Below are 121,896 nucleotides of genomic sequence, written 5' to 3' on the forward strand. Positions count from 1 at the left end.
ATGCCTAACCTGTTTCAGATTTATGGGGACCTTTATTAAAGATCTTAGAGTGGCCGGGCGCAGTGGCTCATGCCTGTAATCCCAGCACTTAGGGAGGCCGAGGTGAGCGGATCACCTGTGGTCAGAAGTTTGAGACCAGCCTGGCTAACATGATGAAACCCCATTTCTACTAAAAATAAAAAAAAATAGCTGGGCGTGATGGTGGGTGCCTATAATCCCAGCTACTCGGGAGGCTGAGGCAGGAAAATCGCTTGAACCCAGGAGGCGGAGGTTGCAGTGAGCCAAGATTGCGCCATTGCACTTCAGCTTGGGCAACAAGAGTGAAACTCCGTCTCAAAAAAAAAAAGATCTTAGAGTACATAGAAACCACAGCCTATTCCTGTACCTATCACAGCTTCTGTCACTATAGTTCTGCCCTCTATAGGGCTAAAATTTAGACTGCCACCCTATACCCATTAAATAATCCTTTAAACTGATTGTTTCCCTCCTTCCGCTAATTCCCCTTCTCTCTTCTAATTCCTTCTCTGTGTAGTGTGCTGTGCGTGCAGTGTGCATACAGTGTATAGGGCCAAGCCCTGTTCCTCTCACCCTGGCAATCTCAGCATAGGCCAGCCCCAGGATGCCTTCCCAGTTGGAGCCGTTGATGAAGAACTTGTCTGATTCAGTGATGGCAGCAATGTTGGCACGCACAGTGACGTTGGGGCCATGGGGGATGCTTACCAGGTCGGTGCCCAGCTCCCCTTCCCACTTGCCCTGGGTGTAGGGCACATACACACCCTTCCGGAGGTCCCGGTATGTGCTGGACCTGTGGAAAGAAGGTAGAGATCTGTGGATGCATAACCACAACTGGTAAACTGGTATAAGGATCTCAGTTAAACCTACTCCCAAACGCCACCGTATCTCATCTTAGGGGAATCCTAGAGTGAATCCTAGCAGCTTTCAGGCTGCTCAGCAAAACATCCCTAGACTCATCACCCAGAACAGAGTGTAAAGTGGGCTTGCAAATAGATGAAGGGAACCATTGCTGAGGCTTGGTCTCCTGTCTCTATTGCTCATATTCCTAGATCTTGAGCTCAGGCCCTGTGAAGAACAAGCCTGGGCTTTGTGCATTGTGCCTGCTGCTGCTGCTGCTGCAGGGGCAGCTAGCGGGCATCTCTTCCGCCCTCTGGCTCCATCAAGCTCCCAGAGAAAAGGAACCATTGACTCTCTTACTGCCTTGGAACCTAGTGGTACCATTCTTGTGGTAGAGAAAGTGCCAGGCAGGGTGAATGTGGCACCTCTACAGCAAGTTCTAGAGAAGGGGTTTACACAAGTATCTCAGAAGAGCAGGTTGGTATTACATACCGCTTCTGTGAAACGTGCTCAACATGTGGCAGCCCCACCTGTGTTTAATCACACCACTAACCAGGGCTTCTGTGTGTGGTGGGGGACTGGGATGAGGAGCTGGAATGAATGTCCTTTCATCGATCCTACCTGCACCCTCCTCCCTGACTGCTTCTTTTAGATCAGGACATTAAAGGAGGAAACAGGGAAGGTGGGTTTTACAGCTGCCTACAAATCCAAGGATAGGATTTAAGCTTCTACTCATGTTCGCACACACAGATGTCTCAGACATTGGTGTCCTCTCATCCCTTCCTCTTCCTGCTTTTATGCTAAGGGGGCTTCCAGATTATCCCTCACTGCCTCTTACCTTAAAGCCCACTTCAACCCCCCTTTCACCAGTCCCCCGCTTTCACCAGTCCCCTTCAACCCCCCTTTCACCAGTAAGCAGAATCCAACTGGTGGCACCCTGGGCGGTGCATGGAGGAGGTATTTCAGCTTTCAGTTCCCTGATACTGGTCTAGGCAGAGGGGTTTATGGAAGACCCTTTCCTTCATGTCCTTGGACTATGCAAAGCCACCTAGAGTGGCCCCTGGGTAAGAACACAGCAAGGGGAGCTATCACTGAGGCCTGTTCAGCTTAGACTTAGCTGGTGGTGTCAGAGAACTGAGAGACACCGAGGGGATGTGGGGTTTTCGTCTCCCCATTCAGGCAGAGAAAATGAGCACCCTAAGATTGTTCTGTGAGCTACTGGCCCTTCGTCCTTTCCCTCCCGCAGGAGGCTGCCCTGTCTCAGTACTGAAGCACTTCCTGGCTCCTCTCAATTCACCCTTTCCCATGGTATAGCTCCTCTAACCACCCACTTCACCCTGTCTCTCCTGGTCACTGTCTTTTCTTCGCCCTTCCCCTTCCCTGGCAAGAAGAAAATCTAAGGATCGACTCTTTCTCTCTGTACCCCTCCCCTGACCCTTCTTGGCCCTGGATCCTTGGAAAAGGCACCTCCCCCGGGCTCTCCCCAGGACTCACAGCTGCCTCTGGTAGTAGCGATGCAGGAAGGGGTGGGGGGCAGCACCCACTGCAAAGTTACTGCTGCCTGTATCCACCAGGATGTTGAGCTGTCAGAGAAAGGGGAGAGAAAAGACGGTATAGACAGGAGGCTTCAGACACACCACCTTTATTATCCCTCACCCCCCAGCACAGTCTGCCCCTTAGAATGTCCAGAGTGAAGCTCCACAATGCAGGACTGGTCCAGGCTGGCACCCGTTACCACAACAACCACAGACAGGACTTGGGGTCCTGTGGTGCTGCAGGGGCCAAAGGAACACTTCCCTGCGCCCTCTGAAGGTCTGCTGAAAAACCAACTGAAAAAAGGCAGATTAGTAGAAGAACTAACATGCATGGGAGTCAAAAAATATACGAAGTCAAAGAAATAGCCAGATGGTTGATTTTATACCATCTTGAGGTTACAGAAAGAATGGGAGCTTGGGCCAGGTGCAGTGGCTCACCCCTGTAATCCCAGCACTTTGGGAGGCTGAGGCAGGCAGATCACATGAGGTCAGGAGTTTGAGACCAGCCTGGCCAACATGGGGAAATTCTATATCTACTAAAAATACAAAAATTAGCTGGGCATGGTGGCACATGCCTGTAGTCCCAGCTACTCAGGAGGCTGAGGCATGAGACTCACTTGACCCTGGGAGGTGGAGGTTGCAGTGAGCTGAGACCATGCCACTGCACTCCAGCCTGGGCGACAGAGTGAGACCCTGTCTCAAAAAAAAAAAAAAAAAAAAAAAAAAAAAAAATGGGGACTTGGACTTTGGCAGAAATAGTTATGGGAGGGAGAGGAGGCCAGGCCAGTAAAGGTGGTCTTTTTGTGTGAATGAAACCTCACAGGTAACACCCCTCAGAGAGAACAGTTGATATATGTTTCTTGCAGACCTTTAAACATGTCAGACTCTCAGTTAATCTTTCCTAGATTTGGACCAGGGAGGGCCTCAGAGAAAGCCAGGTGGCATCAATGCAGATTCTGTGCAGATGCAAATCTCCCTCAAAAGCCAGCTTTGCAGGGCCACTTCTGTGTGCTGGCCCTCTGAGAGCCGACTCAAAATATGTCAAAGTAGTATATTCTGGGGTAAAATACCTTGGTTTCCTTTGGCACTCTCAACATGGCCTTAGAATGCTGTGTCTGAGGCCAGCACAGTGGCTCACACCTGTAATCCCAACACTTTGGGAGGCTAAGGCAGGTGGATCACTTGAGGTCAGGAGTTCAAGACCAGCCTGGTGAACATGGTGAAATCCCATCTCTGCTAAAAATACAAAAATTAGCCGGGTATGGTGATGCGCATCTATAATCCCGGCTACTTGGGAGGCTGAGGCAGGAGAATCACTTGAACCCAGGAGGCGGAGGTTGCAGTGAGCCGAAATCATACCACTGCACTCCGGCCTGGGTGAGAGCAAGACTCTGTCTCAAAAAAAAAGAAAAGAGATGCTGTGTCTGTTTCAGTCTATGGAGTCATAACATTTTGCACATCATCTCAGAGCTATGTGGTGTGTGTGCTGTCTCCGTTCCCACGTCTCTCTACCGTCACATCGCCCCTGCTCACTGTGTACCTGACTGACTCTGTCTTCAGAGCCCCCTGCTCCTTTTCTGTTCTCCCAGGAAGCACTCTGGCTTATCCCCTCCGGCTCAGAGAAGACCTATTCTAGGACCTGTACTGGTGAGGGGACCTGTGGGGACCAGGATGGCACATCAGTGTCCATGCATGTGGTTCTGTCCCTGCCACCAGTATGTTGCTCCCCTTCTGTCTCAGAGGTGACACAGACCTAGGAATCCTACTGTCAGAAACAGTGGGGAGCCAGGAGCCCCATAAAATGTCCTGGTGAAAACCCATCTTGTCAGGGCCCTGGATTTGGCTAAGTGAAGAGGGACAGGTGTCTTCTTGGTGTTCCCTTCTGTCCAGCTCTTTCTAGCATCACTTCTTTTTTTTTTTAAGACAGAGTTTCGCTCTTGTTACCCAGGCTGGAGTGCAATGGTGCAATCTTGGCTCACTGCAACCTCCACCTCCTGGGTTCAAGTGATTCTCCTGTCTCAGTCTCCTGAGTAGCTAGGATTACAAATGTGCACTATCACACCGGGCTAATTTTTGTATTTTTAGTAGAGATGAAGTTTCACCACGTTGGCCAGGCTGGTCTCGAACTCCTGACCTCAGGTGATCCACCTGCCTTGGCCTCCCAAAGTGCTAAGGCGTCAGCTACTGTGCCCGGCCTCTAGCATCACTTCTACTTAGCCCTTTCTTCCTCCTTTGAAGGCCTGACCCTACCTTCAGTCAGACCAGAGCCATTTTTTAAATGTCTACTATATCCTCACAGGCAAAAAAAGGAAAGTCCCAACCTTCAGAAAAATGGTAATTTGTAAATTGCATCTAGTCTCTTGCCGACTTTCCATCACCTCAGCTTCTCCCTTGCCCCAGGGGCCTTCATTTCTGTATCTTCTCTCCTCAATCCAGTGAAATCAACTGACCTCAGTTTTGGTGCAGGTTCAGACCTTGTCACCTTGAGCAGATCACTATGCTTCTCTGGACTTCAGTTTCATCCTCTGCCAGATCCTCTCTGGCTCCCTCCTGCTCTCCGTGGTGTGTCTGTGGCTGTGCTGGCTGTGCGCTCCCCCCACCCACCCCCCAACCGAGTGCCTGCTTAGACTTCCTGGCCTCCTCACATCCCCAAAGACTCCTCTGACAATGTCCGGGCCCTCAGACCTTGTCTCCTCCCTCCTTCCCAGCCCCCCACTCCTGGCCTGGTTTCCATTCCCCTCCCTGCCCTTCTTCCCCTACCTCTCTGTACCCGTGGTCTCTCTCCCCGGTCTCTGGGCAGCCACCAGCTCCAGATGCTGCGCTTTCAGAGAAAATCAATAGAGCCGGGAGGCTCAGCAGGTCAGATGTAATCAACCAGGTTAATAATTAAAAAGGCTTCTTCACCCACCCTCTCCCCAGGAACCCTCTTCCCCATTCCCAGGACTCAGCTCCCAGCATGGGGTCTGGCCTCATATTACAGGGCTCCCTGCTATCACTGGACCCCAAAGAAAGAGGATCTCCTCCACCTCAGGTCTTTGTGGCCTGTGCGAGGGAGGGAACATCTGGCCAGTTCTAGGCAAATATGGCTACTGCTTTACACTGGAGTGGAGCTTTGACCTGGGGGCTCCTGCTGTCCCTGCCCCTCCCTGCCTCCCCGTTTCTCTCCTGTGAGGCGGGAGGGAGCTCTCTGCAGAGTACTCCCACCCGAGCCCGGAGGCCCTGGGCACTCTTGCTGTCCTTCTAGCCCCAGCCTTTCCCCCTTCAACCTCAAAGGGGCCCAGGCTGAGCCCAGGAAGGCACGTCCCCCGCCACTCCCATCCGTCTCACCCATCCCAATACCACGATTTCAGGTCCCCACTGCTCTCTGCCTCCCCTCTCCAGCTTCCACCAAAACAAAAAACAAAAAAACCCCAGAATAAACAGTTGGGCTTCTCTCCCGAGCAAATGTCGAGCTTTCTGCCCTCTTCAGTGTGCTCCCGCCCGAGAAAAGTAATTCTGGTCCTGTCCTTCAACGCTTCTAATCCGAGCCCTGGCCAGTCCAGGCAGCCTTTCCCCACTTCTGCTCCATTCCAAAGGGGGGATGCGGGGGGCTCTTACAGGACAGGAGCCCGAGGCAAGGCTGAGGCACTGCTCACTCATGAAACAGGGCAGTTCAGGGCCGCCCGAACAGACGCAGCGGCGGAGGGGCTGCAGTCACCGAACCCCAGCAGCTGGGCTCCCCTCTGGAGTCACTGAACAGGACCAGGGGATGGGACTGCCCTCATCTCTCACAGCCAACTACACCAACCTGCCTGCGGCTGCTCCTCCCAGGCTTCGCACGAGCTGCCACCTGTGCTGGGGAGCCAATTCCCTCCTACCTTCCCAGGCACCCACCTCTTCCTTAGCCCTTTTCCCTCACATAGATACAGCCACCCCACCCTGCCCCCATCTCCACCAAATTTGAATTCTTCCTGTTGACATTTACAGATGCTCATCTCTTCGTTAAAAAAACAAAAACAAAAAACTTCCTTAATCTCACATCCGCCTCCTGCTCCCCTCTCTCCTCTCCCTTCACAACCAAAGCACTTAGCCAGGCTGTCTCCATTTCTTCACCTCCCACGCATTCCTCAACCCATTCTAAAACTGGGTTTCGCCTCCATTCCTCCACTATAAAACAGCCCTTACTACAGTTACCGGTGATTTCATGTCACCAAACACTGAAGGTATTTTTCAAGTCAGCCTTCATCGTCTCAGGTCCTGTGTTCTCTGTCTCCTTGGCAGGCTCCTTTCACAAGGCTTGAGCTTTGGCCCTCTTCCTCTGTAACAACCCTTTCCCACTAAGCCATCTCTCCCTAGATCCTGGTGACATCTAAGCTCCTAACTCCAGCTTTTTCCTCTCCTTGGAGCTCCCGATGCACGCATCCAAGTGCCTCAAAGATACCTCAAGGGCTGGGTGCAGTGGCTGATACCTGTAATCCCAGCACTTTGGGAGGCCAAGGCGAGGGAATCACTTGAGTCCAGGAGTTCAAAATCAGCCTGGGCAACATAGTGAGGACCCCCCCCCCCCCCCGCCCCGCCAACACATACACACACGCACCCACGTCTAAAAAAAATTTTTTTAATTAGCCAGGCATGGTGGCGGGCGCTGGTGGTCCCTGCTACTCGGGAGGTTGAGGTGGAAGGATCGCTTGAGCCCAGGAGCTGGAGGTTGCAGTGAACCACGATTGTGCCACTGCACTCCAGCCTGGGTGACAGAACAAGACCATCTCAAAAAAAAAAAAAAAAAAGGTCAAACTCAGGATGTCCTAAGCTGACCCAATGTGGTCCTGCCCATCTGGTGGCTGCCTTCCAGTATTCCTTATACTAGTGGATGGCATCATCACCCATCTGTTCTGTTAAGTAAGCAGTATCAGAGGTATCCTAACACCTTCCTCTTCTTCATCTCTCTATCCAGTGCATTAACAAGTCCTGTCCAATTAAGCCTTACAAGTCTCTTGAATGTATTCATTCCTTATTTCCTTTGCTGCCCCTAGGCCAGCGTCATCAGCTCACCCTGGAATATCACAATAATTTCCCAGCTGCTTTTGGCACATCCACTCTTGACTTCTCCAATCTGTTTTCTGCACTGCAGCCAGAGTGATCTATTCAAAGTTCAAATTTGACTGTTAACCCTCCTATGTAAACAGTTTTCCTTTGCTATTAAAAACGTAAAGCTAGGCAGGTGTGGTGGCTCTCGCCTGTAATCCCAGCACTTTAGGAGGCCGAGGCAGTTGGATCACCTGAGGTCAGGAGTTCGAGACCAGCCTGGGCAACATGGTAAAACCCCATCTCTACTAAAAATGCAAAAACTAGCCAGGCATGGTAGCAGGCACCTGTAATCCCAGTGACTTGGAAGGCTGAGGCAGGAGAATCGTTTGAACCTGGAAGGTGGAGATTGCAGTGAGATGAGGTGGTGCCACTGCACTCGTCTGGGCAACAGAGCAAGATTGCAAGATTCTGTCTCAAAAGCAAAACAAAACAAAACAAAAAACAGGCCGGGCGCGGTGGCTCAAGCCTGTAATCCCAGCACTTTGGGAGGCCGAGACGGGCGGATCACGAGGTCAGGAGATCAAGACCATCCTGGCTAATACGGTGAAACCCTGTCTCTACTAAAAAATACAAAAAACTAGCCGGGCGAGGTGGCGGGCGCCTGTAGTCCCAGCTACTCGGGAGGCTGAGGCAGGAGAATGGCGTAAACCCGGGAGGTGGAGCTTGCAGTGAGCTGAGATCTGGTCACTGCACTCCAGCCTGGGCGACAGAGCAAGACTCCGTCTCAAAAAAAAAAAAAAAAAAAAAATCCACACCCTTTCTTGGTACTACCCCAAGGTCATAGCACTTTTGCAAAAGCCTCTGGAGTGGGGGCTCTAGCTCCAATTCTTCCTATTCAATAGGAAGTCTATTTTCTTCTGTGTGGGCCTCACAGTTAAAGAGGAAAGACTCTTGTATTCTTGTATAACAAGGCTTTCAGCTGAAGTTGAGATTTAGAGGCCTTCCATTTTACAGAGGAGGAAAGTGAGACCTAGAGTGAGTAAGCAACTTCACCCGTCTTACACAAGCCACAAGGCTAGGATGAGAATCCAGTGGTTCTGACCAAGGCTTAAATGTGGTGTTTCATCTCCTTGGCCTTCCCGTCTCTCCCACTTGGAGAAGATGTATGTGGTAGATTGTTATACTAATGAACCACCCCGCCCCCCACACATGCCCTTGCGGGATCCCCTCTGACAGTGACTCTGGGCTTAGCCATGTGACTGGCTGTGGTCAACGGGATATCAGCAAATGACGCAAGGAGAGGCTTGATAAGCACTTGTGCATTGGGGATTGCCCTCTTGGAACGCTGTCCTCAGATTCCATGTGAAGTAACTCAGTCTTGCCTCCTTCAGAATGAAAGACTTCATAGAGCCAGAGGCCCAACAGGCCTGGATTAGTCCGTTCCCCAGCTGACGTACCAGCTGAATGCAGCCACATGGGTGAGCCCAGGTAGGATTTGTAGAAAAATCACAAGCCAACACACAGAATCCTGAAAAATAAAATGACTCTTGTTTGAGCTACTAAATTTTGGAGTAGTCTGTTACCCAGCATTAGATAACTGACACAAACTATCTGAATTAAATCCTGGGGTCCTTGACCTTGAAGGCACCAACCATAGGTCAACCCCATGAACATCTCTTGCCAGTTTCCTTTCCTCACCAGGCTTCTTGTGAAGTTTCCCTAAAGCACGATGATCTCTCACTTGTGCATCTTTGCATATATTTGTCTGCAACGTTCTTTCCCTGTTCTGATGTTCACATCACACTTTAAACATCCTTTCTCTCAAAGGTCTTGTCCTGACACCCAGATGTGATTAGATTCTTCCTCTTACAGATCCTCAGTAGCACCTGTGCTTCTTTGTCTACCACTCACACTTTTAATCATTTATTTAATGTCTGCCTGTCCCACAGACTATGAACTCCACAAGGGTAGGGAGCGTTTGTATTGCTTATTACCTAATTGTTACCTAACCCTGAGTAGATGCTCCATAATGATTTTTTTTTTAATTGACAGCAACTGCCTCATTCCCTGCAGTTAATTCCCGTGACCCTACAGACTCTTGCTATTTTTTTTTTTTTTAATGGGGCCTCGCTCTGTCACCCAGGCTGGAGTGTAGTGGCATAATCTTGGCTCACTGCAACCTCCGTCTCCCAGGTTCAAGCGATTCTCCCGCCTCAGCCTCCTGAGTAGCTGGGATTACAGGTGTTCGCCACTACGCCCAGCTAATTTTTGCATTTTTAGTACAGACGGGGTTTCACCATGTTGGTGAATATCCACCCAGGGTCCTGTGGTTCTTAGAGCAGTTATAGTGACTCCAGGGCTCCTTGGTCCCAGAACCTTGTGAGTCAGCTTCATCTGCTTTTCCTAAGTGATTTCCAGACCTGAGCTTACCCAAGGCTGAGAAAAGGGGGCAAGGAAGGACAAAAGAAGCCTAAAGTCAGCAGCTGGGAGGGGCTTATGGCCAACAGAGCACACAGCTACTGCCTCAGAGTCCAGCAACTGGGTCCTGTCCAGGTTCCTCCCACCTTGAACAAATCAGCCAACCCTGTGCAAATGGACTCCTTTTCCCAGCTAGTTCTTCTGCCTTCCACTTGCCTCTCCTGGCAGTAGCTGGCCATTGGTACCTGGGAGCAAGCAGGCTCCTTGGTGCCACTTACCCCACCTCTGGCTGGTTTTTCAAGGAGTCCCAATGTGGCTGGGTCACCCCAAACCTTATCTAGTGTACCTTTCCCCCTTTGGATGGGATGCTCCATTTCTCTGCAGCCTCTAACCCAGCTCAACTTTTTTTTTTTTTTTTTTTTTTTTTTTTTGAGACAGAGTCTCGCTTTGTCGCCCAGGCTGGAGTGCAGTGGCACGACCTCGGCTTACTGCAAGCTCCGCCCCCCAGGTTCACACCATTCTCCTGCCTCAGCCTCCCAAGTAGCTGGGACTAAAGGCACCTGCCACCACGCCCGACTAATTTTTTGTATTTTTTTTTTTTGGTGGAGACGGGGTTTCACCATGTTAACCAGGATGGTCTCGATCTCCTGACCTTATGATCCACCTGCCTCGATTTCCCAAAGTGCTGGGATTACAGATATGAGCCACTGCACCCGGCCAGCTCAATTAATATTTATCAGTGCCTCCTACTCCAATAAAATAATGGATGTCGATGGTCCAAACATTTATGACAGTAGTTTTCAAAGTTTTTTTTTTTTTTTTTTTCTAAAGCAGCAGAATCAGTCAGGTGCAGTGGCTCACACCTGTAATCCCAGCACTTTGGGAGGCCGAGGTGGGCAGATCATGAGGTCAAGAGATCGAGACCATCCTGGCTAATGCGGTGAAACCCTGTCTCCACTAAAAAATACAAATAATTAGCCGGGCGTGGTGGCAGGCACCTGTAGTCCCAGCTACTGGGGAGGCTGAGGCAGGAGAATGGCATGAACCCGGGAGGCAGAGCTTGCAGTGAGCCGAGATTGCGCCACTGCACGCCAGCCTGGGCGACAGAGCGAGACTTCATCTCAAAAAATAAAATAAAATAAAATAAATGAAGCAGCAGAATCCTTTCCCCCTTTTCCAATTGTATGCAGGATCCTAGTGTACAAGAGAGAAAAAGGCAGAGATCTTCTGTTTGAAGGGAAGGTTTGATTTCCTCTGCTTCCATCCCCTGCCTGTGCTGGCTCTTGAGGCATCTCTTCAGCACCTTTAGCCTCTGCGGAACCCACATGGAAAACCCATGCTCCACAAGGTATCACGGCAGCTATTCACCACCTGCTTTTCATTGTCAGACAGTAAGTCCTTCCTGTTATTTAACCTTGTCCCACCCACAGGTTACAGTGGCTTGAATCTTCTCTTGCTCTGTCCTCAGCTGAAAATGAAGCTGACCTCTGGCATCTCCCCCCATGGCACTTGTGTCATGCTCAACACATGGGCTTGTTTGTTCAAGTCATTGGGAGATGTGGAACTCACTCCTTGTCCTACCTGTCAAAACCTCCACAGGCCTTGAAAAGAATAAGTGGTGGCGCCGGGCACAATGGCTCACGCCTGTAGTCCCAGCACTTTGGGAGGCTGAGATGGGCGGATCACTTGAGGTCAGGAGTTCGAGACCATTCTGGCCACATAGTGAAACCCCGTCTCTACCAAAAAAAAAAAAAAAAAAAAATATATATATATATATATATATATAAAAATTAGCCAGGCGTGGTGGCGTGCGCCTGTAGTCCTAGCTACTTGGCAGGCTGACGCTGGAGAATTGCTTGAACCCAGGAGGTGGAGGTTGCAGGGAGCCGAGATCGTGCCACTGCACTCCAGCCTGGGCAACAGAGACCCTGTCTCAAGAAAAAAAAAAAGAAACACTGTTGGGATTCGCTGACCTTGAAAGACTAAGCAAGAAGACACCCAGCCTACAGTGGGCAGCAGAGAGAGTAGCCCCAGAGTGACAGCAGCTCGGTAGATATGGTGACAGAGGATAAGTTAGCATGGAGGAGACAGAGCTTGGCCAGTTTGCTCTGAGGAAAATGACCTAGGAGTCCCAGCTCCCCCATGTCAGAATCCCCCCAGTACTGCTGATTCTTAAAAGTCTCCCCAGCACAGCCCAGCTCTCCTATTTTGGGAACCACCTGGCTACAGTACCCGAGGCTGCGGTACTACGGATGTACTCAGGTGCTGTTGCATCCTGCCAGGAGAATCTCAGGGCAGCTCCAGAACTCAGAAAATGTTCTGGCTCCTTCCCAGAACTCTCCCCTGCCCAGGCACCTGAAAGAGAAGGCTCCCAGGAGAGACAGAAGTTAGTCATCAGGTATGGGCGCTTCCCTGGGAGGTGTTTCTCTTCCTAGATTTTCATTTTTTTGAGACAGAGTTTCCCCGTCGCCCTGGCTGGAGTGCAGTGGCACGATCTCAGCTCACTGCAACCTCCGCCTCCTGGGTTCAAGTGATTCTCCTGCCTCAGTCTCCTAATTAGCTGGGATTACAGGCACATGCCACCATGCCCAGCTAATTTTTGTATTTTTAGTAGAGACGGGGTTTCACCACGTTGGCCATGCTGGTCTTGAACTCCTGACCTCAGGTGATCCACCTGCCTTGGCCTCCCAAAGTGCTGGGATTACAGATGTGAGCCACTGTGCCTGGCCTCTTCCTGGATTTTCAACTGGAATTTTCTGCCCAGCCCTTTATTGGAGAGGCCCAAGAAGGGTTCCTGACCTTCCACCTTAGTGCTTTTAGAGAGAGCACACTCTTTCTCAATGCCCCCTCACTCCCAGCTAAACTCTTCTTTACTGGTCTGGGGAGTAGAGGAGAATTTGGAGTGACAGGATGAGGGCTCCAGCAAGGACTTATGTGCAACCTGAGGCCCAATCCAGGAAAGCCAGTGGTGGTTGCAGGGACTGGAGTAGGCAACTTATGGAGCTGGGGTCTTGCTGGCTTTGTCTGATTTGGAAGGTGGTTCTTTGAGCTCGATGGTTTTCAACCTTTTTATTATAAAAACTCTTTTTTAAAAAATATAGGCCGGGCGCGGTGGCTCAAGCCTGTAATCCCAGCACTTTGGGAGGCCGAGACGGGCGGATCACGAGGTCAGGAGATCAAGACCATCCTGGCTAACATGGTGAAACCCCGTCTCTACTAAAAATACAAAAAAGCTAGCCGGGCGACCTGGCGGGCGCCTGTAGTCCCAGCTACTCGGGAGGCTGAGGCAGGAGAATGGCGTGAACCCAGGAGGCGGAGCTTGCAGTGAGCTGAGATCCGGCCACTGCACTCCAGCCTGGGCGACAGAGCGAGACTCCGTCTCAAAAAAAAAAAAAATAAATAAATAAAAAAATAAAAAATAAAAAATAAAAAATATAACCCAGAAGTCCACTGTATAAAAACAATAAAAGCAAAGTTATCCTGGGAGGCTCAGGAGATTTGGGCAGGGGGATGGGGATGGCTTGGTGACAGGAAGGGTGGGGATCTAGAGTGTTGACTGCTCCCAGCCTTCTCCTTCACCACTGAGGTCCCTTTACAGAACCCTGCCAAGCACAGTTTGAAGCCATTATAGGGGAAGGAGGGGAAAAAAAGAAAACCCACCTGGCCCTTCTTGGTTTCTGAGACCCTGAGCCCTCATAGTTTTCTGCTGCTCTGATCATTTTCTCTTGCTTCCTTGTCTACACCTAATATTCTTTCCCTAATCATTTTTCTCCTTTCCCTCTCCGTTTCGTCAACGAACAAGACTATTTTTTAACTTGGCTTTCACAGCCTCTCTGTGGATGAGTCCTGTCTGCCTGTCCAGTTCTAACCTCTCTCCAGATTCCCACTGTCAGCTGGTGGCTGAACACTTCCACAGGGATGACCCACTAGCCTCTCAAAGGCAACCAACATGTCCCAGATCGTAGAACACAGGAAGGACATGCCCCAGTATTTGGACTCAGAATCCAAAGACCTAGATTTGAACCCCTACTCTGTTCTTAATGGAATCACTTTGGACGAGACACTTAGTCTCTCTGGGCCTCAGTTTCCTCATCCCCAAAATGGGTATGCTAATACTTATCCCTTATAATTAAAGCAGAATAATAAACATAAACTTTGGTAAACTATATTGTGCTTCCTGGCTGGGTGCGGTGGCTCATACCTGTAATCCTAGGACTCTGGGAGGCTGAGGTGGGTGGATCACTTGAGGTCAGGAGTTTGAAACCAGTCTGGCCAACGTGGTGAAACCCCTGTCTCTACTAAAAATACAAAAAAAATTAGCTGGGTGTGGTGGCAGGCACCTGTAATCCCAGCTATTTGGAAAGCTGAGGCAGGAGAATCACTGGAACCTAGGAAGTAGACGTTGCAGTGAGCTGAGATTGCGCCACTGCACTCCAGCCTGGGCGACAGAGCAAAACTCCATCTCAAAACGAACAAACAAAAAAACTATATTGTGCTTCAAAAGCTTGCCCCTGTTGCTTTGTTCCCTGACAAAAAGTCAGAAGTTAAATAAAGCCATCATCTCCTCTTGCCTGTCTCTCACCCCATACATGTTATCAAGTGCACAGAATAACTGGTTAAACAATGGATAAATACTGATTCCTCCTTTCTACCCTCACTGCCACCACCCTCTTTCAGGCCCATGTATCCTGAGATCCTTGTTTCCATGTCTAGAGTCATGATGCTAGACTCTCCAAGCCATCCTGCATACTGAAGCTGTTTTCCTAGAACTGAAATAGACGATATCATCCCTCTTCTCGTATACCTACAACGATTCCTTACTGTTTGCAGAATAAAACCCAAAGTCCTGTCAGCCCCGCATCCCCACCATGCCTTCTGGCTTCTCACCATTGTTCACGCTTTTCTTCATGAAGCGCTCCTCCTCACCACTCTCCATATTGCAAAGCTTTCTCCTCTTTCGAGGTCTTATTGAAATACCTCCTTTTTGGCTGGGTGCGGTGGTGGCTTATGCCTATAATCCCAGCACTTTGGGAGGCTGAGGCGGGTGGATCCCTGGGTGACAGAGCAAGACTCCCTGTCAAACACACACACACACACACACACACACACACACACACACACACGAAAACAAAACAAAACAAAAACCTCCTTTTCCAGCAAGCTGTCCCTAATACCATGTCAGAAGTAGCTGCTTCTCTCTGTGCACTTCCAAGACCCACTGTTCCACTATTTGTACCAAATGCATTTGGTCTTCTGTAATATTTAGGTATCATGTCTATGTCTCACATTAGATTGTGAGCTGCCCAAGGGCTAAGACTATGGCATGATTTTTCTCTTCTACACACAGTAGGTACTCAATAAATATCTGTTACACTGAATTGACTATCACCAAATTTCACTCCTAACAGTTACCTTATTATCCTGTTTGGTCAGTGATGCTCATAATATCAAAATGAGATAACATCCTTTTATTTATTTATTTAGAGACAGGGTCTCACTCTGTCACCCAGGCTGGAGTGCAGTGGCACGATCTCGGCTCACTGCAACCTCTGCCTCCCGGGCTCAAGCGATTCTCCTGCCTCAGCCTCTTGAGTAGCTGAGTTTACAGGCGCGCGCCACCACACCCAGCTAATTTTTGTATTTTTAGTAGAGATGGGGCTTCACCATGTTGGCCAGGCTGGTTTCAAATTCCCAACCTCAGGTGATCTGCCCGCCTCAGCCTCACCTTAGTGCTGGGATTACAGGTGTGAACCACTGCACTCGGCCCTTTCATTTAAAAGAATAAAAATACTTTCTCCAAGAGCTACAGTTCTGCATTTACAACTGCCCTTCAACAGTTCTGTTTAGAGACTTGCAGCTCATGTATTCATTCACTCAATGTTTTTTAGGTGTATATTCTGAACTTGGCATTGTTACAGATTATTATAACGCAAAGAAAGGATAACTGCAAAATAAATAAAATTTAAAAGACACTGTCCTTAAGAGCTTGAAGTTTTGTTTGTTTGTTTGAGACAGAGTCTCACTCTGGAGTACAGTGGCACAATCTCAGCTCACTGCAACCTCTGCCTCCCACGTTCAAGCAATTCTCCTGTCTCAGCCTCCCCAGCAGCTGGGATTACAAGCGCCTGCCACCATGCCCGGCTAATTTTTGTATTTTTAGTAGAGACAGCGTTTCACCATATTGGTCAGGCTGGTCTTGAACTCCCGGCCTCAGATGATCCTCCTGCCTCAGCCTCCCAAAGTGCTGGGATTACAGGCATGAGCCACTGCACCTGGCCAGAGCTTGAAGTTTTATGAGAGAAACAAACACAAAAACAGTTGTAATATGTTACAAGTGTAGTAATGGAGGCATCACCAGGTGTAATAGGAGAATGGAAGAGGGATGCTTGTGATAAACTTCTTCTTCCCCAAGACAAATGGCACAGTAGGAAGAACAAGGATGAAACAGGTCTTAACTTACTGGCCTTCTACCTGGCCAGTGGTTTAACCTTTCAACCCCATTTCTTCTGCTAGACACTGTGAGTGATAAAGACCTTTTTTCTTTTTCTTTTTTTTTTTTTTTTCTTTTTTAGAGACAGGGTCTCTGTCACCCTCTGACATGCTAGAGATTGCAGTGGTGCAATCACAGCTCACTGAAGTTGTCCTTTTATATATTGCAGGAATTGCTGTAAGGGACAAACTAATAGGAGGCTAAGGTGGAAGCATCACTTGAGTCCAGAAGCTGGAGACCAGCCTGGGCAACATAGTGAGACAATTTGAAAAAAAATCAGCTGGGCCTGGTGGATGTGCTTGTAGCCCCAGTTACTCAGGAGCCTGAGGCAGGAGGATCACTTGAGCCCAGGAGCTATGATTGTGCCCCTGCACTCCAGCCTGGGCAACAGAGTGAGACCCTATAATTAATAAACAAACAAACAAATAAATTTGTATACAAGTACTATAAGCCATCCCCTCCTGCCACCTTTCCTATTCCCACAGTCTTGTTATCCTCCAGTTCACCCCAGATCAGAATCTTAAAACCATCATTGATGCCTTCTTCCTTTCCCTTCACACCAATGTCATCAAATCCTCCCCACCTGCCCTGGCACGTTCTCTGCATCCTACCCTTCCTTTCTCTTTCCATCTTATCGCAGCCTAATGCCCTCCTTGTCATAGAGGGCCTCACACCTGGACTGTTGTGAGGGTCCCTGTGCCTGTGTCTTTCAGTCCTACTCTTTTTGTTTTTATTTATTTTTTGAGATGGAGTCTCTCTCTGTCACCCAGGCTAGAGTGCACTGGCGTGATCTTGGCTCACTGCAACCTCTGCCTCCCGGGTTCAAGAGATTTTTCTGCCTCTGTGCCCTGAGTAGCTGGGACTACAGGCACGTGCCACCACACCCAGCTAATTTTTGTATTTTTAGTAGAGACGGGGTTTCACCACATTGGCCAGGTTGGTCTTGAACTCCTGACCTCGTGATCCATCCGCTTTAGCCTCCCAAAGTGCTGGGATTACAGGCGTGAGCCACCGCATCCAGCCATAAATGGTTCTCAAATTTGAGGCACAAACTGCGGGGCCCCATTCTCAGAGAGACTGTCTCTAGAGGTCTGGGATGGGGCCAGGGAATTTACATTTTTAGCTGACTCCAATGAGGGTTTGCAGACCTCGCTTTGAGTATATCTGCATGGATGACCTTGTACTTGTCACTTCCGCCCTTTCACTTCCACTCTAACTCTATGTGGGCAGAAAACTTATCTTCTTGTCTGTTTGTGGATCAGCCCCCAAGCACCAGCAATTAACTGCCTAGCACAGAGAAAGTGCTCCCCAAATTTCACTTTTACTTGTTCAGAATACAATGCCATCCAAGTTCTCATTTGGCACTTACAACAGCTGCGCCAGGTAGGAAGAAAGGGCGTCCTTCTTGCAGACAGATGGGGAGAGAGTCCAAGCCACCAGAGAGCAGAGACTGGCTGATGCAGGCTTAGTTAGAAACCATAGTGCAAGCCACACAGTTGCTTTAGTTGCGGGCTCCCTGGCACTAGCTTCCTGGACTGGTGTTGAACTTTAAGCCCACTTTTCTCTTCTAGAAAGGAGTGAGGAAGGAACTGACATTTATTGAGCAATTACTCTCTGCTAAGTACTGGGCCGCAGGATGTATGCATTATTTCAGGGGATCAGGGAAGTACAGTAATGGATACCCCAGTTTTCTTTCTTTTCTTTTTTTTTTAGACGGAGTTTCGCTCTTGTGGCCCAGGCTGGAGTCCAATGGCACGATTTTGGCTCACTGCAGCCTCTGCCTCCTGGGTTCAAGCTATTCTCCTGCCTCTGCCTCCTGAGTAGCTGGGATTACAGGCATGTGCCACTATGCCTGGCTAATTTTGTACTTCTAGTAGAGACGGGGTTTCTCCATCATGGTCAGGCTGGTCTCGAACTCCCGACCTCAGGTGATCTGCCCACCTCGGCCTCCCAAAGTGCCAGGATTACAAGCATGAGCCACCACGCCCAGCTGTTTTTGTTTTTGTTTTTTTTTCTGAGACGGAGTTTTGCTCTTGTTGCCCAGGCTGGAGGGCAATGGCGCAATCTTGGCTCACTGCAACCTCTGCCTCCTGGGTTCAAGTGATTCTCCTGCCTCAGCCTCCTGAGTAGCTGGGATTACAGGTACATGCCACCACGCCCAGCTAATTGTTTTTGTATTTTTAGTAGAAACGGGTTTCGCTATGTTGGTCAGGCTGGTCTCGAACTCCTGACCTCAGGTGATCTGCCTGCCTCGCCCTCCCAAAGTGCTGGGATTACAGGATACCCCAGTGTTATACATGTAAAACGTGGAGGCCCAGGACATCCAAGTTTTTATGCCTCATTACATAGCATAGAAGAGGCAGAACAGGCCAGACAAGGATAAAGTGACTTCATATTTGTTGGAGGTCAGTTTTGTATGCAGGTGCATTGTTCTGGGTGAAAGCACCTAGAACAATTAACCCTCACAACTTAATCCTCACAATTACCTTGCAAAGGAGATCTCATATTCTACTCATTTTAAAGACATGACAGTAGTTTCAGAGAGGTTATGCAATTTGCCCAAGGCCACATAGCTGAGAAGAGGAAAAGCTGTGGGTGGTAGAGCTGGGATTCATGGACTGTCTGACCTCAAAGCTTGTGTGGGTTCTGCAGCTCCGTCCTGCATCATGCACAGTTCCCCAAGCTCCCTCTCCTGAGAAGAGGTCCATGCACAGTTTGCAAAGCACATCAGTAGCAGAAACAGGAGTAGGTCCCGGGTCTCTGCATACCCGCTGCTCCCTGACGATATCATCTAGCAATCTGTTTGCTCAGGGCCTGGATTTGGCCTCTGTCCTGCCCCCTCAACCTCCCACTGGAGACTACTTCTGGGGAAGTTATGGTGCACAGGAAAGAGGATGAGAAAGTGGGGAAGACCAGGCTTTTGACTAGCTGAGAGGTAGGGCTGGGGAACATGCACCTAGGAAGGCTGGCTTCTGTAAAGTAATTGGGAGGTGGGGGTTTGTGTTTCTCCCAGTTCCAGCTGTCTGAGAAGTTCAGGAAAGTGTGGCTGTCCCCTCTACCCACCCCAAACACACTCCCACCTTCACAGACCCTCCCAAGGACACAGATCCGGAGGTGGCTCACAGAGATGTGCAGGATCAGATTCAAGGTGACACGCAGCAGCATACAGAGAACCACAGGGCTGCCCAGGCCCGGACTCTCCCACAGAGGCGGCAGATGCACACAGAGGTCAGCCACAGCACCCCACATGGAGGGCTGCTCACCCACAGAGGTGCAGAGGGTGCCACCTCCACCAGCCACCTTGAAGGTACCTTGGAGATTGTCAGGAAGGATGGGGAGGGCACATGGTGTTTTCTCTACAACTCCCCTCTCCCCCACCATGAAAGGAGTCTCACTCTTAAAAGGCAACTCTGGCTCCTTTCCTACCATTTGTCCTTTCCCCAGGCTCAGTTCAGTTCCCCTCTGGCCTGGGGGGGATGTAGGGTGGGGGAGGGGCTGGAGTGTAGCCTGCGAGAGGGAAAAGGGGAGGAGGAGGGGAAGGCAGGAGCCTGTCCAGGGCTTCCGGGCTGAGTGCAATCAGGGGGGCCTCGGTAACCTCACTTTGCCGTCCCAGTGGCAGCCCAGATGGTGGGAGCAAGGGGCTGATTCAACTGCTGCCAGGATTCCTTGGTCCTGGAGGTGCTGGGAACAATGGTGGGAATCAGAGGAGGGGACAAGGTTGGGTGGCCAACTTCCAGAGTGGTGGGATTTGGGAGACTCGGACTGGGCCACTGTCAGAAGGGGCTGACACCTGTTATAGTGCCCCTGTGGCGGACGCTTCCTTCAGGTCAGGGTCCCCAGCTGATGTGTCTCTCTTGCCCCAAATCCTTCCCGAGGGCGTATGTGTCAGATGAGGAGCAAGGGGAACTAGGCAGTCAGGGGAGAGGAGAAGGGAAAGGGGAGCTTGGGAACACTTCTGCCAACAACCACGTGACCCCAGGTAATGGCTGGGGAGGGGTCCCTCCTGCTGTCCCCACCAGCCCATTTGAGCAGGGGCCAGCCCGAGGCGTCCCCGGCCTGTCTCCCCTCTGCTCATGCAGGCGGAGGGCTAAGGGCTGGCCTGACCACCTTACCGTCTGCGGGGGGCTGCCCACGGTCATCTCCACGTAGTAGCCCTGCCCCGACTTGCCCCTCAGGTTGTCCACCATCTCCACAAAGCTGCCCCTCCGGCCGGGGTCCTCGAGCTCTTCGTCGGTCTCCCGGGGCAGCCGCAGCCCCACGGGGGCTCCCCCCAGGCCGCTGCGCAGGGGCAGCCGGATGCCGTGCTGGGTGCCGTGGGCAGGCAGCACTCCCGCGCCCATCCACAGCAGGAGCCAGGGCAGGGCTTGGGCCATGGTGGGCCCCGGCCTTCGGGCCCTCTGGGCTCGCACTGGCCCACGTCCGTCCCTGGCGCCTGCCCCCAAGTCTGGGTGGTGCTGATGGCTTCTCAGGAGAGGGAGCTTGGGGGCATCAGGACGCCAGAGCCTGCAGGGCCCTGGGCCAGCCCCCGGGTCCGGGCCGTGGAGAGCGGTCAGGGAGATCCGCAGAGCACGGGAGCAGGGGAGAGGCTGGGATCCGGAGCCCGCTACATCGGCGCGGCGGCGGCCAGCCACGGCAGCGGGCGCGGGCTCCCGGCGGGGCTGGGAGGGGCGGGCATGGCGGGCCGGCGGCGGCTTCCCCGGTCCCCCCGGTGGGCGGCGGCGCGGGCAGGGGCAAGGGCTCCGGGCTCCTGCGGCTGCGTTGGCTGCTCAGGCCACCATAATCCAGCTCGCGGCTCGCAGCTCCCGGGCGGGCTGGGGAGGCGGAAAGACTTGTGGCGGCGGCTGTCAAAGCCAAAGGGTTTTCGCTTTTCCCTGGGATCGCTGGGAAGTGTAGTCTTCCCATGGCTGGCAATCCGGCTTCCGGGGCTGGAGAGGGGTCTGGGATGCCCTCTGCCGAGGTGGAGTCCGCCCTGCAGGGCCCTGGCGGGAAGGGCCAGACGGATGGAGGGGGGCACACCTCCCGTCTGTCAGTCTTTCGTTCAGCATGGAGGGAGCACCCACTGTACGTCAGGCACACTGCCAGGCGCTGGGGATACAGAGAGAAATAAACGGTGATTCTACACGGGACCGTTAAGTGATTCCTGCCGCGGTGAAGTTTCATACTATACGATGTGGCATTAAGGAGTAGGGATTTGGAGGGACATCTAGGGGATCTGGGAAGACTCAGTGGGAGAAGGTGGTATTTAATTTGAGCGTTTAAAAATGGGTAGGATTTTCATAAGCAGAGATTGAGGGAGCAGGATGAAAGGGGATGCAAACTGTTTGGAAACAAAGGGGAAAAAAAGGGGAAACAAAGTTTCCAGGCTGCAAACTGCCGGAGCAGGGTCCAAAAGGGGAAAGTGCAGTTGTCTATTTTCACCTGCGCCTGCGATCTGCCGGCAGGTAAGAGCCAGCGGGTCTTCTCCCATCTGAACCTGTTTGTGCCTTTGAGGCTCTACTTGCCTTGAATCCTTATGACCCCTCTGATTTTCTGCACCATCAGCCAGACTGAGGAGAAATGGCTGTTGATAGCTTTAAAGTGTTAACACTCCAAAAAGTATCTCTATATTAACTGGTAAGAGCTTAAAGCCTTGAATCAAAAGCGTTAGAGTTCTAATGGCTTAAAGAAGAAAAGCCGGTATGGTTTTAACAATATATTGTTTATCAAATGTGGAAAGCCATTGATAAAATTCAGCAGTTACTCTGATTTAATTTTTTTTTTTTAAATGAAAAGGAATCTTATTTTTTCTTTTGAAAGGGAGTGTTGCTCTGTCACCCAGGCTGGAGTGCAGTGGCATGGTCTCAACTCTGCAACCTCCGCCTCCCGGATTCAAGCAATTCTCATGCCTCAGCCTCTGAGTAGCTGGGATTACAGGCGTGTGCTACCACAACCAGCTAATTTTTGTATTTTTAGTAGAGATGTGATTTCACCATGTTGGCCAGGCTGGTCTCGAACTTGTGACCTCAAGTGATCCACCCACCTCAGCCTCCCAAAGTGCCGGGATTATAGGCATGGACCACTGCACCCAGCCAGGAAGCTTTATAAACAAGACAACAAACAAACAAACAAAAAATAGTAGTAATAAAAGGCTAAGTTACTCCCATTAAAGGCAGGCTTTGGAAAGGAAAGATCATTATCTCTACTCTTATCCTACACAGTTCAGAACAGTCTGATTGACTCAAAAGACAAGAAAATGGAAAAAGTGTTATATATGTTGGATAGCAAAGGAATCATTAGTTGCAGATTATATGATATGGATAGAAAATCCTAACCAATAAGGTGATTAGATACAAATTTAAAAAGTCAAAATCAAAATAGAGAAATGTATGTATGGGAATTGTAGATATGATAGAGATGGCATTCATATCAGAGGAAAATGGATGCATTATTCAAAAACTGTTGTTGGGATGTCTGGCAGCCCATTTGGAAGGAGAAAAAACCAAATCCCAATTTCATTCATCTGAAAATAAACTCCAGATAGATTAAAGAATTTAACGTTAAAATAAAACTGCAGGAAAAATAGAATATTTTTTATCATCTTATATTGAAGAAAACCTCCCTAACAAACCCCGGAAGGTAAAGAAACCTGAAAACTGGATGGGTTTGATGACTTAAATATTTAAAACTTCTGTAGAATCAGAAGTGTTCCAATAGTACCAGTGTTCTAATTCTGGTTCAATTAGTAACTGGGAGAGCCCACCCTGGTTATTTAACCTTTTTGAGTCTTTTTTTTGAAACAGTCTCGCTTTGTCACCCAGGCTGGAGTGCAGTGGCTTGATCTCAGCAGCTCACTGCAACCTCCTCCTCCTGGGTTCAGGCGATTCTTGTGCCTCAGCCTCCTGAGTAGCTGGGATTACAAGTACCCACCACCATGCCTGGCTAACTTTTTTTTTTTTTTTTTAGACAGAATCTCACTCTGTCACCCAGGCTGGAGTGCAGTGGCACGATCTCGGTTCACTGAAACCTCTGCCTCCTCAAGCGATTCTCCTGCCTCAGCCTCCCAAGTAGCTGGGACTATGGGCTCGTGCCAGCACGCCCGGCTAAGTTTTGTATTTTTAGTAGAGACGGGAATTCACCATGTTAGCCAGGCTGGTCTTGAACTCCTGACCTCAGGTTATCTGCTCACCTCAGCCTCCCCAAGTGATGAGATTACAGGCGTGAGCCACCTTGCCTGGCCCCTTTTTGAGACTTGATTTTATCATTTGTAAAATGGAGATAATGATATTAATAGTTCAAACCTCAAAAGGTAAGAATTCGATGAGACAATCCATGTAAAACATTTAGAATGGTGTCCAGCATATTGTAAGTGCTCAATAAAGGTCAGCTATTAGTATTATTATTGTTGTAACTACTGAGAAAAGTGACATTTACAAAGTTAAAAGTTTAGTCACAGATAAAGAAACAACATTTACCACACAATAGAGACAAAGGGCTAATGTTTATAATGTGCAAAGAGCTTCTACAAATCAATATAAATCCAAAACAACCTGATAGAAAAATGAACAAAGGGTAAGGGAAAAGAGTGAGGAAAAACAACAAAAAACAAAAAAGAAAAGAAAAAGAAAAATGAACAAAGAATGTGAACAGGTAATTCATAGAAGAAGAAATTCAAATGGATGGTAAACATGAAAAAAAACATGAAAAAAGTTTAACTTCGTTAATAGTTGAAAGAACGCAATGTAAAACAGTAGATTCTTTGTTCCTTTTTCTTCCTTTTGTTCTCCTCTCAGATTGGTAACATTTGGTATTGATGAAGGTATTGTTTGGACTGTAAATTATTCCATTTTTGGAGAGTAATTTGCAATGCCTATTAATATGTTAAAATGCAAATTATTTGGGCAATGTCATTTATAGGACCCTTTCCAACAAAAACAACAATATTTCAGCAGTGTGTACTATAGCAAAACCTTGGATTCAAAACAAACGAAGCTGGGTATGGTGGTTCATGCCTGTAATCCAATCCACTTGGGAGTACGAGGTGGGAGGATCGCTTGTGCCCTGGAGTTCAAGACCAGCCTGGAGACAAAGCAAGGCCCCATCTCTTTAAGCAAAACCAAAAATAATCATCAGGCCGGGTGTGGTGGCTCATGCCTGTAATCCTAGCACTTTCGGAGGCTGAGGTGGGTGGATCACTTGAGATCAAGAGGTCGGTCGAGACCAGCCTGGCCAACATGGTGAAACCCTGTCTCTAATAAAAATACAAAAAAATGGCCGGGCGTGCTGGCTCATGCCTGTAATCCCAGCACTTTGGAAGGCTAAGGTGAGTGGATCACCTGAGGTCAGGAGTTTGAGACCAGCCTGGCCAACATAGTGAAATCCTGTCTCTACTAAAAATACAAAACAATTAGCCAGGCACCGGGGTGGGTGCCCAGCTACTTGGGAGGCTGAGGCAGGAGAATCGCTTGAACCCAGGAGGCAGAGGTTGCAGTGAGCCGAGATTGCACCACTGCACTCCAGCCTGGGTGACAGAACAAGACTGTCTCAAAAAAAAAAAAAAAAAAAAAAAAAAAAATTAGCTGGGTGTAATGGCACGTGCCTGTAATCCCAGCTACTTGGGAGGTTGAGGCAGGAGAATCACTTGATCCTGGGAGACAGAGGTTGCAGTGAGCCAAGATTGCACCACTGCCCTCCAGTCTGGGTGACAGAGTGAGAATAGGTCTCAAAAAAAAAAAAAAAAAGAAAAGAAAAAATTTAAATAGGGAACAAGACATTTGTTCAGTGAAATCCTAAGTAACCATTAAAAACAATGGGATAACCTCTTTTTTTTTTTTTTTTTTTTTTTTTTTTGAGATGGAGTCTCGGAGTCTCGCTCTGTCGCCCAGGCTGGAGTGCAGTGGCGCGATCTTGGCTCACTGCAAGCTCCGCCTCCCAGGTTCACGCTATTCTCCTGCCTCCGCCTCCCGAGTAGCTGGGACTACAGGCGCCTGCCACCACGCCCGGCTGATTTTTTTATTTTGTATTTTTTTTTTTTTAGTAGAGACGGGGTTTCACAGTGTTAGCCAGGATGGTCTGGATCTCCTGACCTCGTGATCCGCCCGCCTCGGCCTCCCAAAGTGCTGGGATTACAGGCGTGAGCCACCGCGACCGGCCAGGATAACTTCTTATGAACTGGCCTTCCAGGCTGAAGTGCAGTGGCACGATCTCGGCTCACTGCAACCTCTGCCTCCCAGGTTCAATTCTCTGCCTCAGCCTCCCAAGTAGCTGGGATTACAGGCGTGTGCCACCATGTCTGGCTAATTTTTGTATTTTTATTAGGGACGGGGTTTTGCCATGTTGGCCAGCCTGGCTAATTTTTGTATTTTTAGTAGAGACGGGGTTTCACCATCTTGGCCAGACCGGTTTCGAACTCCTGACCCTGTGATCCACCCGCCTCGGCCTCCCAAAGTGCTGGGATTACAGGTGTGAGCCACCTCACCTGGCCACCACATAGGGCCACATGTGCTTTCTTTAGTTGTCATAAACAGGCCAGGTGAGGTGGCTCACAGCTGTAATCCCAGCACTTTGGGAGGCTGAGGCAGGTGAATCAGGAGTTCAAGGCCAGCCTGGTCAAGATGGTGAAACCCTGTCTCTACTAAAAATACAAAAATTAGCTGGGCGTGGTGGCGGATGCCTGGAATCCCAGTTACTCAGGAGGCTGAGGCAGAGAATTGTTTGAACCCGGGAGGCAGAGGTTGCTGTGAGCCAAGATCGCAGTACTGCACCCCAGCCTGGGTGACAGACTGAGACTACGTTATCAAAAAAAAAAAAAAAAAAATCATATGTTAGAACGATAACATTATGATCTCATTTCTGTAAAAATTAAAAAGAATGGGCTTGTGCATATATGTATAAATATGTATGTATATACATTTACATCTGCATAAGCATAAAAAAATCTGGAAAACAGCACCCACAGTGTCAACAGTGGTTTCCTTTGAAGTGTAGGGTTTAATTTCTTCCTTAGTTTGCTCGTTCATTCATTCAGTAAATGTACGTTGAGTGCCTACTACGTGCTAAGCACTATTTTAGGCACCGAGGATACAATGATATGTAAAATCCCTGTCCTCATGGAGCTTACACTCTAATGCAGGAATACAGACAGTAAAGAAGTAAAATTATAGTATCTTGGATGGTGATATGTGGTAGGGAAAAATAAAGTAGAGAAAGGAGATGAGAGGGCGGTTTACGGTTTCAAATAAAGTAGATTGAAAGTGTAGAGGGAACATTTTATGTCTTTATATCTTTAAATAATTGGTAGGATTATCAAGTGTTTTCCTTTTTTATCATGTGAGTAGCTTTCTGTATAGTTCAAATAAACAGAATAAAAAAAGAGAATAAAAAGTCATTTTTTTTCCAGAATTAAAATGCTTGTTTATTTATTTATATTTAGAGATGGGGTCTTGCTCTGTCACTCAGGCTGGAGTGCAGTGGCATGATCATGGCTCACTACAGCCTTGACCTGCTGCGCTCAAGTGACCCTTCCACATCAGCCTCTGTAGATGAGACTACAGGTACATGCCACCAAGCCTGGTTAAATTTTTTTTTTTTTTAAGAGGTTGGGTCTTACTGTATTGCCCAGGCTGGTCTTGAACTTCAGGCCGCAAAGGATCTTCCTGCCACCACCTTTCAAAGTGTTGGGATTACAGATGTGAGTCACTGCTCTCGGCTGTTACTGTTTTTTGATTGACCTTGTAATTGTACATGTTTATGGAGTACATCTGATGTTTTGATACATATATATGTTGCATAATGATCAAATCAGGATATTTAGCATGACCACCAGTTTATTTATTTATTTATTTATTTATTTATTTATTTATTTATTTTGAGGTGGAGTGTCACTCTGTTGCCCAGGTTGGAGTGCAGTGGCATGATCTTGGCTCACTGCAACCTCCACCTCCTAGGTTCAAGGGATTCTCTGGCCTCAGCCTCCCAAGTAGCTAGGACCACAGGTATGTAACACAACACCTGGCTAATTTTTTGTATTTTTAAGAGAGACAGCGTTTCACCATGTTAGCCAGGATGGTCTCGATCTCCTGACCTCGTGATCCTCCCACCTCGACCTCCCAAATGCTGGGATTATAGGCATGAGCCACTGCACTTGGCCCACTTTATGCATTTATAATTTCTTTGTGGTAAGGACATTCAAAAGCCTCTCTTCTAGCTATTTTGACATATACCATATCAGTGTTACTATTAACCATTGTCACCCTACTGTGCAATAGGATACTGGAATTTATTCCTCCTTTTCCTTTTTCCTTTTTCTTTTTTTTTGAGACAGAGTTTTACTCTTGTTGCCCAAGCTGGAGTGCTGTGGTACGATCTTGGCTCACTGCAACCTCTGCCTCCCGGGTTCAGGTGACTCTCATTCCTCAGCCTCCCAAGTAGCTAAGATTATAGGCATGTGCCACCACACCTGGCATATTTTCTGTGTGTGTGTGCGTGTGTACATATATATATATATATATATATATTTTTTTTTTTTTTTTTTTTTTTTTTTTTTGGAGATGGAGTCTTATTCTGTCACCCAGGCTGGAGTGCAGTGGCGTGATCTCGGCTCACTGCAACCTGCACCTCCCAGGTTCAAGCAATTCTCCTGCTTCAGCCTCCCAAGTAGCTGGGACTACAGGCACACGCCACCATGCCCAGCTAATTATTTGTATTTTATTCCAATATTTTGTAATATTTTTGATGTTTTACTGTGTTGCCCAGGCTGGTCTCGAACTCCTGAGCTCAGGCAATCTGCCCACTTCAGCCTCCCAAAGTGCTGGGATTACAGGTGTGAGCCACCGCACTGGCCTAATTTTGTATTTTTAGTAGAGATGGGGGTTTCTCCATGTTGACCTGGCTGGTCTTGAACTCCTGACCTCAAGTGATCCACTCGCCTCCACCTCCCAAAGTGCTGGGATTACAGGCATGAGCCACCACACCTGGCCTATTCCTACTAATAGTAACTTTATACTCATTGACCAACCTTTCCCCATCCTCTCCTCTCTTTTCCTCAGTCTGGTAACCACTGTTCTACTCTCTATGAGATCAATTTTTTTTTTTAATTCCACATGACTGAGATCTTGTGGTATTTGTCTTTCTGTGCCTAGCTTATTTCACTTAACACCATGTCCTCCAGGTTTATTCGTGTTGTTGCAAATGATAGGATTTCATGATTTTTTTATGGCTGAGTGGTATATCATTGTGTATATATACCACATTTTCTTTATCCATTCATCTGTTGTTGGACAGCTGGATTCATTGCCTATCTTGGGTAGTGTAAATAATGCTGCAATTAACATGGGGGTGCTGAAATATTTTTAACACACTAATTTCATTTCCTTTGGATATATACCGAGTAGTGGGATTGCTGGATTGTGTGGTAGTTCTATTTTTAATTTTTTGAGGAACCACCATACAGTTTCCATGGTGACGGTACTAATTTACAGTCCCACCAACATTTTAAGTATTCTCTCTTCTCCACATCCTTACCAGCCCTTGTTTTCCTTTGTCTGTTTTATTGTAGCCATTTTAACTGGAATGAAGTAGTATCTCATTGTGGTTTTGGTTTGCATTTCCCTCAGGGTTAGTAATGTTGAACATTTTTTTCATGTACCTGTTGACCATTTGTATATCTTCTTTTGAGAAATGTCTTTTAAGGCAGTTTGCCCGTTTTAAAATCCGGTTATTTGTTTTTTTTTTCCTCTTTTTTTGGCTGTTGAGTTGTAAGAAAAAGTTCTAATAGTGGTTTCTGACCTAGGAGTAGGGAAAAAATTTGTCATCAATTCTTTCCCATCTTTGAAATATGACTTCTTAATGTTCATCCTTACTGTAGAAGATAACCTATGAGTGAAGTCCTATCTCTCTTCTTCACTCTTTGGGTATATTACTGGTATATCATTTAGTGTGTCAGGCTGGGCACAGTAGCTCACGTTTGTAATCCCAGCACTTTGGGAGGCCTAGGCAGGCAGATCACCTGAGGTCAAGAGTTCCAGACCAGCCTGGTCAACATGATGAAACCCCGTTTCTACTAAAACTGCAAAACTTAGCCAGGTGTGGTGGCGCATGCTTGTAGTCCCAGCTACTTGGGAGGCTGAGGCAGGCGAATTGCTTGAACCCAGGAGGCAGAGATTGCAGTGAGCTGAGATTGCACCACTGCACTCCAGCCTGGGCAACAAACTCCCTCTCAAAAATAAAAAAGTGTGTCATTTTTGTTATTTTCCCCCCAAAGTCTTGCTTTTTAAATAATGTTTGGGGACATTTTATAAATTGGCTTGCATTTCTGAGTACAAACCTATGGGGAAACCTGATAAAATGCAAATTGTTGATCTGTGTGAAGGTAATCCTGTTAATTCCATAGCATCTCTTATTTTATTAGCTCTTCCCATGAGACAGCAAGGAACCCATGCTAAGGCACAAGAGTTAAGCATTTGGATGGCAATTAAAATCTACAGGGCTGGGCGTGGTGGCTCATGCCTGTAATCCCAGCACTTTGGAAGGCCGAGGCGGGTGGATTGCCTGAGGTCAGGAGTTCAAGACCAGCCTGACCGACATGGTGAAACCCCGTCTCTACTAAAAATACAAAAATTAGCCTGGCATGGTGGTGACAGAGTAAGACTGTGCCTCAAAAAACAAACGAACAAACAACAAAAAACCAGACTGATTGCAAAGATTGCAAATTCTTAGATATAGGGACCAAGTCTACAAATGGTTTTTTGAATCTCTGTTTTGTACAGGTTTGTGGTAGATGAGCTGGTGAGCCTTAGAGTTCCTTCCCAGTCTGGTCCCTTTGGCCCCTCAGTGAGACATTTATTTATTTATTTATTTGTGAGACAGTCTCCCTCTGTTGCCCAGGCTGGAGTGCAGTGGCGTGATCTTGGCTCACTGCAACCCCTGCATCTCGGGTTCAAGCGATTCTCCTGCCTCAGCCTCCCAAGTAGCTGGGACTACAGGTGTGTGCCACCATGCTCAGTGAATTTTTGTGTTTTTAGTAGAGACAGGGTTTCACCATGTTGGCCAGGCTGGTCTCGAGCTCCTCACCTCAGGTGATCCACCTGCCTCACCTTCCCGAAGTGCTGGGATTACAGGTGTGAGCCACTGTGGCCTGGCCTATTTTTTTCTTTTTTTGAGACAGAGCTTCGCTCTTGTCACCTAGGGTGGAGTGCAATGGTGAGATCTCAGCTCACTGCAACTTCCACCTCCTGGGTTCAAGCGATTCTCCTGCCTCAGCCTCCTGAGTAACTGGGATTATAGGTGCCTGCCACCACAACCAGCTAACTTTTGTATTTTTAGTTGAGATGGGGTTTCACCATGTTGGCCAGGCTGGTCTCAAACTCCTGACCTCAGGCGATCTGCCCGCCTCGGCCTCCCAAAATGCTGGGATTATAGGTGTGAGCCACTGTGACCGGCCAAGACTTTTAAAGAAGATGGAGAGAAAGGGGGTCAATGATTTGTCATTTACAGTAAGAATAAAGGAAGTATAGGCATAACTGCTGCAGAAAGATTTAAATTTAAACATGACGACGTCAATCTAAATAACAGAGAGGGAAACTCCAAAAGAAAATTATATTTATTTAGAAGCAGCATTGCAATAGGTATATACATGCCATAGAGGCTGGGCAAGTAGGAATTTTTTTGTTTTTGAGATGGAGTGTCGCTCTTGTTGCCCAGCCTGGAGTGCAACGTCATGACCTGGGCTTACCACAAACTCCGCCTCCTGGGTTCAAGCAATTCTCCTCTCTCAGCCACCCGAGTAACTGAGATTACAGGCATGTACCACCACTCCTGGCTAATTTTATATTTTTTAGTAGAAGCAGGGCTTTTCCATGTTGGTCAGGTTGGTCTTGAACTCCTGACCTCAGGTGATCCACCTGCCTTGGCCTCCCAAAGTTCTGGGATTACAGGCGTGAGCCACTGTGCCTGGCTCAAGTAGGTTTTTTTTTTTTTTTTTTTTTTTTTTTAGATGGAGTCTTGCTCTGTTGCCCAGGCTGGACTAGAGTGCAGTGGCTTGATATGGGCTCATTGCAACCTTCACCTCCTGGATTTAAGCGATTCTCCTGCCTCAGCCTCCTGAGCACCTGGGACTACAGGTGCGTGCCACCATGCCCAGCTAATTTTTGTATTTTTAGTAGAGACGGGGTTTCATCATATTGGCCAGGCTGGTCTCGAGTTCCTGACCTTAGGTGATCCACCCGCCTTGGCCTCCCAATGTGCTGGGATTACAGGCGTGAGCCACCGTGCCTGGCAAAGTGCTAGGATTACAGATATGAGCCACCAGGCCTGGTCGATAGTTTTTGTTATCAGGTATTCATGCATGAGAACCCTCTCTTCATGGTCTTCCCTGGCTCCATTTGTCAGGGTTTTAACACAAATGACTTTATTTTGATTTTGATAATTTTCACAAGGAATATGCTCTGTATATTCCAACAATCTGAGTTTCTTATCCTGGAATCAGCCCCTGAGTGGCACTGGGACTATCCTGAGTCAGCTACATCTCTAGAACCTATCAAGCCTATGAGCTTGGCCTCATCATTTTCCTCTTCAACTAGCAGCGTCTCTATTTGTCTGTTTTTCCGTTTTCCTATTGATGTAATGGGCAGAACTGTCTTTGCCCCTCTTAACTTCTCTAGGAGGTTGGAGACATATGAGAGAAAGGAAGATTTGCCCTCTGTGCAAGCAAAACTAAAACTCTCCGGAATTATATTAGTGGCAACCTTTCTGCCAGACAGGGTGTGTGGAGGAGCTATACATTGTGTCACTTGTTTTCTTCTTCAACAGACTCTTCGAAATAGTTATGACAGACATTACTATACCCATCTTGCAGACATAAAAACTGAACCCTGGGCTTTGGTGAAAAGGTGGATAGTAGAAAATAGGTTTAACTCCTGGTCAGGTGCTCATTGGTTTAATAGGAGCATAGGAGAGCCATTTTTTTTTTTTTTGCCGGGAGAGATGGGGAGTGGAGGCGTCTCCATTACCTTACATTCACATTTGTTTTGTTGATTAAAGGAACAATGGGTTGGTTATTGATGGCCACTGTATTATTCACCTGATGTTAATCATACTCCTAAGAAATGATCAATAAATTGCCTTAGATAATTCACGTTAATATACTCTATATAGTCCTTCTTTGCCCTGGCAGAAATCCTCACGTCTAAACTTGAACTCCTCTTTTTTTTTTTTTTAAGTAGAGACGGGGTTTCACCATGATGGTCAGGCTGGTCTCGAACTGCTGACCTCAGGTGATCCACCCGTCTCGGCCTCCCAAATTGCTGGGATTACAGGCGTGAGCCACCGCGCACAACCAATGAGGTTCTCTTTTAACCTTTTGCGGATTCCCATTATCTAGCTTAAACTACACTCCCATCGTGCAACGGAAAACGAACAGAGCTCCGGCGTGCCCCAAGGGACTTCGAGCCAATCCATTGTCAGAGCTCTCAGCCGGCGACCTATTGGCTCCGGCTGGAGGCGGGACTCTCGGTTGCTAGGCGGTACCTCTTCCGGAAGTGTTTGTTGCGCACTGCAGGGCAACATCCCGGCGTCCTTGGAAGCGGGGGGAGCGGGTGGGTGTCGGGTGGCGTTGGGGGAGCTGCACCTCGCCCAGAGCCTCGCCCGGAGCCTTCCGGGGTGGGGGATAGTTGAGGACCTCATCGAGGGAGGGGTTGGGCGGGGGGGAAGGGAGCGTGGCGAGGGTGCAGAGGCACGCTCTCGAGCCAACCAGCTTGATGCGCTCGAGTGTGGGTGGGGACTGAGGGAAGAAGAGAAAAACGGACTGCCAGGCGACAGTTCTTCCGTTTGAAATCTCGCCGGCTCCTGAGCGGGCCACCGGGCCCGGGCTGGGGGTCTGGCGGGTGAGTGAGCAGCGGGTCGGGATGCGGGAGAGGGGCACTGGGCACGGGGCGCTGGTTTGCTTGGTCTGTTCATCGTCGGCAAGTGAGGCTAGGCCTTCCGAAGCTTGCTGGGATACTTCTGTGGCAGGCTCCCCCCCCGGGTCCAAATCCGGGGCTAGTCCAACGTTATGCCATCTTTTAACCAGCTGGGAAAGTTGGAAAGCTTTTTTGTTTTTTCCTTTTCTTGCACTGATTTAAAAAATCTCCCTCTACCTCCGGCACCTCTCTCCTCACTTGGCTTCCGCGACTCCCTGTCAGTCCTCCTAACTCAGTCCTTTGCAGTAGAAAGCCCTCCCTTCTACTTAGCGCACTCCATGTCTTGCGTTATCAGCTTTTCAGCGTTGACTCCCCAGACTACTCCAGCCAGACCTCTTTCCTGAGCTCAGACCTGCTTACTGTCATCGTCAGCCTTCCCCGGTCCCTGCGATCTGTTTCTCCTCTTGTATTTCTTATCTCGGTGAAGGGCTTCACCCTTCACTCAGCCAAGTCTGTCCCTAGAATTTATTCATCTAATACATACAGCAAACATTTGTCGGACATGTCCTGTCTTCCAGGCAGTGTAGTAGGTGGGGCTGCCTATTGGACGAGGCATAGAAATGAACGGATAATCACAGTGTTCTGGCTTTAGTGCTCTGATTTCCCTCCTCTCTCCCGAAGTTCAAGTCCTGTATTCTGCCTCTTAATTTCCCTAGAATCTGGCCCTTCCTTTCCATCCTCACAGCCACTGACTTGGTTCATCATTTCTTGCTTGTGCTTTCAGGATAACTTCCTAAGTGGTCTCTCTGCCTCAGTTCTTGTCCTCCTGTAATTAGTTCTAATGCAGCTGTCAGAATTATTTATTTTAGAGACAGGGTCTTGCTATGTTGCCCAGGCTGGAGTGCAGTTGCTATTCACTGGTGTGACCCTAGCACACTGCAGCCTCAAACTCTTGCCCTCAAGCCATCCCCCTCAGTCTCCTGAGTAGATGGGACTACAGGCATGCACCACCATTCTTGGCTAGAATCGTGTGTCTGACCTACAGATCTGATCATGCCAGTCGACTTTGTGAAATCCTGTGATGGCCCCTCATCATTTACGGGATAGAGCCTCAGTTCTTCCAGGCCCTTTATAATATGCTCTTGCCTATGATTCTAGAGCTCTCTCTTGCCACTCCTCCCACGGTTCCTTGCCCTCTGGTCATGTCTGAATGGTTGAATTCGGGCTTTGGAGTCAGACATGGATACATATGCTGCTCTACCATTTATTAGCTGTGAAACCTTGGGCAAGCTTTTTTTTTTTTTTTGAGACGGAGTCTCGCTCTGTCGCCGCCCAGGCTGGAGTGCAATGGCCGGATCTCGGCTCACTGCAAGCTCCGCCTCCCGGGTTTATGCCATTCTCCTGCTTCAGCCTCCCGAGTAGCTGGGACTACAGGCGCCCGCCACCTCGTCCGGCTAGTTTTTTTTTTTTTTGTATTTTTTTTTTAGTAGAGACGGGGTTTCACCGTGTTAGCCAGGATGGTCTCGATCTCTTGACCTCGTGATCCGCCCGTCTCGGCCTCCCAAAGTGCTGGGATTTTTTTTTTTTTTTTTTTTTTTTAAATGGAGTCTCGCTCTGTCGCCCAGGCTGCAGTGCAGTGGTGCGATCTTGGCTCACTGCGGTCTCTGTCTCCTGGGTTCAAGTGATTCTCTTGCCTCAGCTTCCTGAGTAGCTGGGACTACAGGTGCGCACTACCACTCCCGGCTAATTGTTTGTATTTTAGTAGAGACGGGGTTTCACCACGTTGGCCAGGCTGGTCTGGATCTCATTATCCGCCCACCTTGGCCTACCAAAGTGCTGAGATTGCAGGCATGAGCCACTGCGCCCGGCCTTTTTTTTTTTTAAACTTTGCTAAGCCTCAGTTTCCTTATTTGAAAAGTGAAGATAATCTCTATTTTGCTGAGAGGATGAGGTGAGATGATATATATAGAGCACTTAGTACAGTTCCTGGAACATAGGAAGTGTTCAGTGACCATAAACCTTTGTTGTCATAATTCTTTGCACCCACCATATGCTTTTCTTCTTTTTTGTCTTTGTACATGTTGTTCCTCTGCTGTGAATTCCCTTACTCCGCTTATCCTGGTGAGCGTCTGCTGATCCTTCAAGAACTGTCTCAATGTCCTCTACTCTGTGAGGCTTTCCCTGATCTTCCTAAGATTATTTGCCCTTACCTTTGTGTTCTGTTATATATTATGTTACTTCCTTTAATGCATGTAACACATTTTGTAGTCATGTTTTTACATGTTTGGCTTCCCAGGTAGGCTGAGCTCACTTTCAGGGCCATGTGTAAGCAGGTTTGTAGCCCTAACACATCGCACAATGTCTTGGCCCGTGGTGGATGTTCCATAAGTGATTACGTGGCGCGGTGACTCACGCCTGTAATCCCAGCACTTTGGGAGGCCAAGGTGGGCGGATCACCTGAGGTCAGGAGTTCGAGACTTGGCCAACATGGTGAAACCCCATCTCTATTAAAAATACAAAAATTAGCCAGGCGTGGTGGTAGGCCCCTGTAATCCCAGCTACTTGTGAGGCTGAGGCAGGAGCATCACTTGAACCTGGGAGGCAGAGGCTGCAGTGAGCAGAGATCGCGCCATTGCACCCCAGCCTGGGCGACTCCGTCTCAAAAAAAAAGAAAAAAAAAGTGATTACTTAATGTCTGAATGGCCTTAACTTATATTGCCTGGTTCTGGGTATGTTCTTTGGTGCAAGGTAGAATAAGCCCTTTAAATATGTGAATAGCAATAATAATAATGTATGTGTCTAACATTTATTGAGATCTTAGTATATTTTAAGCACTTTACATATATTGAATCATATAAGTCTCACAACACATTGTGATGGATATTGTTGTTACTCTCATTTAATAGATGAGAAAACTGAGACTGCCCAGCTAGTAAGAGGCAGAGCTGGGATTCAACGTCAAGAATGTTGCAAAGCCTTTGCTCATTACCACTGCGTAATCAACTCTAACATGTTCCACCTTCTCCCCATTGCCTTCTCCAGTCACTCTTTTCTGTGGTCCACCGTCTTTGTAATTGTTGGAGCAGGATGGAAGAAATAAATATACAGGGAACCCTCATGATGCCTATGAGTATATATGCTCTGTTAGGGTGCAGATGTGCAAAACTCTAGCTATGCTGACAAAGTACAGAGCAAGGTAGCCACGATATTGAAGGACTGGGAAACAGTGATATGTATTGAATGGAAGGGAACTGGGAATACTTAGATTACTTTAGCTAGAGAATCCTAGGGTGTCCCCCGATGAACAGAAGGCAGACTTGAGGTATCAGGGAACATTTTTTAGAACCTGATTATTGGCTTACTATTAGACCTTCTAGTAGTTAAGAATTATCTATGGAATTGAAAATAGAATCTATAGTACTAGCTAAATTTGTGTAACATTTTCTGTATACAGGGACTGTGCTAGGCACTTTATAAGTGTTTCATTTTACTCTCAGGCTTTTTTATTTTTATTAAGATTGTTTGAATTATACACATGCAGTTGTTGCGGCTGAGAGAGGTGAAGCACCTTGCTAAGGCCATACAGCTGCTAAGTGAGGGAGCTGGAATTTGAATCCAGGTCTTCTGTCTCCAAAGCTGGTGCTTTGACCACTATGCTGTCTGTCACTTAAAGCACAGAGAGGAAAATTTTAGTATGGGAAGAACGATGGACCAGAACTACTGAGGGCCTTCCTAGCTCCTGAGATTCCTTGTGTGTGTGTGTGTGTGTGTGTGTTTTCAGATAGGGTTTCACTCTGTTGCCCAGGCTGGAGTATGGTGGTGCAATCATAGCTCACTGCAGCCTGAAACTCCTGGTCTCAAGTGATCCTCCTGCCTCTGCCTCCTACTTTACACTCTTTATGTAACTCTGTCTTCTTTTCCATCTGATCACATAGCTCCTGCCTCAGCCTTCTGAGTAGCTGGGACCACAGGTGCACGCCACCTTGCCTGGCTTTTTTTTTTTGGAGACAGGGTCTCACTGTATTGCTCAGGCTGGTCTTGAACTTCTAGGCTCAAGTGATCCTAGGCCTTGGTCCCCCGCAGTATTGGGATTACAGGTGTGAGCCATCACACCTGGCCTATTCCTTGGTTTTATATTAGCAGTTACAGCAGTAACTCAGCTCCGACAGCTTATGTAGGCTTATTTTAGGCTTCATTGGAAAATTCCAGAGGAGGAGACCTGGCCCTCAGAAGTTTATGGTTTAACTGGAGAGGTAAAACACATTTTCATGAAAAAAGTAATACTGGCTGGGCGTGGTGGTTCACGCCTGTAATCCCAGCACTTTGGGAGGCCAAGGCAGGCAGATCACCTGAGGTTGGGAGTTTGAGACCAGCCTTACCAACATGGAGAAACCCTGCATCTACTAAAAAAATACAGAATTAGCCGGGCGTGGTGGCACATACTTGTAATCCCAGCTACTCAGGAGGCTGAGGCAGGAGAATTGCTTGAACCTGGGAGGTGGAGGTTGCAGTGAGCTGAGATCATGCCATTGTACTCCAGCCTGGACAACAAGAGTGAAACTCCTCCATCTGAAAAAGAAAGAAAGAGAGAGAGAGAGAGGAGAGAGAAGAGAGAAGAGAGGAAAGAAGGAAAGAAGGAGGAAAGAAGGAAGGAAGGAGAAGAAAGAGAAAGAAAGAAAGAAAGAAAGAAAGAAAGAAAGAAAGAAAGAAAGAAAGAAAGAAAACAGTAATATTGAGAGTAATCTGTCTGGGAACACATGAAACTTATGAGCTCAGTGCTAAGGTGGTTCTGGGTTGACAGGTGAGGATAAGGTTGGCCGGGAAGGCTTCCTGGAGGAAATGCATGAGCCACTCCTTTTTTGCCTGATTCTGAGATTGCTAGGAGATGCATGAGTGCAGTTGGATGACCCCTCCCAGCTCTGTGGCTCACAGAAGGTCTCAGGCTAGGCAGCAAGTAGATCTCACTGGGTTTCATCTGAGCTGTTGGTAACTGCTATATAGTGAACAATGTTGAGGGTTCTGAGGCCATGTCTAGGGTGCCATGATTGACTAGTGATGTCCCTCACAGTTTTAGGCCTAGAGGAAAATGTTAGGACATGTCCTATTTATTTGCCACGGCAGATCTAAGGGCTGCTTTTATTTATTTATTTGTTTATTTTGGACATGGAGTCTCGCTGTGTCTCTCAGGCTGGAGTGCAGTGGCGCGATCTCAGCTTGCTGCCAGCTCCACCTCCCGGGTTCACACCATTCTCCTGCCTCGGCCTCCCGAGTAGCTGGGACTACAGGTACCTGCCACCATGCCTGGCTCATTTTTTGTATTTTTAGTGGAGGCAGGGTTTCACCGTGGTCTTGATCTCCTAACCTCGTGATCTGCCTGCCTCGGCCTCCCAAAATGCTGGGATTATAGGCATGAGCCACTGCACCCGACCAAAGGGTTGCATTCTTATTTATTTATTTATTTATTTATTTTAGAGACAGGGTCTGTTCTGTCACCCAGGCTGGAGTGCAGTGGTGTTACAGCTCATTGTAGCCTTGAACTCCAGGACTCAAGGGATCCTCCCACCTGGGTCCCCCAAGTAGCTGGGACTACAGGTGTGTGTCACCATGCATGGCTGATATTTTTAATTTTTTTGTAGAGACAGGGTCTCACTGTGTTGATCCAGCTAGTCTCAAACTCCTGGCTTCAAGTGATCCTCCTGCCTTAGCCTCCTAAAGCCTGTTATTACACGTGTGAGCCATGGTGCCTGGCCCAAGGGCTACATTCTTAGACATCTCATCCTCTCTGTTACCACTGCAGCTCAGGTTACTATTGCCTCTTGCCTAGCCTAGCTCGTGGTTTTCTACCTTATCTCTGCGTCAGCCCTGATTTTCTTCTTTCCAATCTGGCCTCCGCTTTAGGTTGTACTCTTAGTAGCTTCTGGAGTAATTTTTCAAAATGTGTTATCCGGAAAAACCGTTTCCTGGCCTCCATTTCTCTCTCTTTTTTGAGACAGGGTCTTGCTCTGTCACTGAGGCTGGAGTGCAGTGGCATAATCAAGGCTCACTGCAGCCTTGACCACTTGGACTCAAGCGATCCACCCACCTCAGTCTCCCACGTAGCTGGGACTATAGGTATACACCACCACACCTGGCTAATTTAAAAAAATTTTTTGTACAGGGTAAGACAGGACCATCTTAAGTTGCTCAGGGTGGTCTTGAACTCCGGGCCTCAAGTGATCCTCCCTCCTTGGCCTCCCAAAGTGCTGAGATTACCGGCGTGAGCCACTGTGCCCAGCCCTAGTTCTCTTATGATAAAGGCCAAGTCTGCATGGCCTGGCTCCCACTGGCCTCCCCGGCATCATCTCCATCTGTGCTGCTTCTCGCCTAGTGTTGCCTTCCGCTGAAGGACTTTCTCATGCGTCTGTTAGAACACACTTTCCTTATTTTCTTTGTCTAGTGAATACCTACTCATCCTTCAGTTCTCAGTGTAGGCATCATCTAAATCAGGCTTATTTCCTTCAGAGCATTTCCCTTGGTTCTAATTATACATTTCTCTGTGACTGATTGGTTTGTCTCCCTCCCTTCCCAGACTAGCTCAAGAGTAGCAGCAGCTGAATCTGGTTTTAATCACGATTGCATCTGTAGCGCCTAGAAATAAATGCACATGGTAGGTGCCCAATAAATATTCCTCGAATGACTAGATGATCTTTAGTAGCCATCCTGCTACTGCATACAGACAAATAGATAGGACTTCTCTTCCCATGTTCCTTTTTTCTTTAACTCATTGCCCTTTTGGACCTGTCCTTGCCCACATCTTTTCTAGAGCCAGAAAAGGTAAGGAAAGAAGGTAGAATACAACCCATCCATATTTTAATTTTTTTCTGGCAGAACATTTATCTGAATTTGGATGATCCATGAATTCAGATTTTCCAGAGTTTTCCTGATCTTTAAATAGTTAAATATATCACCGGGCATGGTGGCTCATGCTGTAATTCCAGCACTTTGGGAGGCCAGGGCCGGTGGATCACCTGAGGTCAGGAGTTTGAGATGAGCCTGGCCAACATGGTGAAAACCCATCTCTACTAAAAATCCAATTAGCCGGGCATGGTGGTGGGCGCCTGTAATCCCAGCTACTCTGGAGGCTGAGGCAGGAGAATAGCTTGAACCCGGGAGATGGGTTGCAGTGAACCAAGAACACGCCACTGCACTCCAGCCTGGGTGACAGAGGGAGACTTCGTTTCAAAAAAAAGAAAAACAAAAGGTAAATATAGATAATTACGTATGTAGCAAATTAGTCTTTTTGCCATGCTGACAGAGACTACCTGTCCTGTCAGGTAGTCTGACAGGCATCTGAAGCTTGATGGGGAAAGCAGAACTGGTGAGACTTGAGGGAAGGGTCCAGGGCCTGTATTTAGTCAGAGTCACTGCTGGAAGAGGAGGAATGCTTGCCATGCTTGTGGTGTTTGTGCATCTTTTTATGAGCTTTCTTCATTTTCTTCTGCCTCTTGTTGTCCACCATCACTGCTGGTCCGACCGTGCCAGGAGCCAAGGGATTCGCAGGAGGGATTCCAGGGGCAGGCAGTGGGTACGGAGGAGGGTAGGGACCCGAGGGTTGGCATCCTGGATACCCTGGCTGTGGCACAGGATGAGGGGCCGCATGTCAGGGGAAAGCTGGATTGCCCTGGGGAGCTCCTGGGGGAGGAGGACAGGGGCCTGGGGGAAAGGGTGGATTGATAGGTGGTGGGTGGGCAGGATTGGAACCTCCAGGGCACCCAATGTTGAGGGGGATATGGATTTGGCCCTGGCTGTCCGGTGTTGGGATTCCACATGTTTAGGTGTGTCCTCCAGCCTTTCCATGGCCGCCTGGGCTTGATGCGGTCTCCCAGATCCTAACCTTTTTAATAGCTGGGCCTTTCTGCTTGAAGAGGGCCATTTCATCCTTGCTGCTCCAGGAGGAACAGTGGCAGCTTCTGAGGAAGTGGGGACTGGAGAGGTCCGGACTTGTGGCTCCAGACTCCTGTTGGTCACATCTGGTGTGGGCAACTGCTCTGCGGGGTCAGGGAGGTGCTCTGAGCAGGACTGTGTGTGGCAGCAGTTTCCCAGGCAACCTGCTTCATCAGGCTGCAGCATGGGAGCTGCCATGGGGAGAATTGGTGGGAACTGGGGTCCTGAGGTAGGTGGGAAGAGAGGAGCAATTCTAGAAGTGCACCGACTTGTCAGTTGAAGAATTTGGCACCGCCCCATCCCTGGAGCTAGAAACCTTGGGTTCTGTCTTAGCTTGGGCTGCCATAACACAATACCGTAGACTAGGGAGCTCAAACAACAGAAATCTCTTTTCTCATAGTTCTGGAAGCTAGAAGGCCCATATCAAGGTCTCTTCCGGGTTCCTGCCTTGCAGACAGCTGCCTTCTTGCTGTGTCCTCATATGGCAGAGAGAGAGCTCTAAGCCACTAGGCAGTGGGCCCCATCTGCCACCCTGGTTCCTGGTCCTTTCTCTCTTTCTCTCTTTTTAATCCTATCAGGCCATTTAACCTTAATGACCTCATTTAACCTTAATTACTTCCTAAAGATCCAGTCACATTGTGGATTAGGGCTTCAATATGTGAATTTTTCTTACTTTGAGAGGCTGAGGCGGGAGGATTGCTTGCACCCAGGAGTTCAAGACCAGCCTGGGCAACATAGTGAGACACCATCTCTGTTAAAAAAAAAAAAAAAAAAAGGTACAATATATATGTATGTGAATTTTGGAGGGATGTAGCTCCTTTCCACTCTTTCCCTCATATCCTGGTCCTATTAAGCTTAACATCACCGGGTCCGTTCTGACTGTCCCTTCTTCATTCCCCTGCTGCTGCCCTAGTTAAAGCCCTCATCATCTTGCCCCTGGGCAGCAGCCTCCTCAGGTGGTTTTCCTGACACCAGTCTCTAATTTCTCCAATCCATCTGTGCCAGTCCTGCCAGAGTTCTTGTCCTCAAAAAAAGGCCACCCTGTGATACTTTGTTTCACCAGAGCCCTCAGTGCCTCCTCTCTGTAGTAGGACAGGGTGGAGGCTCTTTAGCATGGTCTGCGAGGCTCTGTGTGAGCAGCGGGTCACACACGCTGGTATCCGCACTCTGGAACACCTGTCTGTACGAGATGCTCCCTCTGTCTAGAATGCCTTTCTCCACCATCAGAATTCTTGTCAGCCTTCCTTCCTTCCTTTATTTGGGGGAATTTTTTGCCCTTATCTTAGTACTCCCAGAACAGGAAGCTTTTTTCCCTTCTGCCTTCTGCTGCTCTTGAGGTCGTTCCCACCACTGGATTGTAAGCTTCCTGAGGGCATTTTGGTTATGAATCGAGACATCCAGACAGGAATATGTGTTGAGATGGGGGTGTGCCACGGAAGTGTGCTGGTGTATGGGTGTCTGTGTGCTGCTGGTTACTTTGGTGTCCCTAGGATTTTCTACTTGGTGGTTCTGTGTTGTCATTGTTTCTTCTATCTGGGGGAGGTACAAAGTCAAACTCTTGACAGAGCCAGGCTTGAAGATGTTTTGTGGTTCACCAAGTGTTCATCAAGCCTTTGGGAGACCTTTTCCAGGCGCAGAGCCTGTGAGCCTTGAGTTGCTGGTTTCACCCTCCACTATACCTGGCACTTGGGAAGGCCCTGGCCAAATTGCTATGCAGGGTCTGGTTTGATCCAGATGCTCCATGACCCAGCGCCATCGTTTCCCCTCTTAAGCTTGGTCACTGATTTTCTCTTTTGGTGGGGGTCTCTGGGATCTAGGTGTTTGAGCCCAGATGAGTCATGGCTGGACGACCCCTCCGCATAGGAGATCAGCTGGTTCTGGAAGAAGATTATGATGAGACCTACATTCCTAGTGAGCAAGGTAACAAGTCTGCGAAGAGGCCAGTGGTGTATTGTGTTTGTTTTTTGAGGACAGGGATTATGTCTGGTTTATTTTTGTTCTTTCAGTGCAAAGTATGGTACATGTACAGAGTTGCTTCGTGTATTTGGGTTAGGTCCGATGTGAGCCTACCTTGGCCTCTTGACTGTTTTTTTTTTCAGTTTCTTTCTGTTGCCCAGGCTGGAGTACAGTGGCATGATCTCAGCTCGCTGCAACCCCCGTCTCCCAGGTTCAAGTGATTCTCTCACGTCAGCCTCCCGAGAAGCTGGGACTACAGGCGTGCACCACCACACCTGGCAAATTTTTGTACTTTTAGTAGAGATGGGTTTCACCATGTTGGACAAGCTGGTCTCTCGAACTCCTGACCTCAAGCGATCTGCCTGCCTCTGGCTCCTGAAGTGCTGGGATTACAGGCGTGAGCCACCATGCCCAGCTACTTGCCTGTTTTTGTAAATAAACCTTCATTGGAAAACAGTCACACTGGTTTATGTATTGTGTGTGGCTGCTTTTATGCTATAGCTGCAGAGATGTGTGGCTGTAAGAGAGGTATATGACCCACAAAGGCTAAAATAGTTACTATCCGGTTGTTTACAGAAAAATTTGCTGTCTCTGAGTTAGAGCAATGATTAGATTTAAATAGAAACATATTAGGGGATATCTAAATACAGTGTGTTCTGAGACCAGGGGAAACCCAATTTCCTAAACACAAACTTACAGCAGAGTTTTTTTAAACAAGAATAACATTATTAAGAACAATAACAACATAACTTATTATGTGCCAGCCTCTGTTTTAAGCACTTTACATGTATTACCTTATTACCTTTTTTTTTTTTTTTTTTTTTTGAGACAGAGTCTCACTCTGTCACCCAGGCTGGAGTGCAGTGCTGTGATCTTGGCTCACTGCAACCTCCCTTTCCCAGGTTTAAGCAAATCTCGTTCCTCAGCCTCCTGAGTAGCTAGAACTACAGGTGCCCGCCACCACACCTGGGGAACTGATTTTTGTATTTTCAGTAGAGAAGGGGTTTTACCATGTTGGTCAGGCTGGTCTCAAACTGACTTCAAGTGATCTTCCCACCTCTGCCTCTCAGAGTGCTGGGATTACAGGCGGGAGACATATGCCTGGCTCGTGTGTTACCTTTTCAACCCTCACTGCAACTCTCTGAGTTAGGTACTATTATTGTCCCCATTTTACAGATGGGGAAACCAAGGCACAGAAAGATTAACTTCCTGTGGATATACAGTTCTATTCTAAGTGGTGTGGCTAGAACCATCTCCAGGTATTCAAACTCTAGGGCCTGCACTTTTTGTTTTGTTTTGTTTTTTTGAGATGGGAGTTTCACTCTGTTGCCCAGGCTGGAGGGCAGTGGCGGGATCTCTGCTCACTGCAACCTCCGCCTCCCAGGTTCAAGTGTTTCTCCTGCCTTAGCCTCCCCAGTAGCTGGGACTACAGATGCGTGCCACTGTGCCTAGGTAAATTTTTTTGTATTTTCAGTAGAGATGGGGTTTTGCCATATTGGCCAGGCTGGTCTCAAATTGACTTCAAGTAATCTGCCCATCTTGGCCTCCCAGAGTATTGGGATTACAGGCATGAACCACTTGTGCCTGGCCATAGGGCCTGCACTTTGAAGCACTAAGCAGTTTTTTGGAGTGAAAGTTTCTTTGAAATTCTGACGAGTTATGATCTGAGCATACAAAGTTTGCTTATAATTCAGGTGGTTCATGGACCTGAGAGCAGGGTGCACAATTCTTGCACCTCTAGGAATACATGGATCTCATGTTAAATATTGGACTGTGCTTATAGCATAGGGCATTTGTTTGTTTTCCATATTTTTGTTTATAGAGACAGTCTTACTCTGTCTCCCAGGCTGGTATGCAGTGGCTCCATCATAGCTCACTGCAGCCTTGAACTCGTGGGCTCAGGTGATCCTCCCATGTAGCTAGAACTACAGGTGTGTGCCATGTGTCTGGCTAATTAAAATAAATTTTTTTTATAGGGATAGGATCTCACTGTGTTGCCCAGGCTCATCTTGAACTCCTGTGTTCAAGTGATCCTCCTTTCTGGGCTTCCCAAAGTGCAGGGATTACAGACATAAGCCACTACGACTGGCCTCTTGCTTTCTTTCCTACTTTCTCTTTAGAGACAGAGTCTTGCTTTGTTGCTCAGGCTGGAGTACAGTGGCGTGAGCTCGGCTCACTACAACCTCCAGGTTCAAGTGGTTCTCCTGTCTCAGACTCCCGAGTAGCTGGGACTACAGGTGCATGCCACCAGACCCAGCTAATGTTTGTATTTTTAGCAGAGACAGGGTTTCACCATGTTGGTCAGGCTGGTCTTGAACTCCTGACCTCAGGTGATCTACCCACCTTGACCTCCCAAAGTGCTGGGATTACAGGTGTGAGTCACTGCACCCGCCCATGACTGGCATATTTCTTAAATTTGTATACATTTGGTTGCTGTTGTAAATGGAGTCAAAGGTTTTTCTAAGGATGTTTATAAAAACTTTCTTCTGCCCAGTCCAGGTGTAGGCATTCTAACCTCAAGCCACCATTTTCTTTTCCTGGGTTATCTCAGTAGCTTCCTAATCAATTAGCCTTACTGCTTATAAATCAGATCACGTCAGGGTTGTGCTTTTGGTACCCCCCACCCCCATAACTCAACATAACACCCTTGATGGGATTGCAGGGCTCTGTGACCTGGCTGTCTCTACCAGTCACATTGGAATTTTTTTTTTTTAGACCGAGTTTCACTCTGTCACTCAGACTGAAGTGCAGTGGCGTGAACTTGGCTTACTGAAGCCTTGACCCCCTCCCCTGGGCTCAAGTGATTCTCCCACCTCAGCCTCCCAAATAGCTGGGACTGCACAGGTGCATGCCATCAGGCCCAGCTAATTTTTGTTTTTTGTTGTTAGAGATGGGGTCTTGCTGTGTTGCCCAGGCTGGTCTTGAACTCCTGGGCTCAAGCAATCCACCCACTTCAGTCTCCCAACGTACTGGGATTACAGGTGTGCATCACCATGCCTGGCTATACTGGCTTTCTGACAGTCCCCAGAGCTACCGGTTGTCACAGATCCTTTGCACCTGTGCTGCTTCTGCCTGAATGCTCTTTCTCTAGTGCTCTGCATGGCTGGCTCCTTTCGCTTGTGCAGGTTTCAGTTAACTGTCAACATTGCTGAGAGGCATTCCTTGACCATCGTTTCTATTATTATTATTGTTATTATTTTGAGACGGAGTTTCACTCTTGTTGCCCAGGCTGGAGTGCAATAGCTTGATTCTTTGACTATCATTTCTAAAGGAATGCTCTTCCACCCTGACGTTCTCTAGCTCATACCTCATTTACTTCCTTCATTGCGTTTATCAGAAGTTTTAATTTTTGTATATTTAACTGTTTACTTCGTTGCTGGCTGTCTCTTCTACTAGAATGTAAGCTCCACAATGGCAGTGACTAGTTTTTTTCTTATTCATGGCTCCTAGTGACTGGTACATAGGAGACATTCAAACATATTTGTGAAAAATGAATAAATTAGTCTGGTCAGTCAAGTTCCAGGCAGTCCTTTGAAAAAATATTTTCTCTTTCCTAGTTCCCAGGTATGTCAGCCTCCAAATTCTCCACTGCGATGGCTTGTTGGTGATGCCCTTCTGGCCTGGGCTATTACCAGCTTAAGCATTGATGTCATTTGCCTATTTATTTAATCATTTCTGGGGGTTCTGGTGACATGTTCCAATGGTTATCTCATTTATCTTTTTTACTGTACATGAGATACCTCTTTTTTTTTGAACAGGATTTCACTCTTATCGCCCGGGCTGGAGTACAATGGCGGGATCTCAGCTCACTGCAACTACCGTCTCCTGGGCTCAAGCGATTCTCTTGCCTCAGCCTCCTGAGTAGCTGGGACTATAGGCACATGCCACCATGCCTGGCTAATTTTTGTATTTTTTATAAAGACGGGGTTTCTCCATGTTGCCCAAGCTGGTCTCAAAATCCAGAGCTCAAGTGATCTGCCCACCTTGGCCTCCCAAAGTGCTGGGATTACAGGCATGAACCACAGTGCCTGACTGAGATAGTGCTTAAGTCAGTACATATATCTCCACTGTCCTTCAGTTCTGTGGCAAAAGAGCTTTTCTAAATACTTGATTTCCAGAGTACAAAAAAGTTTTGTGTGTTTGTTTGAGATGAAGTCTTGCTTCGTCCCCCAAGCTGGAGTATAGCCTTGACCTCCTCAAGCTCATTGCTGGCTGTCTCTTCTACTAGAAAGTAAGCTCCCACCTCAGCTTCCTGGGTAGCTGCATCTATAGGCACATGCCAGCACGCCCAGCTAATTTTCGTATTTTTTGTAGAGACGGGTTCTCACCGTGTTGCCCAGGCTGGTCTTGATCTCCTGGACTCAGGCGATCCTCCCACCTTGGCTTCCCAAAGTGCTGGGATTACAGGCATGAGCCGCTGCACCCAGCCAGAACAAAAGTATTAGGGTCGTAATATATAGCAACATTGAAAAAGAGGCAACTCCCTTCATGGAAGAGAGGGTTCAGTGAGTGGGGGTTCAGCCTGCTTGAGTATCATCTACTTTCTCAGCTCAGATAGCTCCCTGCCCCTAGGCAGAATCAGTCACTGCCTTCTCTCTGCACCCATAGCATACAGGACATGTCTTCATTACAGCATGTGTCACCTGGGTTGTACTCCATTTGTGTGTTTGTAATGTCCTCAAGGAGCACAGTCACTTGTAGTTGTTCAGTACATGTTTGTTGACTAAATGATGAGTGCTTTTGCACCAAGCTTTTGCAAATCTTGGGAGAGCTTACTACCTTCTGGTAAGGCTGTGCTCATCCTGGATGGTTCTGGCTATGGTTTTGGGGTTCTTGCCTCTGAGGCCCCCGCTGGAATGAAGTCTTGGTTTTATTTTATTTTTTACCTTTATTTATTTATTTATTTTTTGAGACGAAGTGTTGCTTTCGTCACCCAGGCTGGAATGCAATGGCGTGAACTCGGCTCACTGCAACCCCCTCCTCCCAGGTTCAAGCAGTTCTCCTGCCTCAGCCTCCAGAGTAGCTGGGATTACAGACACATGCCACCACACTGGGCTAATTTTTGTATTTTTAGTAGAGATGGGGTTTCACCATGTTGGCCAGGCTGGTCTCGAACTCTTGACCTTGTGATCCACCTGCCTCGGCCTCCCAACGTGCTGAGATTATAGGCATGAGCTACCGCGCCTGCCTATTTTTTGCGTTTTTAATGCTTGGCTTCAGATTATATCATTGTAGTGTAGAGATAGCATGCTTGGATTCAAGTGTACCATTTATAAATTGTAAGGAAACAATTATATGTTTATTGTTTATAATTTAAAGAATATGATTTTCTCATTGATGGAGAGAAAAGACAAAGTAGAAAAAGATTGAGAGTTTTTTTCTTCTTTTCATCTCTTTTACTTTCCCACCTCTGCCTCTCCTTTCAGAAATTCTTGAATATGCCCGGGAGATTGGTATTGATCCCATCAAGGAACCAGAACTGATGTGGCTGGCGCGGGAGGGCATTGTGGCCCCACTGCCTGGGGAGTGGAAACCATGGTAAGTCAGTAGGGGGTGTGGCCCAGTGACTTGGCCTAGCAGAGGCTGAGGGAAGCTAACACTGGAGATGAGTTTGGCCTGGCCTACTTTTCCAATCCTATCCTGTACAGTCAGGGACAATACTGTGCCACCCCTCTGCTATGCTGCCTGCTATTTCAGGCTTCAGTGTAGGCTGACTGGACAGTCCCTAGGATGGGGTTCAATGCTTATATCTAAGGCCACAGAAGCTACTGCCATGGATCCGGTCCTCTAGCACCAGCATCTGTTTAGGATGTGCTGAGGGGCTGTTGTTACTCCTGACAACTTTACCTCCTTAGCATGTCTAAAATGGATGCTGGTCTTGCCGGGCACAGTGGCCCACACCTGTGATCCCAGCACTTTGGGAGGCTGAGGTGGGTGAATTGCTTGAGGTCAGCAGTTTGAGACCAACCTGGCCAAGATGGTGAAACCCTGTCTCTACTAAAAATACAAAAAATTAGCTGGGTGTGGTGGCACACACCTGTAGTCCTAGCTACTCAGGAGGCTGAGGAGAATAACTTGAACCTGGGAGGCAGAGGTTGCAGTGAGCCGAGGTTGCGGCACAGCACTCCAGCCTGGGCGACAGAGCGAGACTGCATCTCAAAAAAAAAAAAACCAAAATAAATAAAACTACACTTAAAAAGATAAAATAAATAAAATAAAATGAGATGCTGGTGGTAAAGAGGTTTGCAGTGAGGCCATGCAGACCAGCAAAGGGTTTCTGTGTCCCTTGGGAACACCTGGCTCTGCCATATCTGAATTGATGTAACCTATTCATGAATAGGTTCCCATTCACGGATTCATTGGTATTTTCATTTTGGCTAGAGCTCTTTGGGTTGGAAGGAGCAGTGATTCACTCAGGTTGTCTCAGGGAGACAGAGGTTTACGGAGAGGAAAGACAGAGTGGCCAAGGTTGGGGAGCTAGAAGGAGCCATGTCACTGCTGCTATCTCCCTCCTTCTCCTGAGGACTGCAGGGCTCCCTGCTCATGGTGACACTGTTCTCTGTGTTCTCCGTGTCTACTGTGTCCTCCTGTCTTGCATTACTCTTCCTAATCACATGCATGGAGCTCTCTCCAGCTTGTCTCCCTAAAGTGAGTGCCATAAATTTATTTCCTACCTTAGACTGGGATTTCCCTATGCTTATCCCATACTGGTCCTCAGGTATCCTAGGGGTCCCCTTTTCTGCTGGTTTTGTGCAATTTTGTAGACAAGGCGTAATCATCCTATTCTTGTTCATACCATTCATTGTGTTGCCCATAGCTCAAAGTGATTACAGTTGTCGGCTTACTCTTAGCTGAAGGATCACAGTCCTTCTAGCTTTTCCTCCCGTGGCAGGCTCTTTGTTTTCTTGATCTTTTTTTTTTTTTTTTTTTTTTTTTTTTGAGACGGAGTTTCGCTCTTGTCGCCCAGGCTGGAGTGCAATGGCATGATCTTGGCTCACTGCAACCTCCACCTCCTGGGTTCAAGCGATTCTCCTGCCTCAGCCTCCCGAGTAGCTGGGATTACAGGCATGCACCACCACATCTGGCTAATTTTGTATGTAGAGACGGGGTTTCTCCATGTTGGCGAGGTTGGTCTCAAACTCCTGACCTCAGGTGATCCACCGGCCTCGGCCTCCCAAAGTTCTGGGATTACAAGCATGAGCCACTGAGCCCAGCCTGTTCTCATGATCTTTTTAGCCACCTTTCCTTTAACCTTCTCCCACCTCTATTGAAGTAAATTTGTCAGGACTTTACACAATGTTTGAGGTGCTAAGGACTTCTGGTCATGTTTGTAGGATAAGTTTATAGGAGTGGATTCTGTTTCCAGTACCTAACTTGATTGATGGAAGGAAACTGTCATTGGTTATGGGCCAGCTGCGTGCCAGCTTTTATGCCAGCTGCCTTTATATACCGGATAGTGGTGGCTAACACCCTTTTTTATCCTGTAAGGAGAGTGTGAATTTTTTCACTTTTTTTTTTTTTTTGGAGACGGAGTCTTGCTCTGTCGCCCAGGCTGGACGACAGAGTAGGTCGCTATTGCAATAGCGACAGACGCTATTGCAATAGCGCAATCTCGGCTCACTGTGACCTCTGCCTCAGCCTCCTGAGTAGCTGGGATTACGTGCGTGTGCCACCACGCCTGGCTAATTTTTGTATTTTTAGTAGGGACGGGGTTTCACCATGTTGGTCAGGCTGGTCTTGAACTCTTGATCTTATGATCTGCCTGCCTTGGCCTCCCAAAGTGCTGGGATTACCGGTATGAGCCACCGCGCCCGGCCTATTTTTCACTTTTTAAAATAAATTGGCCAGGCGTGGTGGCTTACACCTATAATCCCAGCACTTTGGGAGGCCAAGTTTGGGGGATTGCTTGAGCTCAGGAGTTTGAGACCAGTCTGGGCAATCTGGCAAAACTGTCTCTATAGAAAATTCAAAAATTAAGTGGAGGTGGTGATATGCACCTTTAGTCCCAGCTACTTCGGAAGCTGAGTTAGGAGGATCGCTTTAGCCTGGGAGATTGAGGGTGCAGTGAGCCGAGATTGCATCACTGCACTTCAGCGTCGGGGAGAGAGAGAACCTGTCTCAAAAACAAATAAAATGAGTCATTAAAACGTAGGTATACATACATTTTACCCTTCTTCTTCTTTACCTGTCTTTTACCCTTCTTCTTTTCCTAAGGGTAATTACTATTAATTGGTAAATTCTCTCTAGATTCTTTTAATACACATGTATGCACCCCCTCCCCCACAATGGTTTAGTTTTAAACATAAGCACTTTATTATATACACTGTTCTTCTATGTCCGTTTGTGTAGGCCTACTCATTCTTGTATCAGCTGCATACTTTCCTGTGTAGAGATGTACCACAATTTTCAAAAATCTTAATTTATTTGACTAGTCTTATATTGAAGGACATTTAGATATTTTCCTAATTGGCCATGAAGTGAGGCTGTTTCTGGATCCTCTGTTCTCTTCCACTGAGTTGTTTGTCTGTCTTCACACCAGTACCATTCTGTCTTGATTATATAGTTTTATGATAAATCTTGAAATCATTTAAGGTAAATCCTCCAACTTTGTTCTCCATTTTCAAAGTCACATTCTAGGTATTTTGTATTTCCATATGAATTTTAGAATAGCTTATCAGTTTCTGAGGCCAAGCACGGTGGCTCATGCTTGTAATCCCAGCCCTTTGGGAGGCCGAGGTGGGCAGATCACTTGAGGTCAGGAGTTCAAGACCCGTCTGACTAACATGGAGAAACCCCATCTCTACTAAAAATGCAAAATTAGCCGGGTGTGGTGGCACATGCCTGTAATCCCAGCTACTAGGGAGGCTGAGGCAGGAGAATCACTTGAACCCAGCAGGTGGAGGTTGCAGTGAGCCGAGATCATGCCTTTGCACTCCAGCTGGGCGACAAGAGCGAAAGTCCGTCTCAAAAAAAAAGACGAGCTTGTCAGTTTCCTATTAGGATTTTTATTTTTTATTTTATTTTATTTTTTTATTTTATTTTATTTTTGTTGAGACGGAGTCTCGGAGTCTCGCTCTGTAGCCCAGGCTGGAGTGCAGTGGCCGGATCTCAGCTCACTGCAAGCTCCGCCTCCCGGGTTTACGCCATTCTCCTGCCTCAGCCTCTCGAGTAGCTGGGACTACAGGCGCCCGCCACCTCGCCCGGCTAGTTTTTTGTATTATTATTATTATTTTTTTAGTAGAGACGGGGTTTCACCGTGTTAGCCAGGATGGTCTCGCTCTCCTGACCTCGTGATCCGCCCGTCTCGGCCTCTGAAAGTGCTGGGATTACAGGCTTGAGCCACCGCGCTCGGCCCCTGTTAGGATTTTTATTGTGGTTAAGTTGACTCTGTAAATCAATTTGGGGAAAATTGACTTTTTTTTTTTTTTGAGACGGAGTCTCACTCTGTCACCCGGGCTGGAGTGCAGTGGCCGGATCTCAGCTCACTGCAAGCTCCGCCTCCCGGGTTCACGCCATTCTCCTGCCTCAGCCTCCCGAGTAGCTGGACTACAGGCGCCCACTACCTCGCCCGGCTAGTTTTTTGTATTTTTTAGTAGAGACGGGGTTTCACAGTGTTAGCCAGGATGGTCTCGATCTCCTGACCTCGTGATCCGCCCGTCTCGGCCTCCCAAAGTGCTGGGATTACAGGCTTGAGCCACCGCGCCCGGCCAAAATTGACATCTTAAACAATACTTTCAACCCATGAACATGGTCTGTTTCCATTTGCAGCATTTAGGTTTTCTTTAATGTCTCTAGCACATATTTACCCTGTAGAAAAATGTAATCTGCAAATAAGGACAATTTTTTATTCCGTTTTTAGTATATTGAAGTTTTTGTTGTTGTTGTTGTTGTTTTTGAGATAGAGTCTTGCTCTACTGCCCAGGCTGGAGTACAGTGGTATGATCATTACTCACTGCACCCTCTAACTCCTGGGCTCAAGAGATCTTCCCACCTCAGCTTCCCCAGTAGCTGGGACTACAGGTGTATGTCACCATGCGTGGCTAATTTTTCTATTTTTTTTGTAGAGATGTGGTTATGCCATGTTGCTCAGGGTGGTCTTGAACTCCTAAGCTCAAGCAATTCACCTGCCTCAGTCTCCTAGAGTGTTGGGGTTACAGGCATGAGCCACAGTGCCCAGCCTAGAAATACTATCAATTAAAAAATTGTCAATAAAAAAAATAGTCAATCCAAGGGCAACAAATAACAATGGATCATTTTAAATTGCATTTCCCAAGTTGTTTGTAGAGTTGAACTGGCCATCTGTTGATCTTTTGTGATTTACCTGTTTATATCTCTTGCCTTTTTGTCTAGTAGATTGCTTATCTTTTATTTTTGTTAAGGTGACAGAACTCTTTGATTATTCTGGGTATTCTGGGTAATAGTATCTTACCCAGTGGTATCTTACCACTATTTCTACTATTTTATCCCAGTCACATGTCTTTTAATTTGGTTTATGCTTTCTTTTGTCATAGTGAAGTTAATACATTTGTATATATTTTTTCTTAATTGTGGTAAAATATATATAACATGAAATTTACCATTTTAAGCATTTTTGAGTGGACAATTCAGCAGCATTAAGTACATTTACAATGTTACATGGCTATCACTACCATTCATCTCCAGAATTTTTTCATCCCCAAACTGAAACTCTATAGCTATTACATATGAATTCCCCATTTTCCTTTCTCCTTAATCTCTGGCAATCACCATTCAGCTTTCTGGCTCTATGAATTTGCCTATTCTAGGTACTTTATATAGGTGGAATTATGCAATATTTGTCCTTTTGTGTCTGACTTCTTTCACTTAGCATAATATCCTCAAGGTGCATCTATGTTGTAGCATGCGTGAGAATTTTTTCTTAAGGCTGAATAATATTCCATTGCATGTATATACAACATTCTATTTATCATTTTTTTTTTTTTGAGACGGAGTCTCGCTCTGTCACCCAGGCTGGAGTGTAGTAGTGCGATCTTGGCTCACTGCAACCTCCACTTTCTGGGTTCAAGTGATTCTCCTGCCTCCGCCTCCTGAGTAGCTGGGATTACAGGCACGTGCCACCATGCCCGGGTAATTTTGTATTTTTAGTAGAGATGGAGTTTCACCATGTTGGCCAGGCTGGTCTCAAACTCCTGACCTCAAGTGATCCGCCCGCCTCGGCCTCCCAAAGTGTTGGGATTACAGGCATGAGCCACTGTGCCCAGCCCTATTTATCAATTTTTCTGTCAATGGACATTTGGCCTTCTTTCCATCTTTTGGCTATTGTGACTAATGCTGCTGTGATTATTGGTGTACAAATAGCTGTTTGAATTATTGCTTTCAATTCATTTGGATATATGCCCAGAAATGGAATTGCTGGGTCACATGGTAATTCTATTTTAAATTAAATTAAATTAATTTTTTTCTTAGAGATGGGGTATTGCTCTGTCACCCAGGCTGTGCAGTGGTGTAATCATAGCTCACTGTAACCTCAAACTGCTGGGCTCAAGGGATCCTTCTGCCTCAGCCTCCTAAGTGGCTGGGACTACAGGTGTGCCCCATGGTACCCAGCTATTTTAAAATTATTTAATCTATTGTAAAATATACTTTATATTTAAGTTAAATTTTATTTTATATTAAATTTGATTTAATTTTTTTGAGGAACCCCCATGCTATTTACCAAAGTGGCAGCACCATTTTACATTCCTACCAGCAGTGTACAAGGGCTCCTCTGTCTGCCAGGCTGGCAGTCAATGGCACAATCTCAGCTCATTTCAACCTTCACCTCCTGGGTTCAAGTGATTCTCCTGACTCAGCCTCCCAAATAGCTAGAATTATACACGCATGCCACCACGCCCAGCTAATTTTTTTTTTTGACGGAGTCTTGCTCTGTCACCCAGGCTGGAGTGCAGTGGTGCAACCTTGGCTCCCTGCAGCCTCCACCTCCCCCGTTCAAACGATTCTCCTGCCTCAGCCTTCCGAGTAGCTGGGATTACAGGCACGCACCACCACGCCTGGCTAATTTTTGTATTTTTAGTAGAGATGGGTTTTCACCATGTTGGTCAGGCTGGTCTTAAACTCCTGACCTCGTGATCTGCCCACCTTGGCCTCCCAAAGTCCTGGGATTACAGGCGTGAGCTACTATGCCCAGCCAATTTTTGTATTTTTTAGTAGAGATGGGATTTCACCATGTTGATCAGGCTGGTCTCGAACTCCTGACCTAAGGTGATCCACCTGCCTCGGCCTCCCAAAGTGCTGGGATTACAGGTGTGAGCCACCACACCTAGCCTTGTAGCCTTGAACTCCTGGGCTCAAACGATCCTCCCACCTCAAGTCTCCTAAGTAACTGAAACTACAGATGTGTGTCACTGTGCCTGGCTAATTTTTTTCATCTTTTTAGAGACAGAGTCTCACTATGTTGCCAAGGCTCATTTTTTGGATTTTTGATAATAGCCATGCTTACAGTGTGAAGTAGCATTTCAGAATAGTTTTGATTTGCATTTTCCCAGTGTTTAGTGATGTGGGACATCTTTTCATGTGCTTATTGGTCATTTGCATATCTTCTATCAGTGTCCTTTTTTACCCCTGATTTTTTTTATTTCTGCTCATTTTCTCATTTATTTTTCGTTTGATCTTATGTTTGAATTGAGATTCGGCTTGTCAGATTTCATAAGGAGCTTGATTGGGATTGTATTGGATTTATATATTAATTTTGGGATTATTGACATCTTTACAGACATGAGTCTTTCTATTCTGGAATACTGAATGCCTCTCTCGTGGGTGTTTTTCTTTTTTCTGACTTTTCAGTAAAACTCTGTAAAGATTTTGCACGTTTTAGGTTTATGCGTGAGTAGAAAATACTTTGCATTACTATTGTGAGTGGACTTCATTTTTCCTGTTAGCTGTCCTAATAGACTGTTGTTAATGGTGGATGAGATGAGTGGCTTATTTTGGACTTTTCCATGTTGAAACACAGATTCTTGAAATATACCTCCTACATTATTTTCTTCTACCATTGGTCCACACTAGCTTGGATTATTACTTTTTTTTTTTTTTTTTTTTGAGATGGAGTTTCGCTCTTGTTGCCCAGGCTGGAGTGCAATGGCATGATCTCACCTCCCGGGTTCAAGTGATTCTGCTGCCTCAACCTCCCGAGTAGCTGGGATTACAGACGCCCACCACCACCCCAGTTAATTTTGTATTTTCAGTAGAGATGGGGTTTCTCCATGTTGGTCAGGCTGGTCTTGAACTCCTGACCTCAGGTGGTCCACCCACCTCGGCCTCCCAAAGTACTGGGATTACAAGTGTGAGCCACCGCGCCCGGCAGGATTATTGCTTCTTATGAGTTTAGAGTCTGCTGTAAAACCAGAGCTCTCACAATGCATTGTTCTTCCTCAGACTGCTTATTAAAATATTAAGATTTATCCTAGCACTTATGTTCAACATACTATAGTTTTTATACTTCTCCATCTAAATAAAACGAAGTTTGTTCCTACACTAGTCCAGCATGCATTCTCAAGAACTCCAGTGATTATACATCAGCATCTAGAGATTAGGTATCCCAATCCTTTCTTCCCATATCTAAGCTAACTCCTTCTTAACCAAATAGTACCCTTTGACTCTGTGTTAATCCTTTCCTTCCCTCCGCTCTTAACCCCTCTCATTCCATCTTCTCCCTCCCTTTTTCACCCCCGCTGTTCCTCCTCTTTTACCTCCTCTCCCTTTTTCTTTTTTTCCCCTCTTTTTCTTCTTTTATAACTGAGCAGGGACTAACTTCTGAACTCTGCCCGTCCCCAGCCAGGACATCACAGGTGACATTTACTATTTCAACTTTGCCACTGGCCAGTCGATGTGGGACCATCCATGTGACGAACACTATCGGAACTTGGTGATCCAAGAGCGGGCAAAGCTGTCAACTTCAGGGGCCATTAAGAAGAAGAAAAAAAAAAAGGAAAAGAAAGACAAGAAGGACAAAGAGACCCCCAAAAGTTCCCTGGTGAGTCAGTGGATGCCTCCTCCCAGAGAGGCCAGGGCTGAAATCTGGAGGGACATTGGGAACCTCTAAGTGTCTGCAGCTGGGAGGTTGAAGACAACAGTCAGAATATGGTAAATTCTTGATAGTATATCATCTAAACTTTGCCTGTCTTCTGGTCGATTTTCCTTTCAGATTTTGGAATTCTGGAAGTTGTTGCCACATCTACACATTTCCTTTTCTCCCCACTTGGGAAGTGCATGTTACCTAATAGGATTGATGAGAGAGAGTGCTCTTCTGAGAATGGTTTTTTGCAGTGGTAGTAGCAGTAATGGCATCTGCTGCTCTGGAGAGTGGGGACTGGAAGCGGTTGGCAGAGGCCAGTGAGCTGAGTGAAGTGTCCTTTCTCCTATTCAGAGTCAGGCCTCCCCAGTGTGGGTTCCTTATTTGTCTTAAGGCGGTGTGAATTCCTAGATGTCAGATGTAGCCATAATTTAGTTGTCAAAACACCGGGTGCCTTCAAGATTCCAAAGAAAAGCCTTGGGCTTTATCTGCTCATCTAGATTGTTGCCAGTGTCCTCAGTGAGTGGTGGGTAACTGAAGTTTAATTGCAGTGTGATTTCCTTGTTTTTTTTTTTTTTTTGAGACGGAGTCTCGCTCTGTCACCCAGGCTGGAGTACGGTGGCGTGATATCAGCTCACTGCAACCTCTGCCTTTCAGGCTCAAGCACTTCTGCCACAGCCTCCTGAGTAGTTGGGATTACAGGTGTCCGCCACCATGCCTGGCTAATTTTTGTATTTTTAGTAGAGACAGGGTTTCACCATGTTGGCCAGGCTGGTCTCAAACTCCTGACCTCAAGTAATCCACCCGCCTCAGCCTCCCAAAGTGCTGGGATTACAGATGAGAGCCAGCATGCCCAGCCTGATTTCCTTGGTTATAAGTAGCTTTTGTATTTGAGTTCAAAGTATTCATATTATTGTTTTATTTGTCCCTTTAGTACATCTGAACCTAGGAGGTGGAGTTATTGCCCACATGATTTAGGTGGAGCAACTAAGACCTGGAGCCATACCAAACTGAGGCCCAGGCTCTCCCAGAATGCTGTGGTGGTCCCTTTACCCAGGCCTGGGGCAGGTGGGACATGCTGAAGAGAGGGACGGACATAGGAACTCAGCTCAGCCAGTGGGGAGCACTGGGAACATCGTTTCCACCCTCTTCAGTGGTCCACTTGTTTTGCTCTTACAGCTTTTATTTCCCTTCAGAGCCTTGTGCTTCCTCTGGTCCAAGCTCCGCAGACACTTCTCTCTTCCCTCCCCTCCCTGACATACTACTTATGTTTTGAGAAACACGGTAACAAGCCCGTTCCTCCAGATGGAGAAAAGAGGGCAGATAATTTCCAGCTAGGCTGGATTTTCCAATGTCATGTTTTTGAATGGCAAAAGGTGGCCACAGGGCTTTTCACGGACCCTGGATTATTTGAAATGGTAGTCAGGCATCTGGGCAGGCTGTGGCTTGACGAAAGGCGGGAGATGGAATGAAGTGAGGGTTCTGAGGTGGAGAGCTGGGTAAAGGACTGAGATGTAGATGTGTGATTGGGTTCTTAGAGCCCTCTGTTAAAAAGAGTTCCTTCTGTGATTGCAGGAAGTGAAGAAAATGGGACAGCCCTGGGCTGTCAGTCTGGTTCTTAGGGCTCAGGACAGGTGCCTCAAACTTGAGTTTGTCCAGGGGACAGCTCTGAGCCAGGCAGGCAGCCTGGACGCAAGTGGTTTGGACTCTCTGGAGGTGTGCACTCACAGCCAACTGGGGTTCAGTGTGAATGTTGGTAGAGGGGTGGTTGAGTTTTTAAAAGTTTTTCTAGCCCAGAGGGTCTGTGACCATGTGGAGGTCTCTCAAGCAATACCAACTGGTTTGTTTGGTAGACAATGCTAGACTGAGTTTTCAAGTCTCGGGTCATTTGTTATGCTTCTCTTCTCTCCCTGTTAAAAAATTTCTGGGTGTCCTTGATAAGGTTGGTGGACTTTTTTTTCTTCTTCTTCCTTTTTTTTTTTTTTTTTTTTGAGACAGCATCCTGCTCTGTTGCCCAGGCTGGAGTGCAGTGGCATGATCTTGGCTCACTGCAACCTCTGCCCCCAGGGTTCAAACAATTTTCGTGCCTCAGCCTCCCAAGGAGCAGGGATTACAGGCGCCCACTACCGTTCCCAGCTAATTTTTTGTGTTTTTAGTAGAGATGAGGTTTCACCATGTTGGCCAGGCTGTTCTCGAACTCCTGACCTCAAGTGATCCACCCGCCCCAGCCTCCTAAAGTGCTGGGATTACAGACATGAGTCACCACACACGGCCCAAGGTTGGTGCATTTTATAAAACTAATCAATCACAGAATCTGAGAACTGGATAGTACATTAGGGATAGTCTGGTTAGTGATTTTCAGACTTTAGTTTGTAATAGAGCCCTGTCTTCAAGTCAGTTCCTCTATAGAGGTCCAGCTTATACAAAAAGAAATGGAGCTTCTTTGGTTGAACTTGGCAGTGTAGGTCTTTGTGACACCTTTTCTCTGTCACATGCACAATATAGTACCCCAAGGTACTGAACTTCCCAGGTTCCATGGAGCAAGGTTTGCAAACCATTGATCTAGTCCAGCCTCCTCTTCGTAGATAAGGAAACTGGAGCCTAGAAAACAACATATTTCAGCCCAAGAGAGTTTTTATCTTTTCTTCCCTCTTCAGTTTGTGCTTTACTTTGAATAGAGAGGGTGGGTTTCTGCTGAGGGCTTACCAAGGGGTAAGGTAGCAAGTGTAAATCAGAAGTGCTTTGTCTTCGTTTTCTCTGCATGTTTATATACCCATCTAGGAAACGCAGCCTGAGGAGGGACTTCTGCCTCCTTCATCCTTTCTCTGCAGCCTGTCCCCTCCGTCAGCATCTGGGCTTCCTGATCTGGACCTAGATCAAGAGATTCAGGCTAGAAGTGAGGGATCCTATAACAAAGGAAAGACCCCAGGCATACTGGGCGACACCCCCTGGCATTTTATGGGTGCCCTTCCCAGAAAGCTACAGCCACTCTCCAAAGGCCAAACTTCCCAAATCCACCAGGTCTTTGCTGACATGGAGAAAATTTTAGGCAGGGCCTCAGCCCAATGCAGGAGAGAATTAGGTGATCAGCAGGGTCTGGAGAAACTCCAGAAGGCGACAGAGAAAATCTACCTGGGGTTTTCAGACCCTGAAACAGAAGAGCTGGAAATGAGGATCAGACAGCAGAAGCTGGGCACTCCAGCCCCTCAGAACACTGGGCTTCTCCAAAATGTGCAGGATGTGGTAGAAAGCAGGAGCCAGGCTCCTGTCCACTCAAAGCTTTCTGAAGCCATCAAGGGCCTGCTGCTGAAAGGGGAGCAGCACAGCCACAGCTTAGCCAAACTGAGCTCCACTGGCCCTGGAGGGGACAAGGGCCAAAGCCCCATTCCCACGTCATCCCCTGAGGAGGAGCCCTCCCTGTCCTCTTGTTCTTCCGGCCACATGTTGCCTGCCAGGAAGAGCAAGTTGTTGTTAGATAGCAGCCCTACTGAAGACCTGAGCTGGCAGGGAGTTCCTGGGGAAAGTGGGAGCGTAGGCAGCGGGAGGAGGAGGAGAGAACCTCCTGGACTGTGGATGGAACAGGTCTCCAAGCTTGTCAATAAGGATATCCCAGGAAGCTGCAAGGAAACAGAGCCCAGTGACCCTGAGGCTCTAGGCGCCTCAGTTGAAGGACTACCTCAGGGGCTCTTGCTAATACCACCTGAAACCCTGGCATCAGAACCAGCTCAGAATCCCCTTTCAGGGAGGGCCCCCGGGGAGCCTCCTGCCGGTGAGAAGAGACAGACCCTCGGGTCTGCAGAGCTCCCTTATAAAGATCAGAAGCCTAGTGTGTCTGGGCCTGACTTGGAGAGCAGCAGCAGCGGCAGCAGCAGCGGCAGCAGCCTGGCCTCACACCTGGGCTCTCCCGTCCTGGATGAGGTGAACAACTTCCCTTGGAACCTGCAGAGCTCACGGGGATCTGAGGAGGGTGTGGCTCAGTCAGACTTGGGTTTCAGAGATCAACACTTCAGCCCCTTCTCAGTTCCTCACATGTCCCACATGCAGAGCCCTGTCGAGGAGCAGTCAGAAAGTGAAGACTACTCTGAGGATCAGAGGTTCCACCAGCACATCCTGCAGATGGTCAAGATCTCCAGGTGGCCGGAGGGCCTGGGGCTGCCTGAGAGCATGCAGGACATGCTGTGTAGACACAGTGCCAGCACAGTCTGTTGCATGGCAGCTGAGTCTCCTAGGATGGCTAGTGAGGGTGAGCACGAGGCCATCAGAGTCATGGAGAGGGACTCGAGGCCTCTATCATGGGAGCCAGAGCTGCTGGAACATCCTCAGGAGGTGGCCCTTGCCCCTGCTGGGCAGGAGGCCTCTCAGCAAGCTCACTTCCAGCCAAGCAGCAACCCCCTCAGGCAGGGGCTAGTGCAGCAGAGCTCCAGCGGAGGGCTTGCTACAGAGCCAGGCAAGATGCAGCATCTCAACCAGGTAGGCTTTTTAGTGAGCGTGGCCTAAAGACCTAAACTTGGCAGGGAGGGAGTAGGTGGAGTTGGTATCTTACCACAGCTGTCTGGCCTGCGTTCCTGTTACCCACCCTTCCTTGGTAACTACTGGCCCTTTAACTACCGAAATGGCCATTTTATGGGATGACACATATTTGAAGTTTCTTCTACCCTATCACCTGCAAGATAGGGCTAAGGGTATCTATGATTTACCTTCCCTGGCTATAATTGTAATTCATAGGTGGTTCACGTGCTTTGAACTTGATCAGTTTTGAGGGTGAGCAGAACGTCGCTAATCCTGGCATATAAACACCTTCCTGGGATTTGGGAAGCTTCTCCTGTCAGCTGATTCTAGAGAGAGGTCCTTCCACATAGGCAGCCTACCCCAAAGCTCTGAACTTATCTCTTCTTGAAATCACACAGAACTAGAAAGTTAATATCATGTTTTATTTTTATTTTTATTTTATTTTATTTTTAGACAGGGTTTTATTCTGTCACCCAGGCTGGAGTGCAGTGGATCTTGGCTCACTGCAATTTGCATCTCCATCGCTTGAATCCCAGGTTCAAGCGATTTTCATGCCTCAGCCTCTCGAATAGCTGGGATTACAGGTGCTCACCAGCCAGTTTTTTTGTGTTTTTAGTAGAAATGTAGTTTTGCTATGTTGGCCAGGCTGGTCTCGAACTCCTGGTCTTAAGCAATCCACCCGCCTTGGCCTCCCCAAGTGCTGGGATTATAGACATGAGCCATTGCACCTGATTAAAGAGTTAATATTCTTTTTTTAAATTTTTTTATTTTTTTGAGACAGTCTTGCTTTGTCGCCCAGACTGGAGTGCAGTGGTGTCATCTTGGGTCATTGAAACTCTACCTCCTGGGTTCAAGCTATTCTTTTTATTCTTTTTTTTTTTTTTTTTTTTTTTTTTTTTTGAGACGGAGTCTCGCTCTGTCGCCCGGGCTGGAGTGCAGTGGCCAGATCTCAGCTCACTGCAAGCTCCGCCTCACCGGGTTTACGCCATTCTCCTGCCTCAGCCTCCGGAGTAGCTGGGACTGCAGGCGCCCGCCACCTCGCCCGGCTAGATTTTTTGTATTTTTTTTTAGTAGAGACGGGGTTTCACCGTGTTAGCCAGGATGGTCTCGATCTCCTGACCTCGTGATCCACCCGTCTCGGCCTCCCAAAGTGCTGGGATTACAGGCTTGAGCCACCGCGCCCGGCCGGTTCAAGCTATTCTTATGCCTCAGCCTCCTGAGTAGCTGGGACTACAGCCGTGTGCGAACACGGCTGGCTAATTTTTGTGTTTTTAGTAGAGACAGAGTTTTGCCATGTTAGCCAGGCTGGTCTCAAACTCCTGACCTCAAGTGATCTGCCTGCTTCGGTCTCCCAAAGTGCTGGGATTACAGGTGTGAACTGCCATGCCTGGCCTGAGAGCTAATACTCATGAGAGACGGAGGCCAGAACCTCTCTCTGCCATCCAGTGAGCTGCTTCTGCTCTTTGCCTCCTAGCGTCCCCAGAAAACCACATGGATAACCTGTGTCAGGCTTGTGTAGACCATATTTGTGACTTCACTCTTGAGTTCACTTCCTCCCCTACTGGGATTTATCAAATGGCTGACCTTGCCCTATCATTCTCCCTTTGTCCCTTTAAAGACTCACCATATTCTTCATTCAGAAGTTAAGTTGGATCAGAGACCGTGGGGATCAATCTGAATTTCTCCAGCTATTCTTTTGCTGTTGCCCAGCTGTGACTTTACCCAGTTGTTTGCTCTGCTTCCTAATTGCTGGCTTGCATTGGTTCTCTGTTAGCTTTAATAACTACTGAAGCACTATAAATATCGGATAAGCTGCAGATTATCCTGAAAGTTTTAATTAGCCCAATGGCAGTAAGTTTGTCTGCTCAGAAGGACAACTCCACGCATAGCCCCATACTCAGAGTTAATGGCCGTCTATAGAAGATGATCAGCTAGGAGCCAGGAATGTATAATTTCCCCGCTAACTGCTGATTTGGTCAAGGCCTGGGAGAACGAAGCCCTCAGCATGCTTGTCCCCCTCCCTCAAGCCCCCAGCATGTTAGCAAATTAGCCATGTTAGGAGTCTGTAATTTTCCATAAATACAGTGTGGGGATGATTTTGCTTGCTGATACATGGGATGGTTGGAAGGGCTGAAACCAGGAGGAGCATGCCTAGTTTGCCCAATTTACCTTGAAGAAGCTTTCTTGGGCTTTTCCCCCTGGCCCCCACCCTTTTTTTTTTTTTTTTTTTTAGAGACCAGAGTTTTGTTCTGTTGTTCATGCTGGAGTTCAGTGGTGTGATCGTAGCTCACTGCAGCCTTGAGCTCCTGGGCTTAAGCAATGCTCCCAAGTAGCTGGGACTACAGGTGTGTACCACCATACCCAGCTAATTAAAAATTAGTTTTTTGTAGACATGGGGTCTTACTATGTTGCCCAGGCCAGTCTTGAACTCCTGGCCTAAAGTGATCCTCCTGCCTTGGCTTCCGAAAGTACTGGTGTTAGAGGTGTCAGGGACCATGTATGTCCTAGGCTTTTATTTTCTGCCACAGCCAGAGCTGGTATAAAGTACTGTCTTAGAGATAGCCTTATGTTCCAATCCCATCTCTGCCCCTCACTGGCTCTGTAACTTTGGGCAGAGTTCTTTTTTTTGAGACAGGGTCTCATTCTGTAACCCAGGCTGGAGTGCAGTGGCATGATCTCACCTCACTGCAACCTCTGTCTCCCGAGTTCAAGTGATTCTCCTGCCTCAGCCTCCCTTAGTAGCTGGGATTACAGGCACCTGCCACCATGCCCGGCTAATTTTTAAATTTTTTTTAGTAGACACAGGGTTTCACCATATTGGCCAGGCTGGTCTTGAACTCCTGACCTTAGATAATCCGCCCGCCTCAGCCTCCCAAAGTGCTGGGATTATAGGTGTGAGCCACCACGCCCAGCCTGGGCAGGGTTCTTGACCTCACCAACCTCCATTTGTTCATATGGGGACTGTGGATAATGGCAGAGCCAGTCTCAGGTGGTTGTGAGAGTAAAATGAGACATCGCGTGGAAGGTGTTTAGCCAGTGCACTGCTGGCCAGTGTTACGATTATCAGCTCGTTTTCTTCTTCACAAAGATGTTCTACAACAGGCCAGATGATTGTGGACCTGCAGAAACTCAGGAGTGGTTCTCACCTTTCCTGATGAGCATCTGATGCAGAAATGGGCCCTCCTGGGAACCCACCCATTGGTCTGGCCCCTAGGCTGAGGCTACAGGTGAGAAGATGGATCTTCGGAACCTCAGCCTGACTGCCTCTGGGTTTCCTTTTCTCTCTTCAGTCCTTGTGGGATTAGGGAGGATTGGAATGTTTGTGTCATCTGAGACATTTTAAGTTTGAGAAATGAATTTTGAAGGGGTCTTTGTCAATTGTCACCAGATTGCCATCTTTGCTTCTGGTAAGTCTAGATTATTGTAATGTGAATCCCTGTGATGGTGGCAATTTTATAATGTTGGTGTAGCCCTGGGCCACTCACAAAGGCCCCTAGCACTCATCACCTTGAGCTTCTCTGCACACCTAGTCAGGTGGCAAGGCACGCATCATCTCCATCTTGCAGATGAGTAAACTGAGAATCGGAGAGTCTGTGAATAGCGGGAGGTCTCACAAATTCTGACTCGCAGCCTGATTTCTTTCCCCAGCCCTTGCTTGCAGGAAGGAGAACAGGGAAAAGAAGGGACCTGGTCAGCCCCGTTACTGCCCTTCGGCAAGGCTCCTTTCAGCCACCTTCCTCATCGGTGGAAAGGGGAGAGAGTCCTTCTTTTGTTGCTCATGTGTATTTTTTTGTAGTTACTGTTGATTTTTTTTTCCAGACAGGGTCATTTTTATTTTTTAGAGGCAGGGTCTTGCTCTGTCTCCCAGGCTGGAGTGCAGTGGTTATATCTCACTGTAACCTTGAACTCCTGGGCTTAATTGATCTTGCCGCCTCAGCCTCCCAGGTAGCTAGGACCACAGGCGTGTGTCACCATGTCCCGCTAATTTTTAAATTTTTTTGTAGAGACAGGGTCTCACTCTGTTGCCTAGGCTAGTCTGAGATAGGGTCTTGTTCTATTGCCCAGACTGGAGTACAGTGGTGCCATCATAGCTCACTGTAGCCTCCAGCTCCTGGGCTCAAGCAGTCCTTCCTCCTCAGCCTCCTGAGTATCTGGGACTACAGGTGCATGCTACCCCATCTGGCTCATCTTTCAAATATTTTTGTAGAAATGGAGTCTTGCTATGTTGCCCAGGCTGGTCTAGAACTCCTGACCTCAGGTGATCCGCCCACCTCGGCCTCCCAAAGTGCTGGAATTACAGGCGTGAGCCACTGCGCCCGGCCTTTTTTTCTTTTTTCTTTTTTGAGACAGAGTCTTGCTCTGTCGCCAGGCTGGAGTGCAGTGGCATGATCTTGGCTCACTGCAACCTCAGCCTCCCGGTTTCAAGCGATTCTCCTGCTTCAGCCTCCCGAGTAGCTGGGACTATAAGCACATGCCACCATGCCTGGCTAATTTTTGTATTTTTTAGTAGAGAGAGGATTTCACCATACTGGCCAGGCTGGTCTCAAACTCCTGACCTCGTGATCTACCCGGCTTGGCCTCCCAAAGTGCCGGGATTACAGGCATGAACCACCGCACCCGGCCTTCTATGTGGCTTCTGAAAGGAGAGCAGAACCCCATGCGGCATCTGCCAGATGTAAAAGAACTGTTTACTGTGAGACAGCATGAGACTTATGAGAATCAGGAAACCAGCCTGTGATTTCTCACACAGTTGGCACAATGGTAATTTCTGGATGTTGTGTTTCATTAGCAGCCTCTGAGCGGAGGTGGTTTAAATTTGAGCGTGCAGGATTTAGATGTTTTATTTTTATATCTGTCTCCGACACTCTCAGAGCCACATGGTTTCTTGGGTTGTAACAAGATGTTTTCTGTTGCCCAGGCTCCGGGTTCCTCATTAGCCCCAGTTCATGTTCCTCTTGGGGGCCTGGCTCCTTTACGAGGCCTTGTGGATACCCCACCCTCTGCCCTTCGTGGATCTCAAAGTGTGAGCCTGGGGAGCTCAGTGGAGTCTGGACGTCAGCTTGGAGAACTCATGCTGGTAAGTACTTTCTCTTGTGTTCAGTGTCTGTAGTTCCTATGAGGCCCCCATGTGCCATACTAGGACCTATGGCTTAGGGGTGAAAAATAGACGGAATCGGTGGAGTCCTCAGAGTTCGTCATCCAGTTGGGAAAATGTAATTCGCACCTGTATGAATGTGGACTCTGGGCTGTGGAGGATAGACGTGTGCTGTAGGGACATCAGTGCTGATTTCTGAGTCTCCGCAGTCAAGGCAGTAGGAGTGGGCGAAGGGAGTCATTGGTGTGTGCTGTAGTCGCCAGGTCAACTTCATGGACGTGGTGGGACTTGATCTGGGAGACACTGACATAGAGAGTGGGGAGGAGCATTCTAAAGGTCATTCCAAAGGTCTTCCAAGTGAGTCCTTTGACTGTCCTCCTCTATTTTGAAGCCTTCACAGGGTCTCAAGACATCTGCTTATACAAAGGGTCTCCTGGGCTCCATACATGAGGACAAGACTGCTCTTAGCCTCTTGGCTTTAGGAGAAGAAACTAATGAGGAGGATGAGGAGGAAAGTGACAACCAGGTAATGATGAAGTCCTCTCCCTGGCCTGGAAACTCTCCGTGCTATATTTTTTCCTTTTGAAAATGTTTTTGCTGTGATAGAAAAAATATGTAACATAAAATTTGCCCTTTTAACCATTTTAAAGTTAAAATTCAGTGGTATTAATTACCTTCACAATATGTGCACCCAACACCACTATCCATTTCTTTTTTTTTTCTGCACTCCCCCCCAACCACTATTCATTTCTAGAACTTGTTCATCATCCCAAATAGAAACTGTGTACCTATTGAATGATAACTTCCTATTCCCTCTTCCTCCGTCCCTGGAAACCTAATCTGCTTTCTGTGTCTATGAATTTACCTATTCTAGGACCTCATGTAAGAGGAATTATACAATATTTGTCCTTTTGTGTCGGGCTTATTTCACTTAGCATAATGTTTCAAGGTTCATCTGTGTTGTAGCATGTATTAGAACTTTGGTCCTTTTTAAGGCTGAATAATATTCCATGGTATGGATATGCCACCTTTTTAAGGCTGAGTAATATTCCATGGTATGGATATGCCACATTTTGTTTATCTACTCATCTGTTGATGAATATACATGGGTTGTTTCTACCTTTGGCTGATCTCTGTGCTTCTTTTTAAAAAAGCAAGATTTTTTTTTGGCCCCCGGCTTCATTTCTTCAGCAGTCTATTATACCTTCTAGATCTGATCCAGAAAGTACAGCCAGCAGAAAGCACCTTGGCCACTTGCTTGGTGCATAGCATAGTTTGTGCTGGATGGAGAGCCGTTTAGTGAGGCTGCCTCAGTGGTGGTCCTGTTCTGAGTCCTCTGAAGCCCTGCCTGGGCCCGCCTGCCAGCTCAGCAGTGCCCCGCTTTTCCCTCTGCACACCCCTCACCCTGGGTTGACCAGTTTCCTCAGACTTACCACTTGTCATCATTTTTGTTTCTAGAGTGTCCACAGCTCAAGTGAGCCTCTTAAGAACCTACACCTGGACATTGGGGCACTGGGGGGTGACTTTGAGTATGAGGTAAGAGCCCTAAACCCTACAGGCAAATGTGTCAGCCTGGCATATCCCCCCTGTTTTTATTAAGCCCCCCTACTTTGTTGTAATGCATATTTGGAAAAACAACTGTTTTGTCCCAGTCCTTCCAGATGGGATTTCTGGGGTTTGGGGAAGGACAAGAATAAATGAATGGATTCCTGTCCCTTCTAGACCCTGCCTCTAAACAAACAAATGTCAACACTCATTATGTTATTGTAATACCTAAAACCTCCAGTGGTTTTTTTTTTTTTTTTTTTTAAAGAGACAGGGCCTCATTGTGTTGCCCGGCCTGGAGTTACAGTGGTGTGAACAGAGCTCACTGCTTTAAATTCCTGGGTTCAAGTGATCCTCCGCCTCAGCCTCCTGAGTAGTTAGGACTACAGGCGTGCGCACGCATGCCTGGCTACTTTTTACCTTTTTTGCAGAGACAAGGTCTCTCTGTTGACCAGACTGGTCTCAAACTCCTGACCTCAAGCAGTCCTTCCGTCTTGGTCTTCCAAAGTGCTAGAATTACAGGTGTGAGCCATTGTGCCCAGCCATGTGTTTTTGTACCTAGAAAGGAGCTTTCCTTACCATGTATCCTTTGTTTAGTGTCCAATGTAGTCATTTAAATATAACATTTCTCAAAATATTCCCTTTTTTTTTTTTTTTGAGATGGAGTCTTGCTCTGTCACCCAGGCTGGAGTGCAGTGGCGCGATCTCAGCTCACTGCAAGCTCTGCTTCCCGTGTTCATGCCATTCTCCTGCCTCAGCCTCCCAAGCAGCTGGGACTACAGGCGCCTGCCACCATGCCTGGCTAATTTTTTGTATTCTTGGTAGAGATGGGGTTTCACCATGTTAGCCAGGATGGTCTGGATCTCCTGACCTCGTGATCTGCCCGCCTTGGCCTCCCAAAGTTTTGGGATTACAGGCGTGAGCCACCACGTCTGGCCACATTTCTCTAAATATTCTTAAAGTATTTAAACAACCAATGAATCATGAACTCAACAATTAGATTTCCCCAAATATTTAAATATTGGTTGCAGGCTCAATCAGTTAAACTTTTCACAAGTCTAATATATCAAGTTCTTTTAAATACTTTCAATACTTTAACAACATCAGACAAGTCACTCACACTTTATTAGAATGATCACAAAACTGGCCAGTAACACAGAAGTGCTTATATCCTGAATTTAAATTTGTTTTCTCATTATCCCTTATTATTTCTGACTTGTTTCTTGGAAATCACCTTACCTTAAGAGCCAGGGTTAGTGTCTGAGGTCACTTGAGGTTTCAGATATGCTGGCTGATAGTCCTTGATTTGGTACTTGAGACCTGAGTTGTGGGTGACCCAAGTCTTGCCATTGGACAGGGCTTTTTTTTTTAAGACTGGATGTCACTCTGTTGCCCAGGCTGGAGTGCATATCAGCCTCCAGAGTAGTTGGGACCACAGGTGCCCGCCACCACACCCGGCTATTTTTTGTAGAGACAGGGTTTTGCTGTGTTTCCCAGACTGGTCTCGAACTCCTGGGCTTAGGTGATCCCCCTGTCTTGGGCTTCCAAAGTGCTGGGATTACAGGTGTGAGCCATTGTGCCCAGCCTAGGACTCTTTTTGTAGTTAGACTTTGCCTGTTACCTCAGAAACTGTTCAGCATTTTGGCTTTGTACAGTCAGATACCTTTCGATTATGACTTTACAGTTTCTTGCCAAATGTGACACTTTTTTCTAAGTGTCCCATTTTTATTATCAAGCTGATACAGGTCTGCTTTGAAACTGATCCTTCTGAGTGGGGCCTAGTCTGGAAAGATTAAATCTAAAGCCTTCAATCTGTTTAGTTCCCTGAAATGACAACTTTGTTTTCTTCTCCACCACCAGTAAGACCTATATTGATAAAAGGAGATGCTCAGGCTTTGTGCCTAGAAGGTTGACCATGTATAGGACTAGGGGTGTCAGAGGACTTATGGTTGTGGAGGAAGAAGAAAATCTCTATGAGAATGAGCAAGTTGAGGCTGGAGATTCTGCCCTATTCATTTCTGTATGGCCAGGCAGCACCTAGCCCACTGCCTCTGAAACATAGGAAGTGCTTAGGTATGTTTTGGTCAACAGTTGAGAGAATGAATTTGTGAATGAGTGAATGAGCCACGCTGGGACTCATGAGAGAGTATCCGGGCAGGTTGTTTTTTTCTTCACTTGGCTTTCCCAGTTACCGGATAGAGTGGGTACTTGGTCCCTGCTGTCAGCTGGTGGATTGAAGATCCTGATGTGGATTGATTATGATTTACTTTGACCTTGGGCTTATTAACATTTACTTCATAATGGATTGTAAATGTCAACAAAAAAGGCTTTTTCTTCTTTGAAAGGTGTATTTTTTTTTTTTTTTTTGAGTTGAAGTCTCACTCTTGTCCCCCAGGCTGGAGTGCAATGGCGCGATCTTGGCTCACTGCAGCCTCCGCCTCCCGGGCTCAAGCGATTCTCCTGCCTCAGCCTCCCAAGTAGCTGGGATTATAGGCACCCGCCACCATGCCTGGCTAATTTTTGTATTTTTAGAAGAGATGGGGTTTCACCATGTTGGCCAGGCCGGTCTCAAACTCCTGACCTCAGGTGATCTGCCCGGCATGGCTTCCCAAAGTGCTGGGATTACAGGCATGAGCCACCGTGCTCGACCTGAAAGGTGGATTTCTAAAAGCTTTCCTTCTGATGGCTGTGTGCTTCTCTGGGGGGAGTGGGCACTTTTAAACATTTTATAACCTCTTTAATATAAATAGGCACCCCAGTGTGATGAGGGGAAATGTCTGGAGTGGGTGGTGTTAAATACACCTCCTACTCCTGTCTTTAGCATCCCCGCAGATTTAGTTCTTTTTGTCACATGGAGTGTTGGATTCCTATGTTCTAACTGAAGGCAGGAATCAGGACTTTTCCTTTTGGGAGTGTTAGTGGTGAGGGTGAGTGGGGGGGTTTCAGGACAGCCAGTGCTGCCTCTGCTTGGGCCCTGCTCTTTGAAAATGGCTTTTGTTTCAGTTTTCTTTGGATTCTCTGAACTGCCTACCTTTCCCCACTCCTGAGTGTCCCATACAGCCTAGGATGGAGAAGGACTTCTGAGGCTAGTTCTATCCTGTCTCACTGAGCAGTCACTTCGCTCATGATTCCATGAGAGGGCAGTAGGATGGCAAGAATGCATCTCTTCTTGTCTCCTCCCTGCTCTCCTGCTTTCCAACTTAAACCTACTTCAAGTCTATTACAGACTGAAGAGAGAGAGGTTCATGGAACTGACACTGAACAGGGCGAGCAAAAGCCAGGAGGCTGAAGGGTAGTCGAGCAGACTTTATGTGGCCATGTGGTGCTGGTGAAAAGCCCATCAGTGGATCAAAGTAGCAGGAGGGAGCCTGGGCTTAGAAATAATAGGATGATGTCAGTGCGATTGGAAAGTGCTAACAACACCGGGGAGCTGTGCAAAGAATTGAGACCAACTGGGCAGGAATGAAATCTGAAAAATAAATTGGACTGATGATCAGCTTGGTGGGGTCTCTGCAGAACAGGGTCAATGCACAGACATGGGTTCAGTTCCTTGGCCTTCATGCCCTGTCCCCTGTGCTGTGTGGATCACAGGGGTCCTTGTCTTTGTGCTCTGGGCAGAAGAACCTCATGGCTTTTGGGCGGCATGTTAAATATTCATGAAATGATTCTTATAAACTCTTTCCTGCTTTCTCCTCCTGCAGATGGGAAAGTCTTTTTTGAAAAAGCAGCAGAAATGTGCCTTGAGATACTCAAGGACCTGGAGCTGTGAAAGGAGGAGACAGAAGGAGTGTGAACAGGGATGAGCTGAGGGCAAAGTTGTGCTGAGACTGAGGCCCTGCCTTTGCTTGCACTTCCCACGGAGCCCAGGGCAGGAGACTAGACTTCGGTGCCCAGAGTGTATACCTGGTTGGAGCTTCAGGCCTTGGGCCGGGAGACAAGGGGCAGGGACCAGGTGAAGGGAGGTGCTCATGGGGTTGGATAGCTTCTCCAGACACTCAGCTCATGTACATCCATTTGTGGATAATCTCCAACAAATGCTTCACCTCCCTCTGCTTTCCCCACCCTCGAGGTGCTGTCCTGTGGTTGCAGTTAGTCAACATAGTGCAGAGAATGCAAGGTTGTTTATTTTAATATTACCCGTGTTTTACTGTTTTAGGTAAGGCAGACTAGAATGAGCCCCATCATGTGAAAATTTTCTTTTAAAGAATTTAAGCATAAGAATTGAGCTGGGCCTAAGATTATTGCAATTTGGCTATATTCTCTCGTGTAAGAATGGGAATCTCTTTTAATTTTTATATTATGTTCATGGGTGCACGGGCAGGTTTGCTATCTAGGTAAACTTGTGTCATGGGGGTTTGTTGTACAGATTATTTCATCCCCCAGGCATTAAGCCTAGTACCCGTTAGTTATTTTTCCTGATCCTCTCAAGGATGGGAATCTCTACCTGTGTCTTGTATTCTCTGATTTTTGATAGGTTACTTGCTTTTCCGTCATCTTGAATGGTTAATTAATAGCTAACATTTGCTTAGCTATTTTTCATTTAGTTAGCACTGTAATAAATATAGTCTAATCCCTGTATAACCATGTAAAGTAAATATTACATCTCCTTTTTGCAGGCTAGGAAGGGAAACCTCAACTCCTATCTTTGCATGACACACTTATTCATATTTAACAATTTGGTCAACAAACCTTTGCTAAGCACTTATTATGTGCTAGAAACTAAGTACTGAGGACAATAGGGAGCTAATTTGGTGAAGGAAACAGATAAGGAAATCAGCAAATACAATAGCTATTAAGGTAGATGATGGGGAAGGCTCATCTCAGATCAGCTGACCTAGGGATCAAGGAAGGCATCCTGGAAGAGGTGATGTGGTGAGGACCAGTGGGGAGTGTGTCAGGGTAGTGTGTGTGTATGTGTGTTTTAGGAATTGCATGGCAAATTACTAAATTATTGTGATGTTTATCCACAGGTGGGAGGAGAGAGTGTCTGAGGGTTTGGCTGGAGGTGAGCCATGAGAGGCAGGCAGGAGCTGGGCCTTAAGGGCTGTGGGCGAAGTGGGAGTTTAAATTTTATCCTGAAGGCCATAGGGACTATTGATGGTCTGATACCTCCTTTGCCCTCGCATCCAAGGTGTATTAGTAGGCAGCCCTCTTAGGACCAGGTTTCACTCCCAACTTCAAGCTGGGGGGAGCCTTTCTTTAATCTTGGGATGAGCCTGGCCAGGGTGGATTGGCCCTGCTTGCCGAGTAAGGGGGTGTGGTTGGCCCAACACCCTTTGCCCACCCCAGGCAACTCCCACCTCCTTCTTGGAGGCCTTAGAACCCCGCAGACTGGATATGAGCTTCTGCTGAGTATGGGCCTTTGGTGGTATAGAGATGAGAAGGCCATTAGGCTCAGCCTGAAGCTGCTTCACTTGAAGAGGAGAAGTGTGTCTCCCTTCTCTTAGCCCAGTGGTCCTGGCAGATTTATTCCATGCTGGAGGTTAGGGATGCTGGGAGGGGCAGCACTGGCGGGTACCCACATGCATGCTGCCAAGGCGTGAGCTTCCTTTGTGCCTTCTCTACTTCCCCTTCTGCTCTTCTTTCTGGGACAGGGTTGGGCCTGATGATAGTATCACCACTGTGGCTAGTGGCCTCTTTGCTTTGGGCAGTCAAGGCTCATAACCAAAGCCATTGGGAATATTTCACTTTTCTCAATATTAGCTCAATTCCTTGAGGGCAGGATCCATAGTTTGTCCATATTTGGATTCCCAAGGCAGTGTTTGACACATAGAATGTGCTCAGTGAATGAATGTGTAAGTCTCATTACATAATGTAAGTTAACATTCGTGGGACACTGACAGTGTGCCAGTCACAATTCTGAGTTTCTTTTTTTTTTTTTTGAGACGGAGTCTCGCTCTGTCACCCAGGCTGGAGTGCAGTGGCCGGATCTCAGCTCACTGCAAGCTCCGCCTCCCGGGTTCCCGCCATTCTCCTGCCTCAGCCTCCCAAGTAGCTGGGACTATAGGCGCCCGCCACCTCGCCCGGCTAGTTTTTTGTATTTTTTGGTAGAGATGGGGTTTCACCGTGTTAGCCAGGATGGTCTCGATCTCCTGACCTCGTGATTCACCCGTCTTGGCCTCCCAAAGTGCTGGGATTACAGGCTTGAGCCGCCGCGCCCGGCCAATTCTGAGTTTCTTAACTCACTTGATGAGTGCTAACTCATTTAGTCTTCCCAACAGTGCTCCCTATGAGGTAAGCACTGCTACATCCCAGTATTTTAGCAAAAGAAACTGAGGCATATAGAAGTAAATAATTTGCCTAAGGTCACACATCTGTAAGTGTGGAGCCAACATTTGAGCCTGGGCAGCCTCTGTCTCCAAAGCTGAGCTCTGAAGGACTCTGCTTTACTGACCTGTGTAATCATCCCTAGGAAGCCTGGGTTAGCTTGTCAGTGGGCTCTCAGGCTTGCAGGGAGAGGGTCATTTCTTTGGGCACAGCAGACACTTTAACAGAGCATCAATAAATGCCATGCTTAGGGCTTCTTCTTGGGCCTCTCCGCTCTCTAGTCGTCATGGTCCTTGAGTCTTCAGAATAGGGAATCAGGAAGTCTTATAAATCCCTCATCGGAAGTTATTCAGTCTGGCAGCCCAAGTGTTAGCACAGATGTTTTCCAGGAGGAATACTTCTCAGCCCAAACCCAGCAGAGATCACTGGCTGTATTTCCAAGGGAGAGTTTTGTTTTTCTCTTTTGACTGACTCTAAGGAATTTAGTGGAAGCAGCCTTGGGTTTTCACTAGTCTTTAAAGTGAGGTTTGTATGTGAGGAGCAGGGCGTGACCACTGTAGAGATGCACTGCTCAGATCTGCTTTCGAGAGACCCTGCCAAGGGGAGCTTAGCAGATTGACAGCCTCCAGCGCTGCCCTTTCTATCCACCCTGCTTCATGGAAGTGTTTCCTGCTGGTGATGAGCCACAACAGGGTCTGAAAGCAGAGCCATTTCTGCAGATACGGGACTCTTTTCATGGCAGCCTACTGGGCGACTCTGCTGGGCTGACCAAGACTTGCCCAGAACTGGAGAAAGTCTGGAGCTCTGCTCACTTCCTTTATCCTTTGTAAACATCTCCCTTAAATCTCTTGCACATCTAACCCTAACTTGGCATCTGCTTCTTAGAGGACCCCAGTCAGCAGTGCTTGGTGAGGATGCTGTCTCCGAGGCTGCTGCTTATCAGCATGTACCCGGGAGGCTTTAGGCACGAAGAGCACTCTCCTGATAATTTTTCCCCTGCTGCCTATTAAACATGAAAAATAGAAATTTGAGACTTTGCTGCCTTTCTCTCACATGATGATCCATCATCATCTTAAATAAATATTGGCTTTTGAGTCTGCAGTCTTATGATGTGGCTAATGGGGCTGGAGCAAGACAGATTTATTACTTGAGGACATGATAGGTGGTGACAGAGTTATATCGTCCAGTGTAGTGACTTCCAGGCCCACCAGTGGATGGGGATCAGCTTGGGTATATCCAAATCACCATATAAATTCCGATTCTGTAGATCTGGGGTTGAGTCAGGAATCTGTGTTTTGAAAAGCTGGGTGGGCTGGATGCGGTGGCTCACGCTTATAATCCCAGCACTTTGGGAGGCTGAGGTGGGTGGATTGCTTGAGGCCAGGAGTTTGAGACCAGCGTGGCCAACATGGCAAAACCCCGTCTCTACTAAAAATACAAAAAAATAGCCAGGTGTGGTGGCACACACCTGTAGTCCCAGCTACTCGGGAGGCTGAGGGACGAGAATTGCTTGAACCCAGGAGGCAGAGGTTGTAGTAAGCCAAGATCGCACCACTGCACCTCAGCCTGGGTGACAGAGTGAGACTTCGTCTCAAAAAAATAAAATAAAAAATATAAGAACTGGGTGATTGATAACTGCTGGGGCAGAACTCAGGTACTGGCCTGTGGGAGTCAGGGAATAGCATTTCCATCTTGCAGCATGTCTCGACTCCTTTTGCACATTCCTTATGTCTTCCTTTTTAACATGGTCTGTTGCTCCCTAGGAGTCTCTAAGAACAAGCCAGCCAGAGGAGAAGGATGTTTCTCTGGATTCAGCTGCTGCCAGTCCCCCTACTCCCTGCAAGCCCTCCAGCCCAGGTGCAGACAGCAATCTGAGCAGTGCTGATGGCAAAGGGCGACAGGGAAGTGGGGCAAGACCTGGGCTCCCAGAAAAAGAGGAAAATGGGAAGAGTGAACCTAAGATTTCCAGGAATCTGGTGACCCCCAAGGCAGACCCCAGGGGCAATGACCCTGCCAAAGCCTCTGAAAAGGAGGCACCAGAGGACACAGTAGATGCAGGAGAGGAAGGTTCCAGGAGGGAAGAGGCAGCCAAGGAGCCAAAGAAGAAGGCTTCTGCTCTGGAAGAGGGCAGTTCAGGCGCCAGCCAAGTAAGTCACTGTATCCCATAGGCAGGGGTTGACTGTAGCCCTCTGCTACTCTATTCAGCCCTGGGCAGGGTCCTATCCCCACATCTTTATTACTGAGTCAGGAGCTTCATTTGCATGTCCCTGCACTGGGCTGTCAGCATCAGCCAGAGCCCTTAATTGTGACAAATATGCCCAGGCCCAGCAGGCAGTAAAATCCGGAATGAAGCTGCAAACCTGCTGGCACTCGAAATTGAGAGCAGAAATTTGCTTTTCCACTGGCACCCTCCTGGAATGTTCATTTTCTTTTATCCTACTGCCTTTCCTGCTTCCTACCTCCCTCTTGTACTTTTTTTTTTTTTTCTTCTGTCTTTTTTGAGACAGGGTCTTGTTCTGTAGCCCAGGCTGGAGTACAGTGGTGTGATCTTGGCTCACTGCAGCCTTGACCTCCAGGGCTCAAGCAGTCCTCCCACCTCATCACAGTTCAGAGTGCTTTTTGGCAGAGCATTACCTCAGCCTCTTGAGTAGCTGAGACCACAGGCATGTGTCACCATGCCCAGCTAATTTTGGTATTTTTTGTAGAGACAGGGTTTCGCCATGTTGCCCAGGCTGATCTCTTAACTCCTAAGCTCAAGTGTTCTGCCCGCCTCATCATAGTTCAAGGTATTTTTTTTTCTTTTGATACAGAGTCTCGCTCCTTCACCCTAGCTAGAGTGCAGTGGTGCAATCTTGGCTCACTGCAACCTCTGCCTCCCAGGTTCAAGTGATTCTTGTGCCTCAGCCTCCCGAGTAGCTGAGACCACAGGCATGCACCACCACACCTGGCTAATTTTTGTATTTTTTAGTAGAGATGGGGTTTCACCATGTTGTCCAGGCTGCTCTTGAACTCCTGAGCTCAACCTTGATCCGCCCGCTGGGATTACTGGCGTGAACCATTGAGTCTGGTTCCCCTTATACTTCTTTTTTTTGAGAAAGAGTTTCACTGTTGTTGTCCAGGCTGCAGTGCAATGGCATGATTAGCTCACCGCAGCCTCTGCCTCCTGGGTTCAAGCTATTCTCCTGCCTCAGCCTCCTGAGTAGCTGGGATTACAGGTGACCGCCAACATACCTGGCTAATTTTTTGTGTTTTTAGTAGGGACAGGGTTTCTCCATGTTGGTCAGGCTGGTCTGAAACTCCTGACCTCAGGTGATCCGCCCACCTCAGCCTCCTAAAGTGCTGAAATTACAGGCATGAGCCACTGCGCCCGGCCTCCCCTTGTACTTCTTGACATCAGTTTGGGGGCAGTCATGGTTGCAGCAGTCTGAGTTTCTATAGAGAGAGAACACTGTGTGTTGTGGCGAGGTGGAGGGTGGGGGTGATCGGGGTGGTAGGTGCCACATTTGGCAGTGTTCTGCCCCAGCATAGGTAGATTAGGTGACAAGAAGACTCTTCTCTTCCATTCTTGTGGCTCTTTCTGAAAGATACCAAGACATGGGAGTGGTTGCTTTGGCAAGACCAGGCCAATGACCAAAATGGACAGAAGTAAGCTTGAATGGGGAGATCCTTTGGCATTTTAGATTTTTCAACCTTTAGTCCTGTTCCTCCTCCAGGTAGATGGTGAGGGAATTCATTTAAAGGGCTTTTATCGGCCAGGTGCAGTGGCTCATGCCTGTAATCCCAGCACTTTGGAAGTCTGAGGCGGGCAGATCACTTGAGGTCAGGAGTTGGAGATCACTGGCCAACATGGTGAAACCTCGTCTTTACTAAAAATACAAAAATTATCCAGGCGTGGTGATGCACACCTGTAATCCCAGCTACTTGGGAGGCTGAGGCAGGAGATTGCAGGAACCCGGGATGTACAGGCTGCAGTAAGCTGAGATGGTGCCACTCCAGCCTGGGGGACAGAGTGAGATTCCGTCTCGGAAAAAAAAAAAAAAAAAAAAGAACTTTTATCTATTTCCTAGGAAAGATGCTCTCCTTCTGTTTTTTAGGATAGCATCAGACTTCTGTACTGCCACCTTTCTAACCATCTCCACTACTCTTGGCTCCCCTTACTCGTATAAGTCCTTGCTGATCTAATTCAGAGTGTGGTTGTCTCTACTCAGTGGGCTGCCCAGCCCCAGTGGGGCGGAGGCTGTGCACATGTCCAGAGAGAATGGCGGGGTCCACAGGCCTCCTTTAGGTTTTTAAGAAGAGTGGATTTCAGTTTGGCCTGAGCCCTATATTGGTACCACGGCCTGAACAGAATTCCCTGGGTAGGGACCATGTGCCTTTGTGCTCTGCTCTGAGGGATTTCTCTGTGTGTCTCTCTCTCCAGGGACTGGAAATTAGTGAACACATGAAGGAACCTCAGCTCTCAGACTCCATAACTTCTGACCCCAAGTCCTTCCATGGCCTGGTGAGTTCGAGATGAGGGCAGTAGAGTGGTGGTGAAGAGCATGGATTTGTGAGTCTCTAGGGTTAAGTAATTTGCCCAGCATCACACAGCTTGTAAGTGGGAGAATTTCGAACTCATGCTTGAGTCTTGTCTAGCTCCAGCTTCTCAACCCATTAACCAAGGGTAATACTTCCTATTTTATAGGTTTGTTGTGAGAAGAAAGGCAGAGAATATAAAATGTTAGCATATAAACATTATTAATATAATTATGTATATAATAATGTTAAAATGTTAGCTATTATTACTCACTGTTATGTGAGTTGCCTGTGTGATCATGTGAGTTGCCATCAGCCTAGGAGGTTAGAGACTGGTGTGTTTGTGTTTATGGGATCACTGAGCTGTGGCGAGGACAGTCCCCAGGCTCAGGCCAGGAGGGGTGCCATGGCTTCATTTCTAAAGTTAACGCTTTGTCTTGGAATGCCAGCATCCGTGGTTTCTTTGTCCCAGACCTTCTACCCAGCCTGCTGTATCGTGGTTTCGTTTGCCAGGTCTGTACCTAAGGGGAATAGTTCAGGGTGCTTTTTGGCAGAGCATTACCTCTAGAAGCCATCCTCCATCTGTTTGGAGGAGGCAGATCAAAGGGAAGGGATTAGTGGGAGAGGGTCAGGGATGAACAGTAACGATATGAGGGGCTGCAGAAGAATTAGGAGGCTGTGTGTGCTCGCCCCTCACTGAGCCGTGGGCTTAGGAGGCAGATGGCAGCTGCATTAAGTGAAGTAGAACTCAAACTGAAAGGAAAATGTCACCAAAAAAGAGGAAAAACCCACAAGCTAGAAAGGGAAGGTAAAAAGTGGTTGTTGGCAAAAACTGTCCATGAAGAATCGCCATGTCACAGATCTCTCGGAAGCAAGGGGGCTGGCTCTTCTAAAGCAGTCACCCATGTGGAGAAATGTGCCCATCAGCATTTTTCTTCTCTATGGAAGTAGATGGAGGAGGCTGTGGACAGCAGGACCAGACTTTGTCTGGGCGTCCCACCATTAGTCAGGGCTGATGTGACAGAACTGTCCCCATTAACATGCTATTGGGCAGCAGTCCTTCACTTAGCCCAGCAGGGATCTTCGGCTCAGAGAAGGTGGGATCATGGGCCTGTGGCAGCCAGAGGACAGCAACAAACTGGTACCAGTGTGGGTACTTGCTGCCCGTCCCAAAGAGAAGCCAGTGCAGGAAGCACCACTAATTAACTCTCATTGTCCAGGTGGGCACCTGTATGGAAAAGGGATGGAACGAGCTGGAAAGGGCCCACCAAGGCTCGTTTCAAAACTGCCCACAGGTTTTCTGGGGATGTTGGCATTTCTTCTTGTGCCTGGTTGGGCACCACGGAGAGGGAGAGATAGCCGGAAAGTGACATCCTTCCCAGCATGTGTCATGGAAAGAGCTTGGGCTTTGCCATCAGTGCAGGGCCCCATCTGACCCTCAGGTCCCTTGCTTATCAGCTGTGTGGCCTTGGGCGAGTTATATGTGCTTTCCAGCCTGCTTCCTTATCTGTGAGATGAGGGAAAGAGTTTTAGTCTCACAGGGTTATTTTTTCCCCATAATTTTATTATGAAAAGTTTCAAACATATGGAATAATTTAAAAAATTGTACAGTGAATACCCACATACTTACCATCTATAGGCCACAATTAACATTTTACCATACTTGCTTGATCACATATCTTTCCATTGAGTCGCAGTGTTATTTTGAAGATGAAATTAGTAGATGTTGAAATGTTTGGCACAGAGCTGGGCACATAGTAGACATCTTTCTGGAAAGTGGAGTTGGGGTAGTGAAGAGGCCTGGTGGGTGTTGACTGTGACAGAGGCAGAGTTGACCTTTGCATCTCCACTGTCTCCAGGACTTCGGTTTTCACAGCCGGATCTCGGAGCACCTGCTGGATATTGATGTGCTTTCCCCGGCCCTGGATGGAACTCGTTGGCAGGTGAGTCTCTCTGGGTGGTGGGCTGAGCTGGGGCCTCATTTTTCCTCACAACCACTTTTTCGGATGACCCAGAACTGAGCCCTGCCCATCACAGGCTGCATTTCTGGAAGTTCTCTCCCTTCTAATTCATTAAGGCATGGTCCTGACTGCCTTTCATGGGGCTTCTGACCATTCCTGCATTGTTGCTATAAATTAAAGTCCTCTTCCATCATATATTTATCCATTTATCCACTCATTCAGCAGCTGAAGAGTGGACTGTCTGCTCATGTACAAGGCGCTGTATAGACTGTAGATTTCAAGGAACTTTCCATCCTGGCCCATTCGTCCTCTTTACATGCCCAGCCCACCTGCTGCTCACCAGCTGGGTCTGCTGCTCACCATCCTGGGGCACACTCTCCACCTCCACCACCCCTCTGCCTGCCACTCTGCTTTCCCGTTTTCCCAGCAAGCTCTTTTTCGGTCCTGGAGGTTCACCTCTGACACCACCTCCGCGAATGGGATGAATTGTTCCCTCTCTTTGCTCCGCTTAGTCCCTCTTGTTTTGTTTGATAGTTGTTTGTCTGTCTCCCCTGCCAGATGTAAGCTCTGTGTGGACATGGATGATGACTGACCCACATGGGGTAGTGACTCAAACACAGATCCTGTCCTTAAGGAGCTTCAAGCCAAGAAGACTTTTCTTTTTCTTTGTGGATTGGTTAGAAGAGCGGTTCTGGCACATGATCTCTGCGAGTTTAAGGGAATATTTGGTTTGGGCAAAATGGAAATTTGTTGGGTGAAACAAACAAGATGTTTAATATGAACCCAGCCTTGGAGCCTTTAGTGAAATGTGTGCTAGAGGCAGGCTAGAGTTTTTGGGCCAGTTGCATTTGAGCCCCACATGTTCCTCTCAGCTCTGGCTGATAAAACCTTTCTGGGCCACTGTCCTTGCTGGATCTTGGTCATGCTGTTTGCAGTGCTAGAGAGATGTGAAGGCACAGGCAGAGGAAGGTGGGATTAGTCAGGAAAGGTTTGGAGGGGGCGAATTGTGGAGCTCCTTTGGCAGTAGGTGAGTGGGAAAGTTACTGAGTCAGTGGGATGGAGGTAGATCCCATTTCTTGGGGTCCAACACCTGGCCAGTATCAGAATTACTTGGGAGCTTGAAAAAAAGACAGATTTCTGGGTCTACCTAAGACCTGATGTGGCCAGCAGCCTCTTTTTGGGCTGTGCCACTTGCTGTAACGCAGTAGCAGGACCTGGCTTGGTTTTGGTTCTCACGAGGTGCAGCCTCTTGAGGTGGCCATCCCTGGCAGAGGAAGCCCTAAGTCAGCGGTCCCCAACCTTTTTGGCATCAGGGACCAGTTTCTTGGAAGACAATTTTCCCACAGATGGGGTCGGGGGCATTAGATTCTCATGAGGAGTGTGCAACCTAGATCCCTTGCATGCATAGATCACGATAGGGCTCATGCTCCTGTCAGAACCCAATGCCACTGCTGATCTGACAGGAGGTGGAGCTCAGGTGGTAATGTTTCCTTGCCTGCCCACTGTTTACCCCCTGCTCTGCAGCCCGGGGGTTGGGGACCCTTCCCCTAAGCTATACATTGTGACCTGCCTGTCGTGATGTGGGTAATGGGGCTCAGCGTGGCTGACTGAGTAGCCAAGCCTTTGCAGGCTCAGTCTCCAGCTGTCCACCATCTCTGGGGGTGGAGGGGTCGAGTTGGGGAGGGGGAGCTGGAGGAGAGAGCAGCAGCCCTTCATGGGACAAAACTGTAGATGCCATCCTCTGTCCTTCCTGTGCACTCTTGCCCATTTTGCCATATTCTCTACTTCTCTCTCAAGGGCAGGACCAGGGCAGAGGGCTGAGCTATACTAGTTTTTGTTCGTTTAAAATATTTTCAATGCAATTTTATTGAGATATAATTGACATACAATAAATTGCACATTTATTTGATACATTTTACCATATTGTATACCTTCACAACCATCACCACAAAAAACGATTATAATGAATTAGACATAATACATTTCTTTCTTTTTTTTTTTTGAGGTGGAGTTTCCCTGTATCACCTAGACTGGAGTGCAGTGGTACGATCTTGGCTCACTGCAGCCTCTGCCTCCTGAGTTCAAGCGATTCTCCTGTCTCAGTCTCCCCGAGTAGCTGGGACTATAGGTGCGCACCACCATGCCCAGCTAATTTTTCCTTTTTTTTTGTATTTTTAGTAGAGATGAGGTTTCACTGTGTTGGCCAGGCTGGTCTCAAACTATTGACCTCAGGTGATCCGCCCGCCTTGGCCTCCCAAAGTTCTGGGATTACAGGCGTGAGCCACTGTGCCCTGCCGACATAATACATTTCATAATTAATTAGAAAAGTGATTATAAAATTATTTCAAATAATACAGAAGATCCAAGTTCTCAAATTCCTGTAGCCTTACACAGACAGGGACTATGGATAGTTTCCATTCACATTTTTCATGTGCCTTTCCAGAAAATTTTCTGTGGACATATAAGCATGTATTTATTTTCTACTTGCTTATCTTTTTTCTTCCAATAAAAATTGTGATTGTGCTACCTAAACTGCTTGGCGATGTGCTCTTTAAATTTGAGAGTAGGCCCCTGACTTACTTCTTTTTTTCTTTTTTTTTTTTTGAGACGGAGTCTCAACTCTGTCACCCAGGTTGGAGTGCAGTGGCGCGATCTCGGCTCACTGCAAGCTCTGCCTCCCAGGTTCACGCCATTCTCCTGCCTCAGCCTCCTGAGTAGCTGGGACTACAGGTGCCCGCCACCACGCCCGGCTAGTTTTTGTATTTTTAGTAGAGACAGGGTTTCACCATGTTAGCCAGGATGGTCTCGATCTCCTGAACTCGTGATCCGCCCGCCTTGGCCTCCCAAAGTGCTGGGATTATAGGCGTGAGCCACCACGCCTGGCCGGCCCTTGACTTGTTTCTGAGTTATTTCATATAGATCTACCATATTCTTTTTGTTGGCTGCACAGTCTTCTGCTGTATGAATACACCATGGTTTATTTAACCGAGGACTGAATCTTAAACAAAAACAAGACTCTAGAGCCGAGTTAAGGAGAGGGAAATGGTATTTTAGGCCAGAGGCTTAGGATGTGCGATTGTCTCCTCTTTCTGAAGAATGGTGACCTTGGCTGCTTTCCTCATCTCGTTCCTTGGCTTCCTTTTCTGGAGCAAAAAAGTTAAGGAAGAGGACCCTCTATACCAAGAGGACCGTCTGTCCGGGTATTTCCCAGAGGATCCCCTTTTCTCTGTTAGTGGGGATAGTTCAGTTTCTCACAGAAATATAGGTGAAACAAGAAGGGAGAGACCGGAAAGCCATGATCTGCAGCCAGCCCTCCTGTCTGCTGCCTTTTTTCTTACGGTGTGTGGCTGATAGCCCCGGAGTCCTTTCTGACTCAGGGCTCAGTCCCCCTATTTTTATTACTATCACCCCACTTTATCACTTGTCTTATATTTTAGTTTGTTAACTGGAGTGGGCCTGTGTGATTTTCCTTCTTGATGGGTGAGAGAGGGAGATACTTGATGAGCATGGTTTGGTCTGTAGGGGGAGACAAGTTGTGAGTTGCACGCTAGAAGGGGAAAGAGGTGGGGCGGCAAAGGCTGCATGCCCTGCCGTTGTCTGCAGGCTCTGCCCATGCTGATGTGATGAGGAGTGGCAGCCCTGGCAGGGAGCCCTTCTGCTGCAGGCACCAGGAGGCACTCACAGGCAGCATTTCTATTTTTAATATAATTTGGGGGAGCTGGGTTTTAGTTCAAGCCCTGCCCTTCCTCACCCATCCAGATGGCAGGGTTAGCCACAGCTGCTGGGGCTTAGGCTGCCAGTGGAGAGGTGTGGGGGCTGTGGGCACAGGGCTGGGGACCCTACTGGGGAAGACGGAGTGAGCTGTCTCCCGCCCCACCTCTCCTGTTGACCCTGTGTCCCAGAACAGACGGGGCTCCTGTTGGTGTGACAGAAGGAGTGCAGGTCCTAGGATGGGGACTGGCACTGGCAGAGTATTTTCTTTTTGTTTTTCACCTTAGGCTGGGGGAGAGGGAGAGGAATGTGGGAAGAGGAGCTAACATTGATGGTGTGCCTTCTTTGGGTTGCGAGTTGGGCGTTACGTATACGAGCTGCTTTGATCCTCACCAGAAGCCCTGTGAGTTGCAGTATACGATCCCATTTTGTACAGTGGAGGAGGCAGACTTCCCAGGCAGGAAGAGCTAGAACAAAGGGTTGACCCCAGGCTGACTACACTACTATATCCCTGTGGAAAATATTTGAAATGATCAGGAATATTTCTCCCCTCTAGGCTGGGTGACACAGTGAGACCTTGCCTCAAAGAATAGTTCTTCCTGCCTCCTTTCTTTAACTGACTTGCTAAATGTCACTAGTCACCCAAGTTTTAAAATGAGATTTTTGTCCTGTTTGGTTTTGTTTTTGATGGATGATGTAATTGCTGACCGGGAAGGGGGCATCATTGTCTGCTGATGGGGCCTGGGTGCTTTGGGGTCCCTGAAGGTAGCGAAGGAGCGCTTCGTCTTCCTCCAGGTGCCAGGTGGTGCCCTTTTTGTCTCGGGCACAGCTTTCTCTCTCTCTTTCTACCAGTACTCCATCTCTCTAGGACTTATCCTTACTCATATGCTTGCCTGTGCCCCCCGATTCTGCCCTTAATTTCAGCACCCTTGTAATTCGCTGGGCCTCTGTGGATTTGGGGTACTCATGGATTTCTCTGCTTTCTCTGCACAGCTTGCAGTGCAGGCTTCCCGCAGCAGGAGGCAGGATTTTCTTTTTCTTGTGTGTTCTCCTTCGGTCTCTGGCGCCTGACTCTATGTGTTATGGCTGTGGTCTTCTGCCACATCCTCCCCAGGCCTCAAGGCCAGCCCAGGGAGCAGCTGTGAGCCTGGGGGCTTAGCCAAAGCTTGGGGAAGCTTCACTGTGCAGTAGATGAACCTTCTTTTCTATGTCCCGTATGGTCCCATCCTCTGGAGAGCAACTTCTCAAGCTTTCTCCTAAGCTTGAGAGCCAGCTGGAGAATGGAGGGACCCAAATGCAGTCCTTTCACCACAGACTTTTTACTGCTTCTCTCCTACAGGCCCAGCAACCACTGGGAATAGAAGACAAGGATGACAGCCAGTCCAGCCAAGATGAGCTGCAGAGCAAGCAGTCCAAAGGCTTGGAGAGGTACCATAGGTGGGAGGCTATCCCCAGGGGTTTGCCTTCAGGGTGGTGTGGACTTGGGCAGAATTCTTGGCTTTGGTGGCTGGCCTGGCTCAGTGTATACTTGCTTGGCAGCAGGTGATGAACTGGCTGGATGGGCTTGCAGGGTCTGTGTGTGCACATATGTGTGTATATGTATGTGCGCGTGTGTGTACTGGCAATGTGTATATATGTTTGCATGCATGAGCAGACCCTCTGATTCTCCACCAAGATGGGCATGTGAAGTGCCACTGGGTGCATTTGGCAGGACTCCAGGCACCATTGTGGGGCCAGGGCTGATTAAGCTGTGTGTGTGCCTGTTATGGGCCAGGGCTGAAGAAACTTTGTGGAGGTCTGGAGGAGTCACATTGGAGGGTTGGTACTGCAACTCAGAGCTCTGAGCCAGGGCCCTGCCACATCAGAAAGGGCTGCAGCTATCTGTGAGTGTGCAACTGTGTGTGATGTGACAGGGCCTCTCAGCTTCTCAGGCCTGAGCCCCATGACAAGGGCTGCCACCCTAGAAGGGGAAGGAGAATGGTCATTTCACTTTTAGACCTTCAAAACCTATCTATGACAGCTTCATGCATTTTCTAGTCTGACCTCTTGAGTCTGGCTTCTCTTTTTCTCCCCACTTAGTTCTTCCACCCCTTCTTGGCCCCAGCGATGGTGAGCTCTGGGGATGGGCACACTTGTGTGTCCTGCTCTGATTCCTGAACCGAGCAGAGGCAGCATAGGGACCCCTGTGGAGCCTGACTCCAGTCTAGGCAAAAGGAGCGCTCAGGAGAGAGTCACTCCTTCCCACATGGGTGGCTGCCTTGCTCTGCTGTGGCTCTCCACGGATGGATGTGGGGACGGGGCTGGAGCATAACCCGGGAGGAGGCAATGACCTAGGTCCATGCACTGTGTTCCCCAGTTCTCTTCCCGCTCTCCAAATGGAGGGACCTGACTTTGCTGCTCTGCCTGGCCTGACCAGGTTATCTCCTCCACTTCCACATGAGGAGCAGGCCCAGAGTCCCCCTCGAAGCCTGGCCACCGAAGAAGAGCCCCCCCAGGGCCCCGAGGGGCAGCCCGAGTGGAAGGAGGCCGAGGAGCCTGGGGAGGACTCTGCAGCCAGCCTCAGCCCGCAGCTCTCCCTCCAGAGGTAAGGATGAGGGGAAGCACCCCCGGGTGGCGGCCACTCTGCCTGTGGTGGGTATGTGTGCTAGTGCTGAGAGAGGCGGGGGTGGGGTTGGCTTGGGGAGCGAGTGGGGAGCTGGGGTGGGTTTGTAGCCTCAGCAGCAGCAGCAGCAGCAGCAGCAGCAGCAGCAGCAGCAGCAGCAGAGGCTCTGCTTAGTGTCCCATGGGAGCTGGATATGAGGACATGTGCCTCTTCCTAGTCCTCAGTCTACAGCTGAAATGAGGGTATGTGGTCTGATTAGAGGAACTTAGAAACTCTTGAATAAGGAGGTGTCTCTTTTGTCCCAGGTGCCTACCTGCAAGAGGCTGGAGCAGAGACTGGTGTTACCCTGGCTGCTCCATTCCTGCCAGGAAAGCCCTTTCTCTAGTTCCCTCCCTGCCAGCACCCCTGTTTCCAATAGTCATCCTACTTCTAGTCATTCAGCAACCCCAGCTGGAGCCCTGTTAATGTGCTCGGCCCAGAGACAGGGAAGCCCAGATCACTCTGAGTCCAGCTGAGAGGACCTTTTTTACCTAGCCTAGTCCAGAGCGTGGTGGACATTTGCTAGTTCTCTGTCCCCCTAGCAAGAGAAACATGCTGGTCTTAGAATTTATTGGGTTGGAATGAATCACTAGGGAACCTGAGCAGCATCGATGTGCAATCAACAGCATCCACTGAACACCTGCTGTGTACGGAGCTCCTGGGGTACCATAACCATCCTGCTTCCGTTGTGAGGCAGGAGTCTCTGGTCTTTGATGCAGATAATTCAGGGAGAGGAAGGGTGGGGAGAGGGAGGTTTAAGACCTGAGGTAGGGAAACTGTTGGGGCTGTCTCTCTTGTCTCTATCATAGCTCTTTGACCCCAAATAGCATGCGTCTTAAGCCTCTTGCTTTCTTACTGGCTTTAACACAGTTGTTTCCTTACTGCTATCAGGGAGCAGGCCCCAAGCCCACCTGCTGCCCACGAGAAGGGCAAGGAGCAGCATTCCCAGGCCGACAAGCTGGGCCCTGGGCAGGAAGAGGCAGAGGAGAATGAGGAGAAGGTGGCGGTCAGCCCCACCCCGCCAGTCTCTCCAGAGGTGTAAGGGCCAGTTTTGCGTGTCTGTCCCTGTCCTCCACTGCATGTGGGCTGCTTCAGTGCCTATTGACTCTTGGGTGGTGGGAGGTGGGGCTCAGGCTCTGGCCAGGGGTTAGAGTGTAGGGAGATTAAGCATGTCCTTGGTGCTCTGTGTGCTGCCTTGAGAGCCCCACGCAGGCGTGACTGATCCTTACCTGGGGTTAGCTTTGGTCCCTGGGGCTCCTGGTCAGGACTTGAGGTACAAGGGCGGATGAGGGGGTACCTCCTGGCTCATTTGCTAAACTTGCTAAATCATGTTTCCTGTCTACCAAGCACTGTTTTTCTCTTCAGAAATGTTGTTGAGGTATGTAAGTACACTGCAGTACATAGGCCTGCAGTGTACAGTTCAGTGAAAGTTTGCATCTGTGCACACTGTATAACGGCCACTCAAATGGGGAATGTCTCCATCCCTCGAGGAAGTTTCCTTGTGCCCCTCTCAACCCACCCACCCCAGGTCTTCACTGTTCTGACCTCTGAGCTCCAAGTTTTGGCCAAAGGGTCATTTTTCCAGTTCTCCACTTCATATAAATGGAATTATACAGTACACAGGATTGATCTTTTGTGCTTGTGTTCAAAGCTCAATGTGTTTTTGTGATTCACTTATGTTGAACCAAGTACTTCTAAAATTTAGAAATCATTTAGCTCTTCTCCTTCCATTGTCACACTTCCCCTTCCTACCCATTTTTCAGATGAGGAAACTGAGGCTCAGAGAAGTGAAGGGATTCATCTAAGGTCACATCGCTAGTCAGCGGCAGAATTAGAACTAGATTCTAGGCAGGGCATGGTGGTTCACGCCTGTAATCCCAGCACTTTGGGAGGCCAAGGCAGGTGGATCACCTGAGGTCAGGAGTTTGAGACCAGCCTGGCCAACATGGCGAAACCCCGTCTCTACTAAAAATACAAAAATTAGCTGTGCATGGTGGCGGGCGCCTATAATCCCAGCTACTTGGAATACTGAGGCAGGAGAATGGCTTGAACCTGAGAGGCGGAGGTTGCAGTGAACTGAGATCGTGCCACTGCACTCCAGCCTGGGCAACAAGAACGAAACTCTGTCTCAAATAAAAACACTAGATTCTAGTCACTAGAGCCCTAGACTTCTGACTTTAGCCTGCAGCCACTGTTCCTTTTCTCTGCATGGAGAAAGACAAGGGTCAGGACTTAAACATTTTCCCTTCTATAAACTGAGCAGGTCTAAAGGATTTGGGACTGACTCATGAGCAGAGACAGGTTTACGCACACATGACTCACAGCAAGTTCATGCCCACATTACTCACTGAGAGCTGGCAGGGCACGTGAGCTCAGGATCTCGTGTCATCACCATAACATTGTAGGAGTGGTGTAGGGAAGGGGTGGTCACGTCTTTCAAGTGGTGATACATCCTACAATGAAAACTGTGACCTCGAGGAATTAGGAATTATACAGCCTTTCTGTCACCTTGGTGGCTGTGGTCAGCCAGTTCAGGATACTTTCTATGAGGACAGGAGGTGGGTGTAGTTCAGAGAGAGGAAGATTGGGCAGACGTCAGAGGGGTGTCTTCCCAGGATCTCTGGAGTGAAGCCTGGGCAGCAGGGCTCAGTTGGGGCCTCGGCTTCCCTGGCTCCTCCCCAGCTGCCTTGGCTGATTCATTCCCTTCCCTTGTGTTTCTCCTGCCATCCCAGCAAGGCTGCCCCTGCTAGGGTCTCAGAGGTAGTTGACCACGCGGTTTCAGTTTACACCATCCCCTTAGGAAATGCCTTCTGTTCTTTCCTGAGTCTCTTCAGGCCCCATCACTTCCTTGTTATTAATCTTGACAGCTGCATTAGGAACGAATGGGTGGTCCAGGTTTTGTGGGAGTAGTTCTGTGTCTGTCAGCTTCCAAAGGTGTAAGCAAGCTGGGTCTGAAGGGTTAGGAGCAGAGGGCAGGCTAGAGGGAGCAGGTAGGCCAGAAGGCAGCACATGCCACTCACTGAATGCTTTCTGGCCAAGGCCAGGACTAGGAAACAGGAAGATTCTCCCCTTGTCATGCCAGCATCTTTCGTGAGGATGTGCAGAGAAGAGGGTAAAAGAATCAAAACCACCAAGTTGCGTATGAGAGGAGACATAACTTTTGTGGTAGTTCCATGAAAACCGTTCCACAGTGTTCCTAGGTGCCATTGCCCCGCCCTCCGCTCTCCTTCCCTGTCTCTCCCTGCTTTCCCTTCTGGCTTTCTCACACGTATCTTTGAGCTACTTGCTGGTCAGCCTGAAATGATGATGCTCCTGCAGAGCCTCCCCTTTGTCACTCACTGTAGGAAACTGGGTCCCACTGATTCTGATACCCGAGGAGTTGGCCTAGAAATCAGAGCTGTTTCTTCCCCTGGAGTCCTCAACTTCCCGATCGTGTCATGGATCTTTCAGGCATTGTTTACTGCCTTGGACCTGAGCTAGCAGTTTGGGCTACTAGATCTTTAAAACAGGGCGAGGGAGAAGAGGTCCACTGACAGACGGCCCAGCTTGCCTCTGTGCAAGCTCACTGGTGCTCATAGCCTGGGCACATGCCCCACGCAGTGTGATGCCCCATCTTTCCAGAGTGTCTGTCCCTAGGGCTCCACATAGCTTGCAGCCTGCAGGAGAGAGAGACATTAAAAGATACCATCTCAGGGAAAAAAGATGTTTTCAGCCAAGGTTGGAAATGAGTTGGAGGGTTGATGAGGCGGAGAGCTGTGGGGGAAGGCTCTTTCTGAGGGCAGGATTTTCAGAGGAGGTGGCAGCCACATGTCTTACATCTGCATCAGTTGGGCTGTGTCAGGGGACTCAGAGGAAGCCAGGCTTTGGAAGGAAGGAGGAGATGGAGTTGGGAGCAGAAAAGAATTGAAGGCATAGCTCAAGATCATTTCTGGTCCAAGTTACGATTTTAGGAAAGGGGAAATGAAAGGTCTTTATGGTATTTCAGAGATGACAGTAGCCTGTCCTGTCTTCCTCTCTCTCTAGTCTCAAGGTGCTGCAGTGGGATTCCTAAGCCCTTGTTTTCCTCTACTGTTCTAATCCGATCCTGCCCGCTGCTTTCCATCTGCAGCGGGGCTTGAGCTGGAGGGAGAAGGGGTTCTGAGTCCCCAGCAGGGAAGACCAGCTCCCCTGTTTGACTCTTGCCCAGCCCTCTTTGTTTTGGGTCATACCCACACTTTCTGCTTAGGTTGACTGAGCCACCGTGCCAGGCCTGCAGCAGCCTGAGTGCTGTGCGAGGAGGGTGTGTAGTGAGACCAATTTCCACTGTAAGATTGAGGGACCTGGATGTGCAGGCACATTCTGGCCTTTAGGAAAGTCACTCTGGAAGGCAAAATGCTTTATCCTGCTCATGCTTTCCTCATGCTTTATCCTGCTCATGCTTTATCCTATTCATGCTTTATCCTGCTCATGCTTTATCCTGCTCGGAATGTTCTCAGGATTCCTCTTTGGGCATTTCCTTGAAGAACCAGAAAACAAGCAAAATAACAGTTCTTATTACTTTACACACATCTTTTTAATGGATACCATTATTCCTGATCTCACCACCCTCTTATGCATCCAGGTCAGCTCTGAATTCCTTTAACTCATTTCTAAACATTTAATTAACTCTAAGCAGACGAAGACGTGCCCCCATGGGTAGACGGGGAACATGGCACTCATGTGCACGCTTGCTGCGTTTTTTGGCTTAGGGGAGCATCTCCTCCTGGCCCCCGTGGTGTTGTGATAGGGGAGCTTCCTATTCCTGGGCTTTCCTGGACTGTTGTAGTTCTCAGAGCTAGGAGACCTGCTGCTGCTGCTTTCATGGGCCCATATACATTGGCCACTACTCAGTTTGGGAGGCAGAAAGCAGTCTGTGGGGACTGTTCCCAAATTGCTGGCATGAGCCTTAAGTAGCAGGCAGAGCTCTAGTGGGGAGGTGGTAATGGGGCTATGAGCCATTCTAGGAAGGAATCCAGTAGGGACAGAGCTTCACTCTCTCCCTGCTGCTGCCAGCTCTTGAGCTGCAGCTTCAGATTTTGACCTTGGGCCATAACCTCGTAAGTCAGCTGAGAGCCTGCTGTGGGCTGCCTTGGCTCTTGGGGCCTTAAACAGCCACAGTGGGGCTTGTCCTATAGAACAAGCATTGACCATATCTCTTGCCTGCCCTTGGGTGAGCTGTTTGACTCCTGATTGTGGGCCCTCCATTAGGATTCCATTTGTGATGTTCTGTATCCATTCTAACCTGGATGCAGAGGTGGGTGGACATTAACCCTGTGATGATATGCCATTCCCCACCCATGGTAGGCGATTCACAGAGCCTGTGGCTCCCCCAAAGCAGCTCTCAGAGGCTGCACTAAAGGCCATGGAAGAGGAAGTGGCCCAAGTACTCGAGCAAGACCAGAGGCACCTGCTGGAATCAAAGCAAGAGAAGATGCAGCAACTGCGGGAGAAGCTGTGCCAAGAGGAGGAAGAGGAGATTCTCCGGCTTCACCAGCAGAAAGAGCAATCTCTCAGGTCCTGCCCTTCCCCTTGGGCATGCTTCCCGGGGCCTTTCAGGGGATGTGAGGAGCCAGGGACACCCTCTCAGCCTGGGGACCACTGGGATGCCCATGGTTCTACCAAGACCAACCAAAGTTGGGAAACTTTACCCAACAATTTCTGCTTACATCTCATTGGTTATACCTAGTTGCAGAGAACACTGGGAAATGTAGTCCTTTAGCTGACCTCTTTACCCAGTAGAATAAAAGCAGGGTTCTGTTGGTAAAGGAAGAAAGGGAGATGGATATTGAGCTGTTAATGAGCCATCTGTCACAGTCCCAGGATGGGAAAGGTACTACGAAAAGGTGTTAACATTTCATTTACTTGGCAATTTAACTAAAGGCTGAGTCTTGTCCTCTTGTACAGAACATCCAAGAGTGGTAGAAAATTATTATTTTTAGATGATACCTAGCAAAGTATATATAAAACATTTGTGCTTAATTTAGAGAAAATAAAACAAAACCAACATACAAGTACTGGGAAGGTCGGAGCAATCTCTCATGAGCCCAATGCAGGAAGCATTGACCCAGGGTCCGTCCTTATATCGCATCCTTGTGGGTCCTCCACCAGGGAGCATCCCAAAGAACAGACACCTCCAACCCCCTAGCATCCTCCTCTTCCAGCCAACTGAGAATTGGGGCAGGGGTCCCTGCAAGCAGAGTGTGACTTACCTTAAGGTGCAGCGTCCAAAGAACAGACACCTCCAACCCCCTAGCATCCTCCTCTTCCAGCCAACTGAGAATTGGGGCAGGGGTCCCTGCAAGCAGAGTGTGACTTACCTTAAGGTGCAGCGTCCAAAGAACAGACACCTCCAACCCGCTAGCATCCTCCTCTTCCAACCAACTGAGAATTGGGGCAGGGGTCCCCCCAAGCAGAGTGTGACTTACCTTAAGGTGCAGTGTCCAAAGAACAGACACCTCCAACCCCCTAGCATCCTCCTCTTCCAGCCAACTGAGAATTGGGGCAGGGGTCCCCCCAGGCAGAGTGTGACTCACCTTAAGGTGCAGTGCCTTGGAGGAAATCCTGGCGGTGTGTCCCTGTCAGCCCACCAGTCTCCTCCCCTCTTGCTGGCCACCCTGAGCTTGGCTGACTGTCTTTCCATCCCTCTCCCAAGGCCCCTGACTCCAGAGGCCCTCTTAGATTGTGGAGAAGACTGGAATGCCAAAAGTGTCTTGATTCATGGCCTGGAACATAGTAGTTGCTGAACAAATGGTAGCAATTACTTTTATTTTCAGTTGAAATCAGTGCATGTTCAGGCATTCTTGACTAAGTGACTTCTCTGTGGACAGTGCCTTGCCTGACTTTCTTCAAAATAATTCATCACCAGAACCTGTTTCTGTTTATGCCCAAGCCTTTCTGAGGAATGGGCTCTTCTTCCCTCTGCTGGGAACTTCCATGTGGTAGAAATTTCTGGAAGCCACAGCTGATCTTATAACAAATATTTCTGGAATGAGAAGGCAGGCAGATTGGCCCTTAGTTTCTTTCACTGTAAAATGAAGGGATTGGACTTAAAACTTCTAAAGTCCCTGCCAGCTCTAACGCTGTTGCTGTGTGTAAAATTTAGCCATAGGACAAAGAGAAAGGGTTTCTGGGGAATCTAGAAGGAAGGATTTTTACTTAATTCAAATTTTCTCTCTCTCTTTTTTTTTTTTTTTTTTTTTTTTTTTTGAGACAGAGTCTTGCTCTGTCGCCCAGGCTGGAGTGTGTGGCTCACTGGGCTCACTGCAAGCTCTGCCTCCCGGGTCACACCATTCTCCTGCCTCAGCCGCCCGAGTAGCTGGGACTACAGGTGCCTGCCACCATACCTGGCTAATTTTTTTTTTTTTTTTGTATTTTTAGTAGAGATGGGATTTCACTGGGTTAGCCAGGGTGGTCTTGATCTCCTGACCTGATAATCTGCCCGCCTCGGCCTCCCAAAGTGCTGGGATTAAAGGCGTAGGCCACCATGCCTGGCCAAATTTTCTCTCTTAATGGAAGAAAGTAATGGTGTTCGTATCTTGACATAGGAAAGAATCCTAAGTCTTTTTTTTGGCTTTAGGATTTGTTACAGAAGCTTTTCAAAGGAATTGTCTTCCAAATCATGTTTTTCCTAGGCTTGAATTCCCTGAGTTTCCAGCACACATCCCCTGGTCATACGGGGCTGTGTGAGGAGTTACTCGAAAAGGATGTGGTTTGTGTAAGCAGGGGGATGTCTGCTTAGGATGAAATGGTCACTGTTGTTGCTGTGTAAATAAGATAACCTTTCGTAGATATCACAGCTTGCTTTTAGTTTGGGGCTGTATGATGCTGTTCAAATTCAGTTCATTTATTAAGCACCTACTTTATGTCAGCTTCTATGTGTGGTACCTGGGATATAACAGATTTTAAGACAAGATTCTTTCTCTTGAGAAGCTCCCAGACTTCCAAGGAAAACAGAGATACAGAAGATGAATTATGATGCCATGTGGCATATGGTGCAGAGTAGCATGGGATAAGAAAGGTCCACATGTAAAGTGATGGGAACAGAAAGATGAATTGATAAGCTTGGAGGGAGTTGGAAAGACTTCCCAGAGAGGGAGCTGGGTGTTGAGCAATGACTATGGGTTTGCTAGATAGAAAAGGGAATTCTTGGCGGAGGACCTAGGAAGGAAGAGTGTGGTAGAATGGAGGGACGGTGACTCAGCTGATGTGCCTAGAACAGAGTCTGTCGGAGTGAAAGAAGGTGGAATCAGGTTGGGTGGCTATAGCTATCTTTGAGTGAGTGCCATGCTGAGGAGAAGCTGTTGACAAGAGGGGAGCCTTTGGAAGAAGTGCTATATTACTGAAACCCAGAAGCCAGTAGTTTGCTTTTTTTTTTTTTTTGGGAGATTGAGTCTTGCTCTGTTGCCCAGGTTGGAGTGCTATGGTGCGATCTCAGCTCACTGCAACCTCTGCGTCCCAGGTTCCAGCAATTCTTCTGTCTCAGCTCCCAAGTAGCTGGGACTACAGGAGTGCGCCACCATGCCCGGCTAATTTTTGTATTTTTAGTAGAGATGGGGTTTCATCATTATGGCCAGGCTGGTCTCAAACTCCTGACCTCTAGTGATCCACCTGCCTCGGCCTCCCAAAGTGCTAGGATTATAGGCATGAGCCACCATGCTCAGCCAGTAGTTTGCTTCTTGAAGCAAAGGGGAGTTCATGGTTCCCTCGTTATCCTGGAAGGTATTAATGGGAGGCAGCTGTAGACCCAGAGGCTGAGGTTAGACTCATCTTTAAGATTTAGGAAGCTTTGACTGGGCGCAGTGGCTCACGCCTATAATCTGAGTGCTTTGGGAGGCTGAGGCCAAAGGATCACTTGAGCTCTGGAGTTCAGAGACCAGCCTGGACAACATAGCAAGACTCCATCTCAACAATTAGCTGGGTTTGATGGTGCATGCCTGTGGTTCCAACTACATGGGATGCTGAGGCAAGAGGATTGCTTAAGCCCAGGAGTTTAAGGCTGCAGTAAGCCGTGATCACACCACTGCATTCCAGCCTGGACAACAGAGCAAGAACCTCTCTCCAAACAGGAAAAAAAATAAAAAAAGATTTAGGAAGTTTCTTAGGCAGGCAACAGGGCTATTGGAGACTGACAACCACAGCCTGTGAATAGAAGAAAGACTTTGGTGGTTTCTCTGACAACCTCGCCTTTCCTTTCCATCTCAGTTCCTTGAGGGAGCAACTACAGAAAACCATTGAGGAGGAGGAGGCCCGGATGAGAGAGGAGGAAAGCCAGAGGCTATCCTGGCTCCGAGCCCAGGTCCAGTCCAGCACACAAGCAGATGAGGACCAAATCAGGTAAGTGCGTGCTTACCTGCGAGCTGCCCAGCCTCGCGGAGGTGACCCCAGGGTACACAGGGCCATTCCCAATCCACTCTGTCCATCCAGGGCTGAGCAAGAGGCTTCCCTGCAGAAACTGAGAGAAGAGTTGGAGTCTCAACAGAAGGCTGAGAGGGCCAGCTTGGAACAGAAAAATAGGCAAACGCTGGAGCAGCTCAAGGAAGAGATGGAGGCTTCAGAGAAGAGCGAACAGGCTGCTCTGAACGCTGCTAAGGAAAAGGCTCTGCAGCAGCTGAGGGAGGAGCTGGAAGGGGAGAGGAAAGAAGTGAGCCAGTCAAGTGGGGACCTCACCCTCTGACATGTTTCTGGGCTGCCTGGGGAGGGACTGAGTGCACAGGGAGAGGAAGGGCAAGCCTCGGGTGGGCGTGCAGGCTGGGGAGCCAGGTGGAGAGGAGGTCTCACACATAGACTGGCATGGGAGATGGCGAGGTGACTGCCTGGGCCCATTACTCCATATGGACCAAAGTAGCTCAGGGCAGGAGCTTGCTCTGCTGTCCATGGCAGGGCAGAGGATGCAGCAGGCATCCCGAGGCCCCTCCAGGATCAGGCTGGTTGGCAGTGGCGGCTGGAGGTTCTCAAGCAGAGAACCATCAGAGGCTTGAAGGGGAGTGTCCTGTGGATTTGAGAAAATTGGTGACTGAAAGAGATTTAGCCAGACCAGAGGTTTTGAGATAAGGGCGCTCTGTCTCTCACTGTCTCTGAGGGACAGCTGCAAGGGCCTCACTCCCCACTTTTCCCTCCTTTCTTAGGATGAGAAGCTAGCAACATAGCAGGGATTTTCTTTGTCCATACTCCCTGTATTCCAGTCAGGTGGCTGGCTTCTGAAGGTTTTAGCACAGTCTCTCTGAAAACTTGCAGTGCATTGGAGTTCCCTTGTCTTGCTGTAGTGTTTTCCATGTCTAAAAGCTGCAGCTTTGCACCTCACCAAAATAAAAAGAAGGTTCTACATGGCCTGACTTAATGACACCATCCAACCTGGCCCCCCTGGCTTGGATCTTATTTACCAGCATGAGCACCATCTGTGGACCTGTGGCCTAGTCTAAAGGCAGGGGGTGGGAGCAGAGAGCCGAAACTTACTGAAACGCCCCTCTCTTCTGGCCTTCATGTTCCTGTTCATTTGCCAATTGTAGACTTCAGGGGCTGAGTTATTTCAGAGGAACAAAGATGTGCTGTGCTTCCCCGTGCTTCCCTTGACCCTGATCTCAAGGGGTTGGGGGTTGGTAGTCTTCCTGGCTCTGCCTCCCACCATGATCAGTGCCTGGCCAGCTTCCCTCACAGTCCTTTTGCTCCTTCCCAGGCGGTGGCAAGGCTGGAGAAGGAGCACAGTGCTGAGCTGGAGCGGCTCTGCTCCTCTTTGGAGGCCAAGCACCAGGAGGTGAGATGCAGTATCCTGGGCCCCCTTCATGGCTGATTAACAGAATTCAGTCCTATCCCTGGCTACTAGGCAGTGAGCCTCTCCCTCCAGCCCCTGGGGATGGATGCCAGGTCCTCAGAACACATCCCCACACAGCAGCTGTACAGTAACCCTGAGGGACACACTTCCCTGTGTGTGCGGGGTTCTCCTCAGGTGGTCTCCAGCCTCCAGAAGAAGATAGAGGAAGCTCAACAGAAAGAGGAGGCCCAGCTGCAGAAGTGCCTTGGGCAGGTGGAGCACAGAGTTTACCAGAAGGCTTATCACATGGCTGAGTATGAGCAAGAGGTGAGTGCTGCTCTGCATCTTCCACAGTTATGTGCACCTGTCGTGGACTCTCTTACAGTCAGCTGAGCCGTCCTAGCCTGTGTGGCCTCCAGTTTGCTTTGGATGGCTCAGCTGGGGTTAGCACTTCTGGTTCCATTTTTATGCATTAGTTCCCTTGAAACCAGGTAGTCCTCCAATCTGATGCCCCTGTATGCATGTGGAGAGGGTGTGTTGAGGTATGGCTGTGTGCTGACCATGATGTCATGGCTGTGTGATGTCCATGTTTTATGTGTGGGGGGAGACTGGGGAAATGTGTGTAAGACCTTCAGGTGCAGCAGGCCCTGAGTACTGGTCCACCTGGGTTCTGCATGCCACATGCCTGCCGTCTCCCCTGCAGCTCAGCAGTCTCCTGCGAGAGAAGCGCCAGGAAGTGGAAGGGGAGCATGAGAGGAGGTTGGACAAGATGAAGGAGGAGCACCAGCAAGTGATGGCTAAGGCCAGAGAGCAGTATGAAGCTGAGGTAGCTCGGCCACATCCCCTGTGCGCATGCACACGCGCACACACATGCGCACACACGCGCACACATGCACACACATGCACACACACAAGCACACACACACACGCACGCATGCACATGCACGCACACCCCAGGGTCCTTCTCACCTGACTGTGGGGCAGAGGAAGGGGATAAACTGTGGTCAGGGATTGTGGCAGGTTTTCCTTCCTAGTACTCTGCCATGGTGATGTTTTTTGCCTTTTTTATTAAAGCATGGAAAAGACCTCCACCTAATGAGGGGCAATTCCTTTTTTATCGGGCAGGCTGCACTTTCTTCTGATGGTAAAAAGACCCCCCATACATTGAGCTTGTACTGTGTGCTGAGAACTATTCTGAGCTCTTGATCTATTATAACTCATTTAGTCCTCACACCAGCCTTAGGAGAGATCTATTATCATTATCTCCATTTTAAAGATGAGGACACTGAGACTTGGAGAGTTTAAGTAGCTTCCTAAGATCACACTCAGCTAATAAGTGGAAGAGCTAAGATTCAAGCCCAGGGTGTCCGACTCCAAAGCCTTCAGTTTCCTCACTGCAACGCCATGTCACCAATGTTCCTTAACATCTCAGGACACCAAGAAATAGACTGGCAAGAACGAAGTAATACTGATATTCTCCCCATTTTAAGTCTTTGAGCTTAAGGTAGGAAAGTTCAGCGACTTGAGTGTACCCAAGCTGGCCTGGCTTGCTCACATTGAGGGTGAACATTGAGTGGGTAGAGGGTGGCTGACTATGGCCCACAGCTGGGCCCCTGCAGGGCGTTAAGACTACTGCTCCAGTAACTGGAACCAGTATCCCAGACTCTTTCTAGGATCTTTTCCAGGGCAGAAATAGCAGTCCCATAATGAAATTTGCCACATCCCTCCCCCCAACCAATTATGACCGTGCTGAAGAATAGTGATAATTTATCAGTGACCTCTCATTCCTTAAGGAGGAAAAGTTGTATATGGTGGAGCCATAGGAGAGCCAGAGAAGGATTCCATCATGGTGTCCGGCCAGCGTCTGCTTCACCTGTAGAGGGCTGCAGGCTTGCTGGGGTCAGGGCCGGTGCTGTGCTTGTAACCCTCCTCTTCTCCAAGAGCTGGCTTTAGGGAACCGACGGTGTCCCTGATCTTCTTGACGCAAGGCTGCAGGGCTGGGGGAGCTGTGATTTTTGTGGTGGAAGGGGCCGCTGCAGCTTCCCACCAGCGGGCCCATCCTCTTTGCAGGAGAGGAAGCAGCGGGCTGAACTTCTGGGGCACCTGACCGGAGAGCTGGAGCGCCTACAGAGGGCCCATGAGCGAGAATTGGAGACTGTGAGGCAGGAGCAACACAAGCGTCTTGAGGACTTGCGGCGCCAGCACAGGGAGCAGGTGAGGGGCCTGGGGCAGGGTGAGCCCACTGTGACCCCTCCACGCACGGTAGGAAGGTGCTGGGAGCAAACACGTGGCCCCAGCAGGATGGAGCCTGACAGCTTCTGGAGTGCGAGTCTCTCACTGGCCATCTCCAAGCTGGGGCATCCTTGCTGCTTTGTTTTCTGGGCCAGGGAACACACCCAGGATTAGAACTAGAGGTCAGCCCCTGTAAGGCACTGGGGTTGGCACCTTCGCGTCTCCTTGCTCCAGCAGGAAGTAAACAAGGTGCGGAGCCTTCCTGGGAGGCTGCAGGGGCACACAGTGAGGAAGCCTGAGCCCAGAGTGGAGGTTGCGGTGTGGCATGGTGGGTTCTGGAACCCCCTCCTGCCCCTCAGCTAATGCCTTACACTCTTTCTATGCTTAAGTCTTTCTCTTTCTGGGCAGGAAAGGAAGCTCCAAGATTTAGAGTTGGACCTTGAAACTAGAGCTAAAGATGTCAAGGCCAGATTGGCTCTGCTGGAGGTCCAGGTGAGGGATCTGCAGGAGTCCTTGACCTCAGAGTCATAGCTCCTCTAGCAGAGGGCAGGCCCAGCCCCTCAGTCCTGGGGTCTGCAGTCAGCCAGAAAATCGTGTCTCTTCTCTGCAAGGAGGAGACCGCCCGGAGGGAGAAGCAGCAGCTGCTTGATGTGCAGAGGCAGGTTGCTCTGAAGAGTGAGGTTTGTCTCCCTCTTTTGTCCTCCCTCCTGTTTTCCCTCCATCCCCTGTCTTTCTTCTCCATTTTCCCCACATTTTGTTCATCTGATGTGTCCAGGGCACTGGGGTTCCAAACTCTCTTGGCCAGTATTCCACAAATAGTGCCACTCTGTGGACCCCACTTGGGAACCTCAAGGGAGTGGGGCTGTGGTGGGACAGAAGCCTGCAGACCTCCTGACCTCGGAGGTGCTGACTTCAGTGGCTCTGAGTTCATCCCCAGCCCATCTTCCTCTGGCTTCCCTACCCTCTAGTGCTGTCTGCTCCCTGCCTTCTCCCTGTGCTGTCTCTGGGTGCTTCTATATTTCCTTCTGCCCCTAGGAAGCCACAGCCACCCATCAGCAGCTGGAGGAGGCACAGAAGGAGCACACCCACCTGTTGCAGTCAAACCAGCAGCTCCGGAAAATTCTTGATGAGCTGCAGGCCCGCAAGCTGAAGCTGGAGTCCGAAGTGGATCTGCTGCAGGCCCAGAGCCAGCAACTGCAGAAACACATCAGGTGGCATGGGCACCCTGCACTTAGCCCCGCTGACTGCCTCCTGCCTGCCCTCTGACCTCTGACTTCTGCTACTTGCATCATGGCCCAATTAATAGAGAGAGGTGGAGTCCCAGCTTGGGAGCTAGGCAGAAGAGCCTGTAGCTACATTTTGTAGGGAGTTGGGGTTGTTAAGATGGTGTGAAAAGCAGGGGATCTCTGGTGCTATTATTCCTCAGGGACTTGACGGGTGGGAGTGAGGGGGTGGAGATGGTTCTGACCCACTTCACCCACCACCTCTGCCACCGCCCTGCCTCTCACTCCCCTTTCCCTGCGCAGCAGCCTGGAGGCTGAAGCTCAAAAGAAGCAGCACCTGTTGAGAGAAGTGACAGTTGAGGAAAATAATGTTTCCCCACATTTTGAACCAGATCTCCACGTTGAGGACCTGAGGAAATCCCTTGGGATGGTGAGCTGGGGGTGGGGGTACCAGGATGGGGTGGGGCATTGGGAGGGGCTGGGCATCAGGGGAGTACTTCCAGAGGGGATGGGTCATCAGGAGGGGTGGAACCTCAGGAGGGGAGTATACGGTAGGCTGAGGTATCAGGAGGGGCTGGTTCTGCTCTCTATGGGACCTGGTCTGTTCTTATTCCCAGCTACCAGTCGTCTCCACCAGTCAGATGATATCTATAAGTAAACAGTGCCTGGCAGCTGGAGAGCCATCTCCTTGTCTAGACCACTGGGAGGAGCTTTGGGGTCTTAAACCTGCAGGGTATCTGCTTTTGCTACACTCAGTGGACTTTTCTACCATGTGTCCCTAGAACCAGACCAAAGAGGTGTCTTCTTCTCTCTCCCAGAGCAAGGAGGACTTACACTTGAACAGGTGAGTTCCCATAGCCTGTCTTATTTCAGGTTAGGGTACCATGAAGGGGTAAGTGAGTACCTGCATTGTAGAGCTGGGTGAGCTGAAGTGAGGAGACAGTGATCACCAGTGGGGCTTAGTTCGTGGGGAAGGTTCTGGAGGATTAAGCAATCTTCTCTGGCAAGCCAAGAAACTGCCCACTGTGACCTTTGACATGGCATTCTTCTCTAGTGGAGAAACAGATTGCTGGAAGTGTCTGGTCATCTATCTGGAGGCCCCAGGCATGATCCCTCTCAGAGTCAGGGTGAGGGCACTGTCAGTCCCAGGCACTGCACACTGTGGGTATTGAACAGTGGCATCCCCTGCACTCACAGTGCCCAGCCCCAGCCCAGCAGCTCTGGTCTGTGCTCAGGGTGGGCATCTGCTGGGGAAGTAGCTGTGTGACCCAGAGCAGAGTTCTCAGAGGCTTCTGTTTTCCTTCTTCAACTCCTGCTCCAGCCTGTCCTCCCACAATGTCTGGCACCTCCTCTCTACTGAGGGGGTAGCCCTCCGTAGTGCCAAGGAGTTCCTTGTGCGGCAGACACGCTCCATGCGGAGGCGGCAGACAGCTCTGAAAGCTGCCCAGCAGCATTGGCGCCATGAGCTAGCTAGTGCGCAGGAGGTGGCCAAAGACCCACCAGGCATCAAGGCCCTGGAAGATATGCGTGAGAACCTGGAGAAGGTCAGGAGCTTTGGGAAGAACCTGCCAGCCCTGTGTGTGGGAGGTGGGGGGGAGTCAGCAAAACACTCCTTTGGGGTCCCCCTCAGTTGGTCATTCTCGGGACTCCATGAGAGTGGCCACCTTGGCACTGGGTCACTTATATTTCCATGGCAATGCATAGCATGCAAACACCTTTTCTAGTAGTAAATAATTTGAACCTCATGATAACTGTATTAGTCCATTTTCATGCTGCTGATAAGGACATACTTGAAACTGGAAAGAAAAAGAGGTTTAATTGAACCTACAGTTCCACATGGCTGGGGACGCCTCAGAATCATGGCAGGAGGTGAAAGGTACTTCTTACGTGGTGGTGGCAAGAGAAAATGAGGAACAAGCAAAAGCAGAAACCCATGATAAACCCATCAGGATCCTGTGAGACTTATTCACTATCACGAGAACAGTATGGGGGAAATGGCCCTGTGATTCAAATTATCTCCCACCAGGTCCCTCCCACAACACATGGGAATTATGGGAGTACAGTTCAAGATGAGATTTGAATGGGGACACAGCCAAACCCTATTATTCCACCTCTTGCCCCTCCATATCTCATGTCCTCACATTTCAAAACCAATCATGCCTTCCCAACAGTCCCCCAAAGTCTTAACTCATTTCACTATTAACCCAAAAGTCCACAGTCCAAAGTCTCATCTGAGACAAGGCAAGTCCCTTCTGCCTATGAGCCTGTAAAATCAAAAACAAGCTAGTGACTTTCTAGATACAGTGGGGGTACAGGCATTGGGTAAATACAGCCATTCCAAATGGGAGAAATTGGCCAAAAACAAAGGAATTACAGGGCCCATGCAAGTCCGAAATCCAGTAGGGCAGTCAAATTTTAAAGCTCCAAAATAATCTCCTTTGACTCCATGTCTCACATCCAAGGTTACACTGATGCAAGAGGCAGGTTCTCATAGTCTTTGGCATCTCCGCCCCATGGTTTTGCAGGGTACAACCCACTTCCTGGCTGCCTTCACAGGCTGGCATTGAGTATCTGTGGCTTTTTGAGGTGCACAGTGCAAGCTAATGATGGATCTACCATTCTGGGGTCTGGAGGATGGTGGCCCTCTTCTCACAGCTCCACTAGGCAGTGCCTCAGTAGGGACTCTGTGTGGGGGCTCTGACCCCACATTTCCCTTCTGAACTGCCCTAGCAGAAGTTCTCCATGAGGGCCCCACCCCTGTAGCAGATGTTTGCCTGGGCATCCAGGTGTTTCCATACATGTTCTGAAGTCTAGGCGGAGGTTCCCAAACCTCAGTTTTTGAATTTTGTGCAGCTGCAGGCTCAACACCACGTGGAAGTTGCCAAGATATGGGGCTTGCACCCTCTGAAATCATGGGCCAAGCTGTACCTTGCCCCCTTTTAGCAATGGCTGGAGCAGCTGGGATGCAGGGCACCAAGTCCCTAGGCTGCACACAGCATGGGGACCCTGGGCCTGGCCCACAAAACCATTTTTTCCTCCTAGGCCTCTGGGTCTGTGATGGGAGGGGCTGCCATGAAGACCTATGACATGTCCTGGAGACATTTCCCCCATTGTCTTGGGGATTAACATTTTGCTTCTTGTTACATATGCAAATTTCTGCAGCTAGCTTGAATTTCTCCTCAAAAAATGGGTTTTCTTTTCTTTCTTTTTTTTTTTTTAATTATACTTTAAGTTTTGGGATACATGTGCAGAACATGCAGGTTTGTTACATAGGTATACACGTGCCATGGTAGTTTGCTGCACCCATCAACCTGTCATCTACATTAGGTATTTCTCCTAATGTTATCCCTCCCCTAGTCCCCCACCCTCATAGGCCCCGGTGTGTGATGTTTCCTTCCCTGTGTCCATGTGTTCTCATTGTTCAACTCCCACTTATGAGTGAGAACATGCAGTGTTTGGTTTTCTGTTCCTGTGTTAGTTTGCTGAGAATAATGGTTTCCAGCTTCATCCATGTCCCTACAAAGGACATGAACTCTTTCTTTTTTATGGCTGCATAGTATTCCATGGTGTATATGTGCCACATTTTCTTTATCCAATCTGTCATTGATGGGCATTTGGGTTGGTTTCAAGTCTTTGCTATTGTGAACAGTGCTGCAATAAACATACGTGTGCATGTGTCTTTATAACAGAATGATTTATAATCCTTTGGGTATATACCCAGTAATGGGATTGCTGGGTCAAATGGTATTTCTGGTTCTAGATCCTTGAGGAATCACCACACTGTCTTCCACAATGGTTGAATTAATTTGTACTTCCACCTGCAGTGCAAATGTGTTCCTATTTCTCCACATCCTCTCCAGCATCTGTTGTTTCCTATTTAATGATCGCCATTCTAACTGTTGTGAGATGGTATCTCATTGTGGTTTTGATTTGCAGTTCTCTAATGACCAGTGATGATGAGCTTTTTTTCATGTTTGTTGGCCGCATAAATGTCTTCTTTTGAGAAATGTTTGTTCATATCCTTTGCCCACTTTTTGATGAGGTTGTTTGTTTTTTGTCTTGTAAATTTGTTTAAGTTCCTTGTAAATTCTGGATATTAGCCCTTTGTCAGATGGATAGATTGCAAAAATTTTCTCCCATTCTGTAGGTTGCCTGTTCACTCTGAAGATGGTTTATTTTGCTGTGCAGAAGCTCTTTAGTTTAATTAGATCCCATTTGTCAATTTTGGCTATTGTTGCCATTGTTTTTGGTGTTTAGTCATGAAGTTTTTGTCCATGCCTATGTCCTGAATGGTATTGCCTAGGTTTTCTTCTAGAGTTTTTATGGTTTTAGGTCTTACATTTAAGTCTTTAATCCATTTTGAGTTAATTTTTGTATAAGTTGTAAGGAAGGGATCCAGTTTCTGTTTTCTGCATATGGCTAGCCAGTATTCACAACATCATTTATTAAATAGGGAATCCTTTCCCCATTTCTTGTTTTGTCAGGTTTGTCAAAGATCAAATGGTTGTAGATGTGTGGCGCTATTTCTGAGACCTCTGTTCTGTTCCATGGGTCTATATATCTGTTTTGGTACCAGTACCATGCTGTTTTGGTTACTGTAGCCTTGTAGTATAGTTTGAAGTCAGGTAGCATGATGCCTCCAGCTTTGTTCTTTTTGCTTAGGATTGTCTTGGCTATACAGGCTCTTTTTTGGTTCCATATGAAATTTGAAGTAGTTTTTTCTAATTCTGTGAAGAAGGTCAATGGTAGCTTGATGGGGATAGCATTGAATCTGTAAATTACTTTAGGCAGTATGGTCATTTTCACGATACTGATTCTTTGTATCCATGAGCATGGAATGTTTTTCAATTTGTTTTTGTCCTCTCTTAACATTGAGAAGTGGTTTGTAGTTCTCCTTGAAGAGGTCCTTCACATCCCTTGTAAGTTGGATTCCTAGGTATTCTCTTTGTAGCAATTGTGAATGGGAGTTCACTCATGATTTGGCTCTCTGTTTCTCTATTATTGGTGTATAGGAATGCTTGTGATTTTTGCAGATTGATTTTGTATCCTGAGACTTTGCCAAAGTTGCTGATCAGCTTAAGGAGATTTTGGGCTGAGACGATGAGGTTTTCTGAATATACAGTCATGTCATTTGCAAACAGAAACCATTGGACTTCCTCTCTTCCTATTCGAATACCCTTTATTTCTTTCTCTTGCCTGATTTCCCTGGCCAGAACTTCCAATACTGTGTTGAATAGGAGTGGTAAGAGAGGGCATCCTTATCTTGTGCCAGTTTTCAAAGGAATGCTTCCAGTTTTTTTCCCATTCAGTATTATATTGGCTGTGGGTTTGTCATAAATAGCTCTTATTATTTTGAGATACATTCCATCAGTACCTAGTTTATTGAGAGTTTTTAGCATGAAGGAGTGAATTTTATCGAAGGCTTTTTCTGCATCTATTGAGATAATCATGTGTTTTTGGTCGTTGGTTCTGTTTATGTGATAGATTATGTTTATTGATTTACGTATGTTGAACCAGCCTTGCATCCCAGGGATGAAGCCGACTTGATCGTGTTGGGTAAGCTTTTTGATGTGCTGCTAGATTCAGTATTTTATTGAGGATTTTCACATCGATGTTCATCAGGGATATTGGCCTGAAATTTTCTTTGTTGTGTCTCTGCCAGGTTTTTGGTATTAGAATGATGCTGGCTTCACAAAATGAGTTAGGGAGGAATCCTTCTTTTTCTATTGTTTGGAGTAGTTTCGGAAGGAATGGTACCAGCTCCTCTTTGTACCTCTTGTAGAGTTTGACTTTAAATCTGTCTGGTCCTGGGCTTTTTTTGATTGGTGGGCTTTTTTTGATTGGTAGGCTTTTAATTACTGCCTCAATTTCAGAACTTGTTATTGGTCTATTCAGGGATTCAACTTCTTCCTGGTTTAGTCTTGGGAGGGTATATGTGTCCAGGAATTTATCCATTTCTTCTAGATTTTCTAGTTTATTTGCATACAGGTGTGTATAGTATTCTCTGATGGTAGTTTGTATTTCTGTGGGATCAGTGGTGATATTCCCTTTATTATTTTTTATTGTGTCTATTTGATTATTCCCTCTTTTCTTCTTTATTAATCTGGATAGCGGTCTATTTTGTTAATCTTTTCAAAGAACCAGCTCCTGGATTGATTAATTTTTAAAAGGAATTTTTGTGTCCCTATCTCCTTCAGTTCTGCTCTGATCTTAGTTATTTCTTGTCTTCTGCTAACTTTTGAATTTGTTTGCTCTTGCTTCTCTAGTTCTTTTAATTGTGGTGTTGGGGTGTCGATTTTAGATCTTTCCTGCTTTCTCCTGTGGGCATTTAGTGCTATAAATTTCCCTCTAAACACCGCTTTAGCTGTGTCCCAGAGATTCTGGTACGTTGTGTGTTTGTTCTCATTGGTTTCAAATAACTTACTTCTTTTTTTTTTTTTTGAGACAGAGTCTTGCTCTGTCGCCCAGGCTGGAGTGCAGTGGCACAATCTGGGCTCACTGCAAACTCCACCTCCCGGATTCAAGCGATGCTCCTGCCTCAGCCTCCTGAGTAGCTGGGATTACAGGTGTGTGCCACCATGCCCAGTTAATTTTTGTATTTTTAGTAGAGACGAGGTTTCACCATGTTTGTCAGGCTGGTCTCGAGCTCCTGACCTCGTAATCCTCCTGGCTTGGCCTCCCAAAGTGTTGGGATTACAGCCATGAGCCACCACACCCAGCCTTGAGTGAGTTTCTTAATCTTGAGTTCTAATTGATTGCACTGTGGTCTGAGAGACTGTTTGTTTTGATTTCTGTTCTTTTGCATTTGCTGAGGAGTGTTTTAGAGACTGTTTGTTTTGATTTCTGTTCTTTTGCATTTGCTGAGGAGTGTTTTACTTCCAATTATGTGGTCAGTTTTAGAATAAGTGCTATGTGGTGCTGAGAAGAATGTATATTCTGTTGATTTGGAGTGGAGAGTTCTGTGGATGTCTATTAGGTCCACTTGGTCTAGAGCTGAGTTCAAGTCCTGAGTATCCTTGTTAATTTTCTGTCTCGTGTTGATCTGTCTAATATTGACAGTGGGGTGTGGGAGTCTAAGTCTCTTTGTAGATCTGTAAACTTGCTTTATGCGTCTGGGTTCTCCTGGGTGCGTATATAGTTAGGATAATTAGCTCTTCTCCCTTTACCATTATGTAATGCCCCTCTTTGTCTTTTTTTTTTTTTTTTTTGAGACGGAGTCTCGCTCAGTCACCCAGGCTGGAGTGCAGTGGCGTGATCTCGGCTCACTGCAAGCTCCGCCTCCCGGGTTCATGCCGTTCTCCTGCCTCAGCCTCCCAAGTAGCTGGGACTACAAGTGCTCGCCGCCACGCCCGGCTAATTTTTTTGCATTTTTAGTAGAGATGGGGTTTCACCGAGTTAGCCAGGATGGTCTCGATCTCCTGACCTCGTGATCTGCCCGTCTCGGCCTCCCAAAGTGCTGGGATTACAGGCTTGAGCCACCGCGCCCGGCCCTCTTTGTCTTTTTTTATCTTTGTTGGTTTAAAGTCTGTTTTATCAGAGACTAGGATTGCAACCCCTGCCTTTTTTTGCTTTCCATTTGCGTGGTAAATATTCCTCCATCCCTTTATTTTGAGCGAATGAGTGTCTTTGCACATGAGGTGGGTCTCCTGAATACAGCACACTGGTGGGTCTTGACTGTTTACCCAGTTTGCCAGTCTGTGTATTTTAATTGGGGCATTTAGCCTGTTTACATTCAAGGTTAATATTGTTATGTGTGAATTTGATCCTGTCACTATGATGCTACCTGGTTATTTTGCCCATTAGTTGATGCAGTTTCTTCATAGTATCGATGGTCTTTACAATTTGGTATGTTTTTGCAGTGGCTGGTACTGGTTGTTCCTTTCCATTTTTAGTGCTTCCTTCAGGAGCTCTTGTAAGGCAGGCCTGGTGGTGACAAAATCTCTCAGCATTTGCTTGTTTGTATGGATTTTATTTCTCCTTTGCTTATGAAGCTTAGTTTGGCTGGATATGAAATTCTGGGTTGAAATTCTTTTAAGAATGTTGAGGCCGGGCGCAGTGGCTCACGCCTGTAATCCCAGTACTTTGGGAGGCCGAGGCAGGCGTATCATGAGATCAGGACATCAAGACCATCCCGGCTAACACAGTGAAACCCCGTCTCTACTAAAAATACAAAAAGTTAGCCGGGCATGGTGGCGGGTGCCTGTAGTCCCAGCTACTCGGGAGTCTGAGGCAGGAGAATGGCGTGAACCTGGGGGGCGGAGCTTGATCTCCTGACCTCGTGATTCGCCCGTCTCGGCCTCCCAAAGTGCTGGGATTACAGGCGTGAGCCACCGTGCCCGGCCTGTTTGTTCCTTTTCATTCTTTTTTCTCTAATCTTGTCTTCACGCTTTATTTCATTAAGTTGATCTTCAATCTATGATATCCTTTCTTCTGCTTGATCAATTTAGTTATTTGTACTTGCGTATGCTTCACGAAGTTCTCGTGCTTGTTTTGCAGCTCCATCAGGTCATTTGTGTTCTTCTCTAAACTGGTTATTCTAGTTAGCAATTCCTCTAACCTTTTTACAAGATTCTTAGCTTCCTTACGTTGAGTTAGAACATGCACCTTTAGTTCAGAGGAGTTTGTTATTACCCACCTTCTGAAGCCTACTTCTGTCAGTTCGTCAAACTCATTCTCCGTCCAGTTTTGTTCCCTTGCTGGTGAGGAGTTGTGATCCTTTGGAGGAAAAGAGACATTCTGGTTTTTGGAATTTTCAGCCTTTTTGTGCTGGTTTTTCCTCATCTTTGTGGATTTATCTACCTTTGGTCTTTGATGTTGGTGACCTTCAGATGGGGTTTTTGTGTGGACGTCCTTTTTGTTGATGTTGATGCTACTCCTTTCTGTTTGTTAGTTTTCCTTCTAACAGACCACTCTGCTGCAAGTCTGCTGGAGTTTGCTGGAGGTCCACTCTAGACCCTATTTGCTTGGATATCACCAGTGGAGGCTGCAGAACAGCAAAGATGGCTGCCTTTTCCTTCCTCTGGAAGCTTTGTCCCAGAGGGGCACCCACCAGATGCCAGCTGGAGCTGTCCTGTATGAGGTGTCTGTTGACCCCTGCTAGGCGATGTCTCCCAGCCAGGAGGCATGGGGGTCAGGGACCCACTTGAGGAGGCAGTCTGTCTCTTAGCAGGGCTCGAGTACTGTGCTGGGAGATCTGCTGCTCTCTTCAGAGCCAGCAGGAAGGAACATTTAAGTCTGCTGAAGCTGCACCCACAGCTGTCCCTTCCTCCATGTACTCTGTCCCAGGGAGATGGGAGTTTGATCTATAAGCCCCTGCTTAGGGCTGCTGCCTTTCTTTCAGAGATGCCTGCCCAGAGAGGAGGAATCTAGAGAGGCAGTCTGGCTACAGCAGTTTTCTGGAACTGTGGTGGACTCAGTCCAGTTCGAACTTCCTGGTGGCTTTGTTTACACTGTGAGGGGAAAACCGCCTACTCAAGCCTCAGCAATGGCGGACACCCCTCCCCCACCAAGCCCGAGCATCCCAGGTTGACTTCAGACTGCTGTGCTAGCAGCATGAATTTCAAGCCAGTGGATCTTAGCTTGCTGGGCTCTGTGGGGGTGGGATCTGGAACTAGACCACTTGGCTCCCTGACTTTAGCCCCATTTCCAGAGGAGTGAATGGTTGTGTCTCACTGGCATTCCAGGTGCCACTGGTGTATGAAAAAACTCCTGCAGCTAGCTCGATGTCTGCCCAAATGGCCGCTCAATTTTGTGCTTGAAACCTAGCGCCCTCGTGGTGTAGATTCCTGAGGGAATCTCCTGGTCTGAGGGTTGTGAAGACCGTGGGAAAAGCATAGTATCTGGGCCGGAATGCACCGTCCCTCAAGGCACAGTCCCTTGTGTCTTCCCTTGGCTAGGGGAGGGAGTTCCCTGACCCCTTGTCTTCCAGAATAAGGCAACGCCCACCTTGTTTTGGCTGGCCCTCCATGGGCTGCACCCACTGTTGAACCAGCCCCAGTGAGATGAGCTGGGTACTTCAGTTGGAAATGCAGAAATCACCTGCCTTCTGCATTGATCTCGCTGGGAGCTGCAGACTGGAGCTGTCCATGTTTGGCCATCTTGCCAGCCACTCCAGGGTGTTTCTTTTCTACTGCATCATCAGGCTGCAAATTTTCTGAACTTTTATACTGTTTCTCTTTTAAAATGAAATGCTTTTAACAGCACACAAGTCACCTTTTGAATGCTTTGCCGCTTAGAAATTTCTTCCGTCAGAGACACTAAATCATCTCTCTCAAGTTCAAAGTTCCACAGATCTCTAGGGCTGGGGCAAAATGCTGCCAGTCTCTTTGCTAAAACATAACAAGAGTCACCTTTGCTCTAGTTCCCAACAAGTTCCTCATCTCCATCTGAGACCACCTCAGCCTGGACCTTATTGTTCATATCACTATCAGCATTTTTGTGAAAGCCTTTCAACAAGTCTGTAGGAGGTTCCAGACTTTCCCACATTTTCCTGTCTTCTTCTGAGCCCTCCAAACTGTTCCAGCCTCTGCCTGTTACCCATTTCCAAAGTCGCCTCCACATTTTTGGGTGTCTTTTCAGCAACACCCCACTCCTGGTACCAACTTACTGTATTAGTTCGTTTTCATGCTGTAGATAAAGACATATTTGAAACTGGGAAGAAAAAGAGGTTTAATTGAACTTACAGTTCCACTGGGGAAATGATTCTGGGGAAGCCTCAAAATCATGGTGGGAGGCAAAAGGCACTTCTCACATGGTGGTGGCAAGTAAAAATGAGGAAGAAGCAAAAGCAGAACCCCCCGATAAACCCATCAGATCTCTTGAGACTTACTCACTGTCATGAGAACAGTATGGCGGGAATGGCCCCCATGATTCAGATTATCTCCCACCAGGTCCCTCCCACAACACATGGGAATTGTGGGAATACAATTCTAGATGAGATTTGTGTGGAGACATAGAGCCAAACCATATCAATAACCCTTTATAATGTGGAAGGCAGTGGTAATAGTCCCATTTTCCTGGTGAAGAGTATGACTAATGTTTAGTACTTCCAAATCCAGTGCTTTGCCTTTCCATTCTGTCACACTAAAGACTTCGTTCGTACATGAAAATCTTTTGAACACACTTAGCAAAAGGCTTTGAGTTAGTTACCCGCCCTGCTTCTCTGATAGCCTAATTTGCAATGAGAAAGCAGATACTTCATTATTATTAGTTGGGATCACAGATCTTTGACCAGTTGAGGGTCCTGGTAGGGTGAGCTCTCTTGGATCACCTGGGCCCTTAGAAATCTGATGGTGCTCAGCCGGGCGCGGTGGCTCATGCCTGTAATCCTAGCCATTTGGGAGGCCGAGGTGGGTGAATCACTTGAGGTCAGGAGTTCGAGACCAGCCTGACCAACATGGTGAAACCCTGTCTCTACTAAAAATAAAAAAATTAGCTGGGTGTGGAGATGCATGCCTGTAATCCCAGCTACTCAGGAGGTTGAGGCAGGAGAATCGCTTGAACCCAGGAGGAGGTGGAGGTTGCAGTGAGCCGAGATTGTGCCACTGGACTCCAGCATGGGTGACAGAGTGAGACTCTATTTAAAAAAAAAAAGAAAAGAAATGTGATGGTGTTCAGAACTGGTAAAAGGGCTCAGGCCCCAGTGGCTCCTAGGACTGGCTTGGGGTCAGCAGAGAGCATGAGGCTGGAACAGACAGAAGGGCAGCTTCCCAGGGTTATAAACATGCTGCCTGCGGCCCTGTCATTGCCCTGCTTAACCCCTCTCAACCAGGGTGGTGGTGGTGATGAGAGTAATGATAATTGGAGCAGTGATAATAACCATTTGCAGCTGATGTGGTGGCTCATGCCTGTAATCCCAGTGCTTTGGGAGGCTGAGGCTGGAGGATCACTTAATTTTGAGACCAGCCTGGCCAACATTGCAAAACTCTGTCTCTACAAAAAACAAACAAACAAACAAACAAACAAAAAAAACCAGGTGTGGTGGCACACATCTGTAGTCCCAGCTACTTGGGAGGCTGAGGTGGGAGGATTACCTGAGCCCAGGAGGTTGAGGCTGCAATCAGCTGTGATCAGACCACTGCACTCCAGCCTGGGTGATGGTGAGACCTCATCTCTAAAAACAATAACCATAATAAATGATGACCATTTGGTTAACAGTAACCATTTGAGAGTTTTTAAGGTGTGGGCATGGTGTTAAACATGCAACATAGTCACATACTCTTTCTCATGTAATTCTCACGACCCTATGAAAAGTCGTAGTTCTCTTTTCCAGATGAGAAAGCAGACTATAGTAATTTGTTCAAGATCACCCAGTCAGCAAATGGCAGGGTTGGGACTCCAGCGTCTGTGTAGGTAGTCATTTCTCCTCTGTTTTCTCCTTGGCTGCAGGAGACCAGGCACCTGGATGAGATGAAGTCAGCCATGCGGAAAGGCCACAGCCTCCTGAAGAAGAAAGAGGAGAAACTGAATCAGCTGGAGTCCTCTCTTTGGGAAGAGGTGCAGCCCCATGGCCACATAGCCCAGTGGGCCCTGGCCTTCCTCTTCTGTTCTTGGGATTGGGTTGAGTTCTTTGGTCCTGTATCAGGGGGAGCTGGGCCTCTAGGGCCCAGGATTGGGCAGTAGGCTTGTCTACTGGCTGATGAAGGTGGCAGTGGCTTCAGTTCTGAGTTTGTTGAAGACACCTGTGGGTTTGGATACCTGTGCTGAATGGGCCTGAATACACCTGGACCCTCTTGCTAAAGGTGCCTGAGAAGAGGGCCGAGCCCTTACCCTACCCTGGTCCCTAAGGAGAGGTATGACCAGGGCGTCAGGAATGGACACACATGATAGGTTTTCCTGCCTGGCCTGTGACCTTGTGGACTTTCTCCTGGGTGTCTGAGGTTTAGATATAGCGCAGGGGAGGCTTAGGTGGAGTAACACTAAAGGGAGAGCTTACTGGGAAGGGTGGTGGGGGTCTGTGTGGGCCTGATGGCACTGTTGTCTATGTCTCAGGCTTTTGGGACATATGCTGAGCCTTGCTTCCCTCCCACCCTGCTGTGAGGCAGCCCTGTGTGATTTGCTTTGCCCAGGGTGCCTGGTGGAACTCTGGGCCCCAGAGGAGTCTACTCGCCAAATCCTCAGTTCCCACACATCACAAGGGCAACAGCCTACATACTGCCTTGAATTTGTAGCAGCAAAATTGCTAGGAGAACAAATGGAGATGGCCATGTTTCATGGATTTGTGTAAGAAAACCAGCTTAAAGACAAAACATACAGAAGAACCTAGCGCAGTGACCTAGCTGTTTCCTAGAAAGGAAGGAAGAAGGCCAGAAAGCATGTGGGAGAGGCCCGTCATAACTGCTAACTCTACCCTGCAGGCCTCAGATGAGGGCACTCTGGGAGGATCCCCCACCAAGAAGGCGGTCACCTTCGACCTCAGTGACGTGGACAGCCTGAGCAGTGAAAGTTCTGAATCTTGTTCCCTGCCTCACTGTGAGTGGTGGTGGCAGCAGAGGAGTGAGTGGGGGAGATGCAGGGTGAGGACCATGGTATCCATGGAATGGGAGGAACTGGGGGAACAGAGGAAGAACCCCCTTCCCTGCAGAGGGAGGCCTCTGTGAGCTGGTGTCTGGACTAGGTGCTCAGTCAATGCTGGGAAGGAATCAGACCATCTGGGTTTGCCAGCACGTGGGGCTGAAAGGTCAGGGAAGCCTTCTGAATGCTGCAGAGCACTCTACAGTGTGACCGCCGGCCTTGCTGGCCTTTCTCTTCCAGGGCCTCCTTGGGGAGGCTCTTCTCTCTCGGCTGCTCTGGCCTGTATGTGACAGAAGGGCCCTCTCCCCTTCCTTCTCTATGAGGTCCTGGGCCCATCACCCAGGGCCTTACCCTGGAAACCTGTTTCCCAGCTTCTCACCTGCACTGTCTGGAACACAGAAGCCCTGCCATCCCTGACCCCCTCATAAGGCTAAGGGGCTGTTTGGAGAAGCAGGGAGGGGTGGCCAGTAGGTTGCTGCATGACAGCTGTGTCTGGGAATGGTCCAGGGTCCTGAGCTTGAATCCCTTCCCACCACCCACCTCTTTTCTTTCAGTTGACTCAACCCCAGGTCTCACCTCCCGCAAGATCCATGGGCTGAGCCACTCCCTCCGGCAAATCAGCAGCCAGCTGAGCAGCGTCCTCAGCATCCTGGACAGCCTCAACCCTCAGTCGCCACCGCCGCTCCTCGCCTCCACGCCAGCCCAGCTCCCTCCCCGGGCCTCCAAAAGCACCCCCACCCCCACCTACTACGGCTCCCTGGCCAGGTTCTCAGCCTTATCATCTGCTACACCCACGTCCACCCAGTGGGCCTGGGATTCAGGGCAGGGGCCCAGGCTCCCCTCCTCTGTGGCTCAAACAGTGGACGACTTCCTGTTGGAGAAATGGCGCAAGTATTTTCCATGTAAGCCCCACTCTGGGCGGAGCCTTCCCACCCTCCTCCTCCTCCTCCTCTTCCTTTTGTTCTACCCTCTTTCTCCTGCTCCTTTTTTCCTCTTCCTCTTTTGCATCCCTTTGCCACACCTCTCCTCCTCTAACGTTGCCATAGTCCGTTGGTCCATTGACTCTACCTGTGGGTCCCTGGGGAAGGAGACATTGCAGGTGGCCCTGCAGCCAGGAGTTCTGTGGGTCAGGATGGTTTAGATGGAGCCTGGCTGACTGGGGCCTTTCTTATGGATTTTGGAGCTCGGAACCTAAAAGGTCATTGTTGTCATTATCTTAATAGCTACCATCTTGTGCAATGCATTATGGGCCAAGCAGTTTATATATATATATATTTTCATTTCTATTCTCTGAGGTAGTAATGATTTATCCCCATTTTACAGATGAGGAAACTGAGTTTCAGAGCGGTTAAGTAGTATGCTCTAGGGTACCCAGTGAGAGAATAACAAACTCAGTTGTGACCCCATGTCTCTGTGACTCCAGGATTCTGCTTGGAACCTCTTGGCTGTGTGGCTCATTCTTGCTTCTGAGCCAGGTGGCCTCCCCGGGTCTCAGCCCTGCTGAGGATTATGAAAAGCCATTAAACACAGGCATTTGAGGGAAAACAAAATATCTTCTTTCTGCCCTAACCCAAATTGAAAAGTAGATTAAGTTTTAAAAATAAAATAAATAGGACCATTCCTGTCTCTCACCTGTCTCTGGCCTCCAGCCACTGAAACTTTTCCTTTTATTGTTTATTCTGGGGAGGCAAGAGGCACTGGTGAGCAGGGTGGTGACCACTGCCCATTTCTGAGCCCTGTCCCTACGCTCTTCCAGCTGGCATCCCGCTGCTCAGCAACAGCCCTGCCCCGCTGGAGAGCAGGCTGGGTTACGTGTCTGCCAGGTGAGCCTCCCTGGGGGCTGGTTGGGGTGGAACGCCATAGCTGCTCCCTGCGCCTCCCGGGGCGGGTGGACCTCTGAGGGGAGCAGGCCTCCTGGTCTTACCCCAAGAAGTCAGGCAGGCCTCTAGTCCACAGAGCTGTCCCCACTTGCCTGGGTCTGAGGCGCCCGTCTGCAACCAGAGGGAAGTCAAGTCCATACCGCCAAGGTCCCAGTGGGGAAGGGCTGGGCTTACCCAGCCAACCTCCTGAGGAAGCTGCCCTCTGGCCCCCGTGGGGAGGAGTCAGCCCCTGGTAGGACCCTGCCCCTGCCCCTCCCTCTAGCTCCTCCAGCCCTGGAGTCTGGCCTTTGTCTTTGCCCTTGAGCTCTTGTCTGCTTCCTGTGGCTCCCTTCTTCCCCAAGTCCTGCTGAGCAACATCTGGAGTGAGAGGGACACCCTGTGGAGGAGACAGATGGGCAATTATTTAAACCTGTTATTAATTTTCCATTCATCTTGTTCTTGCCAAATATAAACCCCTCTCCCTCCCTCAGGCCCCTAACAATGCGTACCCCCCACCAACCCTTGGCCATCTTGAGAGCTGACGCTGGCCAAGGATTGAGTTGACAGAGGGGAGCACTTTGCTGATGAGATTGGCGGGAGCAGGCAGATGTGGGAGCCCAGAGCCGCATATCAGTAGCACCCAGCAAGTGGGCAGAGGGTATCCACCGCCTTCCCGTTTGGGAACTGTTCTTGGGGGGCAGATGTTTTGAATCTTTGAATTGCTAGGAACCTCAGAGAAGCTGCTCTGCTAGCTGAGAGGAAGAGGGAGGAGGTGACAGATCTGATGGCCTCTGCACATCCTCTGGCACTTCCACGCCGGCTCTCTCCCCTCCCCCATGCTCTCCTCTTCCTTCCCAGTGAGCAGCTCCGGCTCCTGCAGCACTCCCATTCCCAAGTCCCCGAGGCGGGCAGCACCACCTTTCAGGGCGTAATTGAGGCCAACCGGAGGTGGCTGGAACGTGTCAAGAATGACCCCAAGTTGTATCCTTTTACTTGGTTCCCAAACTGGGCTGAGCCATGGGGCTCAGGCTTGTGCCCTAAAGGGCTGAGGAGGATCCTGTTCAGCCTTTGACCCTTTCATGGCCCCTGCCTGGCTATGCCCAGTGACTGCAGTTTTCCTTCACCTTGTGGCCAGACCTCTCTTCTCTTCAACACCCAAGCCAACAGCTACTTTGAGCCTCCTGCAGCTGGGCCTCGATGAGCACAACAGAGTGAAGGTGTATCGCTTCTGAGGCCCTGAGCAGGGGCTTGGGGCAGCTCAGCCTCTCCTCCACCCAGACCAAGTGCCTGAGGAGCTGCCTGCCTGCTTCCATCTGAGGAAGCACCCTTCTGCCCCCTTCGACTTACAGGAGCCACCAGGGACCAGGGGATTGAGTGGAACAGTAAAGCCACACATTCTGTGACTACATAACCTATCTCGGGCTAAAATGTGTGGACTTGTAACGAGCTGCTGTCATTGACATGGCACGCTGATGGTGTGCGGTGGCTGCGGGCATCAGGGCCGGGAGCGCTTTGGGAGGAAGGGAGGTGTTAGAGGAGCTGCCTTTGGAGGCTCAGGGAGTCCCTTTGGAGCTGCTTGTTTCCTTGGTCCTGCAGCACACTGCTCGGGGCTCCCAAGAAGGTTGTGCACATGGTTCTTAGTTCATCAGGACAGAGACCCCCAGCATGTGTGTACCCTCAGACCCGGTTTCTCTGGGCCCACATCTATCTCCAATACCTCAGCGTCAGATCAGACCCTTTCTTTTTTGTCTTTCTTTTCTTTCTTAATTTTTATTAATATAAATATTATTATTAATATTTATTTATTAAAAAAATGCCTTTTTTTCTTGAGCATTCCGAGCACTCTTTTTGACTCTCTCAGGATTGGGCTCAGCTGTCCAGAGCCCTGCCAGAGGGTGCTGGGGGCTGTCCCTCTGCAGGCACTGTGTTTTCCTCGGGGGCTGTCTTCAGGAGCACCCCTCCTGCTCCCTGGGGCTCCTCAGGGAGCCATTTCAGCTGGAGTCTCAGGTCTCAACATAACTTCTCTGGAAGGCCAAAAAAAGATTGGGATGGCTTCTGGTCCTCATGACGGTTTTTTTCCTCCTAGGACATGTTGGATATATTCATGGGCATTGTTTCCATCTCTCTTTTCTACCTGTGCCACCCCTGCCCTGATTCCAAGGCTGCCTCAGGCAGGCAGGCAAGGGACTAGGCTGGTGCCCAGCCCTGGCAGCAAGGGGTCTTGTGCAGTTGGAGATGCTGCTGTTGTGGCAGAGCGTCCTGCAGTCCTGCTTCCATCAGCTGGCTCTTGGGTGGGGGCTTTGCAGGGGATGCTCTCTGATGTTTGTTCCATTGTTTAAATAAAATGCACCTATTTTTGTTTTTTTGCAAGCTGTGGGGTTGCCCTTGCCTCTCTAACACACAAATTAACTCCCTCCGTCCTCCAACTCATTCTTGGTCATGGAATAAGAAACTAAGATGAAACTGGCTGTTGATCTCCTCAGATGCCTTTTAGGCATCAGCCCACTACATAGAAAACTCCGTTTCATCATGTGGCTCATTCTGTGTGCTTTGGGAATAGCTTATGTGGTGCAGCCAACTCTAGTGATAATCCTGGGTGTTTTCTGCATCAGTTAAATCTCTAAAAGTCCATTTTCTACAAGGCAGTCATGTAAATGTGTCTGCTGCTTTTGGGAGGCCTTTGCCTCCTTCCTGAGAAAGGGAGGAAGGAAAAATGAATATTCATAGAATACTGCCCTATGTGGTATCTGATTTAATCATCACTACAATGTAGTTATTGATGTAGATATTTTCTGTTCCGTTTTTATGGATGAGGAAACTAAGGCTCAGAGAACCTTTACATGCCTGGAGTTCCCAGTAAAGTAGCTGAGCTCCCTGCTTGTGCAGTGCCCCCACACTCCATCCCTGCACCCCCAGAGCGCTATCTTCCCTACTACCAGTCCTTGGGAAGTGCTGAATTCGCCATCTCTCCCTTTGCCCCTTCACTGCTGTCCCACCTATCAGGTGGAGACCCGTGGTGCCATTTCCCAAAGGCTGATTGGTGTTTTCCCCACGCAGGCAGAATGCAAGATGAGTCCCCCAAAGTCCCTAAGCTGGCAAAGTTAGCTGGGTTTTTCTGCTCCAGTGGTGTGAGTAGCCTAAATACAGTCTTGGATTTACAGCAACAGAATTGCTAGGAGAACAAACCAAGATGGCCACATGATACAGATTTGTACAAGAAAAGCAACCTAAGGACGAAACATGCAAAATAACCCAGTTCCGCATCCTAGCCACTTTCTGGGGGGAAGGAAGAAAGGAAAGAAGGGAGGGAAGGAGAAGCAAGCTAACATTTGTTGAGTGCTTTCTTTGTGCCAGATGCTTTTTATGTGCTATTGTTTGTAATCTTTTTTTTTTTTTTTTTTTTGAGACGGAGTCTCGCTCTGTTGCCCAGGCTGGAGTGCAGTGGCCGGATCTCAGCTCACTGCAAGCTCTGCCTCCCGGGTTTATGCCATTCTCCTGCCTCAGCCTCCCGAGTAGCTGGGACTACAGGCGCCCGCCACCTCGCCTGGCGAGTTTTTTGTGTTTTTTAGTAGAGACGGGGTTTCACCATGTTAGCTGGGATGGTCTCGATCTCCTGACCTCGTGATCCGCCCGTCTCAGCCTCCCAAAGTGCTGGGATTACAGGCTTGAGCCACCGCGCCCGGCCTGTAATCTTAATCTTATGATGTTAGTGTTCTTATTTCATCCATGAGGCAACTTAGGCTCAGAGAGGTGATATTACTATAGCCCAAGGTCATACGCAGTATTTGAACCCAGATCTCTGGAAATCGAGATCTGTGAACCAGGCTCTGCTGTGTCAGCATCTCCTATCCTCCTCCTGGCACACAGAACAGTCCTGGCCAGCTTGGTCTGAAGACCTGGGTTGCAGGAAGCGGGTGGCTTCTAGCTGGGGAAAAACCTTGGGTTAGGGTTTACGAAGGGACTTTTTCAGAAGATTTCAAAATTGTCCCATCCCTCCTCTCATGGGTTTTAGCATCTAGCTGGGGAGACTAGAATCACAGACGTTTGGAGCTGAAAGGGGCCACTGAGTCCATTTGGACTGCTGTGACAAAATGCCATCAACCAGGTAGCTTTTAAACAGCAATTTATTTCTCACAGTTCCGGAGGCTGAAAATCCAAGATCAAGGTGTTGAGAAATTTGGTGTCTGGTGAGTGGTTTCTAGTTCCTAGAGGGCAGCTTCTGCATCCTCGCCTAGTAGAAGTGTAGGACTCTTGGCTCCTTCAGCCCCTTCTGAGGGCACTAATCCCAGTCATGAGGGCTGCGCCTTCACAGCCGAATCGCCTCCCCAAAGGCCCCGCCTCCTCATATCATCACACTGGGGATTGGGTTTCCTCATAGGAATTGGGGTCCATAGTGGGGCCTTATGGATTACTTGTTCAGTCCGTTCAGGTTTTGCAGTAGAGGAAACTGCCTAGAGAGGCTGCATGAGGTGCTCCAAGTTGCAGCCACAGTGGCAGAGGTGGGAATAGAACCAGTGTCGTAACTTCCTGGCCTGGGGCTTCAGAAAAGAGTTTTTTTTTTTTTAAAGGATATTCTTAGTAGACTATATGTTCACATGACTCGATATTCAAATGGTACAAAAGTCACTCCATGAGTTATCTAGTGCTCCCTCTTGAAGGTAAAATACTACCAGTTCCTTCTGGAGATGTTATGCAAATAAAAAGGAGGGATGCTTAGATTCTCTTCCCCGTTATGGTGGAGTATGGGTCACTCCTAATGTAGGATTGGACGATTGCCCCAAGCTGTCGTGAGTAGTTGATTGACGGTTTTCTTAAGGGAACAGTGCTGGGAATGATGACAGACGCCCCCCACTGACCCCTTCCACCTCCCTGCCCCCCCAGTAAACTCCCACCCAAAATAGCAGTATGAGGTGTGGGGAAATAATCTTTGCCTCCGTCCTGGGTTTAGGCTGTCACCTG

The 121,896-nt window shown here is 48.4% G+C and overlaps 2 protein-coding genes across 10 annotated transcripts in view; one reads left to right on the forward strand and one right to left on the reverse strand.

Moving 5' to 3' along the window:
• BACE1 (beta-secretase 1) overlaps positions 1-21,145 on the reverse strand; it is a 29,987-nt gene extending 8,842 nt beyond the window's left edge. Inside the window, exons 1-3 of the mRNA XM_010367413.2 lie at positions 20,415-21,145; positions 2,347-2,435; positions 589-805 (exon numbers count right to left, since the gene is read on the reverse strand). Coding sequence (XP_010365715.1) covers positions 589-805; positions 2,347-2,435; positions 20,415-20,675 — 567 coding nt within the window. The 5' untranslated portion in view covers positions 20,676-21,145. The remainder of the gene's footprint in view (positions 1-588; positions 806-2,346; positions 2,436-20,414) is intronic.
• Positions 21,146-32,962: 11,817 nt separating this feature from the next.
• CEP164 (centrosomal protein 164) lies at positions 32,963-119,307 on the forward strand. 9 transcript variants are annotated; one of them, XM_030918261.1, is made up of 32 exons: positions 32,963-33,158; positions 42,914-43,016; positions 48,479-48,590; positions 56,865-57,063; positions 66,530-66,688; positions 67,098-67,232; positions 68,165-68,242; positions 76,282-76,665; positions 78,939-79,019; positions 80,893-80,976; positions 86,045-86,133; positions 87,062-87,289; positions 88,238-88,384; positions 92,669-92,878; positions 96,566-96,697; positions 96,788-97,004; positions 98,037-98,114; positions 98,307-98,438; positions 98,815-98,937; positions 100,182-100,325; positions 100,752-100,835; positions 100,955-101,023; positions 101,379-101,554; positions 101,870-101,996; positions 102,349-102,410; positions 102,888-103,110; positions 113,954-114,061; positions 114,922-115,036; positions 115,633-115,980; positions 116,835-116,901; positions 117,796-117,918; positions 118,069-119,307. In XM_030918261.1, exons 2-32 carry the CDS (start codon positions 42,935-42,937, stop codon positions 118,136-118,138), a joined length of 4,386 nt encoding a protein of 1,461 aa, XP_030774121.1. In that variant the 5' UTR covers positions 32,963-33,158; positions 42,914-42,934; the 3' UTR covers positions 118,139-119,307. The 9 variants fall into 9 exon arrangements, with proteins under 9 accessions (XP_030774121.1, XP_010365717.2, XP_030774120.1 ...); XM_010367415.2 differs by having other exon boundaries at positions 118,073-119,307; XM_030918260.1 differs by having other exon boundaries at positions 101,873-101,996; positions 118,073-119,307.
• Positions 119,308-121,896: the final 2,589 nt, after the last annotated feature.

The sequence above is a fragment of the Rhinopithecus roxellana genome, chromosome 15 (genome assembly GCF_007565055.1).
Source record: "Rhinopithecus roxellana isolate Shanxi Qingling chromosome 15, ASM756505v1, whole genome shotgun sequence".
In the NCBI taxonomy this organism is placed as follows: Eukaryota; Metazoa; Chordata; class Mammalia; order Primates; family Cercopithecidae; genus Rhinopithecus; species Rhinopithecus roxellana.

Coding starts and splice junctions, on each gene's coding strand:
- CEP164 (XM_010367415.2), top strand. CDS start 42,935: ATGGCTGGACGACCCCTCCGCATAGGAGATCAGCTGGTTCTGGAAGAA. Junction 101,024..101,378: donor AGGTTGCTCTGAAGAGTGAG/GTTTGTCTCCCT, acceptor TTCTGCCCCTAG/GAAGCCACAGCCACCCATCA. Junction 115,981..116,834: donor ATGGCGCAAGTATTTTCCAT/GTAAGCCCCACT, acceptor ACGCTCTTCCAG/CTGGCATCCCGCTGCTCAGC.